The sequence below is a fragment of the Boleophthalmus pectinirostris genome, unplaced genomic scaffold (assembly GCF_026225935.1).
Source record: "Boleophthalmus pectinirostris isolate CB_2022bp ecotype Guang Dong unplaced genomic scaffold, ASM2622593v1 HiC_scaffold_5, whole genome shotgun sequence".
Lineage (NCBI taxonomy): Eukaryota > Metazoa > Chordata > Actinopteri > Gobiiformes > Gobiidae > Boleophthalmus > Boleophthalmus pectinirostris.
The window spans coordinates 32,420,665-32,542,560 of record NW_026571404.1 but is presented as its reverse complement, the minus strand read 5'-3'; the positions used below and the strand labels follow the sequence as shown (position 1 = coordinate 32,542,560).

Sequence of the window (121,896 nt, the reverse complement as noted above, 5' to 3'; positions counted from 1 at the left end):
AGTACCTGGAGGACTAAAGGGGAGAGTGAGGGGGAAGGAGTGAGGGGTGGGGTCTAGAGGTATAAGGAACACTGTGATTGGTCAAACAGATATCTATACTTCAAACTCCGCCCATGCAGAAAGACCTGGCAGTAGTCAGGGTAGTCATGAGTGATGTCAGCAACTACTTGAAATTGCAGAGGCCACTGAAAGCAACACAAACTTAGACTTAGATCATAAAGCTGCAAATTTAATTATTTAGAACAGGAGATAATGCTATTAAAACACCATATACATCTTTCAGTAGAAAGATGGATTTTTTTGTGCACTTTGACCACAAAACTAATCGCAATCACAGTACCTGTCAGAAAAATCACTATTGATACTTTGCAGTGACCTCATGCTGGGGGGTGTTCCACATGTATCTCTATCGGCAGAAAGACACAATTCACACATTCACAAATACAGACAAATAGATCTGAAATCTCAAGAAATTTGATTTAAACAACACATTTCAGAATCCTGTTTAGGAGTTGGTGAGAGTGACTAAAAACTGTTGGCTAATGCTAGCTGGCTTGTGACTAATTTCATGTGTGAGAGACTTAACAGTTCATCAGGTTAAATCTAACTTTAGTAACAGAGCTTCTAACAAAGTAGTGCTTTAAGTTAGCTTCAAACCCCCAGGGAATGTTGATAACATCAGCTGCAAAGTATCAATAGCATTTTTTTTGTCTAATTCTTTAAAAATGTTACTTGTAAAACAATTCCAAGTTCTTTTTTTTCATTCAAATCAGCATGTTTTAATATAACTCATATGGGAGATGTTCGTAGTCTTAGCTCAGATCTGGCAGTAGTCCAGATGTTTGATGAGCTCGTTGTATAGACTGGCAGGATAGATGGCATGGCACATGGGACACTCCATGACGCTCTCGTCCAGCACACTCTTACGAGGGGAGAGGGAGGGGCGGGTTTTTGGAGGGAGAGGGGGGCGGTCTAAGGGCAGAGCTGAGTTTGGAGCCACAGTGTCAGCCTAAAAAACAACAACAGAATAAACAAATACAGTGCATGAACCCAACCTGTTATGTTGAAACTGTGTCTCATCTCAACTTTCTCTATAGTAAAAAAAATTCAATTGCATGTAAACAAACCCATTATCAATCAATAAATACATTAATGTAAAATCAATAAATAAGAGGTAAACCCCAAAAATCCGTATAATCTTTATGGACATTCTGCACAAACTGTATCTAGCTATTGGATTGGTCTATTGTGGATGCTTCAGTATAGAAGCAAATTAGCTGTAAAACAAATTTATATTATATATTATAGTCTCCAGCCCCAACAACAGAACCTTAAGTTAAATAAAAGTAAAAACATTTTTACCACGTGTTTATACTTGGCCATCTGCTTGAGCCTTGTGATAGTCATTGAGGAAGTACTTATGCAGATGTCCTGACTGAAAGATAATTCAATCTAACCATCACTTTTATACATTCAAACATACAGTACATATCTGGTCTCATAATATGCATACTTGTAGCTCTAGGGTAGCTGACTTGCGTTTCTCCTTGCTCAGCCTCACCTGGAGATCTTCAGCCTCTGTGGTCAGATACTGCTCCTCGTTCCCCCTCCTGATGTCTGCAACGTTCTCTGTCTCCCTGTCTCTCTGCAACTGCTCTTCGAGTTCACACTGCTTTTCTCTGCACCTGCACATCAGAATATTAAAAAATCCTATATTACACAAAATTGACCTTTGTGAGCTTTAAGACTCTTAATATAATGTTTTTACCTCATTACCATCATTTGCTTCATTCACACATTTGAGCAATCCTTTATTGTTAAGCTGTCTACATTGCTAAAGATCAAAATGCTGTATTCCAACTTGTGAAGTCATGAAGCTGTACTTTTCAACTTAACAGCTAACTTTTACCTTTGGATTAGAAGAGATTCAAAATTCCAGGGCTGAAATGATCCAAATGATTCTAGTGAAGTATCGAGTTTAGAAACACAGTGGAGCGTGGAGGTGGAACAGAGTGTTTTCAGTTTGAGAGAAGAACTTAGCCTAAATATGCAGGGTTTGTGTGTTAAACGTGTGAATGAAACAGAACAACTCCAGGTATGTTTGGAAACAACATTATAATATAGATCAGAAAATGTTGTAATATGGGCCCTTGATCAAAAAGAGGAAATCATTTTTATACATTTTTATGTTTAGTACCATTATTATTTCAATTAATTTTGTGCTTGGGAACATGATGACAATTCTATTGATTTCACAGTCCAAGATGGAATGACCTTAAACAGCGCTTACTCTCTCTTGGCCTCGGTCAGGGCATTCTGGAGGAGACACACGTGTTCTCTGAGTACGGCTTTCTCCTGACTGGCATTGTGCATAAGGCCTTCGTAATACTGCTCCATCTTTTTGAGTTTCTTGTTTTCTGTAAAGGAAGAATCAGAAGAGGGGGATTAAATCAACTCATTTTCACCCTTGTCCTGGTTTGGTCCTGATTTAGTATTGGTATAATTAAGATCTAGTCAATTTTGATTTATTCCCAATTTAGATATATGATGTGTAGAGAAACTGTAAAGGAAAGACAATATTTAAAGGGCCCATATTACACTACTTTCTGATCTACAGTATATTATAATGTTGTTTCCTTATTAAAAACATACCTGAAGTTGTTTTATTTCATTCACACATGTTAAACACACAAACCCTGTATATTTAGGCTGAATTCTTCTCTCAAATATAAAGCACTGTGTTCCACTTTGTGACGTCATGTGCTAATACAGGAAACGCTCTATTGTTTTTAAACTCCATACCTCTTCACTAGAATACTAGCTGTTAACATAAAAACTACAGCTTCATGACATCACAAGGTGGAACAGAGCATTTTGAGCTTTAGAAATGTAGACAGAGTTGCTCAATGTATGAATGAAACAAAACACAACTCCAGGTATGTTTCTGAGGAGGTAAAAACATTATAACATGGCTTAAAGCTCAGAAGAGTCAATTTTGCGTAATATAGGACCTTTAAGAATATTGCATACATTTTTTCATATCATCTGGAGACCCCATGAAATAATTTTGTGACCCCCAGGAGGACCCAATCCCCTGGTTTAGAACCACTGCTCTAACATGTAACTTTTCTAACTTTCGTTGTGATTGTCTCCTTGGAGTTATCGTTCTGCCTGGAATGTTTCACAGTACCGCATTGTTTATTTATTTACATATTCAGAGACAAGCAGAAAGTTACAGGTCAGATCTGTGGATACTTAAGCACTCACCATAAGAAAAACCCCTTTCAGTGTATTTTTGAACACCTGTAACTGAATAAATGCACGACAGATACATTTAATGCTTTGCTGTAAAACATTTTAGCTGGGCAATAACATCTCCATGGAGACAAGCAGATGACAAACCCTAACCCCCCACCAGAAAAGTTACACAGAGCACCTTTAACAGAATCTCACCATGTGATAGAAACTCTTTACGCTCAGTGACCCGGGCCTCAGAGACTTCCTGCAGATGTTTCTCCAGGAATGACATTCTGGTTATTATGGACTTCACATAGTGCTCCCTCTGCTGGTCATACTCTACCCACTGCTTATTCTTCTCAAGGACCTGGAAGGGGTTTGGGAAAGATAGTGGGAGTTTATGTAGACATTTTACAAAAAAAAAAGTGTATTCAATGAAATTAAATAAATAAATAAATACATTAAAATAATCTTAAATACTTACATAATTGAGGCTGAGTTGGAGCTCATTTATCGTGGCATTTTCACCCTGTACATCAATGGCAGTTTCCTGTACAATATACAACAGGTGGCTTTGATATAAATATACTGGCACCATAGCTCATAGCAGAATTGAATTGTGGTTATTGTCATGCAATTATAATGTTGGTTGCTTATATGAAATCCATCTCTACAGCCGCTTACTGCTGCTCTCTAGTGGTGAAGAAGTAAAACAGAATAGAGTGGTGGTGGCGTCTTGTAAAGAGCAAATTATGATATGTTCTGCTGGCAAGACACATTTAAAATATGTAAAAGTATTAAGAGGGTGTAAGTAAAGCTACAGTACAGAGTTAAAGTCTTTACTGTCTGATTGCTTATAATATGAACAGTAAGGCACTGATAAAACACTAGAAAATAAAGTAAGTAAAATATTGCAAACAATTTTAACATTTGTTTTTTCCCCCAAAACAACACTACTACTACTACTATTACTACTTATTACTACTTGTTACTACCTGGTATTACAACCTGCTCCTGTTCCTGTTATAAAGTTACCACCGCCTCCCGCCTTACAACATGTAAGTAAGAGAATGATAAAACACTATAAAATGCAGTGAGTAAAATATTAAACTATAAATAAAAAGTAAGTATTGCATGTGAAAAATAAAAAATAAAATAAATTGTTTGAAATCTGGACATTTCTTTCACAAAACAAATACTACTACTACTACTACTACTACTACTACTACTACTACTACTAAAATACAGTGAGTAAAAAGTAAGCTATAAGTAAAAATTGTATGTGAAAGAACAAAATAAAATACAAAGTATTTATTTAAAAAGAAATATATATATTATTATGACTACTACTACTACTACTACTACTACTACTACTACTACTACTTTACCTGTTTCTTTGCAGTGTTGTTCTCCAGATACTGACATCTGGCTGAGATGTTTACAAGCTGGTCCTTTATCTCCTCTATTTCATTGGCGTAACAGGTCACTCTTGTCATGTTCACCTGATTGCGCTGGTGTTCTTCATGGCCCCTCTGCTCCTCTGGCACCAATGCTGACACACATTTTGAACCCTCTTCTTCAAACTCTTGGGATGATGGGCGGTAGTGTACTAGGGCAAGAAATTTCTGCACAGACATAATAATAAATATGCAATAGAGGCTCTGGGATGGTAATGGCCCCGGTAATTGCATATTCTAGGCAATTCTAGGCTCAAACTGTTGTAAAGGGTGTGAGACTTGAGAACTTTAGTAAAATTTTACTTTGTCGTTTTCAGACACCATGCTTAATGTTACTCCAACTGTGGTTAACTTAAGTGATATATTTGACAGTGACATTTTTAATACGCCATGGCTACTGACAAAACAAACAAAACAAAATGTCTCTTGAATGGTAAAAAAAAAAAAATCTTTAAAATGTTGCCTATAGGAAGTCATCTGAAACCCATATAAAATGCAACTTGATTAAACTCCAGTTAAAACCTCCAGTTTACCTTTTTAACTCACCTCTATGATCCTGTTGTGGTCATTGTGATGCCGAGCCAACTCATTTAAAGTCTTCAACAAAAACGCATTTTCTTTCTTCAGATTGCCGATTATAATACGAGCCCGGGGAACTGCCATTGCTTTGCAGAGGTTTTTGTGGTTAGTAGACGATCGCGGCATCTTCACAGTAAAGTAAGTTGCTGTAAGGCTGGATGCGAAAAAATAAAGTTGTTACATTTCAAAAAAAACATTCCAAGAGACCTGAAATATATTGCGTAACGTTAATTCAATGATCGTTCACAAAATGGTCAAATAAAGTAAATTTATGCTATTATAAAAGCAACAATCTTTCTTACATGATAGTCTACTGTATAGTAATAAAAATAAAGAAAATAATATAAATTGTTATATCAGTACTTTTGATTTTTGTTTTTCAGCAATTTATTCGAGAGCTAGCTGTGGCTAACGAGAAAAAACATGTTATTACTGTGGAGAAACGTTAGCATAATTAGCTGATTTACCATACATTTAACAAATTTAGCATGGTTCAGTTTTGTTTTGCGGATTAGTTACCTAAAATGTTTAATAGCAAATTTCGTGTCGTTCTAATAAATCTAAAGGAGGTAACGTAATATAAAGATCATATTACATTTGGTTTACCATTGAAATGAAGGTCCAAGTTAACTGATTGTGGCTAAGTCTACCTTATTAGACAGTCTATGCTTGGACCGCAGTTATATTTAAAATTATTGAACGTGAAATTATTTAGGTAAGGTTTCCAAAAATATTTCATTTATATCAGAAGAGTGTATTTAGAATTTAATTAGGTACACGAAATAATAATTTAAATAGACGGGTAAAATGCAAAGACAATATAAATTTTCACCACCAGATGTCGCTGTTTTATAAGCTACGTCAGTGAGGATAACGGGAGAAAGGCATTGTTACTAAAGGTTTCTAGACTTTTTAAATAATGAATTTTAATTTCAATTTTGGAAATATGTAAATGCTGGTGTTTATTCATTAATGCTTTTTTTAAATTTATTTTTTGCAGACAATGCCGAGCTCCCAGTCCCATCAGCAAGACCTACTATACCACTCACTAACTGGGCTGTGCTGTTGTTCCTCCTCACATCAGCTCTCCTCCTCCTCCTCCTCCTCTACAGTTCCCCCTAGCCGTATGTTTGTGTGGCTGTCTGACTGGCTGCATTCTCTCCGTGGAATATGCTTCATCAGTGAAAAAGAAAACCAAACTTTTACAAAATGCTACGGGTCACTGTGGAGTCTGCCACTGGAATACCCAAAAGGAAACTTGGAATTCCTGATCCGATTGTTGGAATTTTATTTAGGGGTATGACATTTTTGTTCTTTCTGTTTCTTTCAGTTCATTTGTAATTCTTCCTGTGTTTTTTTCTTTCTTTTTAAACATTTCTAATTCTTCTATTTAATTTCCTGTGACCTAACTGATTAACAATCTCTATAAACTTTACTGAGAGCATATTTTGTGAGTCATTCATTTGACAGCATGTCCTTAAAAGGTCAGGAATCAGCTTTACAGTGTTTCTAGCCAGCGCTATTGTAACAGCTGCCTTAAGTTTAGTTAAGATAAGCACCATTCATTCTAAGAAACTAAAAGTTACCTTTAGGCTGTGCTTTGCTGCAACAGTTGTTTTTGTGGTTCCAGGTGAAAAGAAGAAAACCAAAGCTATTGACAACGAGCTGAATCCTGTTTGGAATGAGGTATAAAGTGCAAATATAGTATATTGTTTTTATTGTTAAAGGTCTTATTTTATGCAGAATTGAGCCATGTTAGAATGTTATTACCTCATCAAAATCATACCTGGAGGTGGTGTTTCTTTTGTTTCATCCACAAATGTTTAAGTAACCCTTTATTATTATTCCGTCTACATCTCCCAAGTTCAAAATGTTCCATTCCACCTTGTGATGCCATGAAGTGGTTGTTTTCATGTTAGCAGCTACCTTTTACCTTTTGTTTAGTTGAGATTGGCAATTGAATGAACTGAAATTATCCAAATGATTCTAGTGAAGGTGTATGGAGTGAAGTATCCCATATTTGTGTGTTAAACATGTATGAATGGGACAAAACACAACTCTAGGTATGTTCTGATGAGGACTTATACTTTCTATTTTTTGTGAACAGGTACTGGAGTTTGACCTTAAAAACTGCCCTCTGGATGCATCTTCATTTTTTGATGTCATTGTGAAAGACTTCGAAACAATTGGAAAGGACAAGTAAGTACTGAAAATGTATGTAGTATAAGCTCAGGCTGCAGTAGGGATGTGGTAACTGCTAAGGTAAGTGAAACCACCATTACCCAAATTATATGCTACAGGAAGCACATTGTGTTAACCTGCAGTATTATTAGTTTGTGGGGCAAGCTGTTTAAGTTCACTAGAAATGAACTTGCAGAAAATTATGTAGTAAGGCACATTTTCAAAATTGTTGTCAAGAGTAGAGCTAGAACTAGTAATAGTAGTAGCACTCTTGTGAGCTTTAAGTCATGTTATAATGCTGTTACCACCTCAAAAACATACCTGGAGTTTCAGTAAAACTTTATTACTCGTCTATCTACCTCTCCAAACCTCAAATGCTATGTTCCACCGTTTATCTTTAGTTCAGTAGAGATGGGCAATTCCAGGGCTGAAATCATCAATCAAATATTTCTAGTGAAGGTGTATGGAGTTTCAAAATACAGTGGAGCACTTCCTGTATGACCACATGACATCACAAGGTGGAACAAAACGTTCTGTTTGAGAGAAGCCTAAATATGCAGAGTTTGTGTGTTAATACATATTTTTTCCAAGGTTGAGATACTGCTACTTTCTACATTGCTCAATGGTACCTTGTTCAAACTTGCGCTAACACGCTACACTAATCTTACACACAAAAGAGCTCCAGACTGTTTACACTATGAAAGAATGTCCCATATAATGTTGTAATCTACTTCAGCTAGATTTAATTTCTTATCTTTGGCGTTATGTCTCATATTTACAGCATTTCCTCTTTATATACAGTTATAATTATTTTAAAGAAGGCTCTAGGGAATGTATGGTAAATAGTGGAAGGTGTTTCAATCATGCATCATCTGTTCTATTTCACGTTGTTGCCTGTAAAAGAGGACTGTGCTACAAAGCTTGCGCAGGCTTGTCATCACTATCAGTCAGCACTTTATGAGAAACAACAGTGTTTTCATCTACACAATGGACATTAAGAGAGTTCACATGGGCGCAGAATGCAGTTGGAAATGTCAAAAACCTACTCACACAACACACAAACACTTAATTTTTAGGCTGAGATCTCCTCTCAGATAGAAAACACTCTATTCCACCTTGTGATGTCATGTGATAATACAGGAAGTGCTCCACTGTATTTTTAAACTCCATACATCTTCACTAGACTCATTTGGATGATTTCAGCCAAATCAGTAAAGATTTTACTGAAGTAAAGGTATTTGTTAACTTGAAAAAAATTGGAGATGTAAACAGACTAATAAACCAGGATTACTCAGACATGTGTGAATGAAACTAAACATAACTTCAGGTATGTTTTTGATGAGGTAATAACATTCTGACATGACTAAAAGTCCACAAGGGTCAATTTTGCATAATATAGGACCTCTAATTTTTTTCTTTTTTTGTGCTACATGCTAACTTTGTTTTGTTTTTTTATTAAAATATTGAAAGCAAAGAGGGTGGAAGTTTTTATTTTTTTTAAGAGCAGGCAATATATTTTAAGAGCAGTTGTTAGATATTCATAGGTTTCAGCTTCCTGTTATCTGCAGCATTTTTAGGACTTGTTCCAAAATATATAACAATTAGTTTTAAATGCTTAATTGGTATGGCCGCAGTCCTAATTTTCCCTCATTCTGAAACCCATACATTCCGAGGGTTCCCTCACATGACCTTTTCCTTTTTAAACAACTTTTTGACCTTTCGCCAATTCAAAAATATGCACTTTTGATTTGAGTGATTAAAGGGCCTATATTATGCAAAATTGACTCTTGTGAGCTTTAAGTCATGTTACAATGTTGTTACCTCCTCAAAACATACATGGACTTGTATTTTGTTTCATTCACACATGTTCGAGTAATTCTTTATTGTTAGTCTGTCTACATCTCCAAAGCTCAAAATCCTCAGTTACACCTTGTGTTGTCAAGTTTACAGCTACCTTTTACCTTCTGTTTAGTAGAGATCGGCAATTCCAGGGCTGAAATCATCCAAATGATATGGAATTTGAAAATACTGTGGAGCACTTCATGTATTACCACATGACATCGCAAGGTGTTTTCAGTTTGAGAGAGAAGTAAATATGTTACGGTTTGTGAGTTAAATTCATGAATTAAACAAAACACAATTACAGGTATGTTTGAGATGAGGAAACAACATTAAAACATAGACCAGAAAACAGGAACTGTTTGTAGCCTGTGCTCTGACTGTTTTAAAAAAGGTCCCACGATTACAAATGAACAGACCCTAGGGAACAAAGACAAGTTTTTCTCAGCATATGGACAGGAAATTCCTCATGTGAAAGCTCACAAGCTCCAGAATTCACTCACTGGGCTGCAGAGGCTGCACTAGCACTGGTTCATGATTGGCTGCAGGTACTGGGGTTTAGGTAGTGAGGACTCATTTCTTTCTTTTAGGTTTGAATTAACTGGATTTCAGTGCTGTGTCTGGCAACCCAAATAATAGACTCGTGTGAGGTTCAGATTTACAGTTGTTATCAGTAAAACTTAGCTTGGCCATGTTTACCTCTTATCTGGGGACACATGTAGGTCGAGTGTATAAATCTAAAACCAAGATCTTACATACAAGTCCTTTAACTGCTTTGGCAAGAGTCACAATATTTCATCACTCTGAATTTTTGAAATTTCCTGTCATATTTTAGAATGTAACAAACAAAACAATTAATTTCTTTGAGTCGTAACTTAGCAAGTATACAGAATTCTTGACTCCACAAAAACATACCCGGAGTGTTTTGTTTCATTCACACATATATTGAGTAATGTCAAAATGCTGTATTCCACCTTGTGATGTCACGAAGTGGTAGTTTTTCAAGTTAACAGCATTTTATTCAAGGGCTGCAATTATCAAAATGATTCTTGTGAGAATTTATGGAGTTTAAAAACACAGTGGAGATCTTTCATTATTACCACATGACATCACAAGGTGGAATCGAGTGTTTTCTGCTTGAGAGGAAAGAACACAGCCTAAATATTCAGGGTTTGTGTGTTAAACTTGTGTGAATAAAACAAAACAAAACTCTGGGTATGTCTGTGATGAGGAAACACTATTATAACATAGACCAAAAAATAAGGTAATAGGGGTCCTTTAAACTTGGTATTTTAAAGTAATACTATTTACTCAGAAAATATTTCTTTTTCTTCTTACAGTTTCCTTCCTCATTTTCTCCAAGTGAGAAGGTTCATGCTGCCTTTTGCCATCTATTTACATTCCAGGGCTTAAAATAGACTCCTGTTTGAGGCACTCAGTATGATGGTGCAGTCTAGTTAAAGTAACTGTAGGCCAGATTGCCTTTAAGTAACTCAAATGAAAAGAGCTTTGTGGTTTCATCATTCTGTTTATACTGGGCACAGAACGCCCTGTGCATAGCTTTGGCAAAATCGTTACCATCTGTGTATAATTGCAGCTAGTTCAACCAAGTATGGTAGGGTATCTCTTTAGTTCATCCGAGTCTTCTTTTCTTGCATGTTTAAAGGTCCTATATTACCATGTAATACCTGGTTGTGTTTTGTTTCATTCACACATGTTTAAATAATCCTAGTTTTTTAGCCTGTCTTCATCTCCAAAGGTCAAAATGCTCTGTTCCACCTTGTGATGTAATGTAGTGGTAGTTTTCAAGTTAACAGCTACCTTTTACATTTTGTTCAGTAGAGATTAGCAATTCCAGGGCTGAAATTACCAAAATGATTCGTGGATTCAAGGTGCATGGAGTTTAAAAACACAGCGGAGCGTCATACACTTCATGTATCACCACATGACATCACAAGGTGGTTTTCAGTATAAGAGAAACACTCTGCCTAAATATGCAGGGTTTGAGTGTTATACAGATGTGGATGAATAGTATGTCTCTGATGTGGAAATAACATTATAACAGATCAGAAAATAGCTTAATGTCGGTCCTTTAATTACCCATTGTCATTGGTGATTTATTATCAACAACTATTACATTCATTCTTTCCTTTACCACTAACACCAGCAGACAAGACTGGTGGTTTCCATTGTTTGGCAACATGCGTGTAGAAATAATACAGTGCCCACAGCATTTATTAACGTGATATACAAAGAATGAAGTGAAAATGGGAAGTGAGAAACTGTTGCACCCATCTCCACCTACACCAAACACGTGAGTGATGAGAGATTGTGATTACTTAAAGTGCATATGATGGTGATTATGGTTATGATTCATAATTTTACACCATCAAGAGGTATTTTTAGAAGAAAAATTAACAAAAAACTTATTACAGGAAGTAGCTTTGCGTTCCCTCTATTTATGTCATCAACACGCAAAATTCCATCTATGACAGTTCAAACATTAATTTAACAAAATGGGTGTGGTTGTAAATTTTTAGTCAAATAAGCTCCAACAAAAAATATCTTGTGAACTTTAAGACATGTTATAATGTTGTTACCTCATCAGAAATATACCTGGAGTTGTGTTTCATTCATACATATTTGAGTAATCCTAGTTTATTAGTCTGTCTTCATTTCCAAAGCTCAAAATGTTCTGTTCCACCTTGTGATGTCACGAAGCAGTAGTTTTCAGGTAACAATTACCTTGTACATTTAGTTCAGTGGACACTGGTAATTCCAGAGCTGAAATCATCCAAATGATTGTAGTGAAAGTGTATGGAGTTTAAAAACACAGTGGCTCTCTTCCTCTATCACCACATGACACCACTAGGTCAAACTGAGTTTTTCTGATTGAGAGAAGAACTCCTAAAATGCAGGATTTGTACCAATATGTGAATGAAAAACTAAACTCCTGGTATTTATTTTGGTGAGGACACAACATTATAACATAGATCAGAAAATGTGTAATATGGGCCTTTTAGATAAATATCTGTTTTAGGGAAATATGTCATAAGCTCTTTAATGTCTCAGTACAAACTCTACCTTTTTTAACCTCTTTCTCTTTTTTTCTCTTTTTAGGTTTATTGGTTCTGCAAAGATTTATCTAAGAGAATTGGCCAGCGGTCAGGTGAAGGCCCTCCCATACAGGAATGTACCATTGATCAATGAAAAACAACAGGCTATTGGGGTAAATATTGTAGTGTATTGAAAACCTTAACTTCAAATGTGATTATTACAGTATAACATTTTTTTAAATCAATTTTATAGACAACCATAAATTTGCTAGTTGCATATGAATCACCCTCCCATGGTGCTCCAAATATGAACGATAATGTAGATGGAGACATGTCTGTAACTGATGGAGGTAAGTGGGATTATTTATTAGTAAAAACAGTGGGGGTGAGTGTAGTAGTTGTAGTAGTAGTGAGAGAGAGTGTTTGTCCATTGATCAGAAGGTTAAAATCCCGCTCTCGACATTAACATCATGGGTTTAGGTTGGTGGTGTGATCGCAGCTTCCATGGATGAATGCTGCAGTTGTGTCCTTGGGCAAGACACTTAACTCACTTTGCCCCCACCTTGCCCCAAGTCTATGTCTGTGCTGGTGTGTGAATGTGTATAAATGCTTCCTTCATGTAAAAGGCCTTGAAGGTGGAAAAGGGCTACATAAAAATGCAACAATTTTACAAGTTCAGTTTTAACCAAATCTGATTTATTCTAAAAGTTCTAAAACTTAAAAAAAAAAAAATGATTTATTTTTATTTCATTTTTATTTATTTTTTATTTTATTTTGTATACATATTTTTTTTTGGTTTGTATTGTCATGGTTCGGTAGACCATAAAAATATGACCATTTACAAGTTCAATTTCAACCCAATGTGATTTATTCTAGAAGTTCTAAACGTTTAACACAGTTTTAATTTATTTTGTGTATATATATATATATATATATATATATATATATATATATATATATATATATATATATATATATATATATATATATATATATATTTATTTATTTTTTATTTTTAATTTTTTTTATTGTTTTATATGTATTTATTAACCTTTTTAAAAGCTTGTATTGTGAATTTTTAAATTTAGTTTGTATTGTTAACAGTAGGTTCAGTTGACCACACTGACGATGGAGATGAAGGGGACGTAGACACAAATGGAGGGGTTGGGGGTACGACTCCAGGTGTTACCGCCTCATTGCACCAGCCTGGGAAACCTGGCCACAAACCAGTGCGCCTCAGCAGAAAGAGACACAGGGCCTTGGCCAATAAGCCCCAGGACTTCCAGGTTGTTGTTGTTTTTGTTTTTTTGTTTAATAGTATAAGTAACACACGTTAATTTGTTTACAGTATATTACTATCAGTACGTCAGCAACAACAATATCAAAGAATATTGGAACACAAAAAAAGAATGCAGAGTAAAGGTGCACTGTGTAACTTTTCTGATGGTGGCTCCTCTAACTGCTTGTATCTGTGAAAATATTATTGTTTTGTCTAGAATGCTCCACAGTATAGACTTGCTCAGCTGACCTTCTGCTATTGTTGTTTATTGTTATTTATTGTTATTTATTTATTGCTATTATTGTGTATTGTTATTACCAGATTCGTGTTCGTATAATAGAGGCACGACAGCTTCCAGGTAACAATATAAAGCCGGTGGTGAAAGCCAGTGTGTGTGGACAGACCCACAGGACCAGAATCAGAAGAGGGAATAACCCTTTCTTTGATGAGGTATGAATCACTGAAATGCATTTTATAGGTTTTCATGTTTTCCTAATTATGACTTGGTTTGGTGAAAGTTTGTGGAAAAAATCTGGAATAGCAGTGAGTCTGAAAACAGTCCTGTCATCACAGAAAATTTCATCCAAAGTGCAGGGCAATTTATGCACAAGGACATAATTTTCTAAACAGGTTGTTCTGGCAACAGTTAATCACTGTACTATATCGCTACGCTGTGAGTATCACTGCAACGGGTAAACAAATGAACTACTGTTAGGAGGGACTAGCTTAATCTAAAACAGAAATATTCAGTAACATCCACAGTTGGCCTAAATGATTTCAGACATAAAAGTAAACTATTTTCAGTTGTTGGGACTAGGCCTGTCTCAATAACTAATTTTAAAGTAAGATATATTATAATATATATAATTCAAAATCGTATTCTATCTGTCACATTGAATGATAAATCAATATAGAAAATATAGCAATTATCATGATAGGCCTAGGTGGGACCACGGTATAAGTAGATTAAACAGCTTCAACTGCTCCTCGTTGTTTAATCCTAAATACATATCACATCCATGTCCATCTAGGAAGTAGAATTATAAACTTCACAAACAAAGTTGAAAATTAGGCAAGATTAATAATTAAATATTTAATACAATCTTGTTAATTACATTATATGCATGTCATATGCACTTTCAAGCGACCACTCTTTTTCAGTAGTAGATGGCAGATGTAAAGCCTTTGTACAGGCTTTCTGTCAGATCAAAGCTGGCACGCTGTCAGACTGCACTAACATAGATAGCATCTAGTGGTGATATGTGAAGGTACAAAACGGCAGGGTCATCCAATCTAATTACAAATGATAACTTTAAGCAAGTCATTAATTAAGTAAAAGTAATAAAATGATTTGTCATTTTTTTACAGATGTTTTTCTACAATGTGAACATGCTTCCCTCAGAGCTGTTTGATGAGAGCGTCATTCTCAGGGTTTGGATAAAAATACATTATTGATACTTTGCAGCTGATGTCATCAACATTCCTTGGGGGTGTGATGCTAACAGTAAGCACTGCTCTGTCAGAGGCTTCTTAGACTTTAATCTGATTTTTGTTTTAACACAATCTGACCATAGACCAAGAGCTGGGTTAGTTGATACCACATTTAGTCACTCTCACAATTTTTATTGAACTCCTAAACAGGAACATGAGCGCTTGTATTGATCACAGGCTCCTAAAAATGTGTTGTCTGAATCCATTTTGTATGTTTTCTTTCTTACTGTGCCACCATGGTAACTTGAGAAACAATCCTCCATAGAAATTCATGTAGAACACCCCCAGCGTCACTGAAAAGTATCAACATTAAAACCAAACATAGTCATTGTAATGATAACCATGACTACGTAAATTACACTTCTGTATGTTTGACAGGTTTATGACTCCTACTCCCTCAGAACGGACAGTCTCTTGGGAGAATTCAAGGTGTGTCTTTGTCATTCCAACAGCATTTTAGAGCATTTTTCTAAGCACTACTCATGTCATGATTAAAACGCATTACTGTACTTAAGAATTCATTTTAGTATATGTACCACTAAAGTACATTTTATAGTGGATATTTTCTACTTTCACTTCACTTTATTTGAGAACATGTATCCCTATCTACTCTACATTTCCTGAACAAAACTTAAAAGTAAAAGTATTTTTATTATAGTCTGAAACCTGTTTTAACATGTTTATAGTTTGAGCAACTAAAACCTTCAAACAAAAACAACCAGAAAAAACTATTGATTCAGTTGTTTCTGTTCAAATCTCAAATCTGTATCAAAATCACTACATTTGAAGCTTTGTTAGATTTTCAAAATATATACAAAAAACTTTTTACTCTTACATTTGAGTATGTGTACAATGGGTACTTTAATACTTTTACTTGAGTAATTCTTTGCTCTGGTATCTGTACTTATACTTTAGTAACAAAATTGAATACTTCATAGTTCATACTGTTGATTGATTGTCTTTTCTTATCTAGTTGGATGTTGGCTACATTTATGATGAACCTGGTAAGTGTGTTTTTCATAGAAAGAATGGTTATCATGTGCAATTTCTCAAGAATAGTTTGAATAGCCATGATCACACTTACTACAAATAAGTTAGTGTCTTTCGATACATTGTTAAAGGGGCCATATTACGTTATTTTCTGATCTATGTAATAGTAGTGTTTCCTCATCACAAACATATCTTGCATTGTGTTTTGTTTTATTCACACATGTTTTACACACAAATTCTGCATATTTTGCCTGGGTTCTTCTCTCAGACAGAAAACACTCTGTTCCACCTTGTGATGTCATGTGGTAAGACAAGAAGTGCTCCACTGTGTTTTTAAACTCCATACACCTTCACTAGAATCATTTGGATCATTTCATCTCTGGAATTACCAATCTCTACTGAACTAAAGGTAAAAGGTAGCCTACTAGGTGTTAACTTGAAAACTACCACTACATGACATCATAAGGTGGAACAGAGCATTGAAGATGTAGATAGAGTAATAATGCAGGATTACTCAAGCATGTGTGAAAGAAACAAAACACTACTCCAAGTCTGTTTTTGAGGAGGGAACAACATTCTAAAACATAGCAATTAAGAATGTAAAACTAAATATTATATCTTTTGAATGGGTAAAAGTCCATTTATCATATTCTCAACAATCAATTATAACACTAGATTTCATGCTGGATTATCATACCATATATTTAACACTATAAAGTTTCACTGTCACTGTGCAGGTCATGCTGTAATGAGAAAATGGCTGCTTTTGAGTGATCCGGATGATGCCACAGCTGGGGCCAAAGGTTACCTCAAAGTCACCCTGATCATAGTCGCCACTGGAGATGACCCCCCGGTATTACAGTAACACACAGTGAAGATCTACTATTAATCAAGATAAATTAGGCTTAGACTTAGACTTAGACAAACTTTATTGATCTGCAAGGGAATTTATTGGGACACAGAGCCATAATCTTTGTGACTGGTTGCTACAATGCATTGTGATGCATTAGAGACCGGTAGTTTTCGCTGACCGCTTTGTTTTGTTTGTTACCGTACTATTATAGGCCTTTGTAAAAATAAAATAAAAAATAAGTAAAAAAATATCTATATAACATAATAGTTGTTGAACAATTATATGGAGTATTATCTGTTACATAAGGATGAGTTGTTGTACAGTTGTAGGGAATATTATCTGTTACATAAGAGTGCGTTTTATACAGTTGTAGGGAGTATTATATTACATACGGGTGAGTTGTGGTACAGTTGTAGGGAGTATTATCTGATACGTAAGGATGAGTTATTGTACAGTTGTAGTGAGTATTATCTGTTACATAAGGGTAAGTTGTTGTACAGTTGTAGGGAGTATTATATTACATATGGGTGAGTTGTTGTACAATTGTAGGGAGTATTATATTACATATGGGTGAGTTGTTGTACAGTTGTAGGGAGTATAGTTTTAGTGTAGTCCTGTATCTCTCAATGTCTGAGTGGAGCTGTTGGAGCCTGTTGGAGAATGAGCTCCTCTGTCCCTCTATAGTCTGGTGCAGTGGATGAGCAGGAGTGTCCATGACGGAGAGCAGTTAAAAATGATCTTTTATTTTTAGCCTGAAAAGAAAGATTCAAATGAGGAACAGGACGACATAGAGAGCAATCTACTGGTTCCAGCTGGAGTGACAATGAGATGGGCCACGCTTGCTTTAAAAGTGTACCGTGCTGAAGATATGCCTCAAAGTAAGCAAAAAATTTCAAAATTATAAATAATTTTGATGTACAAATTCTGAAATCTCCCCTTCTACAGTGGATGATGCCTTCCTTCAGGCAATGAAACAGGTTTTGGGAGGAGAGGGGGACAGGAAAAACCTTGTGGATCCATATTTAGAAGTTAGTTTTGCTGGAAAGAAGGTAAAAAAAAAAAATAGTACAAAATTCAAATGCTTTAGTTTGGTAGATAATGTTGCTAAATGTATTAATTTATTTTCAAGCTGCACACCAAAATAATAGAAAGAAATGCAAACCCAGAGTGGAACCAGCTTATAAATCTTCAAGTGAAGGTATGGAAAATATACACTTCAACATTGTTTTTGGCTCTTTCTTACAATACATAAAACAATATTTAAAGGTGCACTATGTAACCGTTTCCACTAACTTTGTTTCCATGGAGATGTCATGGTTTTCTGCCTGGAATGTTCCTCATATGATTTTGCTCATCATAAAAATTATATATTTAAACTATACACTGTATATACCCATGGACATATACTAACCCAAACAAGAAGTGAGCATGGGCGCGTTTCCGGCTCCTTTGACTCTGGCTCACTTTCTCTTAAAAAACCATCGTCCCTCTCAATTCACCTCCACCTTTTCACTAAAATCATTTTGATCATTCTACTGATAAAAGGTAAAAGGTAAAACTTGAAAACTACCGCTTCATGACATCACAACGTGAAACAGAGCGTTTTGAGCTTTGAAGTTGTAGACAGACTAATAATAAAGTTTTACTCAAACATGTTTGAATGAAAAAAACACAACTCCAGGTATGTTTTTTTTTTTTTTTTGGCATCATATAAGACTTTTAAAGCCATATTGTGGGACATTCTAGGCAAAGCAATAATAAATAGTTGGTGACCCAGAAAAGTTACATAATGCCCCTTTAATTTTCAGCAAACTAAATTATTAAGATGTTTTTTTTTTATCTCTTTCAACCAGTAATTAAATATGTCTTCTTTTAGTTTCCTTCTATGTGTGAACGCATCAAACTCACGATATATGACTGGTAAGTGGCTCCTATTATAAAAGGGATTTTCAGGTACATTCCATAATATTTGGGGAATACTTTTTTTGTTGCCAGGGACCGTGCAACCAAAGATGATGCTGTTGGAACTACATTTTTAAATCTGAGCAAAATGTCTTCATCTGGCGGAGAAGTTGGAGGTTCTTGTATATTTCATGTTTGATTTTTTTTTACTTGTTTAGCCAGTATTGATACTTTGCATTGACACGCTGGGGGTGTTCTTCATATATCCCTTGGTGGAATATTCAACAGTTTCCATGGTGACACAATGCATGCAGTAGAAAACATTGCCACATTTATTTAGATTGTCAGAAAACTTAAGGAAAATACAAAATTGATCTAAACAACACATTTTCAGGAGCCTGAGATCAGTATGAGTTCACGGTCCTATTTAGAAGTTAAATTTTCAGCAAAAGTTGAGAGTGTGTAACTGAAAATCCTGCTTGTTTGTATGGACATGTCATTGGATTTATTGCTCAAAAATACCTAAAAAAAAAACCCCAGAGATTCTGACTGTAAGCAGGGCTGCCTCTCCACAGATCTGACCTATAACTTGGTCTAGTATGGTCTCCATGAAGATAGAAAGGTTTAATACCATACTGTGGAACATTTCAACCCAAATAAGTGCACAAATCATCTCACCTGTTGTAGTTCCAACCAAAGCAGCTCTTTCTGGTCTATGGTTATGGGTAAATAAAGCTCAGCTCTGCTCACAGGGCAGTGCTTTCAGTTAGCATCACACCCCAGGGAATATTGATGACATCACCTGCAAAGTATCAATAATAATGAACATATCTGAAATTCTGGTTTTGTTGTTGTAGACTCAAACAGCACCACTATGTCTGAATGTAAGTATAACATGCTCTACTGGACTGTTATTATAAAGTGGAACAGGAAATGATATCCTGTTTGCCACATTTGTTTGTGTTGTACAGCTCAATCAGAGGTTGGGTTTCTTCCTGCGTTTGGCCCCTGCTATGTCAACCTTTATGGAAGCCCCCGGGAATTCAGTGCTTTCGGTGACCCATACGAGGAGCTGAACGTTGGCAAGGTAACAAGCATTTCTCCTATCCAAATTAGGGAAAATCCGATACTAATCGATACTTAAAGGTGCACTGTGTAACTTCTCTGGTGGAGGTTCTGTGAAACTCTTTTCTTCATGGTGATGTTATCGCTTCGTTGAGAGTGTTTCACAGTCTGGTATTAAACCTTTCTATCTTCATGGAGACCAAATCAGACCAAGTTAGAGGTCAGATCTGTGAAGCGGCAACCCTGCTCAGAGTTATAGTACCTGTTTTTCTTGATATTTTTGAGAAGTAAGCCACCTGTTGTGGAATAAATGTAAAGTAGAGCTCTTTAAAGTCATACTGTGGAACATTCCGGGCAGAGCAATGGCATATCCATATAAACAAGCAGGTGACAGACCCCCAACCAAAAAGTTACATAGTGCACCTTTAAACTAGTAACCAAACTAGATACTCATTTGCGCAGGCATTGATACAAAAAAAGTCACATTCACAGGACAGAAATGAACGTTTCCTGAATAGTTTTAAAATGATCTTGAGCTGTATCAGAACAAGTATAAGAGTACATAGACTAGTATATGCCAATGGACCACTATGGAACCTCCCTGGACCACTGAGGGATTACACAGATATAACAGCACATAGGAATATAAAAGAAAATACTATGATTTATCACATTATATTGTGCATTTTTTTTATTATCACTGCGGTATCTGAATCATACTGTATCAAGCTTATTCCTTAGTATCAAAACTTGAGTAATAGTTTTCCCAAATTCCTTTTCAGTCTTACTTAAGTAATTTGTTGAACCAGTTCTTTGTAAGTAATACTGAGTAAGATTATTTTGAAGTGACGTTATTCTTACTTAAGTGCAGCATTAGAGCATTTTCTTTCTTGGGTTTTTATTGTAATAATATTTTTTTAGTCTTTTTATTTTAAGAATAAGAATAAGCTTGCTTTTTTTGATCCATCTCTGCTCAGCGAATTACTATGTGAATATTACTGTTTGTTCTCCTTTTGTTGCAGGGAGAAGGTGTGGCCTACAGAGGCAGAATCCTGGTAGAGTTGTCCACACAGCTGGATGCAAAGGTGGAGAAGGCTGTGGAGAACGTCTGCAGCGATGACATTCTGGTCGCTCAGGTAAGCACTGTTTTCAAGAGAAATGTTCAGGAAATTAAATAATTAGATAATAGGTTGCGCAAAGGCATGGGCATAATTTGATTAATTTTGGTTGATATAGAGAAGGGTTGTTGGCAGAGATAGTCTCTCCAGCTTGTTCTGTATCTTCCCCCAGTGGGATATGCCCAGAGCACCTCATCAGGGACATATGTACTCCCCTCAGCTGCTCCTCTATACGTGGAGGAGCAGTGGCTCTATTACGAGCTCCTCCTGTCTGGATGAGCTCCTTCCTTTATCTCTAAGGGAGCACCTAGCCACCTTGTGGAGGAAACTCATTCTGACCGCTTGTATCTTTCTTGTCTTGTCCTTTTGGTCACTGCCCAGAGGTCATGACCATAGGTGAAAGTCATTGGTCATGTCTGCCTTCATGTTTTCAGAAATACCAGCGCAGAAGGCGGTTCTCTCTATGTGCCACCTTTCACAGTGCGTGCATGCTCCAAGAACCCGGAGAGCCCATCCAGTTTGAAGTGAGCATTGGAAACTATGGCAACAAGCTGGACTCCACCTGCAAACCACTGGCCTCCACCACACAGTACAGCTTTGCAGTTTTTGATGGTAATGAAAAACACATGCATTATTATTATCATCATCATGTGACATTGTTCTCTCACAGTCCAGGTGTAGGCTTGGCTGATACTTACTCACAGCTAGTGGTTTAGTGACTGGCTGTATATTTATGTTGTGCGCCACAGGTAATCACTACTATTACCTCCCATGGGCCGACACAAAGCCAGTGGTGATCCTGACGTCATACTGGGAAGACATCAGCCACCGTCTAGACTCAGTGAACCTGCTCCTCTACATCGCAGACAGACTGGTGAGAATCATTCCCAAAGCAAATGACAATCTATTCATATTTTCACTAATAAATAAAGTGTCTAATGTGATTTTAGGAGTCCCATCTCACATCTCTGAAGACAGCTGTCCTGGCTAAAGTACCTGAGACACGCCTGGCAGAGATTTGGCTTAAACTGATTGACCACTTGATTGAGGATCTTAGGTAAGGATTAGGGATGCACCGATACAATACTGAGGAAGATTTCCGAAGGGAAATTCAAGTTTTGCTGCAGCAACATTTACACTATGCTTCTCAGTGGCCTTTGTGTCTCAGTCAAAGGTCTCAGTGTAGTTTAACATGAGGACTGGTCAGGTAGGGTCAGCAGATCCTGTGGAAAAGCCAAAAGTGTCCCTCCTCTGTGTCCTGCAGCATCACACCAGTGAATACAAAATGAACAGATGAATAGGAAATGTATCACTCTTACTTTGCTCTTTTGTTTCGGTTGGTGACAAATGATTAATTCGCTCATAGTGTTTCATCTGGAAGGTCTTCTGCCAAATTTGCAACCACATTTGGTGTGAAAAGCCTGTAACAACTCAGATGTTCATAGCTAGTTCCTTAACCCTGGTATGGTACTGGTAAAGAATATCAGTGCCAATATTGGTTGTTAATAGAACAGATATCAGTCCCAAAATATCTGTTCTGCCAATATCTATTTTGGTCCATAAATTTGTTTGATTTATTGTACAATGTTTCCTCAGAACACCTCAGAATATTTTTTCAAAGCTGTTCTGCAGTTACTTTAAATGATGCGTAACAGTTATAAAACTATTTTGGATCTTTTTTTTAACATTCACCTATTGTGTTTAAAGGAAATACATTATATTTTCAGTCTGTGCCCTAATATTATTTGATAAGGAGTAATAGCAAATGCTTAAAACCAAAGTATTGTATCGGAACAGAAAAAGCTGAATCTGTGCATCCCTTGTAAGGATATATTGTACTGCACAATTGACATAATATTACCAGGGATGGGGGATATATCGGTATCAGTGTTGCCCAGTATATATGCTCTATTATTAAAGGCACTATTTCTGATTTTTACTGTCTTAAAATGTGAACATTATTGCTACAACGTAAGATAAAGTAGTGGCCCAAATATCCATATTGGCCTATCTGTAGTTATTACATTGTTATTATTCCAACAATACATACTATAATCTATGAAACTTAATTGTATTTTTATATCAAAATTAAATATGTACAAAGATTTGTAGCAGTGCATCATCTTAAAAAAGCTGGGGCGTCTACATTAATTGATAAATGAAATGCACAACATGTTTAATCAGACTTGTATGAACATTATTTTGCATGTTTTTCTAGCAGTGTCCAGTTCCCGTTGATGAAGGGACAGCCCAATCTGACTGAGTTGGATTTGCATCTGAAAAGCTTGCGCGACACTGCTCTGGAGAACATGAAGCAAGCTGCAGTTCACATGAGGGAGGAGGCCACTGATATCAAGGCCACCATCAGTGACATAGAAGACTGGCTGGACCGAATCAAACAACTGGCGGAAGAGGTCCAGGATTTAAAGACTAAATGTTCACTGTGTTTAAAAGAGCTAGTGCTTCTTGTAAAGGTGTGCTGTGTCACTTTTCTGGTGCAGGGTCCGCCACCTGTTTTTCTACATGGAGACCAAACCAGACCAAGTTACTCACAGTTTGAAAGTCTGTTTTTCTAGTCATTTTAGAGCAATAAAACCACCTGTAATTGAATACATCTAAGGTAGATCTGTTTAAATGTCATACAATGTTAGAGCAGTAACATCTCCACCGAAATGTTACATAGTGCACCTTTTGAAGAGGGACTATTATACAAAATCAGCTTTTTTGAGCTTTCTAATATGTTATAACCTTATTCTTATGTCACCCATGCATGTTTGAGTAATCTAGTGATCTCTCCCGGGCACTATTTGTACAATAGTGTCCGCCCAGAATTGATTTCCATATTGTAGTATACTATACAAATGTAGTATACAAAACAATACACTACAACTTCAGAAACAGATATGCTGTAGTTTTATTAGTGGGATGGTTGCTGAATGTGTTGTGATGGTGCTCTGAAGGGGGAGTGACTTAGCACAGAGAAAAGGGAGGAGGGGACTCAGAGCTCCAAAAATGAAACTGAAACTTATATAGCATTTTAATATGTTGTTTTTGGCATATATAGCATAAAAAAACAACAACAAACATTTGAGGTAACTTGGGGAGCTATATGCTATTTATGCATTAACAATTAATATCCCAAAGAAGTTTAATAACCCCTCAATAATTCTCAAATGTTTACTTAATCTGGTAGGATAGTAAAATTTTAATTTAATCTTTAGTCAAATCTTAACTATAATGATCTTAACTGTGTTTTAGTAAAATGGATAGTTCAAACTGTCATAGACACTATAATTATCAAACTTAAACTTTTGACTTATGATTCTACAGCCCCAGAGCAGCCTGCCTGATGTCATCATATGGATGTTAAGAGGAGAGAAGAGAGTGGCCTATTCAAGAATCCCAGCCAATCAAGTTTTGTACTCCAGCTTCAGTGAACAAGCGTGTGGCAAATACTGTGGTAGAACCCAGACTATCTTCATGCAGGTACTTTTTACTCTCTAATTCCACAGAAATACTAAAATAATATTGGTCACATCAAAATGATCTTGAAGAGAAATACTTTTTTGCAGCAACCATTAAAATTGTTAGCTGACTAAAAAAACCCCCCCAAAAAAAACAAAAAAAAAAAACAATCGCAGGTCAACCAATGGTCACACTAACATTTACTCTTGTTGTTCAGTACCCCATGGATAAAAACAAGGGCCTGAAGATCCCAGTCCAAGTGCGTCTCAACATGTGGCTCGGCCTTTCAGTCCATGAGGAGAAGTTCAACAGCTACTCAGAGGGGAACTTCAGTGTCTATGCTGAACTGGTAATGTGCATTTCCTATTCATATCCAAAGCTCTTATAGGTCAATAGCACAATATATGGCAATAGTATAAAGTGTTAATCCATATAGCAACATTCTCTGTACATTTCAATAACTTCAAGGTTCTCAATTTGACAATAATGGACTATTTAAAAAATTTTTTTATTAAAGATGCACTATGTAACTTTTTCATTGGGAGTCCGTCACCAGCTTGTTTCTATGGATATGCCATTTCTCTGCTTGGACTGTCCCACAGTATGACATTAAACAGCTCTACCTTACATTTATTAAATTACAGGTGGTTTTATAGCTCAAAATACCTGAAAAAAACAGACATTCTGACTGTGAGCGGGGTTGCCTCTCCACTGATCTGACCTGTAACTTGGTCTGATCTCCATGAAGATAAAGGTTTAGTACCATACTGTGAAACATTCCAGACAAAGCAGTAATACTTCCATGGAGAAAAGCATTTGACAGACGCTCCACTAGAAAAGTTACATAATCTTATCTCTCTCTCTCATTGCAGTATGAGAACCAAGCCAAGGTGATTGGAAAATGGGGAACCACAGGACTTGTTGGGCGCCATAAATTCTCGGATGTGACGGGCAAGGTGAAACTGAAACAAGAGCGCTTCTTGCCTCCTGTGGACTGGGAGTGGGAGGACGACTGGTTTGTTGACCCAGAGAGATGGTATGTTCACTCTGTAATACAACCTCTTTTTCTGTTTAAATTTAGGTGAAATGTACATTATGTTATGGTTTCAGTTCTTGAAAGGGCCATATAATGCTGTTTTCTCTCTAATAATGCTAGTTCTTCTCTCAGCCAGCAAACACTCTCTTCCACCTTGTGATGTCATCTGGTAATATAGGAAGTGCTCCACTGTGTTTTAAACTCACACACCTTCACATAATTTCAGTCCTAGAATTACCAATCTGTACTGAATAAAAAGTAAAAACTGTTAGTAGTAGCTTTAACTTGAAAACTACCACTACATGACATCACAAGGTGGAACAGAGCATTTTGACTTTTGACCCTTGAACTGCTGAGTTCCCCTGACTAACACAAACAATACACAAGGGAAAAAGTATTTTACTGGAAGGTCACACCCCTTCCTTTATCTTTTCTGACTAACTGCCTACATTCCCCACCTTAAACTTTGACATCTATCTTTTAATAGTCTGACTCCCCCCTTCCTCTGTCCAGTTTACTGACAGAAGCGGACGCGGGACACACAGAGTTTACAGACGAAGTTTTTGAGAATGAGACACGTTTTCCTGGAGGAGAATGGAAACCTGCCGCAGAGCCATTCACAGATGTGGTATGAGGATAATACACAGTGGCATGCACACACAAACAATTACTGTAAGGGATAATATTTCAAATAGCTCAGGAAAGATAACAAGACACATGCGATGTAGCAGTCACAGTGTTTGTACAGTATCCTGCCACCATTAAAAATACCAGTAAAATAAGTGAAATAAGAAGCATGTGTACTTTTAAAAATATAGATGTTTTGTACAATAGTTACTTGAAAGTATGTACTATTACATATTTAATATAGAATGGAGAAAAAGCCCAAAGCTTCAGAGAGTTTGAGTGCCCACCTGGATGGTCCTGGGAAGATGAGTGGACCTTTGACACCAACCGGGCTGTGGATGAGAAAGGTGAGACTATTTTGGAATGAAAGACTTTAATTACATTTGTCATACAGTATATCTATTAGTTGGTATATAAATTTACTTAAAATTCCAGGTTGGGAATACGGAGTCACTATCCCTCCCGATGATAAGCCCAAATCCTGGGTCGCTGCCGAAAAGATGTACCACGTACATCGCCGGAGAAGACTTGTCCGAAGAAGAAAGAAGATCTCTGATAAAGTGGCCATTGCAGAGGTAAAGTTTATATGCAGATAATATGCATAATCGAACAAAAGGGGAAGGTAGCAACATTATTACATGGCTTGAAGCTCACAAGAGTCAGTTTTGCTTAATGTAGGACCTTTAAAGTTGCATTATTTGTTACAGAGGAGAGATCCGGGGGAAGGATGGGAATACTCGTCTTTGATTGGCTGGAAGTTTCACAGGAAGGAACGCTCTGCTGATATTTTCCGCCGGCGCCGCTGGAGGAGGAAAATGGTTCCGTCTGATCGCACTGGGGCCTCTGCCATCTTCAAACTAGAGGGGGCGCTAGTGAGTACCTGCACATCCAAATATTAATTACACATCTAAGTATAGTGAGGAGTTGACATACAGCTGGGTGTTGCAAATGGGAAAATCAGGGCTTGTTAAAGCTACACTGTGTAACTTTTCTGGTGGAGACGCCAAAAGCTTTTCTCCACAGAGATATTTATTGCTATTGTCTGGAATGTTTCACAGAATGGCATTAAACCTTTCTATCTTCATGTAGACCAAACCAGACCAAGTTACAGGTCAGATCTGTGAAGAGGCAACCCCACTCATAGTCAGAATGTTTTTCTACTTATGTTTTAGCAATAAAACAGCCTATAATTTCATAAATGTAAAAAATAAAGATATTTAATGTCTTATTGTGGAACACTCCAGGCAGAGCAATGACATGCATAGAAACAAGCATTCGATGGACCCTCAACCAAAAACTTACACAGTGCACCTTTAAAGGCCTTAAAAAAGTTATGCCTCACTTAATGTACATTTCAAGAATAACTTTTTTTTTTTACCACATTCATATTATAAGCACTTTTCACAATTTTTAGAGGCTAGAGCAGTTTTTTTCCACGGTGAAGCTGGCAACAACTAGCATGCTAATGTACACTTCCTGATTATCAGACAATAAAACCCTTCATAATTAGATGCAGACAGCATGCAGTGGACATATTTGACCCCAAGAGCTGCCTATACAACATATCTGTACTGGGGTAAGACAGATTTTGGGGTAAGACACAAGGTACAAGATTCAATGAGTGGCCCGTCACGTTTTTATCGTGTGATTGGTGAAGACACAACAGAAAAAAGTACTGATTGAAAAATATTATAATGTCTAATATTGCCACTGCTGTATTGGTGAGAAATATGTAGTGGGGTAGTCATAGCAAACATGTTTCATTATGCCCACTGACTCATATCCTCATTTCCAGTATTTTCCAACATATGCCCTCCCTAGCAGTTGTTAGGAAATGCATTTCAAAGTTAACAGTTCTGCATTTTAACATGACTAATCTATTGAGAAATCAGAACTATAGACCAATGGGTTGAATTTGCTAGACTCTGTTCTAAGCGTGTGCAAAAATATTGAAATATCGATATTTAGTTTAATTTGGTGATATAAGTATAAGTAGTAGTATAAGTAAGTATTGACATCGTGGCCTGCTGTATCGACATTGCCAAGAGTATTTTTTTGGTCTGTTTTACTAAATTTATGAGGGCACGGCAAGGCAAGTTTATTTGTTTATACACAATTCAAAAACAAAGTAATTCAAAGTGCTTTACAGAATAAGAAATACAAAAAATCACAATGCAAACAAATCAGGAGTCAGGACATAAATAATCATCATAAAATAAAATAAATAAATAAATATAAGGAGAGAGTAAGACATTAAAGAAGAGAGAAAAGTGCAGAACAAAAACCTTTCAGTCATATGCACAGCTAAACAGAGCTGTTTTTGAGCCTTGGTTTTCATCTTCAGGAAGACCGTTCTGTGACTGTATGAAAGAGCTACAGTTGTGTTGCTTGTTTGGAGAAAAGAAACTTTTTTGCAATACATTTTTGGTTTTGAGTAAAACAGACTTTTTTCATATTATGGCAGGGGTCTCCAACCTGTAGCTTGGGAGCCACGAGTAGCTCTCCACCCCCTCCCAAGTAGCTCGCCAGAGGATTTCTGAATCATATGTATTGCACTGAATAACTAAAATTGTATTTGATTCAATGCCAGTTACCATTGTAAATCATTCTGACGCCTATCTTTGAGCACCAATAAATGGATAATAGTTGTAGAAATGTTTTAAAGGCATCAAATTGTACCCCATCTATGGCTCTTATATTTACAAAATTTTTTGCGAGCTCTAAAATGATTAGCTCTTTGACATTTTTGTTTTGTAAGGGTAACTCACCAGACGAAAGAGGTTGGAGACCCCTGTATTATGGTAAATTTGCACAAACTTAGTGGTTTAATAAAGACTTTTAGTATCACAGCCATGATTTAGCCTTTGTTTTTTACTGAACCGTACCGAATCAATTTTAAATATATCGTATCGAATGGTACTGAATCAAAAGAGAATTACATAGACATTTCTTTGTATTATGACAGAACCAAAGTCTTAAAAAAAAAAGTAGCATATCCACAGTTTTGTTAGCCTTGATAAAATATCGCAATAGATGTCGTACCATGAGACACATATCGTAAAAATATCATAACGAGAGATTTGGATATCCCTAATGTATCGAGGTATGTATCATCTCGGGAGCTTTTTCATGATACCAAGCCCCACTCTGTTTACAGGGGGTTGATGTGGATGATAAGACCAGCAAAACTGATGGTGCCAAGACCTTTGGTGCCAACACGCCCACTGTTTCCTGCCACTTCAGCTGTAAGTGCAATCGACATTCCTGGTTTTGATTAAAAGCTGTTTGCTCCTAAAACATTTCCTGACTGATAAAATAATAGCATGTAATCACAGAGTTAATTAAAAGGGATACGGAAATTCATTGTTTAAAGGCCCCATATTACACCAAACTGTCTTTTGTGAGCTTTAAGACATGTTATAATGTTGTTACCTCCTCAAAAACATACCCAGAGATGTGTTTAGTTTAATTCAAACAAATCTACATCTCCAAAGCTCAAAATGCTCTGTTCCACCTTGTGATGTCATGAAGCGGTACTTTTGAAGTTAACAGCTACCTTTTAACTTTTATTTTATAGTGATGACATTTTCAGAGCTGAAATTATCCAAATGATTCTAGTGAAGGTGAATTGATTTTAAAAACACACTGAAGCACTTCCTGTATTACCACATGACATCACAATGTGGAATGGAGTGTTGTTTGAGAGAAGAACTCAAACTAAATATGAAAAATGTGTGCATTAAACATCTGTAAATGAAAAAAAACACAACTCCAGGTAGGTTTTTCAAAGAGGAAACAACATTCTAATATAGATCAGAAAATATGATAATATGGGACCTTTAATATAAGTGTGTTCAAATGTTTTGCAGCCTCCCACCGCTATCATCTGAGAGTGTACGTGTATCAAGCCAGGAATCTGTGCCATGGATAAAGACAGCTTTTCTGGTATGATCATTTCATTTTTTTTGAAGTCATAAGGTAAATCCATTTGTTATTAGTTAGTAGGTTGCATTCACAACATTTTACAATTTTATGTCATACACTACTAGTATGAGATTGAAGGCTAGGGTCAATATAACAATTTTCTGCTTTGTATAAAATAACCAAACACCAATCTACAAATGTCACTACCTAAACCCCAGAACCAGCAGCTAATCATTACTCAGTGTCTCTCCTTTATGCTGTTCATATACTGGGAATAACTAAAGCTTGTCTGTACCTGCAGGTTTAGGCACAGGTACCCCAGGTTCACATGTAATTGTATTAATCATAAACCAATCTGAGCTGCTAGAACCCAGCCTATTATCTGCTTGAGACCCAGTTTAATTTTATTTTGAAATATATAACAGTTTATAGCACAATGTTATTATAATGTGTAACTAAAAATAAATGCCTGAAATTAGCTATTAACAATCTATTTGAGAATCACCAAAGTACACAGGTTAGCTTGAATGCTAAATGCTTATTGTTTTCTTATCAGATCCCTATGCACACGTGTCATTCCTCCATGTGAGTAAGACGACAGAGGTGATCAGAACCACTCTAAACCCAACCTGGGACCAGACACTCATCTTTGAAGACATCGAAATCTACGGAGACCCCCAGTCTGTGGCCCACAACCCCCCTGATGTCGTCCTGGAGCTGTATGATAGTGACCAAGTGGTATGTATATGTATATATGTCATTTTCTCAATCTATCATAGTGTTGTTTCCTCATCACAAACATACCTGGAGTTATGTTTTGTTTCACTCACATTAACACACAGACTCTACATTTTTAGCAGAGTTTTTCTCTCAAACAGAAAACACACTGTTCCACCTTGTGATGTCATGCTGGTAATACAGGAAATGCTCCACTGTTTTTAAACTCCATTCAGATTACTTGAATCAACTGGATGATTTCAGGACAAGAATTGTGATGTCTACTGAACTGAAGGTAAAAGAAAGCTGTTGTATCTTGAAAACTACGACATCACAAGGTGGAACAGAGCATTTTGAGCTTTATACATGTAGACAGACTAATAATAAAGGGGTTTACTCAAACATGGGTGAATGAAACAAAACACAGCTCCAGGTATGTTTCCGAGGAGACATTATTGGGCAGTCAAATCCACTGGCCCACAGGTTGGTAGTGTGATTCCAGCTCCCACAGATGAATGCAGCCGTTACATCCTTGGGCAAGACACTTAACCCACCTTGTCCCCTGTATCTGTGTACAGTGGTGTGTGAATGTGTTTGACCATTTACCATAATATCCTTTTCTCTCTCCCAGGGTAAAGACGAGCCTTTGGGCCGCTGCACCTGCCCCCCGGTGGTGAAGCTGAACCCAGCTGTGGCTGTGGCTCCAAAGCTGCTGTGGTTTCCAGTGGTGAAGAAGGGACGGAGCTCTGGAGAGGTCCTGGTGGCTGCAGAGCTCCTACTCAAAGACTCGGTACAGGATTGTAGATATTTTGTTCTGATGGTCTGGTCCTGTTTTAGTCTTGGTCTAAGTCCAAGTTTAGTTACAAGTTTAGTGTTAAATTTGCATGCTATTTGTTGTTACAAGAAAAAAGGTCTGCAGTAGTGATGTTTCAGCCCTTCATCATAGTGTTGTTGCATAACTGTGATGGAAAGTAATTAAGATGCTAGGAATGGTGGTTGTTTTGCAGTTATCTCAAGGGTACATATTACGGAATTTTCTTATCTCTGTTATAATGTTGTTTCCTCAACACAAGCATACCTGGAGTTGTGTTTTCTTTCATTCACACATGTTTAACACACAAACTCTGCATATTTAGGATGATTTCTTCTCTCAAAGACACCTATTCCACCTTGTCCATCATGTGTCATGTGTCCCTTTGTTTTTAAACTCCTTACACCTTCACTTGAATCATTTGGATAATTTCAGCCCTGGAATTGCCGATCTCTACTGAACAAAATTTAAATAGTAGCAATTAACTTGAAAACTACCGATACATGATATCACAAAGTGTAACAGAGCAGTTTGAGTTTTGGAGATGTAGTAACTATGAATTATTTTGCAAACACGTGTGAATGAAATAAAACACAACTACAGCTATCTTTTTGAGGAACAACAACTTTATAGTATTGCTTAAAACTCACAAGAGTCAGTTTTGTGTAATATAAAATATTCTCTTGTTTTTAAAAAACTATAACTTTCAGGAACAGTGTTTTTAAAGGTGCATTATGTAACTTTTCTGGTGGAGGGTCCGTCATATGCTTTTCTCCATGGAGATGTTATTGCTTTGTCTGGAATGTTTCACAGTATGGCATTTTTGTACCTTCATTGAGACTAACACTCACAGTCAGAATGCCTGTTTTTCCAGATATTTTGGAGCTATAAAACAACTTGTAAGGGAATACATGTAAGGTAGAACTGTTTAATGTCATACTGTGGAACATTCCAGGCAAAGCAATGACATCTCCATAGAAACAAACAGGTGACAGACCCCTCTCCAGAAAAGCAATAACACATAATGAAGATCTTTCCTGTTCATTGTAGACAAATGACAGCAATATGCCTCTGGTTCCTGCCCGTCGGGGGGAGTCGCTGTATATGGTTCCACAGGGGATCAGACCTGTGGTGCAGCTCACCGCCATCGAGGTACAGTTAAAGATGTTTTAGAAATAATTAGACAAAACCAAGTTGTGATATGGTTTTTACTAGCTGGGTATCAGTTGACATCACAACACAACACATTTGTTTTGGGTTTATTAAGTTCTATTGTTCTGTGTTGTAAGGTCTTGACTTGGGGTTTGAGGAACATGAAGACCTACCAGCTGGCCACAGTCTCTTCTCCCAGTCTGGTAGTGGAGTGTGGAGGTGAAATTGTACAAACTGCTGTTATCAAGAACTTCAAGAAGAACCCAAACTTTCCTGGATCAGTGTTGATGCTAAAAGTGGTATGTGTGTTTGGATTTTTTTCATTACATCATTTATAACTTGCAACAAAATCTTCCAGCTCTAAGGTGGTCCTTTCTCATATACTGTATAAAGAAGTGGATTAAGGGAGTGGGACGTCATACATGGTGTTCGGCTCCAGTCAAATGAAGCTTTTCGAGGCTTGGAGCAAATTTGGAGCAGTTTTTCATATTAGGAATAGGAATTTATCTACCAATTGCCAATTTACTCTAAACTAAAGGTAAAAAGTAGATGAGTATAGTAAAGTACAGTATTTTGAACTTGGGAGATATAGACAGCAATAAGAAAAAGGTTAATCAAACATGTGAATGAAACAAAACACAACTCCAGGTATGTTTTTAACAACATTCTAACATGGCTTAATGCTCACTAGAGTCAGAAAGAAAAAAGTATTACATCTCCATGGACACAAGAAGGCCCTTCACCAAAAAAGTTCCATAGAAAACCTTAAATTAATCTTTGGCACATGTGGAAATACAAGCGTTTGAATAGGATTACAACTTTGCTTTCCCATGCTTTATAAGATAATGGTTTGAGATCTTGTTATATTTTTGTCCCCTGCTAGCTCCTGCCCAAAGAAGACATGTACACTCCGCCCATCGTGCTGAAAGTCATAGATCACCGTCCGTTTGGTAGGAAACCTGTTGTCGGTCAGTGCACTATTGACTGCCTGGAGGATTTCCGCTGTGACCCCCACCGTGTCAACAATGAAGTCATGGCAGCTCGAGGTACAAAGCAAACAAGACTACATATTTTATAGTAGTTATTGAATTACTGTGTATTTTTTGCAGTGGCTATGATAGCTGCTTCCCGTGGAGATGTCCTTATTAACATTGAAGAGAGTCCTATTGTGAAAACTGAGGTAAATAATACTGCGTTCATGTGGTCCTCAGAAACTCTGGATTCACCATCAATAAAACCACTGAGACCACTTATTAAGACGAGTCAAAAGATCTAACCAGTAGGCTAAGAGTTGTTGTTGCTACAAGCCTTCAAAACATTATGCTATTTGTTTAGTTTTGCTAGTTAAAGGTGCATTGTGTAACTTTTCTGGTGGTAGAGATTTTAATTCTTGGAAGTAATGTTTAACAGTATGGTATTAAACCTTTATTTTCATGGAGACAAATCAGACAAAGCTACAATTTCTGAGAGGCGACTCTAATTGAATAAATGTAAAATAGAGCTGTTTAATGTCATAGTGTGGAACATTCCAGGCAGAGTAATGACATATCTATAGAAACAAGCAAGTGATGGACCCCCAAACAAAAATTTACATAGTGCACCTTGAAATAACAAAACTGAGAACTTGACCAAAAGCATAAAACCACAAGAATAATATGTGTTCTTAATAATCAATTTTTTCTTTTTTTATAGCTTCAAAAAGAAAAGGTAAGAGTTTTATTAGATATAAGAATAACAGAGGGGACCTATGATGATTACCTATGATTATTTTGACACAGGAGGAAGAGACAGTGGATTGGTGGAGTAAGTTCTTTGCCTCAGTTGGACAGCAGGAAAAATGTGGGCCCTATCTTAAGAAAGGATATGATTCTCTGCAGGTAAGGACATGTCCAAACAGGGCAGTGTGGTATCTGACTTACATTAAACCAAACTGAAAAACTTCACCTGAATTGACATCATGGAAGAGAATGCTATTGAATATTATTGTAATTATTGTGTATTTCCAATTGATACTTAACAGCGATATCACATTGGGGGTGTTCTACATGTATCTATAATGGTGGGATGTTTACGAGTTACCATGGCGACACAATGCACATATTAGGAAACACTGACAAAAAATTTAAAGACAGTCTGAAAATTCAAGAAAAAAACACAAGTTTGTGTAAAGATAGATAGATAATACTTAATATAATAATACTTAGTGCTGTGCTGTTGGTGCTGTGGAATATTCCAGGCAAAGCAAAGCAACAACACCCTCCAACAGTTACACTACCAGTCCAAATTTTACATTTATGTAAATTTATATTTACATGATTATTTACATTGTAGATTCTCACTGAAGGCATCAAAACATGAACAACACATATGGAATATAGCAAACAGCAAAAAGTGATGTCATGAAGCGGTAGTTTTCAAATTGACAGCTATGTTTTACATTTTGGTTAGTAGAGACTGGCAATTCCAGGACTGCACATTTCCAAATGATGAGTGCTTTCTGTATTGCCACATGACATCACACAGTGGGACAGAGTGTTTTATGTTTGAGAACACAGCCTAAATAAGTAGGATTTGTGTATTAAACATGTGAATAAAACAAAACACAGCTCCAGGTATGTCTTTGATGAGGAAACACTATTATAACATAGATTAGAAAATATCATAATATGGGCCCATTAAGCAAGTAGTATATGCCACATATAGAATATAAATAAAAAGTAGCACACTCTATTATGATTGAAGCAGTGACTTTTAAATATAAACATGAAATCACAAATATATTAACCTTCAAATATCTGTTCTGAACTTTCTGTGGCTCCAGGTGTATGACCGCGAGCTGGAGGAAGTGGCCGAGTTTCAGAATCTCACCGATTTCTGTACCACTTTCAAACTACAACGAGGCAAAACTGACGATGAAGAGGAGGATCCATCTGTGGTTGGAGAATTTAAGGTAAGTTTACAATTTAAAGTCCCCATGTTACACTATTTTCTGATCTAAGTTATAATGTTGTTTCCCCATCACAGACATATCCAGAGATGTGTTTTGTTTCATTCATATCTTTAACACACAAAGCCTGTATATTTAGGTTGAGTTCTTCTCTCAAACAAGAAACACTCTTTTCCGCCTTGTGGTGTCATGTGGTAATACAGGGAGTTCTCCACTGTGTTTTTAAACGCCATACACGTTCACTAGAGTCATTTGAATGATTTCAGCCCTGGAATTACCCACCTCTACTGAACAAAAGGTAAAAGGCAGCTGTTAACTTAAGAGCTATCTCTTCATGACATCGCAAGGTGGTTGTGAGCTTTGGAGATGTAGACAGATTATTAATGCAGTATTACTCAAACATGTGTGAGGTAACAGCATTATAACATGGCCTAAAGCTCACAAGAATTCATTTTGTGGAACGATAAGACCTTTAAAAGATGCTATAACCAGGAGTTTTTGACTAGAGCTTAGCATGTGTGGTCCTTTCAGTTCTTTTAGTGTGCTTTGTCTGCCCTCTGGTGGACAATAAGGATCAGTAGTAATAGTACTGTAGTGTAGTACCACTGGACAAAGAGTTACGTAGAGCCCCATTCAAAAGACAACATAATTATACATATGTATTTTTAGATGCAATCCTTGACCATTTTAGAATTTGTAAATATTTTAAAATATGTATTATACCAGGTAGTAAAGTAAGCATTTCTATAATTTCCATTCTTGAATGTAAACGATAAAGCAAGTCTTCTTAAAAGTGCTAAATGTCACATATATATATATGTATATATATAATATATATAAATATATATATATATAAAAAAAAAAAAAAAAATGTGTTTCTCACCTTCCACGGTGGTAGGTCTCTCTCACCCTCATTCAGCTCGGGTCCTCTACCAGAGGCCTGGGAGCTTGAGAGTTCTGCGCAGTATCTTTGCTGTTCCCAGTACTGCACTTTTCTGGACTGAGATGTCCATTGTTTTTCCTGGTATCTGTTCCATTATCTCTTCCAGTTTGGGGGTTACAGCCCCGAGTGCTCCGATCACCACAGGCACCACTGATGCCTTTACTTTCCAGGCTCTCTCCAGCTCTTCCTTGAGCCCCTGGTATTTCTCTAGCTTCTCGTGTTCCTTTTTCCTGATATTACCATCGCTTGGTATTGCGATGTCCACCACCATAATATATATATATATATATTACACAAAATTGACTCTTGTGAGCCTTAAGCCACACATGTTTGAGTAATCTTTTATTATTAGTCTGTCTACATCTCCAAAGCTCAGAATGCTCTGTTCCATCTTGTGATGTCATGAAGCACTAATCTTCAAGTTAACAGCTACATTTTACCTTTTGTTTAGTAGAAATTGGTAATTCCTGGGCTGAAATCATCCAAATTATTATAGTGAAAGAATATGGAGTTTAAAACACAGTGGAGCATTTCCTGTATTACGACATGACATCACATGGTGGAACAAATTTTTCTTTTTGAGAGAAAGAACTGAGCTGAAGAACTCAGATATGCAGGGTAAGTGTGTTAAACATGTGTGAATGAAACAAATCACTACTTTAGAAATGTTTTCGATTAGGAAACTATATTATAACTCTGATGAGAAAATAGCTTAATATTTGCCAAATCTACAACAGTTCAGTAATTGCTCTAAATTAAGATGTAAGGATATTACATTGTCTTTGTTGTACTACAGGGCTCCTTCAAGATCTACCCTCTCCCTGATGACCCCAGGGTGCCCTCTCCTCCTCGCCAGTTCCGAGAACTTCCTGAAAGTTCTCCTCAAGAATGCCTGGTCAGAATCTACGTGGTCCGCTGCACAGACCTACAGCCCAAAGACACCAACGGCATGGTGGGTTTAACCTAGACTGTATAGAAGAAGTAGATAGTAAAGAAGTGGACTAACACTACACTACACTGGAGTGTGACTCCAGCTCCAGTCAAATGAAGCTCACTGAGGCTGAAAATAAAAACACTGGAATCATATGGTTACATTTTCAGACCAAAATGATGAGCCTGACAATGGGGCAATGTTTTGTCAGTATAAAGTGAATTGGAGCCAGAGTCGATGGAGCTGGAAGGGGTTCCATGCTCACTTCCTATATGGAACTGCGGGTTTTAGCGTTTAGCGTTTTAGCATTGTCCATTTATGTATACAATCTATGGTTTAATATCTTCAGTTAAAGGTGCACAACATAACTTTTTGCATGGATTGAAGGTCACCTACTTGTCTCCATGGTGATATTATTGCTTTGCCTACATGTATGTAAGGCATTAAATATAAATCTTCACCAGCTTGTCTTTATAGAGATTTTTTTGCTTTTCCTAGATAGAACATTGCATATTATAGCATTAAATGTATCTGTCTCCATGGGATCAAGCAGCTATGTTGATAACATCAGCTGTAAAGTATCAATAACATTTCCAACAGAAAAGTGACAAAGTGCGCCTTCAATTTATAATGTACAGTATATAGATTAATATTATATCCTATACTTGTTTATTAGCTATCCATATTTGTATTTCAGTGTGATCCATACCTAAAGATAAGTTTGGGCAGGAAAACAGTGGATGACAGAGATCACTACAAACCAAACACGCTTAATCCTGAGTTTGGGAGGTGAGCTGTAGTTCATATATTCACTTAAAATGCTACAAAAACACTATACTATGCTATTTTGAATAACTCTAAAAATAAACTTTTCAATTAGGATGATCGAGATGTCCTGCTTTCTGCCACAAGATAAGGACCTGAAGATTGCTGTTTATGACTTTGACTTACTGAGCAGAGATGAAAAAGTCGGTGAAACTGTTATAGATTTAGAAAACCGGCTTCTGTCACGGTTTCGGCCTTCCTGTGGTCTGCCTGAAACCTACTGTATGTGAGTATATCAAGACCTGAGCCTATTTATGTCAAATGTTCTTAAAGAGTGAGTATTATACAAAATCAACGTTTTGAAGCGTTCTCCCATATTTTAACATCATAAACATGCCTTAAGAGTTTTAGATGACATCCATGCACATTTCAAACCCTCTTTATAGTTAGCAGTAAGATTCTGTCAAATTTTCAGTTTATAAGCCTACGTCACCCATGCTCCAACATGACAATTTTCCATAAATATAAAAACATGATTCAAAACAATACACTCAAACTTCACAAACCTGATGCGATGTGCACTATTCCATTAGAGGGATGATTTTTGCTAATTTTGTAATACTCCTTCTTCTAATCAAAGTTCATTGATTTGGGATTCAAATGGTAACACATTTTCTACCTTATCCAATTTCAATTTCAGCTCGGGAGTCAATCAATGGAGAGACCAGCTGAAGCCGTCTCAGATTCTCCAGAATGTGGCAAAGATAAGAGGGGTGACTGCTCCCACTGTAGACGCAGATGGGACATCAATGACCTTTGCTGGAGCACACTATACCCTGCAAGAGTTTGGTGAGCTGTTTCACTTCGATACCATGATTATTTATGTTATATTACATGTATTTCTGCTTATTTATACAGAATACTTTGGGGCATTAAAATCAGTGTCAAGCATTTTAGGAATAAAAAACTACTTCATGTCAATAAGAATAAAATATATGAATACTTTATACATTTTATATATAGTGTTATTTACCTCATTATTGTGATTTCCTGTCATTTGTGGTGAGTTTTGTAGTTTATAAAAGCAAAATCCATCCAAAGTCCATGAACTATAGTTATAGTTGAGACAAAATATGTGTAGAATGATTATGTAACCTGTCATAGGCATTTTAATTAATTTCTCTGTACACATGGCCTATTGCAGTCAGTTCTATTTTGTCATTTTCTTTTACAGAGGCCAACACTGTTATCCACTCCCATCTGGGGCCACCAAGAGAAAGACTTGCCCTTCATGTGCTCAGACAACAGGGCTTAGTGCCAGAGCATGTGGAAACTAGGAACCTGCACAGCTCTCACCAACCCAACCTCTCACAGGTACAAAAACATAAGTATACACAAAAAACCCTGAATTAAATTTAATAAAAGTCTAATATATATATATATATTTTATTTACAGGGTAAAATACAGATGTGGGTGGACATATTTCCTAAAAGTCTTGGTTTGCCAGGGCCTCCTTTTGACATCACGCCACGCAAAGCCAAAAAGTAATACACACTCATGATATATTTATTCAAACATAACTCACTCGGTGAAACAATTAACCTAACAACTTCTAAATCTGAAAACAGATATTATTTGCGCGCTGTGATTTGGAACACCACTGAGGTCATTCTGGATGAAACTAGCATCACAGGAGAAAACATGAGCGACATCTATGTTAAAGGGTAATACTCATTTACATATCTTATTAACACTATAGTTTTATGTTAATACTTTGTTTTTTATAGTTTTATGTTAATACTTTGCAGGGGAAGTACAGATGCCCTCAACAGCTGTACTCTGTAAGCTGTTGAGGGCAGGTCAGATTTTTGTGGTGGAATTTACGTTTTTTGTCAGATTGCAGATTTGTTGACCTGGTTTATGGTTAACATCTCTGTAACTACTGTCCACATAAAACAAAAACTAGCACAAAGTTCAAATATACAACAGCGAAATACATTTTAGCTTCAGAAAACTGTGCCATTATAATATGGTTCGTGGAGCTGATCACTAACAAATAATGATAAGGTTCAACATTTGTGGATCATATGTTTGGATATTCTTTTAAAAAAAATCTCCCAAAGAGTTATATAAAGTGCTGATCTTTTCCTCAAATTCTAGACACAACTGATCATGCTGAGGGTGTTCTACATGTTTCTTTATGGTGGAATCAATGTTCAGCTGTTACCCTTTAGACCAAGTGCACACACTTTCAAACACTGTCAAAAAGTTTTAATATTGTCTGAAAACTCAAGAAATAACACTAAATGGATTTAAACAACAGATTTTCAGGAGCCTGTGATCAATATGAGTGTTCATGGCCCTGTTTAGCTGTTTGATTTTTAACTAAATGGTGAGTGTAAGTGTAAAGGGTAGAGCTGTTTAATGTCATCCTGTAGAACATTCCAGGCAGAGCAATGACATATCCATAGAAACAAGCAGGTGACAGACCCCCCACCAAAACGTTATATAGTGTACCTGTGAACTTAATGCTGTTCTGGTATAGTTGGATGCCAGGGATGGAGGACGACAAGCAGAAGACAGATGTCCACTATAGGTCCTTGGACGGTGATGGCAACTTTAACTGGAGATTCGTCTTTGGGTTCGATTATCTCCCCGCAGAACAGCTATGTGTGGTGTCAAGAAAAGTAAGCGTTGCCATGCTGACAACTGTGTGTAAATCAGTTTGATCCTAAAAGTTGTATTGTGTTTTATTTTGTAGGAGCACTTTTGGAATCTTGACAAAACGGAATTCAGAATCCCACCTAAACTCACTGTTCAAATTTGGGACAATGACAAATTCTCTCTGGATGACTACTTGGGTAATGATACTGTATGATTCGTTATTTTAACTTGTGGTCTACATTCACTCTCAACTAAAGTAAATTTAATTTTTTTTATTTTTATTTTTGTTTTGTTCAATTTGCTCTCTTCCCTTATAACAGCTATCAGAAAATGTTATATATTTTTCTATATTTGTGTATTTACGTATTTATGTATATGTACAACAGAATAAGTTTCATATTCATATGGTGGGTAGAGTAGCCAAAAAATGTACTCAAGTAATTGTAATGTTACTTCAAAATAATATTACTCAAGTAGATGTAGTGGATCAAAAACTACTACTCAAGTTAGAGTCACTTAAAGACTGTTAATGCAAAAAAAATCTGGTATTTTCAAAGGATATACATAAAGATGAGAAAAACTAAATTATATCTGAGCAGTGTAAGAAACACAAATATTCAAATCATTTCATATCAACATAATGCTTTTGTCACTTGTAAACTTAGTACTGTTGCTTCAATAAAATATTACTCAAGTATGAGTAATGCTGCTAGAAACGTACCCTGAAAAGTATTATTTCTTTAAAAATGTACTCAAATAAAGGTAAATGAGTAAATGTAACAGAGTAATTATATTTTTCTAGATTATTTCCAATTCACCTTCAGTGACTCGCCTTTTAATTAAATCTTTGAATGCCATATATTTTCTTTAATACTTTTATTTTTAACTTTTCCTATATTTTCCATAGGTTCCATTGAGTTGGATCTTCTAAATCTAATCCCACCATCCAAAACTCCAGAAAAATGCAGTCTTCACATGTTGCCTGGAGGAAAGGCTACTTCTGTTTCCACCCCAAACTCTCTATTCTCCCAAAAGTCTGTGCGTGGCTGGTGGCCCTGTACCATCGAGCAGGATGGAAAACTTTCTCTTGGAGTATGTTTATAACAATACAATGCTGTAGTAAATGTACAGTTCATAATAAAAAGATTGTATTTCTTCAGGGTAAAGTAGAGATGACTTTGGAGATAGTGGAAGAGAAGGAAATGATGGAAAGACCAGCTGGGAAAGGTAGAGATGAGCCCAACATGAATCCCAGACTAGAGTCACCCAAGTAAGAGCCATTCAATGTTATTTCAACTATTACAGCTACTATTACGAGAACTGGTGCTACCATTTTAACTGCTACTGGTACTACTACTACTACTACTACTACTACTACTACTACTACTACTACTACTACTACTACTACTACTACTACCACTACTACTATTACTACTACTCAGTCTAGTATTACTACTGCTACCCCTGATAATACTATGACTGGTCTTACTTCAACCTACTATCACTGCTACTATTAGTACTACGATATGACTACAGTCACTTCTGCTGTTGCTACTATTACTACTAGTACTATTATACTACTACTCTGCAGCTGCTGCTACTACCAGTACTAACAGACTGATTCAAATGTCAGAGTAACATGATATTGTTATTGACCTTTATGTATGACACTATTTCATTTTGCAGTCGTCCAGACACATCCTTCTTCTGGTTTACCAGCCCTTGCAAGACCATGAGGTTTATAGTGTGGCGGCGTTTCAAATGGGTTTTCATCATAGGAGTTATCCTTCTGCTGGTGATCCTGTTCCTAGGGATCCTGTTCTACTCCCTACCTGTAAATAACTATTATATTAAATGGCCTAAATAATTATTTTTCTTAAACGTAATTCTAACCTATCTCTTTATGTTCACAGAATTACATCTCCATGAAGATTGTAAAACCTTTCTCTTAAAAAAAACAAACCCAAAAATATATGTAATATGACTTCAGAAATCTGCCAGCAACTATAGTCTTTACCACTGGATGCTTTTAACAACTTTATACTTTACCAAATCAGTATTTAGCTTGTCAATGTAACATTAGCACTTTCATTATTTTTCTATGTATGTTGTTGTTTTAATAATGAATACAATAAATTATGTAAACAATGTATTTGGTATATATTTATTATCAAAAAGCTATGTTTTATTTAACATATGTTACTATTTAATATTTATACAATTAGCACTGTCATTTTACTCTTTACTGTCTCTTTAAATGGGACACGACTATAAACGACTTTACGGCTGCGTTGCCTGGATACGAACACTTGGTCCCGCCTCTTCTCAGTAAAGCGCTGATCTGATTGGCTAGGGGATTCCCCGTACTGTACTGCAGCTGCAAACCAGATGGAAGTAAAGCAATAACAGAACGGTGGAAAATGCGGCGTTATCCTGTCTGTAGAAATAACGGATTATAATAAAACATGTCAAATACTCCCCAAGAAGTCTCACAGTGAGCGGTATGCTTGTAAGTCCACATCTTTCTCCCTGCGGGCTGAGTGTAGATGTTTTGTGGATAAGCTAGCTACCCAACGCTAACCTTTACATCCAAATATGCTAGCTACAGATGACTGTTCTTGAAACCTCCTGTCCTGGACCTCCTGTCCTGGACCACAGATTGTGAAACCTTTTATACGGCCAGTTTATTCATTTGACATGGCGAACAGCGTAAAGTAAATTGCAGAATTGCAATGTTCAAAGCTATTTACAGTAGCTAGCTTATTGTTTACAAGAATTTCTGAGTGACATAATGATAAAGAGACCCTATGTTACTGCGTTAGCATAAAATATAGCCTTTTCCATTCTTTTACTGTGACGTACATATTTGTTTTTTACAACGTCTACGTTAACTAGATGCATTTCTCTTTATGTAGAAACCTGTAGAAACCCATAGAAAACATCTTTGATTAGTCAATAAAGAAGAAAGGATGGATCCTCACACAAGGTGAGCACGTGTATTTATAGATTTAAAAAACAAAAGCAAAACATATATTATGGATACATGCTATTGTTGTAAGCTCTGCTGTTATCACTGACCGGAATATAACAGTTGTTTCTATTTCAGTGTCACCGCTGACGCCAAAACAGACATTGTAAACCATACAATCCCAAACACAAGCCTAACAGTTGTAAAAGAGGGACTCATGGACTCTCCAAATGACTTGGTAACAGCTTGCGTACAGAATGATGTAGCATGTGGTCATTCTCAGTCTTGCAGCAGAAGTCAGACTTGTCCTAAAGGACAGAGAGCAACAAGTGCCAGTTCACCTGTGCCCCAGCCTGGTGCCAGCAGCTGCTCTGTGGGCCACTCACCAAACCCCAAACTCACCTTGTGTCTTAGTAGTAGTCCTTTAAAAGGTGTGAGAACGCCTAATGATGTGGAGATGCTGAGTCCAGACAGCCCGGGGTGTAGAACCCTGCACAGCTCCACAGATGGGCCTCATGCAGGCAGTGCTTGTTCAGACGGGTCTGAGTGTCCAAGTTTAGCCAAAGAAAGAGAAGGCCTTGTTTCAATGGGAACAGACCAGTCACAGATACCAGTGCACACTGGATCAACTGGGTCAGCTCAATTCCTATGCCAGGCAGACAGGTTTGTATAAATCAGTTTCACTTTTTGCACCAGAGAAACAAAACAAAACAAACCTGATTTGAATTAGATTCTCTTGTGATTGTTTAGTATAGCCTTTGCTCTGCATAATATGGACCGAGGATGGCAGGGGACTCCTATAGATGAGCTGAACAGAATGCCTCAGTGCGCTCCTCCTCTGTCTCACCTGAAGGTAGTGCCCAACCACACCATCACCATCAGGGTAAGCATGCATGCCTTATATGTAAATATATGAGCTATTTTTAGTTTGCATTGCTATTGCTATTGCAATTATTCTCGTGAATGTACATGGAGTTAAAAAACAAACAAACTGTGGAGCACTTTCTGTATTACCACAGTGTGCTTGAGAGAAGAACACGGCCTAATACAGGGTTTGTGTGTTAAACATGTATTATAACCAGGGCCGGGCACGTTAACGCGTTAACTTTGCGTTAACTAAATAAGTCATTAACGCCGACAATTATTTTAACGCCGTTAACGCAGTTTTTATTATTTATTTATTTATTTTATTGTAAACGTCTGTTTCTCACTGGCTTTTATTTTGAAAAAGTCCACCGCGAGCGTTTCTTTAAGTTTTACGTCTTTTCGTTACACTTTTTTCACTTTTTTCTGACCACGTGAGATGCAACGTGCCCAAGCCTCCACGAGCCGCGGGCCCGGCCGAGGGTTCGGCCGCAGGCTCCGACTACCGTCGCGGCTCCGGCCGCGAGTTCGGCTGCGGGCTCCGGCCGCGAGTTCGGCCGCGGGCTCCGACTCCGGCCGCGGTCTCAGCCGCGGGTTCAGCCGCGGGCACCGGCTCTGGACCAGCTGTGCGCGCTGAGCTGAGCTTGTTTCTTTAGTTCAGTGTTGGAGTAACTGATTTACCCAGATACCATTGGAAGAAAAAATGTGATTGGTCCATTTCCATTCCATTATATTAACCCTTTGTTTCCTAAGAAATATCAGTCCAAGTTTATAACACTGATCTAGAAATTATTACTAGTGTATTGTTTATTACTCACAGCATAAAAAATATTCAATAAATATATTAGTAGTACAAACGTCCATTAAATATTTTTTCTTGAGCCTTCCCTGAATACCTTGAAGGCTCTGAGGATTCCCCTGTGAAAGAAATGCTGTTTGCACAACAGATGTATGTCTCTTTCATTTACATTTTCAATAAAAGAGCACTATACGCTACTTTTTAATTCATTAATTGGTTTTGTGTATAACATGCGATTAATCGCGATTAATCGTGATTAAAAAAAAAATATTTTTGCCCAGCCCTAATTATAACATTAAAAAAAATTTGCGTAAAATAAGCCCTTTGAATTAGTTTCATGTTTCATAAGCCCTTACTACCACCATTATATTGCATTTCATTTTTGCACTTTTGCTCTTTGTACAGACAGATCTGCTTAAAGAAGGTGAACTTCCTGTCCCTTTCCCCACCAAGTTCAAGGACAGCTGGGACGACGTGTCTGTGAAGATGCCCTGCTCCGACAAAAACCTGTTTCCTATGGAGACTGAGGTTGGAACTATACTGAATACTATGCTGAGTTTGATCATTTGATGCATGAAACATTAGACAGTGAGTATTGTGTTGTTGTTACAGGATGGAGGAGGAGTCCAGAGCCGATGGGAGCTGATTCACACTGCCCTGCGTGGAGGGTTCAAAAGCAGCCTAGATGTGAGGGTAAGTGGAACAAAGTACTGCTTATTTTCCCTTATTTTCTTTGCACATGTTGAGGCAGAAGTTTGTATTAGGGTGTAAATACAGTACACATTGTTTTCATTTGCAAATGCAGCTTGATGCTCAATAGTAAAAATAATAGAATACACACCTCTCTATAAGGTCCTTTATTACACAAAATTAACTAATGAAAAAAAACATACCCACAGTTGTGTTTTGTTTTCAGTGTTTGTGTGTTTAACAATGAAAAAAACCCACAACTGCTGGTATGTTGTGATGAAGAAACAACATTATAACATACATCAGAAAATAGCGTAGTATAGGCAGGTGTTTCTTCAAGGACAGTGCCTGCTCAGTCCTTGTTTGGCCTATGCCATGAGAGCTATAATACTCCCTACAATGGAATCATAGTCTTGACTAGAATGGACAAAGGTTACTCAGACTATTTCATTTTATCCTACAATGAAGAGCTAGACTAAACTCAACCTAACAAACACAATAAGACCCTCTATTCCAGTCTCTACTGAACAAAAGGTAAAAGGTAATAGTTGTTAACTTGAAAACTTTTTGAGTTTTGGACTAATAATCCAGGGTTACTCAATGTGTGAATAAAACAAAACACAACTCCAAGTATGTTTTTGATGAGGTAGCAACATTATAATAGGGCTTAACTATCACAAGAGTAAATTTTGCGTGATATAGGACATTTTAAACTGTGGAACATTATATTTTTATCTGGGAGTATTCTACCTTTCTAGTTAGATAGATAGGTTATTTTTGTTTTGCCTGTTTTGGTTTACAGGCTGTTTATACCCCAGATATTAAAAGCCAAAGCCAAATACTTGAGGCCTGTACCTGCTGTGAAAATTGCCATTCATTATGCAACTAATAATCTGTAAACTAAATTTGAACAGAAAACTTAAAAAGTGAAAAACAATAGTAACCAATATTTGAACTGTTTTGAAATCTGACATCCAAAACTAATTCCATAAATAAACACTAGATGGCAGGGTTTGCACAAAACTTAGAAAACGTTCACCGTCTGGTTGAAGTTTTTCAATTGACATCCGTGTTATGACTTGTGTATATATCATTTGAGTATATATTTTTTATTTAAATGTCTTTTTGTACTCTCCTAGGATGCCATTCTGAGATACAACACGGCCCATGCAAAGAAATGGGACTTCACTGCCCTGAACCTGCTCTGTACTGAGGTAAGTGAGATGGGAGTGATGTACTATGTAGATTAATTTTAGGTCACATTTAAACCTTATGACTCTTTTATTCCAAACAAATTTACACACAGCTTGTTCTATAGTTCATTTTATATATTGTTTTATACTTTATGATATTATTTATTTTATTATTTATATGATATTATTATATTCTTGAACCAGGAAGAAAAAATTAGCTTTGACTCGAATGTTCCAAAGTATTAAGTAATCTGTTTTGCTCAGCCTTTATTTATTCACAAATGTTTTAATTGCTCAAAAATGCCTTTAAAAATATGCATTCTTATTGTGAGTATTCTTGCCTCTCACTGATCTAACCTGTAACTTGACTTGGTGGCATTATCTTCTTGTCTCTGTTGAGATATGTTTTTGAACATTCTCCGTGGAGATGATCAGGTGACATACTGTCCAATAGCTAATCCATCTTTAAAAAAAACAAAACAAAACAAAACATTTTTGAACCAATTTTGCTATGTAAAATAACATTGTTGATCATTTTCTTATTATTGTGTTTTACTTATTATTAATATATTGTGTGAATTTATATTAATATAAGTGTGAAAAAAATAGGATGCTACTATTTTATGAGATTTTGAAAAGTCTCAGAAAACTGACCGAAGAAGAGCATATACATAATATCATATAATCTTTTCCAAATCGTGCCTTTCCCATCAAAACCGTACTTCCATAGATGTCTAAAATGCTTTATCAGTGCTTAGCCCCTCCCCCTCACAGCGACGCTTCTCCTCCTTTCTGGTTTTGCCTGTGGATCTCAGAGGAACCCACTTGTACCTCACAGTTAGCGCAGCCTGGAGCATGGAGACAGCAGCTGGTGCTATGAACCTGGGGAGTGCGTTTCCTGTGACTGTCTCTCTCCAGCGCCGCATCATCTGACAGTTTAGGCTGGTAATTACCTGTTGGCTCAGGTATTTCTCCCAAGTGGCGTCGTTATTCATCACATTGTGTCAAAATATTTATCCGAACATAATGCCTTACTGAGGACACTTTCCCTTAGAGACGCCACGTTGTTTGTCTCTATATTACTTTGCAAATTGAAGTGGTGTGTTACAATGGGAAAGCAGAGTGTAGAGCAATTAATTGAATGTATTTAATTAATTATGTTTTTTAATGATCGAGATTTAGAAAAATTGCAAAATTGTGAAGTTGGGGATTATTATGAAATAAGTTTACTGTTGACTTTGTACTTGCAATGCAGGGTTATTATGCAATTGCAAGCACATATCTATACAAATGTAATTGAAGGCAGTTTACAATGTCTTAATAATAGATATTACTAGTCTATGGTCTTATACTTGTTCTGATAATGCTCAAGATCATTCTGAAGCTATTCTCTACTTTCTGTGCTAGTTTGAATATAGACTAGTTTATGATTTTCGATATTTTTGACAACCCTTGTTCCTTTCACTATTCTGCACATTTGGCACAGTTTTCTCTTATTTCATTTTGCTTTTCTCACACTTACAGTTTGCCTGAGATTGCTTGGAATTAAAGAGTTTTTTTTTTTATAATAATAAGACAAATTGGCCTCTCTCTGGTGTAAAACAATATCTCAGTGTGGGGAAGGGAGCCGGCTTGATCAATAGCCCTGTGCCTGTTTTTATGGCTTTATCCAATTTAATTAAAAGGAGCACTTGAAATCCATAAAGATGCTAAGTACTGCCAGCAACAAAGTCACCCTCCGTCACACAGAGGCTAATTCCATCTGCTGCTCCTAAGTGCCCATTCACTTAGTGCGTCTGAGCTGCATTCCTGCTACCCCCTTTTACGTTGCTATAGAAACATTTTAGATTCTTAAACTGGATAAGGACCAAATATGACTTTTCCATTTAGATAAGTACTGCAATTATTGGGATGAATTGTCTTACTTGTTGTGACTCATTTTAGAGGGTGATTCGGTTCATTATCTCTAATTTTGTTTTGATTGCAATGTTATTACTTAAAGGGCCAATATTACGGTATTTTCTGATCTATGTTATAATGTTGTCTCCTCATCAAAAACATACCTGGAGTTGTGTTTTGGTTTCACATATTTAATCTGTGTTCTACTCTCAAACTGAAAACACTCCGTTCCACCTTGTGATGTTGTGTGATAATACCAGAAGTGTTCCACAGTGTTTTTAAACTCCATACACCTTCACTAGAATAGTTTACATTTGTAACAGAGCATTTTAGGTTTTGGAGATGTAGACTGACTAATCATACAGGAAAGCTATACATGTGTGAATGAAACAAAACACAACTCCTGATATGTTGGATGAGGTAACAACATTCTAAAATGGGTTAAAGCTCACGGGAGTACAATTTTGCTTAATATTTAATTGTGATACCTCTATCAGTATGGGGCAGTGGTGTAGGGAGTCCAGTGGATTGCCCAATGTCCCAGAGATTGGCAGTTTGATTTCTACTCTGACCCAGTCCACACTGTTGTTTTGTTCATGTGCAAGAGACCACATAACCCCTCATATTGTTATTACATTGTACTGGTACGATATATAATAGAAGTTCTATTTTCCAGTGTTTTGTGCTGATATTTGTTTCTAAGCTGCCCCAAACTCTGCAAGACATTTTGTATTTGTGCTCAGTACATCAGATGTCTGTTTAAACAAATTATTGAGATAAAACAATGTGTCTAAATAGGTAGCTATTCATCATCAAATTGTATTTTATCTCAGAAATTATTTTTAAGAAACTTTATAAACTTATTAAGTGTACATGTGACCAAATTGAAAGACTTTTGGATCTGGAACTGTCTCCCTGATTTCAGATAGGCGTAACTGATAGGTGGATTAACCAATTGGAGTGTTCTGTTTGGGTAAAAACAAACATGGAGGCTTATGTTACAAAACGGGAAAAAAATAGCACAGTGAAACACCAAGAAACAGCACAGATTTCTGAAGAATCAATAATCGAAGCACCAAACTTTTATTTATCTCAGGTTTGATTTTGTTATGTATTTTATGTAGAATTTTGAAGAGGAGATATTTTCCCTGTTTGAGAGGCATGTGATGTTAATTAGCGGCATCAGCAAGACAAATATCAGTTATTGGTATAGCCCAACAAAGTAAATTTGGTCTTCAGATAATTTATTTGATTGGAATTATTTCATTCGTTTTTCAGACCAAGGGTTAGTTTGTTTTCATACATGACAATTTCGACTACTCACAGCTGCCTTCCTCACATGGTCACATGATATGCTGTCTTCCACCGGTAGGATAAATTTTAAATCAACTGACCAGACACATCACGGAAAAATAATATGACCAGTATGAGGAAGAAGAAACTGTCAAGTATGAAAATTGCCATGCATGAAAACAAACTAAACATTGGTTTGTAAACAGAATCTAATAAAATAAATCTGTGTCTGTATCAGACCATTCCTACCTAGCTTCACGTTGTAAAATTCAACAGTTTTCTTTCCCTTTACATGGGTCGACCAACAATGCTTGATTAAATATGCAGTAGAATTTGTGTAGCTTCGGCCGGGTGATTGACAGGCACTTCGACGAGTAATGGCTGCAGGTAAAAAAAAAGAGTTAGCCAAATTAGAGCGTGTCTATAAATTGTCTTAGTGATGCTGTGGCTGCTCAAATGAAACTGTCAGAGTGTCACTGTCTCTGATGAATGTGTGAGGTACAAGCCAGAGCCAGGCCAGTGAGCTGCACCTGCCGAGGCGACAGGCGACACCTGCCGAGGCAACAGGCGGCACCCAGCAGGTGGCACAATATGCAGTCTTTAATCATTATTTTAACTCATTAAACTGGGATTGTAACAGTCCAGGACATTTAGTAAATGAATCATGAAAATAGTAATGAAAGCATGTACAGTATGTATAACTAAAAGTTTAACAGTCAAAATCATATTTAATAAACTAATTAGAGTCTATTTTAGTTTCTTATGTGCAGACCTGTGTTTGTTATGTTCTTGTATTAGCCCCTGCTTACACACACACACTGATAAATTTAACATACAAACCGCACGCTTCTCTCTATCCAGCTGCTTAAGCAATTCAAACAGCGCGGATCATCTTTCTCTCCTCAACCATCCCCATCCCCAACCTCCTCCATTACTCCTCCAGGACTACTTTATGGTGTCTGGTAGCTCATTACTTCTGACAGCTTTTAGTCAGTCCCGCTCCCTGCAATATAACTTCCCCCTATAGACGGATCTCCCACCAAAGACTGCCTGTTTTAAACCAAGCGCTCCCTTCCCCTCTTTCTCTCTGTCCACCAAAAACTCCCTGTTTTAACCCAAGTGCTTCTCTCCCCTCTCTTTCTCTCTGTCCACCAAAAACTCCCTTTTTTAAACCAAGCGCTCCCATCCCGTCTCTTTCTCTCTCTGTCCAACAGACTCCTTGTTTTAAACCAAGTGGTCCTCTCCCCCCCCCCCTCTCTCTTCTCTCTCTCTCTCTCTCTGTCTGTCTCTCTGTTCTCTCTCTCTCTCTCTCTCTCTCTCTCTCTGTTCTCTCTCTCTCAGTTCTCTCCCTCACTTCCCCCCCCCGTCTCTCTCTCAATCTTGCTCTCTGTGTCCCGCTCTCTCTGTCTTGCTCTCTTTGTCTCTCTCTGGCTCCTCTCTTTCTCTTGTTGTCTTTCTCTCTCTATCTGTCTGTCTCTCTGCTCTTTCTCTCTGTCTGTCTCTCTCTCTTTTCTCTCTCTCTGTCCCCCTGTCTCTCTCTCTCTGTCTCTCTCTTTCTGTCTGTCTCTCTCTCCTTCTCCCCTCTCTTTTTTTCCCTTTCCCTCTCTCTGTCCCTCTCTCTCTTTCTCTCTCTGCCTGTCTCTGTGTCTCTCCCACTCTCTCTCGCTCTCTCTCTCTCTACCTCTTTCTTTTTCTCTGTCTCTCTCTGTCTTCACAATTGGTCATTTGCATTTTTGTCCGCAGGAAAAAGTGCGTTTAATCAGACCAGGCTCCTCTGCTTACTTTGATAGAATACGGAGCCTGATTGATAGCACTGACATTCGAAGCCAATACACTCATAAGTAATTGCGCTGTAAATCTGCAGCTATGAAAGTATAACTGGATGTTTATTTTGGAGGGAATTGCAGATGGATGCTGAGGTAAGCTATAGGGTGAAGTATGGACAGTATGGACCAGGCGAGAGATGGGAGATTCATGAATGTTGTTTATACGAGCGCAATTCTGCTGAGCAACTTTACGGTTATTCATTTACTTTTTTACTTTTTTTTTTTCCAATTAAAGTCTTGTCCGCAGAGTATTTCATCTAATAAACAGACTAAAATGCAAAATTATATTTTGTTACTTGTCCTTATTGGTGGCAATTCCAGAGAAAAAGATGCTTCTTTATTAGAGATGCACCGGTCCAGCTTTTTCCGAAACTGATTCCGATACTATAGCTGTAAATATCAGTTAATACCAGTGCAGAAAATGAAATTCATTAATTTCCTTTAAACAAATATAAAATAAGACAAAAATGCTCCAAAAGTGTTGTGTAGCTTTAATTTATCTCTCAAGTAACCACAGAACTTAGGATTAATAAAAGTTCAAACATTATGAGGCTTATTGGCCAACTATGACCAGCAAATAGTCATCAATTTATATGTTCAACAAGGATATCGACCGAACCGGTATTTGGCCAGCTAAATGTCAGTATCTGCCTCAACATTCATTATTAGTATTGGATCGGTGCCTCCCTAGTCCTTACTGAAAGTGGATTCGCCTCTCCACAGACCTGACTTGTAACTTCCTGAAAGTGGGCTGAACAAAACTTTTTTACCCATATTATTTTGATAATCTACTGCACAAATAGCACCGTAGCCTGTGAAAAACATGTTTGCTCTTGTTAGATCATGTTCTTAAAGACGGTATATTATGCAAAATCATTTTTCATAAGCTTTCTCCCACAATGGTATAATTTATAAAATATGGTAATACATTGTTTTAGCATTTTAAAAACAATAAAAGGTAACATGGTTATCTAAATATGTTATGTGCTAGCAGTTAATACCCCTTAGAAGTCAAATACCTCCTCTTTAACCTGGAATGTGCCACAGTATGGCTATAACTTCTTGGGTTCTTTTTAAAGACAATGCAGTAAAGTGTGTTTACCTTGTTGACATGTTTCGGCTGCTAGCTGCAAGCCATCTTCAGAACTGTCACCGGTGTTGGTGGTGACGTGTCGTATATCAGCTGTTGTTGGCGACGGGAGGCGTGGTCAGTCTGAGTGACCTGCCAGGTCCATCAGGCTGACCACGCCTACAGGAAGTAACAACAGCTGATATACGACACGTCACCACCAACACCGGTGACAGTTCTGAAGATGGCTTGCAGCTAGCAGCCGAAACATGTCAACAAGGTAAACACACTTTACTGCATTGTCTTTAAAAAGAACCCAAGAAGTTAAAGTATATAAGAAGACAAAATGAACATCTTTTGCTTAGTATGGCTATAAGTTGCATGTGATAGGCTTCTGGTATTGGAGGGCCTTTCTGAAATAAACCTAATATTTATGGTGAGTGTAAAATGCTTGTTGAGTTGTCTTATTGAATCATGTGAGAGTGAAGTTGATTGAATTTGATAGTAACTTGTGTTATTTATGGCCAACTTGAAATTATGGTATGACCCCTTCACCTATTGATCCTGGTAGAGAATTTTTATCTTAGGCTGGGCATGTTTTTGTAATCAATAAGCTTAGAGCATTACCTACCGTCACATAACATCATTTGTCAACAAAAGAAATAATATTGTTTAATTTTTTTTCTTTCTTTTTTTTTTTTTTTCTTTAAAGGTCTTATATTACACAAAGTGGAGTTGTGTTTTGTTTCATTCACACATCTTTGAGTAATCCTTTATTATTGGTCTGTCTACATTTCCAAAGCTCAAAATGATCTGTTCCACCTTGTAGTATCATCCTGTGGTAGTTTTCAAGTTAACAGCTATAACTTTTACCTTTTAATTCAGTGCAGATGTATGGAGTTTATGGAGTTTAGTGGATCACTTCCTGTATTACCACATGACATCACAAGGCGGAACAGAGTGTTTTCCGCTTGAGACAAGAACAGGGTTTGTGTGTTAGACACGTGTGAATAAAACAAAACACAACTTACAACACGTATGTTTGTGATGAGGAAACAACATTATAACATAGATTAGAATGTAGTTTAATATGGGCCATTTAATAGTATTCATATTTATACACTTCTCTTGTTCATTTTTGTCAGTGTCAGTTGGTCTTATCCTCTTACTATACAAATGTGTTTACTGTATGTCTTTGTTTCAGTATCTGGAGCACAGTGAGGCTCAGCACCTGTTGGAGGTGGTGCTGCCTGCCATGGTGGACTTGGCCCTCAGCGCTCCACGTCTCTGCACAATGGTACGTACGGATCAGTCCTCTGTAAAATGTGTATCTGGATCTGCATAAGATGAGATATGATTTTTTGTTTCATCTGCTTTAAATCCAAAGTAGTATAGTATACTCATCATTTTTATTATTGCCTTTAGTTTTAACACTATTGCACTTTGTAACGTTTCAGGGGTCCGTCATCTGCTTGTTTATATGGATGGATATGTCATTGCTCTGCCTGGAATGTTCCACAATATGACATTTAACAGCTCTACCTTATATTTATTAAATTACAGGTGGTTCTGTAGGTCAAAAATACCTTGAAAACAGGTATTCTGACTGTGAGTAGGATTTCCTCTCCACAGATTTTTTATCACAGAACATGCTTGTACAGATCTAAACTACAGGGTTAACAGTTATTATGCAGAATAAGGCAGGATATTTTGTTGTCTGTGGAGGAAATTATGGCACTTTAAATACTGCAGCCTTTGCTATTAGCTAATTGCATCCATTCAAATTTAAGGTTTATTATTTATAGGTGCTCTGTGTAAGTATTCTGGTGAAGGGTCTGTCAAATGCTTTTCTCCATGGAGATGTTATTGGATTGTCAGCTTGGATGTTTCACAGTGTGGCTGTAAACCTTTCTATCATCATGGAGACCAAACCAGACCAAATTACAGGTCAGATCTCTGGAGACGCAACCACGCTCAGAGTCAGAATGCCTGTATTCTAGGGATTTTTGAGCTATCAATCTATCTGTAATTTAATAAATTCAAGGTAGATGTGTTTAATGTCAAATTTTGAAACATTCAAAACAGAGAAATGACATCTCCATAGAAACAAAAAGGTGACTGACCCCAAGCGAAAAGATACCTAATGCATCTTTAATCTTGCAGCCCTATTTCCATGTTAAAGATAAACTGAAAGGATTCGGTCTGGACTTTAAAAAAACGTTGCATATGAACCACAAAACCCTCACTCCACACTCACTTTTACTTGGAAATGTCATACGAGGAGAAAGTGAACTTGGCATCTAAGCGGTTATTGAAGATTAAATGGTAGCTGTAGTACAGGATAAGCTCATGACTCACTCCCAGGATGTAATGAATAGGGCTTTTTGGTCCGCATCACAAATTGCTTCATTATATAATAGGGCTGAGGGAGCAGAGGTCTGTCTCCTGCCCAGTCATCCATTTTATGTGCTATGCTTGTGCACTTTGGGAGATTCGGCCAAGATTTCTCATTCATGGTTTTACCTATATATAACTAGTTTTGAAATACAACATACATGGGAAAGGATGGCTGATTTCTTGCCCAAAATAGCTCGTTGATCTAAGTCACAGATCCTTAAATGCCAAGTCCATTCGTCTTTATTTTAGATCGGCAATCACTCATACTAAATACTGTTGGAAGTCCTTCATGTTTGGCATTTGTCTAATCTGCTTATCAATATCAAAATTCAATTCCCACAAGAAGAAAACCTGATTTTGTAAGCCTGGCTGAACTAAATCAATTTACTGAGAAAGCTGAAAAAAGTTGACTCTTTTCATTCTGAGGAGAAGATCTTTTTAGTGACTGTTCAGAGCAGGAAAAAAAAACAAACATTGTAGACCAAAATAGCCATGCAAAATTAAATTAAAGCTAGTAATAATTTTAAGTTGCAAAACATGGAACGCTCAGTTGTATTTGTTAAATACTTAAATTTAAAAGTTTTATTGTACTGTTTTCAATCGTAAAAATGCCTGAAGGCGCTGTACCGTTTTAAACTATTTGCAGCGGCCCAAAGTTATTCCTCACTTACCTTGTGAATTCTAAGTATCCAAGTTAGTCATCATTATGAGTTGCTCAGAGACTCTCTCTGTCTGAGACCAATGCAGAATTGTGACAACACTTAGCATGCTAACCACACACTTCCTGATTATTGAACAATAAAATGGTTTCTAATTGGTGCACACAGCACGCAGCAGACATATTTTGACTTCAAGAACTTCAAGAGATACAATATATCTGCACTGGAGCAAGACACATTTTTCTCAAATTAATGGAAGAAAATCTGGTACAGGGCCTTTAAATACAGATTTATATTCCTTATATGCAGTGTTGGGAAGGTTACTTTTAAAATGTAATCCCCTACAGATTACAGATTACACACCCCAAAATGTAGTTTGTAACATAATCCATTAAATTACTTAAAGTGAGTAACGTAATCTGATTACTTTGGATTACTTGATATTGTCATGTTTTTTTAAACGACATGAATGTAGCAACCACATCCTGAAAATTCTTGTTTGTTGTCTTCAAATTGTCTGAGCCCAAGTCTCCATGAATAAGCAACTGTTTGCTGTAGAGAAACAAAGACCACGATATCTTAATATAAGAGGTTTTGTCTGTTAAAAGACAGAAACAAGATCAGTCTTTCCTTCACCATATTAAAAAATATTATTGTCAGAGAATTATTTTTATTATTTTTTATATGAGATCACCTTAAATTATGTCAACCTACTGTTAGGTGTCATGTTGTTTAGACCTGGTTTAGTCCTGGTTTAGTCCTGATTTTTAGACCTGGTTTACTCCTGATTTTAGACCTGGTTTAGACCAGGTCTAGATCAGGTCTTTAGTTCTGGTTTAGTCGTGGTTTACTCCTAGTTTAAACCTGGTTCAGTCCTGCTTTAGTCCTAGTTTAGTCCTGGTTTAGTCCTGGGTTAGTTCTGGTTTAGTCCTGGTGTTAGTTCTGGTTTAGAGGCGCACAGGAGGAAGTGAGGTTTACGCGAGAAAACACAGTCCACACGCGGCGCACGAGACGGCGGTGTCCGCGCTGTAACTACGGAAGGAAACGTGGTCCGCGGGTTCTCAGGTTGATGACGATGATGAAGGTGTGTGTTTGTGTGTGTTTGTGTGTGTGTCCCCTCATGTGGCAGGTCACTATAGGACAGTAGTGCAGATATTATGAGTCTATGCCGGTTGTTTTCACCAGTGCCAGTAGCTCCGGTTTCACATTTAAGTTGTAGGCGATTTTATATTTGTTTTTGTTTTTTTATATATATCTCACATCGGGAGAAGAATTTCCAAGACACAAATAGGTTTTTACCAATGCACTGCTGCTTCCACTGTGTGACTGACACCGCCAACTTTAATCATGACGTTTACATCGCTCTTATTGTCGCGTTCTGTTTGGGTTTCCGGCAATGAGTGGAATTACCGAAATAAAAAAATAAATAAATGGGATGTAGCACAAAATGTGAAAACAGGAAAATACCGCCTTGTAATCCACTTATTTCAGCAAAGTAACTGTAATCCAATTACCACTCATTGAAGCAGTAACTGTAACGGAATACAGTTACTCATAATTTGTACTCTGATTACGTAACGGCGGTACATGTAATCCGTTACTCCCCAACACTGCTTATATGTCATCATATAATCTCACTTAATTACTCACTTCACCACTGGTTTAGAATACCACAATGTATAAAACTAACATCATGTTAGGAACATTAGCTTTAGCATCTAATTGTATATGATTATTATATGTTTTAGTGAAAAGAGTGGTCTTTACTTCGCCCTTTAAAGGGCTCATATTACGTTATTTTGATCTATGTTATAATGTTATGTCCTTTTTGTTTTGTTTTGTTTCATTCACACATGTTTAGTACATAAATCCTGCATATTTAGCCTGTGTTCTTCTCTCACTAAACACTTCCACCTTGTGATGTCATGTGATAATACAGGAAGTGCTCCACTGTGTTTTTACACTCCACACACCTTTAGTAGAATCATTTGCATAATTTCAGCCCTGGAATTGCCAATCACTACTGAAATAAAGGTAAAAGGTAATTGTAAACTTCATGACATCACAAGGTGAAACAGACAGAGCATTTTCAGCTTTGTAGATGTAGAATGATAATAAAGGATTATTCAAACATCTGTCAATGAAAAAAAACACAACTCCCACAAGAAAACATTTTGTGTAATATAGAACATGTACCTGTCATTTTAAAACATCTATAAGAAAACATAGCCTGAATTGACAAATATTCTAAATCAATAAAATGTGTGAGTATTTTTAGAGCTCATAAGTACTTGTTGCACAATGGAGTTCCCTTTTTGTCCTGAGGTAGTTGTAGTGTGGCTCTAACAGTCACGGCTAATGTTTATGTGTGTGTTATTAGACTGTATTGATCTGCTAACTGGGCAGCCTTGGGGAGGCTCTTTAGCTCTAATCAGTGCAGATGGATGAGCCCTGTGGGTCTAACTGAAACCAGGACCTTGATTACTGCCACCAATTTACCTAATGGAACTCGCCTTGTCTCTCCTCCGCTCTGGACTGCTAAACTAATTATGTGTTATCCCCAAGAACAGCCACACTGCCCTCCCAACAGTCATGTGGGTCTGCACACCCACTGTAATATAATGTACATGAATTATCAAAATGTTTGGTTTTACTTTAAAGGTCCTGTATTATACAAAATGGAATCTTGTGAGTTTTAGGTCATGTTAAAAAAAACATACCCGGAGTTGTGTTTTGTTTCATTCACACCTGTTTGGGTAATCCTGGATTATTACTCTCCACAGCTCAAAATGCCGTGGTAGTTTTCAAATTAACAGCTACTTTTTATCTTTAGTTCACTAGAGGAGGGCAACACTGTGGCAGAAATTATCCAGATGGTTCTAGTGAAGATATATAAAGTTTAAAAACACAGTGGAGCGCTTCCTGTATTAACCACATGACATCATATGATGTGTTCACCTTTAGTTACACACTTTATTCTTTATTAAAACTAATCCAGTGACATATTCTTTCTCTGGCAGCCCATTCCTTTACTAAAATCTCGGATGAACCACTCACTGACGCTGTCTCAGGAGCAGATCGCCTGCCTGCTGGCCAACGCCTTCTTCTGCACATTCCCCCGACGCAACTCGCGCAAGTCTGAGTACTGCAACTACCCTGAGATCAACTTCTATAGGTATGTCTGAGTACTGCAGCTACTCTGAGATTAGTGGTATGATTTTGGCGCACTCACACTAGGACTTTAGAACCATGCTGCTCTCAAGCACGATTCTATGTTCTACACTCTTACCTGCACAAGTGATCCGAGCCGCGACCTGATGACGTCATACAGAGTGCTGTTTGTTTACATGTCTACAGAGCTAACACTTTAGCAAAAAAATAACTCCATCAACATGAAATATCTAATAATGAGACAGATGTGATTCCTGCTGCAATATGCGCTCTTCTGTGAGTTTATGAATATAAAAAGAGGAGTGAGGGCTGCTGGAGGAGAGAGGCTGCAAAACTTCTGTCGCTGTTTACAGTCCTTAATGAAGGAAAATTTGGATTCACTTGAGTTTTGGAGCAGAGTTTTTTCACAGTTTTCCTCGTGAGAGTAACAGTGCACTTGACAGGGCTCGTATACTGACATTGTGCCTATGCACATACATGAGTTCTGTGGCATGTTTTGGTGCACCTCCTCCTCTGAGTCTAAGTCGCAACTGTGCCGGTTGCGCTCACTCTGGACAAGCATACTGCACTTTAGGAGCTCTCCATGCTGGAGATGGTTCAATTGGGCTAGTGTGAGTGTGCCTTTATAATACTGGGATCAGGTCAAGTCAATGATAAATTAATATATCATAAATGTTAGCTTTAACTGTTTAAAATAAATAAATATAGTAACATGCGTATGCGTTAGAGTTAATATAAGTGGCAGAAACACGTGCATTCGAGCTACAACTATCAACAGAAACACGTGCAATGTTTGTGCTCTAAATCAGGACTTAAGTTTCATTCATAAACAATGAGAAAATACTTGTTAACTTTTCGTAACTTGGATAATACTGATCAGAAGCAGAAAAGGAGAGAAAGAGGAGAAAAGGTGAGGTGCTGAATCAGAGAGGGAGGAGGAGCAGGAGGAGAGAGGCAGACCACACCATGCGCACACACAGAGACAGAGAGAAGGAGACACTGGACTTTTAGTCAGATTGTGCAGATTTATGTCAAAACTTGTGAAAGATGAGCACTCATGACTAAACAGAGACGCCCTGTGGCCCTGACTGCTTTTTCCTAAACAAGACAGCCTTAAGTTGTCGTCAGCACCATGCATTCTTACTGCCACATGATTGGCTGTAGGCCTGTCGATTCAACTTTACATGCCTTATCGAGATCAACCAAAATAGAGATCACAGTCTATCGATCATACAGTTTTTGGCACAACCCTACTTCATTCTATGCAGAAGTCAATTATGTTTTTTAAGCAAAGGAATTAGGTCTAATTGCCTACATTTACCTGTTTTTCATTTTCAATTGCAAAACATCAAACACAAATGCAAAAATCCCAAATAAGAAATAATACATTATATTTGACATTTAATAAAATGATTATAAATTACAACAGTGCACCATGATAGGTAATTGATGGCCCCTGGGAGCTCCCTAATCTGAAGCTCTGAGTCTAGACTGTGGGCGGGGCCAGGAGGAGGAGTGTTAAATTGCTGTTGTCTTTTTCTGCCCACTCAGAAGAGGCAGACGCCATGGGGCCCAGGGACCTTTAAGTGAAACAAATGTACCCTTTGAGACTCTTTGCCCGGTTCTCAGTACTTCACCCAATACATATTTTAAACCAGTGAAAAGTACACAGAAATATAAAATTAGACATTTATTTAGGATTTCTTTAGCTAATTAGGCTGATTTACTGATTACTGATTTACATAATAAAACTCATTTTAAATGTGTTGAATGTGTGAATGTGAAAAATGTTTTTAAGAAGGACAACTCAAAACACTGGTTTCTACATTGAACTTGTGTTTTTTTTATGTATTCCAAGCATATTCCAATATCATATTTTGTCAGTCAACATTCCAAAATAAGTGTAAATTCTGACACAGCTCAGTTCTTACACAAATCCTGTTTTATCTCCTGCTCTGTCATTCCCTGTAATCTGCATGTCCTCCTGTTAATCCCATTAGCCTGAGTCCTTTCCCCCAGAGTCTGTTTTATGATCAGACGGCCATATTGATCATGGCGCTTGTTCACATGACTCCTCCCCCGCTCTCGACGCTTTTATCTGCTCCTCTGGCCTCCTGTTACAATCACTCATCTGTGTAAGTGGCTGCTATCTGGGCCCACATCAGATTTGTGCGGTGGCAGCGGGCAGAGCGGGTGAGGGGGCTGAGCTAACTATGTAAGCATTGATTCTCGTGGTACGCTACGGACCCCTCACCACAATCTTTTTTTTTTTTTATATTATATATTTTTTATTTTATTTTTGACTTTACTTTTATTTAACCAGGAGATCCCATTGAGATTCAGAATATTTTTTTCAAGAGAGACCAGGTCATGATAGCAGCAACAAAATCAATACAAAAAAGTAAAATCCCAAAATAGCACGTAAAAAAACTATATGCATCTCTCAAAAAAACGTACACGTCTCGGTCACTGCATTAATTAAAATTTTCTTCTTCTTTTCTCCCTTCAACTATGAATAAAATAAAATAAAATAAATAATAATACATGGAATAGACAACAATAAAACATGATACAATACAATTCAATAAAATAATAGGGTTGCAAGATTAAGATGAATTGAAATCGCAGTTTGAATTAATGCAATTAGCAAATACCATTTTTAGTACAATTTCCTCCACAAATAACCAAATATTAAACCAAACATGTTCTGAAATAAAGGGTTCACTGTAATCAAATTTTTGCATCATTCAGTGTAAAAATGTAATGTCTCAAAAATGTCATCATTTTATTAAATTTTGTATAAACCTTTAAAGTTTGAGTCAGATTTTGTTAAAATATATGTACCATAATTAAGTGTAAGTAGATTTTTAGTGGTGTTCCTGCTCCTTTAATCTTTGTAATGAACAGAGATTTCATCTTTTTGCCTCCTCATGTACTGTAATTGTTTTCATGTAGGAAGTGGAGACGAGAATAATATTTCAGTGATCTGATTATGGCCAACATGATAGCATAATAAGGAGATATGTACATTAAATAATGCAGTGCTTCTAGTAAACAAAATAAGTTAGGTTGTCAGGTCATATTTTAGTCTTTTTGACCCATTTTTCTGGACCTGTTTAAAATGTGAACTTCAAAGGTGCATTGTGCAACTTTTCTGGTAGAGGGTCTGTCAAATATTTCTTCATGGAGATGTTGCTTTGTCTGGAATGTTTCACAGTATGGCATTAAACTTTTCTATGATCATGGAGACCAAACCAGACCAAGTTACAGGCCAGATCTGTGGAAATGCAATCCCGCCCACATTCAGAATGCCTGTTTTTTTAGGTATTTTTGAGCTATAAACTAGAGGTCTGTGCGGGACAAAATTTTCAGTCCTGCTCCCACCTGTGTCCCCAAAGAATTCCCACCCACATCTGCGATATTTTGACCCACTCCTATCTGCAAATCCCTCAAGATGGGGACCTTCACTTTCTTAAGCTCTATCAAACACGGAGAAGCGGAAAGGAATTGTCAAAAATGTGCGAAAGATTAGACCACGTCTGCTAAAAATGTTTTTATTAATGCCAAATCAAATATCCAGCACAAATTATGTATGATAGGCATACATTCATCATTTGTAGATTTTACTTTATGCTCATATTTAGTTCACGGAACTGCAGTTTATCCCACCCACGCCCACAGTGAGCTTTCAAAATGTGCAGGGCTCTACTATAAACCACTTGACCACCATTTAACTGAATAAATGTAAGGTAGAGGGCCTAATGGGTCGTCACCTACTTGTTTCTATGAATATGTCATTGCTCTGCCTGGAATGTTCCCGAGTCTGACATTAAACAGCTCTACCTTACATTTATTCAATTACAGGTAATTTTATAGCTGAAAAATACTCAGAAAAACAGGCATTCTGACTGTGAGTAGGGTTCTCTCTCCACAGATCTGACTTATAACTTGGGCTGGTTTGGCTGGTAAAGATAGAAAGGTTTAATTCCGTACTGTGAAATATTTCAGACAAAGCAATAACATCTCCATGGAGAAAAGCATCTAACGGACTCTCCACCAAAAAAATTACACAATTGACCCTTAAAACAGAATTCTATTATCAAAACATACTGTAAATCTTAAATGTTATTGCAATACTTGGTAGAAAAACACAGATATTTTTCCCAAATTGTTCAACCCTAGTAAAGAAATGCCTTAGCGTTTGGAAGAAGATGAGACAGGACAACGGTGGTGAGAAAACGTGTGTGGATCGTTACGGCGCCCCCTCCCTCCCGCCCGCTGTAATTGAGGGAGTGTCCATCACTTTGCTTATCGGCTACAGTAGCACTCTGTCTTGGGTGAGCAGAGCAGGGAGCAATTTGCTGATTGCTGTTTTGGCAGAAGTGTCAGGGTTTGTCCTCCGTTAAGTGATGGATAGATGGAAGGGCTGGAAAAAGGCTGAGGCTGTCTCTCAGGTTTGCTACAGTTTGAGTGGAAAATGACACAGGGATACACAGGGTTATTGAAGTGGTCTGGTAGGTCCTGGTATTAGACACAAAAGGGAATAGATACAGTATGTTATATGCAGTGGTGACTTTCTGTGGTTGGATTTATAAGATTGTTTTCATTTTAAGTAAAAAAGTTTAGGCAGCCAGTGACTCATTCAAAAAAAAAAAAAAAACAACAAAAAAAATTTTAAAATGCAGGGAGATTGACAAACTACTGAAAAAAAAAGGAATATATGTATAATGTATAATGAATCAGGACCATGGACAGCGCCATATTGTGAACAGCAAACTGAGAGACTTTGAATCACCTTTGAATCAATCAGGCTTTATTTAACTAGGGTTATCAAAAGAATGGTGACTCAAACTAGTAAGGCAATTTTAATTTAATTTTTAATATTATTTTATTTTCTCTGTTGTTTTCCAGGTTATTTGAAGGTTCTTCTACACGAAAGATTGAGAAGTTGAAAACCCTGTTGTGTTATTTCAAGAGAGTTACCCAAAACAGTAAGTCAACTTTACCATATATTAAGAAAGAGATGAAACGCAATTTCCACAAGACAAGATGATATACTAGGTTGGGTCCACAAAACGAGACAAGACGAGATTTTAACATAATTCCTAATACTTATATTTCATGATTCACTTTCCAATTTCGACCTTACAGTTTTATATACTTTCATAGTTTTGTTTCCATTCTAGTATTGCTTTTTCAAACTATTAATGTAATTTATCAATACGTAACCCTAAGATCATCTTTCTCATGTGTACACAATCTTCTGGCAATTTTGTCTCACGAGATCTTGTACCATCTTTACTATACATCCTCAGTTATTCCCTTTAATTGTGTTTAATCATGTTTCTTATTTTCCAGGGCCAAAGGGTCTGGTCACGTTTACAAGACAAACTGTAACTAGTTCCCCAGACTGGGAAAGGTATGTATTATATTATTCATTATATAGTCCTTTTCCCCAGCCCCTTCTTGTCTTCAAAAATCCTGATCTTTAGTTTCAAGTTAACTGATGCTGTGACAAAATAAAATGTTTCTAAACATCTTTTGGTTTTGTGACCTAAGCGTGAATAGAGCCCATTTCGAGGCAAAGGCATTTCGATCTCTAATCTTTGTATTGAACAGATATTTCATCTTTTTGCCCCCTGACATACTGTAATTGTTTTCATGTAGGAAGTGGAGATGTGAATAATATTTCTATGATCCAATTATGGTCAGTATGAAAGAGATCTGTAAAATAAATAATGCATGTTACAGTGCTTCTAGTAAACAACAATTAAGAAGCGTATTTTAGTCACAGCATTTACACAGTCTTTTTTTCACAGTATTTTTAAAATCTAAGTATTCACCTTAATCCAGAAGAAGTTGCCATGGGCCCCGTTATCATCATTCGTGTTTTATTATTTTGCATGGAGCTGCTGATCGTGACTGAAAATAAGTTCTATATAGACTCAAAGCTGTTTTAAAGTCTCCCTCAGAATTGGTGGATTGTTGGCTTGTCGGTTGCCTCAGCAGCCAGTCCATTCTACATTATGTTTGAATCCAGAACGGACTAGAGCCGGACAACAGAGCGTGAATAACCTTGAGACAGTCCAACCACAGCTGCCATTTTGTAGCACGTGTCTCTCAAATGCAGAAGACATCTCCTCTCCAAAATTCAGATATTCAGAAAAAAAAAAATAACTTCTTTTACCTGAGAATGTAAAAGTTTGGTGGTTCTTTATGTAGATTTTTCTCCTTTTTATGTGTCAGATGGTTAATCCACCTATCAGTCACACCCTCTGAAATCAGGGACACAAAATATTAGGGATGTAACGATATCCAAATTTCTCTGTACAAAATTTTCATGATATGCATCTCAAGGTACATTATTTAGTGATTTATTTATTTTGTGTAGGCTAATGAAATTGTGAATATACTACATTATCCTTTAAAAATGCCTTTGGTTCTGTTATAAACCAAAAGTGTTAAGATTTAAAAGCGTTTAATAAGTTATTTCATTGTGTAAATTGGACTGAAACAGAGTTCCTTCTGTTTCTTTTAGCTATTGCTGAACCACAACAATTAATTTAAGCAAAGAGACTTGAGACTTGATTTGATATACCTTGACAACCCACGGTATTATTGTGAGACTTTTGACGATTTGATATCACGATAGTTTGGTTATTGTTACATCTCTACAGGAAATGACTCCATATTCACTCGTCTTTGTAAAGTTTTTTTCAAAGTGTGGTTCTGGCTGGACAGATAAACTTGTTGATTGAATGCAAGTATCCATAATCAAATTTCCCCCAAATTTTCCCAATTATCCCAGAATACATTAAGATACAAAGTGTGATTTTTGAACACTTGTCTCGTATTTGTCATTCTCAGTAGCTGAAGTTCTTTGTTGTGTCCTCTAGCTCTCAAAGTCAGCTGACACGTCTACACATCACCTGTAAGGGGACCATTGAGGAGGATGGATACGGAATGCTGCAGGTGCGCGCTCCTTTATGCACTTTGTCAGATTGGACAACCAGGGATTTTCAAATGGGACCAAAATACTGCACCTGCGTTTGACAAAGCATGCACACTCCTCTAAATTAAGCAGGGACAATGAGTAAAAACATGCTTAAACACTCTCTCTTTAAAGATGCACTGTGTAACATTTCTGGTAGGTTTTCCACCACTTGTTAAATTTAGACTTTAGAACTTTATTGATCCACAAGGGACATTATTTGGATACAGTAGCTCATACATGTGAATATATTATAATAACAAAGAGCAGAAATATAAATAGTGATGTTATTGCTTTGCCTGGATTGTTTCACAGTATGACACAAGTTTAATGCCATACTGTGGAACATTATGCACTTTGTCACACTGAACAACCAGGAATTTTCAAATGGGACAAAAATACTGCACCTGCGTTTTACAAAGAATACGCTCTCTTCTAAATTAAGTTGACAGACAGATGCTAAATGCACAATTGTTAAATGCTTGGTAGGTTATCTGCCACTTGCTTGTATCCATGGAGATGTTATTGCTTTGCCTGAAATGTTCCACAGTCATGTCGCAAAGGCATGTATATATAATGTATATATCGGCTGATTCCAAAATCTCTCACATCTCTCTTTAACTGCTACAGTGAACCTTGGGATTTTGGTCTTAAAATGTTTGTACTAACCTGCTCTACATGATCCTGGTGTTTTAATTTTGTTTAAATTCCTATTTCTAATATGGAACTCAGCTCCAAATTTGCCCCTATAACTGCTACCATTCTGAGCTTCATTTGACTGGAGCAGAACGCTAAGAATGACATCACACATTTATTTAATTACTTGTGTTTTTATTGCTCACAAATACTTTCACCTCTCTTTGTAACTTCACCTGGTAGTGCCACCTGTATGGAGATGGAGAGGTTTAAGGCCATACTGTGGAACATTGTAGGTGAATCTCAGTAGACACAAGCAGGTGGCATTGCATCTTTAAACAGATTATTACAGATATAAAAACACCTTAAGAGGGCACAAAGATCTGAGTTGTGTAAAAAAAAACAAAAAAACAAAAAAAACAGATCTCTTCACCAGGGCTTGTGTAGGTGACTGTGACTCAAATGCTGGCTTCCAAAAAAAGTCCAGTTTTTGTTTAAATCTCTGATAATATTTATGGCCTAAAATGAAGCTACATTGTACAGTGAATCGGCCCATCAGGTTTACCACCCCACTGCTCTACTTCAGCTCCTACATTTGTGTTTCCTGACAGCTTATCTATACACATGAGTAGCTCCAGGAGAGAAAGGGTGGTGCGGAGCACCCTTGGGTGGGGGTGTGGGGGAGAGTGGGAGGAGAGTGGGAGGCTGTGGGGGAGAGGGTGGGGTGTCCGCAGAGCTCTTCAGGGCGACGCGGTGATGCTGTGGGCGAGCTGTCATCCTGTCAGGGGGTGAGATTGAGTGGTGAAGGGGTGAGGCCAGGGGTGAGGGAGTGAATGGGTGAAGAGGGAGACGCACACACACAAACACTGTGACTGTCACCAGACGGACGGAGATATGGGCCAGTGAGCGTGACCCCAACCTCTGACTGCGAATACTGACATGCTTACTAAGTGGGACCTCCTCTGCACAAAAACAGTTGTTCTGATTCGATTGAAGACTCTGAAAACAGTGACTGGTACTAGTATACATGTATACATTGTAGAACTAGGGATGCACCGATAAAGTACTAGTATCAGATATTATGAACAGTTTGGTAAATCAGGTATCAGCTTCAGTCAATCTCCCATTCTGGTTTGTAAATTGGTGTAATAAGACGATTTATTGGACAGTGCTGGCCCAAAACATCTCATAATATTACACTTGTATTTTTATGAAGTTGTTATTATTACTTTAAATGATATAAATATATTTACATAATTTAGTTTAGAGGAGTTTTCAGTATTTTTATGTAAACAAAAAAAGAATGATGCACTGTAATAACATGTTTGCAGAGTTCACCGATCCAGCATTTTCAGTTCCGATACAGTTTTCGATACTATAGCTTTAAGTGTCTGCTGATTACCGATATCAACAGATACCAGAACTGAGACAATAGCATTTATTTTTTACTTTAAACAAAAATAAAATAAGACAAAACTGAACCAAATGTGTTATGTAACTGTCATTTATCTCTGAAGTAACTACAGAACAACTTTGTATAAAAAAAAGTTCAAACATTATGAGACTTTTTGTGCCAATTAAAACTAGTAAATAGTCTTTTCACACTGAATTTATATGCCAAGCCAGGATACTGATATTTGGAAGCCGATATCAGTTCCAGCAAATTTATCAGTATCAGTATCAATATCAGATATCGGTATCAAGTCGGTGCAGCCTTACTCAACATAAAAATAGTGTACTGTGTAAAAATACTTAATATGTTTCAAAAATTAGATGGTTAGAGTTTATTGCCTTTCAATTGTGTCAGATTTGGTTAAAATATATGCACCAAAATTATAATTTGAGTTTTAGTGGTGTTCCTTCTCAGCAAATTACAATTTCAGTGGAAGTAATCTTTGTAGTGAGCAAAGATTTCATCTTTTTGCCTGCTGATATACTGTACGGTAATTGTTTTCATGTAGGAAGTGGAGACGAGAATAATATTTCAATGATCTGATTATGGTCAATATGATAGAATAACAGGAAGATTTGTACATTAAAGGACCCGTATTGCGCTGTTTTCTGTTCTCTGTTATAATGTTGTTTCCTCATGAAAAACATGCCTGGAGTTGTGTTTTATTTCTTTCACACATGTTTAACGCACAAACTCTACATATTTGCATAGTTCTTCTCTTAAACCGAAAGCACTTTTTCCACTTTGTGATGTCATGTGGTAGTACAGGAAGGGCTACACTGTGTTTTTAAATGCCACTGTATTTTTAAATGCCATAATCCTTCACTGGAATCATTTGGATCATTTCAGATCTGAAATTGCCAATTTCTTTTGAGCTAAAGGTAAAAGGTGGTTGTTAACTGCTTCATGACATCACAAGATGGAACAGAGCATTTTGAGCTTTGGAGATGTAGACAAATAATGCAGAATTAATCAAACATGTGTGAATTAATAATTGAGATTTTGAAAAATAAAGTCGTGAAATTGAGGATTATTATGAAACATATTTACTCCTGACTTACTTATTTGCAAAGCAGGGTTGTTATGCAATTACAGTTAGATATTTCTATACAAATGTAACTGAAGTCAGATCTTCCTTCCAGAGTTTCCCCCTGTTTGACCAGCAGTCCTCACGCTGACTTTGATTAAAATCAATTACAATCATAATCATCTAGCGTATGTAAAAAAAAAACATATTCTTTTGGCTGGGTAAAAAATATAAAAATGAATACAGATTGCAATCTTAATATAGTATGTGTGTGTGGTGTGTGTGTTGTTGCCAGGTGGACTTCGCAAACAGGTTTGTGGGAGGGGGAGTGACTGGACACGGTCTGGTCCAGGAGGAGATCCGATTCGTCATAAACCCAGAGCTCATCGTGTCCCGCCTTTTCACCGAAGCTCTGGAGAGCAATGAGTGCCTCATCATCACAGGTCTCACACACATACACGAAGACACGCACACATACGCACAAGAAAACACTACTTTAGCTGTCTTTTTCAATATATTCACCGGAAGTCATCGTCTTTTGAGTTTTCTTATTTGGCATGGAGCTGAAATGAGTTCTATACAGACTACAAAGCTGCTTTAAAGTCTCCCAGAGAATTGGTGCATTGGAACTTATTGGTCACATTAACACTGAACATTTTGCACAAATCAGCTCGACGAAATGACGAAACTGAAAGTGCCACCACAAAGAAAGCGCAGTATAGTCTCATATATGGCAAAAGTGGATAGGGTGGAATAAGATAAACGAAATATGTGACATGTGAGGGAAAATGTGATACAAAAACAATTCAACTAAACTTATTTTAACATTTTGCACAACAATTCTGATAAACTTATTTTAGCATTTTGCACAACTCTACGCAATCTGTATTTTCTTTTATTTGTAGAGGATGAATTGTGTGTGATTACATGGCTAATTTCCATCTCCAGTTCCCAGTTCAGCCAATTGAAGTCGAAGAAAGACACACACACACAAAATAACAGTCCATCATACATTAATAACCGATACAGTACACCTATAATAAAAACAGAAAGTCCGTTTTTAAAAATGGGACATAAGTGTAAACCCCCTCATATTAAATGTCAATACCATTATAAAGTTTTTTTCAACACGTGTATTTGCAGACTTTTATAGATTTTTTTTTTTATTTGCTGTTTTCCTTGACAAAATTATACACTTTAAAAAAAACAGCTTATCTATTAATATTTTAATTCACTATTATTATTTTATACTACTGTAATAATCACAAAATCCACCGCCTTTAATTTCTCAGTTTTTTTATTTTTATCTCACTTTTATCTATCCGTACCCACCCCTGTACCGCTCCACACTGGCGCTCCTCCCTCCCTCCTGGTCCGGCGGAGTTGCCCCCGTGTTGCGATCTCTTGAGTTATTTCTGTTCTTTATTAAGCCCTGTGCCTTTATTGTGCTCAGTTCATTTCCAGCTTGTCCTTCCATCCGCTCTGAAGGTAAATCTATGGCATTGATTCACACGGGACTGCCCAGTGATCATTCATTTCTGTGTAGCAAAATTGCTCTATTTTTCAAAATCACTTTCACTACACGCTACAGTCTGCGTTTAAAATCCAGGGTCTGTCCAGGTTTGAACAATTCCATATTTTTGCATTTATTCCAATATGTTTTGTGTGCATAGATTCACTTCTGGTATATTAATTAATAGCTTCACATATAACTTAACAATTTTAAATAACAGACATAGACATAATAACACTGATTTACACTGAACCATTACTCAATCTATAACTAGCAATCTGTTATTCACAGCACCTAAATAATTTTATTCATAATTTTTTTTACAATACAACATTTATACAGAAATTCTCTTTATTTTAAATTTGTATTAGACTCGAAATTGTCCTTAATGAATTTTGTGGTTGCTATAACAACAGATAACTACAAAAACTTCACAACTTTTAATCCATGTTTTTTCCAAGTTTAAACAATTCTCTAATTTTGTATTTATTCTCATAGGTTTTTCATTTTTTGTATGAGTGTGGCATTGATCCAATATTGATAAATGAATTGCTAGCTTCACATTTAACATAACAGTTATTAATGATATAATAATAATGATTTACACAGACATATTACATAATTTATTCATAGGTTTCAAGCTATGGCGTCCATCCTCCGTTGTCATAGCAATTCAAATCAAAATATTCTATTTATTCAGTGGGGAAAGATCCTCACGAAATCCTTCAAATCATCTATTAATCATAGCACATACCTAGCACCTGAAATTTGTTTTGTATTATTTAAACATATTTGTACAAAAATAGTCTTAACTTGGAAATTTTAATTGCTTACTGTGACTCAGAACTGCCCTTAATGAATACAGTGGTTGCTATAACAATGTTTACAAAAATTTCTCCTAACTCCTATTTCTCCTAACTTCAAACTTTTAATAGCTGAAACTACAATAAGACAATTGTAATTAATGCACCTAACTTGACTTATTTTGAACATATCTTTGACTTCTCATGTTTTATTCATTCGTATGTGATGTGTTTAAATAGACATCAAGTTAATTACAAATGCCGGGCCATGTGATTGTATGAAGGATCAGCTCCATTAACAGCCCTGATTAATTGTTCTTAGTCTTAAAATGACATGTGTTATAACTTACATCTCCTTGATTGAACTCCCTTTGCACTGAACACTATAAGATCATTTATTACACTGAGTACCAAGACACAAATAACAGTACTGAGTATTTAGTAACAAGTTATTCATTTTATTTAACAACAATTACAGAAAATTACAGGCATTACAGTGGTACAGTGATCTAATTTGTTTGTTTTGAGCTTTCTATCATGTTATAATGGTCCTTCATCAAAAAATGCCTGAAGAGGTTTTAGATGTCATCCATGCATGTTTCAGTAATTTAGCATTCCCTATTCGAACCCTCCTTACGATTAGTTGTAAGCTTCTGGGCAATGCTCAGCACAAAAGCCTATGCTCTCACATGATTATTTTCTGTAAATATACAAAAACATGATCTATTCACGCTTATCGGAAGACATTTGGAAACATGTGGATGAAGACTTCCGGTGTAGTTACCGACACTGGGCATGTGATAAAATCATGGATTCAGCAGCAGAGTCTTCACAGCCTGCCAAAGCTTTCCATGGGGGACAGGACTCTAATCACAAGATGGTTGTAACTGTGGATCTGCTGAACATAGCACAGACAAATTATAATACACAAAAAAATGAAAAAAAGAAAGAATACAGTGACATCTAGATGAAGCAAACCATGCCATTTTCAGTTACTATCGCCAACAAAGCCCAAAGGAAGTCGTCATTCGCATGTTTCCAAATGTCTGTTTGTTTTGTGACGCAAGCGTGAATAGAGCCCTTTGTAGTTTGATAGCACTCTGAAGGGGGAGTGACTTAGAATGCAGAGCAAAAAGAGGGGCTCAGGGTATTAAAAGCAAAAATTTATGTTAATAATATAATAATATAATTGGGCACGACAGGATTTCCAAAACGATAAAAGGTAACATGGTTATCTGAATACGTTATGTATTTGCAGTTAATACCCTATAGCAGAAAATGTAAGATCAAAAAACAAAAGTGAGACAAAAAATAATAATTCTTACATCTTTCATTTTCAGTGTTTGGCTATAGTGAGTTCATATACATATTTACATCATACATAAAAAAATACTCTGAATGCGGGTTCAGTTTTCAGAAAAAAAACAAAACATTTGTATATGTTTTTTTTTTTCTCCAGGAGAATTAACAATACATTTTAGCTTCTAATTTTGGTAAATAATATAAAATAATTAAATAATATGCCCTACAAAAATGAGACAAGACAAGATTTTGATATAATTTTGAATAAATAAATTGTGCCATTCAGTTCATAATTTTGGCTTCACAATTGTTTTGTGTATTTAATTTTATTGTCTTACGAGCACTGCCCTTTTGCATTACCTTTTCTCAACAGGAGTTTTTCAGCCAAATCTCAGAAGATCATTTTCCTCATGTGTACAGAGTCTAGTGGCAGTTGTGTCTTGAGAGATTTTGTGGCACGAGATCTTGTCCCATCCCTAGTAATTACATTATTATAACTTAGATCTATAGCACCAACCCTTCTGACAATATAAGATTCCAATTGTTTGTAGAAATCATGGCACTTTGTGCATTCATGGAATCAGTGTGTTCAATTTTCTGTCTCAATATTACAGTTGTAGTTTAAAGATTTGCCTGTGAATTTTAAATAACTAAATATATGGAGTATTTTCGATGCTGTAGTTGAAACTGTTGTCACCATACTAATATTTCAAACTCTATTTCGATACTAATGAACAGACTTGATACTGATTTTGAAACCCAAATGATGATTTTAAAAGCTCTTTTTAGACACTATTGTAATTTTCAACACAAAATTATAATAATGTGTGTAATATACAATGTGCCCTTTCACTAGTTCTGATAAAACTCAATTATTACTGAACATGAAACTGTTCAGGATAGGTCAAATTTGATCCAGTTATATGATTTTTTAATTTATTTTTTCCTGATTAAATTTGTATCTTTATGTCAATACTAAAATTATCATTGATTACTATTTGATTTTCTATTGCTATTGATACTTTCTTACAACCATATCATGATTTTAAAAGCTCATTTTAGAAAATATTGTGATTTTCAATACAAAATAAAAGTATGTCTATTATACCACGTGATAAACCACTGGATAAAAGAAGAAAAGATCAGATATTATCCAGTTATGTTTTTTTTTCAGTATCTATATTTGCTTAAATGAGTATCTTTATTTCAGTACGAGTTTAAGCATTGATTAGTATATGATTTCCGATACTACTAACAACCCTAGAACCAAGTACAGTCATACATTTTTATTATATTCTGATGTCATTCAAAGATGGAGGACGGTCAGATAAAGAAGAACTTAACCTTCCTCTCTCTCTCTCCCTCTCGTCTGAATCGAACGGCGCCATTTTGTCTGCGTTGGTACACACAAGTCACCTTCAGTGGCTCGCCCGCTCATCTCCGCCCGCCCACACACCACACCCCCCCATTCCACTCCTCCCACCCCCACCCCTCTTCCCATCCACTTAACTTTATTACATTTGGACAGAAAGGAATTTATAACCCAACTAAGGTCAGCGGTCCCCTAATGGAATGGGCCAGTTACGCCATAGATTCATTAAAACACCGGGCAGTGGTCCCAGCCCGCATTTCCGTTCTTAAAAATCTTTTTGAGAAATTCGCCACACCTAAGCTTTTCTTGTTTTTTTTTGTATTTCTTCTGTATTTTAAAGGCGCACTATGTAACTTCTTAGGTGGAGAATCTGCTACTTGCTTGTCTCCATGGAGATGTTATTTCTTTGCCTGGAGTGTTCCACAGTAGGGCATTATCATCATTATCAACATATCTCCATTGCATTTGTTCATTACAGGTGTTTTATAGCTTAAAAATACCTTAACAATATCAGTTCTTAGCATGTTCTTCTTCATAAATCTGACCATGAACCTGTCTCCATTTGGGATACATTGATATTCATTATAATATCAAATCGTTTGGTACTGGTCACACGATTCGATACACTTGTTCAGATGATATGCACGTGTCCCTCCATGTGCTCTGTGTTGTCATTTATATTGGTCTGAAAGGGAAATGCTCCTTAGATGCAGTAAGAAAACAACTCCACAGGAACTTACAGGTGATATTATTCTAACAGAGATGGGGTTTGTCTTTCAGTCACTTTTTATTTTACATTGATAGACCCAGAAATGTCAAAGATATGAACTTTTAAATACTTTAGAATCGCTTTTGGCTTTACATCGGCTTTAATTAAATGCACTCGAATACGCATCCGCATCGTTACTCATAGGGTGACCAGACGTCCCGAAAAATTCAGGACAGTACCAAAATCTAAGCTGTTGTCCTAAATTTCGAATCCGACCCTCAATGTCCCGAAAATTACACTCAAACAGAAACTGTTGGTTGAGAGGTTGAGTCGACTGCACGCAGCCCCTGACAGCTTCTAGACGCTCTGTTCACAAGGCATACATTTGCCTTGGTCACCTCCTTCGTCATAACAGGGAAGAGCTTCTGAGTGAAGGTGTGGGCAGATAGTACGCAGCACACCACCAAATTTGGAACCGAGTGGAGAGCAGAGGAGAGACAGTGAGGTGGTGTACCAGTGAAGTGCAGGCAGGGGAGGCAGGTAAGGCAGTGCCACAACCAAGCTTTCCCCTACATTAAGGCGCATTTTTAGTGCAGACGCTTTATTAAAGCTCAATTTTTTTATTAGATAACATGATTTGTGTGTGTTTGTAAAGAAAAGCAACTTAGAACGTATCAACATTTCTGAGCCTACACTTTGCTTTCCTGAATTTCAGCCAGTTTCAGCCAATTTCAGCCAAACTGGTCACCAGTCACCCTAGCGGCTCACGAGTTATGCAGTCATTTTCTCCGACTCTGTCTCATACGTTTTAGTCAGAAAACAGTCAGTTGAGATATTTCTATGTAATGTAACATAGTTTCAGTGTCCAGAAAGAGGTTGGGAGAGCGCTGTGTGTCCGGTAAGAGCACAGGTTGTAGCAGGGCAGTGTGGGAGGAGCTACTGTCTGTCACTGCTGGAGGGGGCAGCGCGGCAGCGTGGACACGGGCATGAGGCATGTGAATGGATGTGAGAGGACTCAGGAGGAAAATAAACCATAAAATTATCAACAAAAAGGAAAAGTCAGATAGTTTAACTCCCCTAACAGTCTATATTAAGATTAAGCTATATTATAAACAATAAAACAGCCTGAGAGAAAATGATGTTCTTATTTTCACTTAATAAAAATAACAATCCTGCGCTGTAAATCATTGAACCAAATGAACTAACACTTCACATATAAACTCCAGTTGTACAGTAGTTGTGTGAGTAATGTATGTATTCTTTCATTAATATCATAGTGTTATTATATTATAGTCATTAGTAGAAAAAAATGTCATGAGATTTTTTTTTGTATGTCATAAAAGGTATCAAATTGATATTGTGACCCGTGTATCAAGATACGTATCGAATTGTGGGAAAACTATCGTTGCACCCTAGTCTCCATTGTGATTACCAAGTTTATTTCCATAGTTTGTATTAATCAGGGCAAAACAGTAGTATCTCCACAGGGACAACCAGAAAAGTGCACCTTTAAGCTGTCGAAGATCATCACTTGTTATTTACACAGTAGACTGTTATTGGTTATGCTGTAATTTTACAATGGCGATGACGTTATGGGGCAGAGAGAGGATGAATGGGACAGAGGTGAAGGAGGAAGTGGGCGGCCATGATTAAGAGACTGAGGTGTTCTGTTTTTGTGACGATAGGAGTCGCTGGTTCACTGGAAGTCCTTGATCTGAAGGGTGTATTCTGAGTTTTATGTTTGACAAAAGGTTAAGGACATGTTTCTACTGGTAGAGCTGTGGTATTTTATTTTATGTAGTAATTGGAGTGAATAGGGTACTAAAAATAATCTGCACTCAGGGTTTCAATTAGGGAAATCCCTGGCCCACTTACTTTTCACAAAGACTAAGCAATATTAGATTTGTGCTTGAGTCTGTTCATAGTATTGTTAAAAGAATCAATCGGGGATCTAATTTGAAAGTGTCAGTGCTGAAAAACAAAAATGTAAATACATATGATGAAATTGGACCAGAAATTACTTTTTTAAAAGGTGGTGTTGTAATCTTTATTGACTGTTAGTTGTTTACATTGTATAAAAAACAAGTTTACATTTTAACTATGGAATATGGTGGCACGTTGGAAAACAATTTTCAAAGGTTTATTCATAAAGTACAACCAATACAAATTTGATTCATCTCAACTAACTGATTAGAGAAATATTTTTGAGAGTAAAGTTTCTATTTCATCCTCCTGTCTGACAAAAGCTTGGGATGAACCATCACTGCTTTCAGGGGTTTCATTTGGGATTCATAGAACTGTAGTTACAAACATAACTCTCTTTTTCTGTCTTTTAGTTTCCTGCAGATGCAGATTCGACTCTTAATTTTATATGTTCTGAAACAGAAGTAGAATATTATGTTAATTTTCCATCTAGAACTTCTTCTCAGTTTACTTTAGACTAACTGTTATTGCATAAACAGTCAAAGACATTTATTATTAGTTTGTAACTGGCACCAATCATTGCAGTAATGTGTCTCCCCCTCACGTCTTTCCCCTTTTGCATTATGTATCAGGTCTGGGAGCTTTAATAGGCCTCATTTCAGAATCAGCTCCTGTTTTTATGATGATGGAGAGTGAACAAAAACAACACTGTAACCTATAAGTATAAATGCCAGCGTGTCAATTCAAGTGTTAGCTATTTCATTTTTCTGAAGCTTTTGTTGCCAAGGTTAGTTTCTCCTGTGTAACAATTTCCTGGCATTGCCCCCTAAGGCTTTTTATTTCAACCCTCTAAGCGGATTACTTAATCAATCAATGCACTTTATTTATGACAATCCAATACCCCAACAGTGTACACGCTCTAGAACCAGATAGTCTCAATTGAATTTGGGCAGTAAAGAGATTATCAAGGCTGGGATTTCTGTGCTGTGACTGCCAAATACCACATAATGCATTTTCTGTATTGTTTGGTTGTATTTTGCAGGTACCGAGCAGTATAGTAAATATTCGGGTTATGCGGAGAGTTACAAGTGGGTGGGCAGTTACAAAGATGAGACCCCGAGGTAATTGTCTATCCTCTTTTATTCATTTAAAGGGCCCATATTACTGTATTTTCTGATCTATGTTATAATGTCGTTTTATTTTGATTTGTTTCATTCACACGTGTAACACACAAATCCTGCATATTTAGGCTGAGTTCCTCTCTGAACTAAAGATAAAAAGTTGCTGTTATTTTGGAAGCTACCACTTCTTGGCATAAGGGTGGAACACGGTATTTTGATCTTTGGAGATGCAGACACCCTAATAATCCAGGGTTACTCAAAATGTGAGAATGAAACAAAACACAATTCCAGGTATGTTTTTGTGTTTTATTTATATCATAACATGGGTTAAACCTCACAAGACTACATTTTGCCAAATATAGATTTTTTGACTATGATGGGATAGCACCTGTGGTAAATATTAATCATAGTTTTACAGCAATAAAGTGGCAGTTTGTGCGAAAATCTAAGAAGAAAAATTTCAAAATTACAGTCCTAAAATGGAATACCTCTACCTGTATCAACACAGAAACTTCCATCTCCTTTTCAAAATGTATATTACACAAAATTGACTCTGTGAGCTTTAAGTTATGTTGAAATGTTACTTCCATACCCAGAGTTCTGTTTTGTTTCATTCACACATGTTTGAATAATCCTATTACTAAATCTACATCTCCCAGATTCAAAATGCTCTGTTCCACCTTGTGATCTCATGAAGCTGTAGTTTTCAAATGAACAACTACCCTTTACCTTTTGTTCTGTAGAGATTGACCATTTCATTGCAACAGAGATCAGAAAAATAGTGTAATATGGCCCCTTTAAATATAATGATGTTTTAGTGAAAAGTGTATCCAAACCTGTCATATGCACTTTAACTAAGAACACCACTGAACTGCTTGAATAACTGATCTCTCCTTTTCTTGCAGGGACGACTGGCAAAGACGGTGTACTGAGATAGTTGCCATTGATGCGTACAAATTCAGACATTTCTTAGAGCAGTTCCTTCCGGAGAAGATTACAAGAGAACTTAATAAGGTGAGAGCGATGTGTAGCGGAAACTATATCAGACATGACCTGTACTGAGTTAGAAGCAAGTGACCAGTGGACTGCTGTTTACTGGGGGCAATACAATACAGATTAAATATAGCCACTTCTTTGTTGATGATATAACTATGAGCATAAAGTGTCATTTGTGTTGCCAATTTTATACAGCTTGTTTTTAGTCTATGGAGAAGCCAGCATGTGTCCTTGAAAATATTTATTATTATTATTATAATTTTTTATAATTGGTGTTATAATTTTTTAGTGCCAATGTTATTTATTTGCACATAAACTAATCATAATTTTGGCTGCCCTCTTCTCACTTCTCACTCAGATTGGGATTACATCATTGGAAAGCTAGCATTCACAAACACAAAAACTTTACTTAGTTTTATAATGACGGATTGAATTAGTATTATTCATACAGTTCAATAGGTGTTTTGCCAAAGGACACAACGGCAGTATGCACTGGGTAAAGCTGGGATAAAAACTTCTGACGTTTGAGTGGGTGGCCAGATGATTTAACCACTGATTAAGCCACTTTCACCACTTTCAGAACTAGAAGATATGCAAATCATTAAAGGTGTACTATGTAACTTTTTGGTATGGGGTCTGTTACCTGCTTGTGTCTATGGATATGTCACTGATCTGCTTGGAATGTTCCACAGTAGGACATTAAACAGCTCTATCTTACTTTGATTGCAGATTATAAAACCATCTAGGAAAACAGGCATTCTGACTGTGAGCGGGGTTGCCACTCCACAGATCTGAACTGTAGCTCGGCTTTTTTAGTCTCCATCAAATTAGAAAGGTTTAATGCCATGCTGTGAAACATGCCATACAGAGCAATAACATCTGTGGAGAAAAGCAGGTGGTGATCCCTTCACCAGAAAAGTTACACAATGCACCTTTAAAGTAGGGCTGAATGAAATAGTGTTAACTAGAAAAGCACTCAGAGAGCGCAGACCTCCGCCAAGGACTACCCCCATTTTTTTATATAAATTGCAATAAAATCAGTCTTCTGGATCAGATCCGGATCAGCCTTTAGAATATGAAAGAGGATCCCATTGTCCATCCCTGAATTTCATGGGATTTGGTCAATAATTAACCAAGATATTGAGAAACAAAATTTTTGGCCCCATTTACCACAATGTTAACTAAAATTTCAAAGTGATCCAGAATCCAGGATTTCTTCCGGATCACCCCCAAAATGAAATCAGTTCTTCCTTTTCACATTTCCAACAAATCCTGAAAATTTCCATAACTTTTTGAGTTATGTTGCTAACAGACAAACAAACAAACAAACAAATGCTGGCAAAAACATAACCTCCTTGGCGGAGGTAAAAATTTAATCAAGATCTCATTCCAGTGACATTGTGCTATTTTGGTAAAATTGCTATAAAAATTGCCATATATTGTGATCTACAAATTTCCTCTTGAATGTTTTATGGTCAAATAAAGCCTCCTATTGGTCAGCCTCAGCAGTGCTCTGAATGACTGAGAGGTGGATTTGAAGTGTGATGTTTCCGAAGTGTAACTCTAACTTCTAGTAGAGGGACCACCACCTGCTTATCTCCATGGAAATGTTATTGCTTTTTCTGGAATGTCCTGGTTTGGCATTAAGTGTACCCATCTCACATTTACTCAATATAATAGGCTTTTATTGACCTAAAATCTTGCATTCTTCATGTGAATGGGCTCACCTCTCAACAGAGCTGACATGTAACTAGGCTTTGTGGTGTTACCTATTTCCGTAGAGATATATGAGTGTAATGCCATACTGTGGAACATTCTAGGCAATATCTCCATGCAGAGAAGCAGGTGATGGACCCTTCACCAGAAAAGTTGCACAGTGCACCTTAAAGTTACCTCTACAGGGCAATATAAATATACACTATAAGAAAGACTAAACCTTTTTCTGTATTTCAAACTCACTGGGCATCGCAAAAGGATTATTATTTGTCATCAAGAAATATATATTTTCTATTTTTCCAAACAGGGGTTCCAACAAACAAAAATATGTAAATGGACCGACTGAGTGCATGAATGGTGGCTTGAATGAGTAAACTGAATAAATAATTTCATTGCTCATACATATAAAATCCTAGCATAAGCCCAGATTGATATGAAAAGTAAGAGTTTTCTATAGTCCCTTCTGTATTGCCACTTCCAGACATGATATAGCGGCACTAATGGGAATTTAGCATCTGAAAACAGTGCTGAGTCTTCATACAAGGACAGAGGTGCCAATTTAGTGCTGTCAGGAAGTGCCCAGGCTGTTTTAATGGAGCGAGTTTTAGCGTTTAAAGCTAATTAAATTGGACAGGTACCGTATTATAGCAGAGGTCTCTTTTATATAAGACAAGATGGCCAACCTCACTTAAGCGTACTGTGGTCTGTTGATTACTAATTACAATGTTTTTGACGTGACAATGATTATATGTACTTTATTAGCTATATTGTCTAAACAGTGTGCTTGTAAACTGAAACAAAATCTGCTCGTGCATAACTATTTATTAGCAGAAATCAGGGAGTTGTCTCCAGGTCTAAAGATGTTTATAAAGTAGTCACTGATCTGTAACATGGCAGATCTCATGGCTGGAATTTTAAACATTAAAATCATGATTGCACAATATCAGAACAGTTTTGTGTTGTGATATTTTAAAGGTCCATTATTACGCAAAAAGAGCATTAAAACATGTTATACTTTCTCAAAAACATACATGGAGTTGTGTTTTGTTTCATTCACACGTTTGAGTAATCCTTTATTATTAGTCTGTCTGCATCTCTGAAGCTCAAAATGCTCTGTTCCACCTTGTGATGCCATGACATTAAACAGCTCTATCTTACACTGAGTCAATTAAAGATGGTTTTATTGCTCAAAAATACCTAGAGTAGACTAACAGGCATACTGACTGTGAGCAGGGTTGCCACTCCATAGATTTGACCTGTAACTTGGCTTTTTTGGTCCCCATGAAAATAGAATGATTTGAAACATTCTAAACAGAGCAATAACATCTCCACTGAGAAAAGGAGGTGGCAGATCAAAAAAGTTACACAATGCAAGTTTACAGCTTTTCAAGTTAACAGCTACCTTTTACCTTTTGTTCAGTAGAGATCGACAATTCCAGGGCTGAAATTATCCAAATGATTCTAATGAAGACATATGGAGTTCAAAAACACAGTGGAGCACTTCCTGTATTACCACATGATATCACAAGGTGGAACAGAGTGTTTTCTGTTTGAGAGAAGAACTCAGCCTAAATATATATCAGGGTCTTTGTGTTGAACTTTTGTGAATGAAATAAAACTCAACTCCAGGTCTATTTGTGATGAGGAAACAACATTATAACATAGATCAGAAAATAGAGTAATATGGGCCTTTAAACACAACAGAAGAATTAACACTGAGAAGGCTGTAGGGTCATTTAAATTGCCATTCAGACATTCCCTTCCATTCGCTGCATTATTTTTATGTTACGTCACTCCTGGGAACCCCCGTTTTCACCCTCTTTATTTATCATGAGGTCGATTGTCGGTGAACTAATTAAAGTACAATATTTTAGTGTCACTTTTGGGTCAATCTTTTCTTCTGCAAACATCATTAACATAGTGTGTTTCTGCTTACTTCCTGAATTCCCTCAAGGCATACTGTGGATTCTTCCGCCACAACGCCAACCGCCAGCATCTCTCCGCCATCGCTACGGGCAACTGGGGCTGTGGAGCTTTCGGAGGAGATACAAGACTAAAAGGTAACAATAGTTCAGGTTTTAGTGCAATAATGAAATGGAATACAGTACAGGCAAGTTTGATAACACTTAGCCCTTTTTTATTTGGCTGTAATTATAAAATACAGTTACATGCCGGTGAATGCTTTTTTTCTGTAATAGGATGAGGTATTACTGGAAGTTAATGGAGAGATGTGGTCTGAATCTAATTAGGACACATGTTATTAAGCACAAACTTGTAAAATATGTTGCAGTATTACATGGGCGCGCTTGCCGACTCCATCTACTTTGTTTCCAGTTGACATTCAAAATGGTCACCCCTCTCTCTCACCCCTCTCTTCATATTAACCCGCTCTACATGATCCTGGTGTTTTTATTTTAGTATTCTGTCCATAAATACCTTAGCCAGGCTGTCACCGCCTAGTGCCTCCACTCAATTTCATTTCTCTACAGTGACTAGGTCAGGAGTTAGAAAACCCTAGACAGTTTGCAAGAACCCTGGAAGTTGTAGACCACGCACTAGCCAGCAAAGAAATGGCCAGCAAAGAGCTCAAGCGCCTGTCTGGGTCTCTTTTGTGGTACAGCACAACAGTAAACAAAGCGGTCAAGATGGATGTAGATGAAGGCAGACATTCTGTGTTGGCAACGATTGCCGAGATCGAGGATTTAAAGACTGAACAAAGAGAATGTTTGCTGAATTTTATTAAGGGGAAAGACGTTATTGCACTTCTTCCTACGGGATTTTGCGCATTACATACGTCGCCACCAAATAGCAGAGATTTGGAAAAAAAAAAAAAAGTATCGCCTACCATCAAGCAAATGAATCCTAATGCTGCAAGGATGAATCAGGCTATAAATACCTATTCGTAATGTGGAACTTGGCTCCAAATTCACCCCTTTTAACTTCAAGCATCTGCACCTCTCAAAAATATATACAGTCAGTCATTTTTGCACATCAGAAATGTGCAATAATTGTCTGGGTTGCGGCTTAAGTTTCTCACAAACAGTGAATAAGCTGCACATTATAAGATTACTTTCTTTGTATTCTGTATTTATTTGTATTTCAGATCTTTTGCATATTTTCAAAACAAAAATGTGGCCATCATCTTCTAGACTATTTCATTCTCCCATCTCTTCCTCACATACTGTATAACCACCATGTTCTATTTGCGGGCTTGCAGTACCCTGACAGTTGCTAGTCTATTCTAAACTTCCTGGTCAATTAGCATTTCTCTCTCCGTCACGCAGCCTCTCTCTCCTTCTGTATTGATCGCTGACATAGGTTTATGCGCTCCATTAATAGGCCAATTGATTCTGGGGTAAAGATGCCATAACTCTTGCCCCAACAGCTCTCAATGGGCTGTTTAACACATCACTCTGAGCAGGAGGAGGGCCTTCTGCTGTCATATTTACTGCTCTCAACTGTAATTCTGTTAAGTAACCACATATCAGGTCAGGGTAAATACTGGAGTGACATAAAAGCTGCTTTGCTTAAAGGTCCTATATTATGCAAAGTGACTCTTGTGATGTTTAAGTCATGGTATAATGTTACCTCATCAAAAACATCCCTGGAGTTGTACATCTGAGGAACAGTGTGATTGGTCTAACAGGTATCCTTCACACTTCCCTTGAAGTCACGTGTTTGTAATCAGAAACCTCCTGTCTTTAAGCGGGGCTGTGCTGTGTGATGTCACATAGTACTTGAAATGGCTGTTTTTGACCAGAAAGCTCAAAATTTAAATAGTTTGCAGGACTAGGAACTGTAGACAATGCTGTTAAAACACCATATACACAGTTTCGTAGTCAAAAAAGTTGTGTAGTCAGTGTAGAGATGTGCCAAAAATTTGAAAATAGATAATAATAATAATAGATCACGATCTAAACTCCGATCTCAGTGATATGGCAAATGCATTTTATTCGACAGGACTACAGGCAATCAAGAGCGCGTGGTGCTGAAGAGGGGTCACCGCTACATGTGGTTCTCTCCCTAAATATTGTTCCTATCAAAACGAAATAAAAACTGTAGTGATCCTGACACCTGTTCTCAATGCCTGAAATCCATCTGTCTGTTTTTCCAAAAAGATCGAAGAATATTGAGTCAAAAATTGAGACTGATCTTTATGAGGGAAAATATCATGATTCTTTTTTTCCCCACATGGCCCAGCCCTAATTTAGTGTTTAGCTCCACGGTAATGGTCTACTTGTCACTGTGTAACATTAGCTCCTCAATGACCTCACTATTAGTCTTTGTATTAGCATGGCTATTATTTTAGAGCACCATAACTATAACTTACTTAGATGCTAATATGCTTTAGTTCTACTTATGTTACTATAAAGATTACAACCATTTCCAAGCGCTGCTCTGTTTTGTACGTTCATTAATCTGAAGTCAGTAGCCATTGTTGTAAATATTTAAAGGCTTTAGAGCTAATTTGTGAGGGATAAAAAATTGAGTGGCGTTGATGAGGCAGTGTGACCAGCAGAGGATTATTCACTCTTCAAATACAAATTGCACCTGTCACTTGTGTTTCCCGGCTAAAGCGCTGCCGTACTGGGCTTATTGACCAATTAGCGGTGGAGTTTGCTAATGCTGTTGTCATTTCCAGCTCTTATTCAGCTGATGGCTGCAGCCAAGGTTGGGAGTGTACTTCACATTCAGAGAGAACTATTTTTTATATTGTTTTGATATTTTAAAGATCCTATATTATGCAAAAAAAATACTCTTGTGAGCTTTAAGCCATGTTAAAATGTTGTTACCTCCTCAAAACATACCCAGAGTTGTGTTTTGGTTCATTTAGATATGTTTGAGTTATCTTGGTTTATTAGGCTGTCCATCTTTCCAGTGCTATGTTCCACCTTGCGATCTCACAAAGCAATAGTTTTCCAGTTAACAGTTATATTTTACCTTTTGTTTAGTAGAGATGGGCAATTCTAGGGCTGAAATTATCCAAATGTTTTAAAGTCACAAGGATCCTTGACCAATTAGCAGTGGAGATTGCTAACGCTCTTGTCATTTCCAGCTCTTATTCAGTTGATGGCTGCAGCTGAGGCTGGGAGGGATGTGGCGTACTTCACATTTGGAGACGCACAGCTGATGAGGGATGTTCACCAAATGCACAAGTTCCTCACAGAGAGATGCGTCGCAGTGGGTAAGATGGAGTCCACACGCTACCTGTTCAGTACAGACACACTAAGGAGGTAACAATAACTGAAATATTGTGATAGTGTATCGTCAGAACTCTCAAAATAATATCGTAGACTGCCACAAAGGTTTTTCACTTAAAAAGAGGGAACTACATAGACCATGATACTTTGTTTCATTTCAATGCAGACTACATGATAAAATAGCTGTTATTAAGCTTATAAAATAACTGTTATTAATTAGTCATACTGAAGACTTGTCAAGGCATGTAAAAAGGAAAAAGTAGCATGATTTTATGCTATTTATGTGTACACAGCGTTACAGATATTGTAGTAACGCTGAATTTAGAGCAAGAAAGGAGTGCCTGGTGAAGTTGCATATAGTTTTCAGTTCCTTGTGATCACATAAAGATAGTAAAAGTTTTTTCACTCTAACATTCCTTCAAATTGACTTACCCATGTTGATTCAATTTAGAAATTACAACAGTTGTATTTAATGACATGACCTCTCAGGGAACCACCAATTTCCCCAGGGACAGGGCTATTGCTCTGTCAATTACTGTTGGTCATTCTAAACAAAGGTTAAAGTGCATATGGCAGGTTTATATGGCACTTTATATGTGGCAGTTTGTAGCAGAAAAAAAAACATTGAGAAGAAAAAAGTACAAAAACACTGGAAGTTCTTATTTCTTATTTTTTTTAATTTGTAAATTGACAGTACATTTTAATCATCCTCTGTCACAAAATAATTTTGTAAAATATACCAAAAAATACTCTTGGCGATCAATACAGCAGCACCCGATATCGATGCTGTATCATCACATTAAACGATACGATATATCGATATTTCAATATTTTTGCACACCTCTAAGACCAAAGCAGGCCAAGTTACAGGTCAGATCTGTGGAGAGGCCACTCCGCTCACAGTCAGAATGCTTGATTTTCTAGGTGTTTTTGAGCAGTAAAACTACTTGTAATTGAAATACATGTTAGGTAGAGCTGTTTAATGAAACATTTGAACCAAAGCAGTGATATATTCATAGAAACAGTATGACTGACAGACCCCCAACTGAAAAGTTACACAGTGCAGCTTTAAAAATAAAAAATAAATCTAGAAAAAAAAAAAAAAGACAATTTAAGATTTTTAGTAAAATCAACTATGTTTTAAGGAAATGGAGTAGTCTGACCTGTCATTTGCACTTTAACATTTCATTTCTATATAAAAAACTGTATGACGTGAGCTGGGAGTTGCTGGTTCTTCTTGCACTGACTTCATTCAGGCTTTTCCTCATTGTTTCTATTACCAGGACTGTCTGCATAAATAACAGCCCAGTCCATCTGTATGTTAAGTTATTCCACTATATGGGCCATCTCTGTGTCTCTGCCCATTCATTTAGCCTGCACATGAGAGTGGATTACTGCCTCAGCTGACCTTCCCCTCCTCCTCTGCTCTCTCTTTCTTCCTCCTCTCCTCTTCTCTCTCTCTCCCCCTTCCTTACCTCTTCTCTCTCTCCCCCTCCTCCTATCATCTCCTTTCCTCTCGATCATCCCTTCCTCCTCTCCTCTCCCTCCTCGCTCTCTGTCTCCCCTTCTCCTTCTTCTCCCTCTCTCTCTCTTCCCCTCCTCCTCCCCCTACCTCTCCCCCCTCCACTTCCTCCCTTCTCCCTCTCTCTTCCTCCTCCTGTCTTCTCCTTTCCTCTCACTCTTCCCTTCCTCCTCTCCTCTCCTTTCCCTCCTTCCTCTCTATTCCCTCCCCCTTCTCTCTCTCCCTCTCCACCTCTCCTCTTCTCTCCCTCCTCCCTCTCTATCCCCCCTCTCTCTTCCTCCTCTTCCCCTCCTCCTACCCCTCCCCCTATCTCTCCTCCCTCCACTTCCTCCCTTCTTCTCTCTCTCTCTCTCTCTCCCTCCTCCTGTATTCTCCTTTCCTCTCGCTCTCTCCTTCCTCCTCTCCTCTCCCTCTCTATCCTCCCATCTCTCTCTCCCTTTCCTCTTCTCTCCCTCCTCCCTCTCTACCCCCCTCCCCCTTTTCTCTCTCGCTCTCATCCTCTCCTCTTCTCTCCCCCTCCTTCTCCCTCTCTCACTCTCTCTCTCTCTCTCCCCCTCCACTTCCTCCCTTCTTCTCTCTCTCTCTCTCCCTCCTCCTGTCTTCCCCTTTCTTCTCGCTTTCTCCTTCCTCCTCTCCTCTCCCTTCTCCCTCCTCCCTCTCTATCCCTCTACTCCTTCTCTCTATCCCTCTACTTCTTCTCTCCCTCCCTCTGCTCCTCTCTCCCTCCTCCCTCTCTATCCCCTTCTCCTTCTCTCTCTCCCTCTCCTCCTCTCTCCCTCCTCCCTTTCTATCCCCCTCCCCCTATTCTCCCTCGCTCTCCTCCTCTCCTCTTCTCTCCCCCTCCTCCTCCCTCTTTCACTCTCTCTCCTTCTCTCTCTCCCCTCCATCTCCTCCGCTTCTCTCTCTCTCTCCCCCTCCTCCTGTCCGTTTCCCTCTCCGCCTCCTCCTTCCCTCTTCGCTTTCCATCCTTTCTCTCTTTCCCCCTCCTCCTCCTCTTCCTCTTTCTCACTCTCCTCCTCCCCTCCTCCCTCTCTCTTTTTCATTTTTCTTCCACTGACATTTATTGAAGCCTTTCACAGAAATTCCCCTCTAGCCATCCATTTCCTAAAGTGGAGGTACAGAGAAGACTCACGACTTGTGTTTATGGTGTGCGTGTGTGTGCGTGTGTGATTTAGAAAGTCGCTAAAATGTGTAAGCAGTTTTGGTCTTTCTGATTGGTCTGTTTTTGCCATGTTTTTTTTTTTTTCCCCTCAAAATTGGAACTTCCAGACTACATGAATAAATGAGAAGCAAAATGGTGGAAGTTACATTTTTGGCAAGATTGAGTAATATACCGTTAATGAAAGGAAAGCTTGTGATGGGCTTTATTCGCTGAAGAAACTATTATAAAACTTTTTAGAATTTACGCAACCAACTAAGTGATTTATGTGACATTTTTGAACCATATTACTGAGCTGTGCATTGTATGTGACAAATATCTATCCAAATGTTAATTACTCCACTTCTAATAACAAAATAATTACCATAAACAAAAAAATGCATGGTAAATTCCACTATTTTAAAAGACACAAACACAATTTTCCAGATGTATTTCTTTGTTAAACCACTACATGCACAAACCTTATGAAATACACCAGGGCAGTATTCAGTATTCATGCAAAAACTTTATTCAGAAAAAATAGCTAGGAAAAACTGTATTTTTATAAAGGCATGTGAATCATGAGTTTAATCTTTTTTACATTTAAATACCAATACATTTTCCTTTTCTGCTATTGCTCCATATAACTTAGACTTAGACAAACTTTATTGATCCACAAGGAAAATGACTTGGACACAGAAGCTCACACATCACAATATAATATAATAACAGAGTAAAAAATAAAAATTGGTCATAATAAATTCTAAATAAGTAGCAAAAAAGATATAAAAGGTATAATTATATAAATGTAAATGTACAAGTTAAAATAAAATAGAAAAATAAGGACTAAAAATCCTCATATATGTCGTTATACAGTTGTAGGGAGTATTATCTGTTGCATAAGCGTGAGTTGTTGTACAGTTGTAGGGAGTATTATCTGTTACATTAGGCTCAGTTATTGTACAGGTGTTGGAAGCATTATAGTTGTAGGGAGTATTATCTGTTACATAAGGGTGAGTTGTTGTACAGTTATAGAGAGTATTATATCACATAAGGGTAAGTTGTTGTACAGTTGCAGGGAGTATTATCTGTTACATAAGGGTGAGTTGTTGTACAGTTGTAGGGAGTATTATCTGTTACATTAGGCTCAGTTATTGTACAGGTGTAGGAAGCATTATAGTTGTAGGGAGTATTATCTGTTACATAAGGGTGAGTTGTTGTACAGTTGTAGAGAGTATTATATCACATAAGGGTAAGTTGTTGTACAGTTGCAGGGAGTATTATCTGTTGCATAAGTGTGAGTTGTTGTACAGTTGTAGGGAGTATTATCTGTTACATTAGGCTCAGTTATTGTACAGGTGTAGGAAGCATTATAGTTGTAGGGAGTATTATCTGTTACATAAGGGTGAGTTGTTGTACAGTTATAGAGAGTATTATATCACATAAGGGTAAGTTGTTGTACAATTGCAGGGAGTATTATCTGTTACATAAGGGTGAGTTGTTATACAGTTGTAGGGAGTATGAGCGGAGTTGTAGGAGCCTGTTTTTTTTTTCTTATTATTTTTGCTTAATATCTAAATAAAAACAGTACTTGACTACACAAATTTTGGTCCAACTGAACAGCCCTAAAATACACAGTACTCTTCACTTTCCTTTATATTTCTTTTCTGTTAACTCATCCTCTCTTTACTGTCCCCTCTCTGGTCCCAGGTCGTGTGTACAGCCTGCTGCTCCAGTACTTCAGTGACGTCTGTAAGAACTGTCGTACCTCCAGACCAGACCGCACCCTGTACAGCTTCATCTACGAGCAGGTCTCCTCCTCCTCCTCCCACTGCAAAGACCCTGGACACAGCTCCTTCACCTCAGACTCCCATTAACACCACACGGATTGTCTGCTCCACACAGCCAGGTTCAATCAAAACAGTGTTAGAGCGCTACAATCACTTTCAAGGACACATATTATGCAAAATAGCTTTTATTTTAAAGGTGCGTTGTGTAACTTTTCTGGCGGAGGGTCCATCAAACGCTTTTCTTACCTTTGTATCTTCATGGAGACCAAACAAGGTGGAGAAGCAACCGTGCTCACAATCAGAATGCCTGTTTTTCTAGGTATTTTTGAGCTGTAAAGCCATCTGTAGTTTAATAAATGTAATGTAGAGCTGTTTAATGTCATACTGTGGAACCTTCCAGGCAGCATAGTGACATATCCATGGAAACAAGCAGGTGATGAACCTCCAACCAAAAAGTTACATCGTGCACAATTTTATGTTGTTGTCTACTCATCAAAAACATACCTGGAGTTGAATTGTATGTACGTTTCATTAATCTAAAGTTAAGTGTTCTCTGAGCTATCAAAAAAAAGCTCAGTTTGCATTTTGCCCTGATTGTTACGTCATAGTTAAAATTCCAGACTTCTCCTGTGCAGTTTTTGAGTCCATAAACCATCACCAGACTCATTCTACGGTTAAATCGTGTTCGCTAAGAGTATATAGCTCTGTTGGCACAGCATTTACGTGGCCTTTGAACTCTTTGAAATCTTTATTTTCTTATTGTTCATTCGCATTGCTGACAGCAGAGCGAGCCTCAACACCTACATACCTCACTGGAAACTGAGGTGTAGTTTATAAAATTGTTTTTCCAAATGCAGACATTATTTTAAGTTAGAAAATGTGAAGTGCTTATTTAAGGTGACCACAAGTATTTTGCATAATATGTGTCCTTTAAATGTAAGTCTGGTTTGGACTGACCGGTACGGTATTTTAACATTAGATCTGTTGGATTCATTCAAAACTGAACCAACTGAAATGATATCATGGAATTGGTAGCTGGTCCATCAAAATGTTCAATATTGGTGCCAATATCTGACACCTTTATTGTATTGGTGCACCCCTATGCCATTACCAGTGGTTCCCAAGTTGTTGCTGATCCTATAGCCCTTGGGAACACCATCAATTCTGACATACTGTGGAATATTATAGGCATAGCAATTCCCAGTACATCTCCATGAAGACAATCATATGGACAACCCCCCCAACATAAATATTACTGTTTACTGCTATTACTGTATACTTAGTGCACCCTCAAAAAGACCATTTATGTGTCATTCTAACTAAAATTCACTTATTTAACAAAACAAATGCGCTGTACCACTTTAATACAAACCAGACTCACCTCTCACACAGACCTCCCCTTTAAAGTGCCTCTGACAGGTTAAGATTTAGCTGAAAAATGTCTTATTCTTTTCCTATTCTGTCCATTTTTTTAGGTTTAAAATTTTACTTCCTAACTGGAAATTGTGACATCACACTAGGAAATTTCATAACCATTATCGTGAAACCATATTACGTAGTGGTCTAAGACTCCTTTATGTACACAGAAATAATTCTTTAACAAATAAAAATAGAAGAAAACACCATTTTGTTAAAATCATATTTAAAGTATCAGAAAAAAGTGTTTATTTTTTGTAAATTATGACAAACTTTTAGATGGAATACTTCTAGTGTAATATCATCAGGCCCGTCGACAGAAATTTGGGGGCCCGGGGCAAGAAGCCTCACATGGCCCCCCCATAATATAAATTCATAGGAAGAGTGTGCAGTTCCGGGCCCCTAAAAAACTCTGGGGCCCAGAACAATGGACCCCTCTGTCCCCACCATCTACTGCCTTGTGTGTCATCAATATTGAACTCTCTAAAATACAACTCTCCACTTCTTTCCACTTCCTGTAATTTTCAATGTATTTTTCAACTTTTCTTCACAAATTGCTTCTTGATATGGGTAAAATTGTTCATATTTACAGCACGTATTATCCCACCAAATCATCAAAACCTGTCAATTTGTAAAGAAAAGCTGAAAAATATGTTGAAAATTACAGGAAGTGAAAAGTTCTATCATTTCCAACCAGGATATAAACATTTAAACCTAAAAAACTGCAGAATTGGGCAATTTTCTTTATTATTTTTTAGGTAAAATCTTAAATATAATGAACTTAAGTGTGCTTTAGACAAATCAGTAGTTGAACCTGTCAGGCACTTTAACTACTTTAACTACCCAACACACACTTCTGCCTTCAGTAGGAACCTTGTATTAGTGGTGTCAAGACTTATAGCAATAGTAAATCCGGTTGCTGTTTTAGGCCTTTTTAGTCTTGATGTAATGGGGGTAAATATGACAAAAGAAATCCAGAAACGGCCAAATATTAGTAATATGCATGGTGGTCAGTTTTCAGTATGATGCGGGTTCTTCTGCCATATACAATGTTCAGCTTTTGTAATATCTTAACATAGTGATGAGTGCGGACTGAGTTATCATATAGTAGTCTATGCATGGGTTACACTTATTCATAAAAGACAATTAAATGCTGCTTTTTGCCATCTTCTGGGATGTCAACATTTCAAACACAAATTTTAGTTTATTTAATTTAAGCTGCGTTGTGTAACATTTCTGGTGGAGGGTCTGTTGAATGCTTTTCACTGTGGAGATGTTATTGTTTTGTCTGGAATGTTTCACTGTATGGCATTAAATCTTTTTATCTTCATGGAGAACAAACCTTTATTTACAGGTCAGATCTGTGGATAAGCGATCTCACTCACAGTCAGTATGCATGTTTCTTCTAGGTGTTTTTGAGCTGTAAAACCACCTGTATTGTAATAAATATTAGTTGGAACTGTTTAACTGTCTGGAATGTTCCACAGTGTGACATTAAACAGCTCTACCTTACATTTATTCAATTACAGATGGTTTTATAACTCAAAAATACCCAGAAAAACAAGCATTCTGACTGTGAGTGGGGTCGCCTCTCCACAGAACTGACCTGTAATTTGGTAGAAGATAGATATGTAATATCATATACATATATATTACCATACTGTGAAACATTCTAGAAGAAGCAATAACATGTCCATGGAGAAAAGCGTTTGATGAACCCTCCACCAGAAAAGTTACACAATGCACCTTTAACCGTCACCAAAAAGATAACATATTTCAAAGTGTTAAAAGTTCATTCCATTCAATTAATTTGGGGAACAGATCATTTAAATTTGCACGTGGATATGATTTTATGTTTTACAAATGTACCCGTTTGTGTTGATTTATTTTCATATTGTTTGACAGGAACACTATTTAATAATAATAATAATCCATAAAGTAAAGAGTGTATAATATTGCCTAAAACTGTACTTTTAGGTTGTACTCTTTTTATTATAATTTCTTTATTAAAATATATCCTCTAAAGTTGTATGGGCTTTGTGTTTCCAAATACAAAAAAAAAAAAAAATTACTAAAAACCGACAAAATACAATAATAATGCATTTTGCAACATTTCTATGAGTTAAATTACTTGAATTAAGTTACTTAATTTGAGCAGTTTTGACTTAGGAGGCACCGATCAGTGTTTTTTTCAGTTCGATACTGTAGCATTAAGTATCTGTGAATACAATCACAATCAAACGATACCAGTGCAGAGATTGAAAATAGTGTGAGGAATTACTGGTCGGACCCAAATATGCAGAAAGAAAAAGGTATTTTATTAACAAAAATAATCTTGGAGGGGGGATAGGTTCTAGGGGAGGCAGGACGGGTGCAGGTTGGCTGCAAATGGGAGGTACGAGGAGATGGAGGCTGACCAGAGGCTTACGGAACAGGTGGCAATGGGATGAGGCTGGCTCCAAAAGGAAGTGGTGGGGATAGGACGAAAAGAAACTGGTAAGTACCAAAAAAAATCTTCAGAATTCTCAAAAAACATACAAAAAAAGCCTGAGTAGTTCACCACAGACTGATGGAACAATCTGGCACTGGATAGCAGGTCAGCAGGTCTTTTATGGCAGGTGATGATTGCTTGATGAGGATCAGGAGTGGAGCTCAGCAGGTGTGTAATTGTGAACCCGCCCAGGAAATGCCAAACAAGGTAAGGAGAGAAGGGAAGAGGGAGCAGGGAAAGGAGGGGTAGGAGGAGCAGGATGAAACCCTCACAAACAGTATATATTGTATATATTTATTTTCACAAAACAAGGTCAGCATAAAACAAAATCAATTGAAATTTGTTGTAGCTGTTAATTATCGCTCATGTAACTACAGAACAACTTTGTATAGTTACAAAGTCAGCATTTTTTTTTTCAGTATCCGACACCACTATTGGCTCAGTGCTTCGGTAGTTTTGACTATTTTTATTTGGTTAATATACTGTATTTTTTTTTTTTCAAATTAGAAAAACTCTTTTAAAAAAATCTTAACCCACTAAATTTAAACCAAATGAACAAAATATTCTTAATTCATGCCATTTAACCTGAACATTTTTTCTGTGTTCTTCTAATTTTGTGATAGTCCGTATATCTCTCCTCTTTATCTCAAAGTGAATTCACAGTCCAAGCTTTTAACCACTTTTAGGTTGTTGTTCTCTCATCACAAACATACATGGAGTTGTATTGTGTGTAGGTTTTATTAATCCAAAGTCAAGTCACAAAAACAAAAACAAAAAAAGCTGTTTGCATTTTACCGGTTTTGTTGCACCTCAAGGTACCTTTTTGTACATCTCAACTTTTATTTTTTGCATAACTTTGGCTGTATTACACCAAATAGCACCAAAATTGGACAGTTTGTGTATTTTGTGGTGTATTTTAATTTCTGTGTTTTTTTCTCAAGACCACATTAAGTAAAGAGGTCTATAATCAAAATAATCACACCCGCGGGCCTTTTTGTCTTCAATTCAAAATGTTTTTTTTATTGGCATAACTTTTCCAGTATATTTTGACTTTTTGATGTATTCTTCATTCTTTGTTGTTGAAACCCCTTCAAAATGTTTAGTTTTAGTGTCGTCTTGATTTTTTAAAATATTTTTACTGTGTGTCTTTCATTACAAGGTTATATCAACAGAAAGACATTTGTACATATTAGTCGACACTGAAGTCCAGAGCCGTAGATATTTGAGGTTAAAATTATCTGGTTTTGTTCTAGAGGAGCCTCCAGTCTCTTATAATCCCAACACAAACAAATAAAAATTCCTTGAAAGATATAGAAAAAAATCTTTTTTTTTTTTTTTTTCATTTTTTGCTGTCAAAAATGGCATTTAAGGGGTTAAAATGTCAAAATATTATATATATATATTTTGGGGGGGGTATGTATGATTTGGGCAGAAGTAAATGAAGACATTGATATAAGAAAGTTGGACAAAAATCTGTACTGCAAAAGAAAAAAAAAAAGTGGTATTCTTTTCAGGTGTACATTTTGTCACAAAGGAACACAGATGTGATTATTTAAAGTTGTGCACAAGAGTTAAGAACACATGGCTCTGTTAGTATAGTATTCAGTATTCTTTATCTTTTTTTTTTCAAATTTAAAACCAGTAATAAATACCTTGGGAAAACAAAAAACAAAAAAAAAACAAAAACAAATTCTGAACCTGCTAAACCTTAACTGTCAAAATTTCCCAAATGAAAATATATTCCCAATTCACAACATTTAACCGGAACACTTTTCCCGCGTTCTTCTAATTTTGTGATAACCCATGTACCTCTCCTCTCTACCTCAAATTGAATTCATGGTCCAAACATCATTTATTAGATGCATTACGGTGCCTAAATCAGTGCGTGACGTGGACTCCCGTAGACCGTGTGTAGGCTTGGTTAGCTTAAATAGATTACACATTATCTGCTGCTCAGGTCCGGACTGGCATTGCCCAAACTGCTGTAGTAATTGGGTTTGATCTGTCTATCTCTCTGGGGCTGTCTTCTTGAGTCACCTGGATGGGAACTTTAATGAGGGGATCTCCTGGAATAAACGGGCGTCAGACTCGGGGGGGGGTTAAATGGGACTGTTTACCCAGGGCCCAATGCAGGGAGGGGGCCCTTCACAAAATCTGTAATACGCTTTTTTTTTCATATAGAGAACACGAGGCCAGTCTCTTCTGAACCAGACCGTCGAGTGTGAAAAACATCTGTCCAATTTTTAGATGATCCAGCCACCACCACTAATTTGTAGCATGTGTTACTCAAATGCCAGGGTTCTTATGGTCATGGAAATCCTGGAAAAGTCATAGAAATTGAAAGTGAGAACTTTAGTATCTCTTACATGTAACTACAGCGTCCTGTTAAGTTCTCATTAGGCTATTATCATCCAAAAGTATGCACTTTTTGTTTAAAGGGACAGTCCGGAATTTTGGACATAGGACCTCATTTCCTCGTGAGCCAGAGTGTTGGAGACGTGTGGAGACATTTTTTGAAAATATTCTATCCAGTCTTTGTATTTGCAGAGGTCGCTGGTGCGAGGCTAGTGCATGTCAATGGCCATAGTTAGCCTGCCATTAAAAACAGTCTTACCCACTGCACAAAACACCCGAAGCAAATCTATTATTACACCAGACTGTCCATGTAAATGTCTGTTGATAGAATAATGTTTGAAATAAAACTAATCTTGTGTCACATGAATTGTAGCATGTTGAGAGACTGTTTTCTCATATATCAGCCAGGTTTTCTATTAGGAAGTACAACTCGCTGCTGCCTTCAAATGCAAGGTTGGTTTTACTTCTAAAATTATTCTATCAACACAGACATTTATATCGACAGTCTGGTGTAATAATAGTTTTGCTTTGGGTGTTTTGTTGAGTGGGTAAGACTGTTTTTAGTAGCAGGCTAACTATGGCCATTGACATGCACTAGCCTAGCACCAGTGACCTCTGCAAATACAAGGACTGGATGGAATATTTAAAAAAGTGTCTCCACACGTCTCCAACACTCTGGCTCACTAGAAAATGAGGTCCTGTGTCCAAAATTCCGGACTGTCCCTTTAAAAGAGACGACAATAAATGCACATAAATTGAGAGTAATTAGAATGTTTAAAACTATAATACCATAAAGGTGAGCGCAAAGGGTTAACATTTCATATTTAGCCCTAAAAGTATTTTCAATTCTACACATGTAGGTTGCTGTAAAGTCATGAAAAATAGTTTGGTGCTTCAATTGCTGATTGTGTTAAAATAAACTCTGTTTCTCATGTTTTGTTTTGACTCTAACTGAGCATGTCTCTCTTTGATTGGTTAATCAGCCTGTTAGTCACACCCTCAGAAATCAGGGAGACGGGATACAGCTCCAGATCCACTCGTCTTTGTAAAGTTCTGTCAAAGTGTGTGATTCTAATTGGTCATAATACCAGCTCAGCAAGATGATTTGTACTCAAGGCCCACAATTACAAAATGATAATATGCAGTTTCTCTGATAATAAACAGTTACAGTGGTGCAGTCTGTAAGTGCTAGTATTCCAGCCAGAGTGTCCAGTTTGAGCCTTCAAAAAGTGTAGCCGTATTTGTTTGTATGCATTTTTTGAAGGTCCTGTATTCATCAAAATGGATTCTTGTGAGCTTTAAGCCATGTTATAATGTTGTTGTCTCATCAAAAACATACCTAGAGCTGTGTTTTGTTTCATTCACACATTTTTGTTTCATTTCACACAGTTTGAGTAATCATTTATTATTAATCTATCTAATTCTCCAAAATGCTCTGCTCCACCTTGTGATGTCCTGCAATGATAGTTTTCAGATTAACAGCTCCTTTTTACATTTTGTAGAGTAAACAAAGTGGGTTTTGTGTGTGCATCTTTCAATCCAACTGTGACTAGAGGCAAATGCAGGGATGTATGGAGTTTAAAAACACAGTGGAGCACTTCCTGAATTGCCAAATGGGTGTTTTTATTTGAGAGAAGAACTCAAGACTCAAGATTTGTGTGTTTAACATGTGTGAATGAAACAAAACGCAACTCCAGGTATGTTTGTGATGAGGAGACGACATTTATTTAAAGTCTATGGTAGATAAAAATGGAAATAAAGAAGAAACAAAGATGAAAAACTGTCCAAACTTTTGATTGGTAGTGTAAAATGGCAAAAGGACGAGATCACTTTCACTATTGAATCACTGATGTTTATTATTTTAGATTTCAAACCCTGCACAAAATATAATCCGAGTTTGCATCACGACTCATCACAGCTTTGATGGTTTACCCCAAACACTGAACGCTCTTATAATTATTCTAAACAGGATCTCATTTAACACCAGGCTCGGATTGTTAGCCCCAGCGGCGCTAGTCTTTTCTTCAATGGGAACTATTAATATCACAGAGGCAAGGCAAAGCAACTGGTTTTCACTCCATCTCTGTCAGCGCGCACACTCCCCACTACACAATGCCATTTTACTTGATAATTGCCTGACCCCATGTTCTCTGGGGCAGCTGTAGACGCAGACGCAAACAGAGTAAATGGGAAAGCCCTGACTAAAAGAGAGTCTAGTGTTTTGTAATGTAAAGATGTTAACGTATAGAGCCAAAAATTGTACTCAGGCAAGATTTTATCATATTACGCTATTTTCTGATCGATATTATAATATTGTTTCCTCATCTAAACATACCCAGAGTTGTGTTTTTGCTTCATGCACGCATGTTTAATGCACAAATCCTGCATATTTAGGCTGTGTTCTTCTCTTAAACTCTCTGTTCCACCTTGTGATGTGTTTTAGACCCCATTTACAATAAATCGGATCCATGTATCACCATATCAGAAACGATCTGCGTCCAGACATGTCCTTTGTGTATTCGCAATTAAAGCGTTCCCTGTCCACACAGAAATGCAAAACAACCTGAAACACATGATAGGCTGTTGTCACGTCTTCACAACGTTCCAACGTCACGTGAGCGGTAAAAACAAGGAAGTACGAATTTGCAGCAACTGATTTTGAACTGAGGGTCTTTTCGTGGACCGGCGATGAGGTTCAGTTGTTACTTAGCGTAACACTAGATTTTAAGACGAGCATGGTGGCTCAGAGTGAGGACTGACTTGTTTTTGTGTCCGAAAGCCATCTTTATCCACACAGCTTTGAGCATATTTGTTTACATTTTACAGAAACAAAACTTAAAACAGCATGGCTAATTTGCATCAACTAAGCCCTCAAAAAAGAGCTCTCTATTGTGCACTGATGCGGTTCAGCTTCTGTCGGACTAAAGGACACAACTCAGTGGATTATATGTGTTCTTTCTGTGACAGAGGGGTGTTCTGCTGATGGTGAGTCTGTTCTGTGCTTCTGTCACGTTAGAGATGGTTCACGTTAACCTTTTCAGAGATTATACCGATTATATTATATGGATTATAAGGCGCACTGTCACTGATTGCTCTATTTTCTAACTTTTTTCACATATAAACCGCACCAGACTATAAGGCGCATTAAACGAAACACAACAGTTAGATAACTCAGTCAAAACTTTATTTAACGCAATAACTTTCAACTTTGTTCAATTGTAATGCGTAAAAAAAATACAATTCTGAGAGCACTAAATTGTTAGCATATTCACAATAACTCATAATTGTTCAGTTATAACTAAAAATAACACATTACACTCACTCTTTCAGTTCATTCCTTGTCCACAAATCCCTCAAATTCTTCATCTTCAGTGTCCGAGTTAAACAGTTGGGCAATTACGGCATCCAGCACGTCTGCATCCCTATCAACATTATCCGAGTCAGTGTCATTACCTGGCAGTTCAATGTGGTTCCGGTCTTGGTGAAAGCTCAGACCACAGTTGATACTGATCCTTAGCCCAGGTGTCCACGATCCATTGGCAGATCGTGGCGTAAGTCTCTCGGTGCTGTCTCCCTGTCTTGGTGAATGTGTGTTTGCCTTCTCTCATCCACTGCTCCCACGCTGCTCGCACTTTAACTTTATAACAGCCTTGAGTTTAAAGTGGGCGTTGTAAGCGTGTCTCTTGACAGGTGCATTTTGATATTAAAAGGAATCACAGTATGTATTACTCTGCGATGCTCCTCACTATGGTAGCCGTAATGCTGCAAGTGGTGTGGCTTTGTATTGCATATTCAAATAAGGCGCTCTGGATTATAAGGCGTGCAGTCATTTTTTGATGAAATTAAAGGCTTTTAAGTCCGAAAATACATTACATCTCACGGTGCAATATTTTGTGGAGGCTAATATGTTACTTTTTCCTCTTAAAATTCCTTGACTTAACTCAAAGTACTATTTAATAGTGAATGATTTAAAAGTGCTTAGAACTGCTAATTCTTCTTGTAGTCTACACTGAAATGGAGCAAAGGATCATGATCTATGTAGTTTCCTCTGTCTTTTTTTTTTTTTTTTAGCTAATACTGCATCATAACTCTTAATTTAAGCAAAGAGACTTGTAATTTGATATATTGTGATGGTCCACGATATTATTGTGAGAACTCAAGTGATACTCAGATATCACAACATTTCGGTTATTGTTATATCCCTAACCACTACATGACATCATAAGGTAGAACAGAGTATTTTGAGTTTTAGAGATGTAGACAGACTCAAAGGATTACCTACCTATAGGCACAGGAGAAGAGTGAAAGGCCCCACATGACTTGGGAGACAAACAAAAAAAAGCTGTTTGCATTTTTGCTGTTTTGTTGCATCACAAGAAAAAGTACAGACTTCTCCTGCACAGTTTTTAAGTCATATAAGAACATGTGGCTCTGTTTGCTTAGTTTTTTCAAATTTAAAATCAGTAGTAAATACCTTGGGGAAAAAAACAAACTAATTCTTAACCCGCTAACTAAACCTAAACTGTCAAAATTTCCCAAATAAAAAAAAAAAATTCCCAACTCACTACATCTAAACGGAACATGTACACAGGCCGATGTAGACTCAAAGGATTACTCAGACATGTGTGAATGAAATAAAACACAACTACTATAGGCCTACTATATAGGCACAGGAGAACAGTGGAAGACCCCACACGACTTGGGATTCGCACCTACAACCTTTGTCTCCAATGCAGGATAACTGAAAACCAGAAGAAACAGCTCTGAACTAGGCTTGCAAGTTTATAAAAAGGTATGTTCAAGTATTTCATCATGTTATAACACTGTTCCTTCATCAAAATCATGCTTGAAGAGGTTTTATATGTCATCCATGCATGTTTCAATAATTTAGCGATCTCTCTCGGTTCCTATTCAGACCCTCCTTACAGAGGTGGGACCAAGTCGTTGTTTTGCAAGTCTCAAGTAAGTCTCAAGCCTTTGACCTCAAGTCTGAGTCAAGTCCCAAGTCAAATACAGGCAAGTCCAAGTCGAGTCTCGAGTCACTGGCCCATAAGTCCAAGTCAAGTCCAAGTCGTTTGCTTTGAGCTTCAATTAATTTCAAGTCTTTAAACAAAAGTACCAAATAGAGCTTAGATTTTTGTAATTTACATGACTTTTAACTAAATTATACTTCAAAAGTCATGGTATATTTATATATGAGTATTTATATAAAAGTTGTAGAAATACCAATTTTTCCTTTTTAAATGTCTTGACAAGATCTTAGTGTGAATCATTACAGTCAGAATAGAAAGAATTAAGATTTAAAAGTTATTAATAACAGTTATTTTGTTGTGTAGTCTGCACTGAAATGGAAGAATCAGGTTCTTTGTAGTTCCCTCTGTTACTCTGTATTTAACTGTACACTACTGTAGTACATTTGAGGATATCATATCACAGTACTTCAGTTCCATCCAAAGTAACAAACAGAGAAGTGTCAGGGAAATGTTCCAGTTTGTTCCTGTTAAATTGAGCACCACATGTATCAGCTGTAAAGAGAAAAGTATTTTCTAAACGTATATTTTTTTAGGAGAAGCATCAAGTCTTCTCAAGTCACAGGGCTCAAGTCCAAGTCAAGTCCCAAGTCACTGACCTTCAAGTCCAAGTCGAGTCCCAAGTTTTAGTCCATTTTATCAAGTCAAGTCTCAAGTCCAAATCACGACTTGCAAGTCCCCAACTCTGCCTCTTTGCATCAGCTGTAAGATTCTGTCCAATGCTCAGCCCACAAGCCTTTGTCACCCAAGCTCCCACATGACAATTCACAGTAATTATACAAAAACATGATACAAAATGGTATCTAGACTGACTAGTGCTCTGAAGGAGGGGTGTCTTAGCGTAGAGAGCACAGCTAACAAGTCGAACAATTTACACCAGCAGTGTCACTTGTGCATCCAATGGCCGTCTGACACTCCTGGTGTAAATTCCGGGTAACAGACGTGTTATTCCGCAGCTCTGAAAACAGCCAATCAAAGCTCAGCTGTTCAGAGACACAGCTCTCAGCCAATCACAGCACAGATTGAATTTGAAAATCGGGAGCCAAACCCACATTGACCAATGGGCTTAAAGTTAGTCCTGTTTCAAGTTGAGCGACAGATGAGACGACATGGAGCCTAAACTGAGGTTAGTTTGAGCAGAAGATGAAATCTCTCCAGTGTCTTTGTGGGAGACACAGACAAGCAAAATAAACACAGTGAATGACTGAGATTTGGTTAAGGCCAAATAGAGATCTCTTTCATGTCTACAGAGGACTCTAACCTGAGCGGCTTAGCGGCCTGTTTCTCTGGAGCAAAACATGAGAAACAGGAACAATCAGTCATTTGCTCACACGGGTCTTAAAACATGCTCAAAATGGTGTAGGAGAAAGACATGAGATTTTATTGAAGTCTCCTCTTTAGATTTTCTCTCTGAGCATCAACAACAAAAGTAAAAACATGTTAATATATGTTTTCCGAGAACATCACATTTTCAAAACATCAAAGGTAACACTGAGATCTAAATATGTTTTGTGTTAATACAGATAATACCCCATAGCAGTAAAATACCTCCTCTTCAAAATGATTATTCTGTGACACCAAAACCTTTTATAGATCTTTACAATATAGTTATGATAATATTCCTTCCTTGAGTACCAGAGAGGATGACTATGATGATGAAGAGCGGCACGGAGGGGGAGGAGCTAGGGGGGGAAAGCTGGAGGCAGTAAGCACCAATTATGCCTTTGTTTAACCCACTCAGTGAAGAAGGCCATCCATCTGCAACCACTGGCTCCAATCACTCACCGCCGGCCATTTTGAAAGCTTAATTAGCTTACGTAATTAATGAGGGGACATACAGTATATACGATTTAAAATGATGACCTGCCATTTTGAGTTGTGTCGTTATAACTGATTAATTAGGGTTATGATACATGATTATTGCGAGTTTAAAATGTAATATATTTTCAATTAAAACCTGAAGGAAAAACAAGGCTTTACACTTTAATGAGTATAACCTTATGTAAACTGAGCATAGTTTAAGTACGTTTACTAATGATTAAAGGTGCCCTCTGTAACATTTCTGCTTGTCTCTGTGGAGATGTTAATGCTTTACCAAACATGCTCAATGTTCTATGAAAACAAGCAACACATAGTAAGAATGCATGTATTAATAAGGTATATTTAAGCATTGAGAATTCCTTTAATAGACACATCAAGAATCTCTGACTTCCGGTCATTGAGCAGTACATACTGGGAAGGATTCTTCGAAAAAGTGAGCATCAAACCGCCATGTTTGATTTTACTGTGGGATGCGTCTATTGACAAAGCCGATCTTTTCAAGTCTTTTTAACCATGTCGCTTTTGTGTCTGGTTCTGATATTGTCATATTTTAGATTTGGGATTCGGACATTGTTAACTGTGTGGTTGTGGGATGTTCTAACAGCGGAAAACGTCTCGAGAAATGTGTTCACGAACTCCATAGATGCGAAAGAGAATGCCCGAATCCCAAAACTAAAATGTGACAATATCAGAACCAGAAACAAAAGAGATATGGTTCAAAAGACTTGAAAAGATCAGCTTTGTCAATAGACGCATCCCACTGGGAAATCAAACATGGCGGTTTGATGCTCACTTTTTCGGAGAATCCTTCCCAGTATGCATTGCACAATGACCAAAAGTCCGAGATTCTTGATGTGTCTATTAAAGAGTTTAAAGGTTCTATATTACACAAAATTGACTCTTGTGAGCTTTAAGTCATGTTATAAAGCTGTTACCTCCTCAAAAACAAACTTGGAGTTGTGTTTTGTTTCATTCACACATCTTTGAGTAACCTTTTATTATTAGTCTGTCTGTATCTTCAAAGCTCAAAATCTACCTTGTGATGTCACGAAGTGGTAGTGTTTCAAGATAACAGCTACTGTTTCCCTTTTTCCTCTCTTCATCATCCTAGTCATCCTCTCTGGTACTTTTGTGAAAGAAACAAAACACAATTCCAGGTATGTTTGTGGTGAGGAAATAACATTATAACACAGATCAAAAAATAGTCTAATATGGGCCCTTTAAAGCCATAGTGTGGAACCTCGAGGATCACATCTTGTTTAAATAGTGAAGAGTGGTATCCATCTAAAATCATTATTAACTCCACTCCAATAATGTTTTCTGAATTTTTTGAGTGAGGAAGTGACAATATCCAAATCTCTCTATATGTTTTCACGATATGCATTTCATTGTACAATATTTTTTGCAATATTTTGTGGAGGTTAACAAAATGGTGAATATGCAAATGCTTAATTCATCATATTCGTGATGTAGATTGGATTGAAACAGACCAAAGGATCATGGTCTATGTAGTTCTCCCTGTTTTTTATCTATTGCTGCACTATAAAAATAAATTCAAGCAAAGACACTTCTGTAGACTGTGATGGCCCCCGATATTATTTTTGATCACAATATTTCAGTTATATTGAGGAGAGAAAGTAACTGCCCTCCATTCTGCTGCTGGGACTGTCCGGACCACTGCACAGAAGAGCTACCTCCTGTCTGAAGATCAAAAGTACAAGCTCCAGAAGCAAGGTTGGTGAAGTGTCTTGCCCAAGGACATAACAGTGTCATGCACTGGTTGTAAAGGGGTTCAGACCGGCAACTCTGACCATTAAGCCACTGCTGTTAGTACGTCAAGAATAATCCATTTTACAAATTAGGATTAAATGTCTTAATGGTACTTACAGTGTTGCAAAACTATCATAACATTAAAGGTGCTTTGTGTAACTTTTCTGGTGGGAGAGTCCGTCAAGCACTTGTCTTCATGGAGATGTTATTGCTTTGTCTGGAATGTTAAACAATATGGCATTAAACAGTGTTGAGTGTAATGTAACACCTGTTTTTTGGGTGTAAAATTTGGTAGCAAAATGTAGTTCCTTTTTTAATTTGGCGCAACGTTACTTTTCTGTGTACGCGGGCTCAGCGAGCACTGATCCCCGGGTCCTGGGATCAAAGCACACAGCCAGAGCGTCGTGTCACCTTCACCTCGAGACTTTCCTGACCGACCCAGAGCCAGTCACGGTGCATGGCCTCAGAGGGAGTGCGCTCGGTGGGGCCAGAGACATCTGGGGAGAGCTCCCTCGAATGGATTCTCCTTCCCCAGCGGCCGTCTCTTGCCTGCTGAGTTGAATCCCCACGGCAGACTTCACGGATCCCACCTGTTACTACCTCTTTAATGGTTTCACGTCCTCTCGAACCCTCTTCAAAAATCTTTTCAGCTTTCCCTCATGTGACTTGTCGACTGTTGGTCTTTTGCAGGTATTTATCTCCATCTAGCTAACTCTTAGATGGAGTTTACCACCAAAAGGTTACCAAAGTAACGACTAATATAAAAAGTTACTTTCCGTAGAGGGTAACTAAGTAAAAAAAAAGTAAAGTACATGATCACTTTGTAAAGAACTAACATGCAAACACTACTTTCTTAAAGTAACATCCCCAACACTGAGGCCAAACCAGACCAATTTGCAGGTCAAATCTGAGAAGAGGTGACCCCGCTCGTTTTTCTAGATATTTTTGAGTTATAAAACCATATGTAATTCAATACGTGTAAGGTATGTCACACTGTGGAACATTCCAGGTAGATCAGTGACATCTCCATAGAAACAAGCAGGTGATAGACCGCAGTACAGGCATAAGCAGTTCTTGAGGTCAAAATAATTAAAATAAGCCACATACTGTCTCCATTTAATCCGAAAGCACCTTACAGTCGTAGAAATCAAGAGGTGCGTGTTGGCATGCTAGTTGTAGTTAGCGTTACCATCACAGCAAAACTCCAAAAGCTCCATCAGGTGGTCGAGAATTGTCAACCGCGCTTATAAACTCATTGCGTTGAATAACTCGAGCCTAAAACCATCACACGTAATCTGTAAGGAAGACATCATATCCGTCTACCCACAGTTGGCCGTCTATTTGTACCTGACTGAAAAATGCATGCACAAAACCCACTTGGCATGCTACGACAGATGCTAACTGGCACTGAGAGCTGTTTACCCTGCCGCGTATTAAAAGGAATACACAATTTGTTTGTCGCAGCGCTAGGTTATGCTAATTACAAGATTATCGCTAACCTACTTAACCTCCTTACTTTGAAAAGCGCAATATCAAAGAGACTGCCTAAACAAAACAGGTGGCAACATTTCCCCTTGCCCCCAATTAATGCGCAGAATTAGCCCAGGGATTTCTCTGAGTCTGTGGATTGGCTAAAGTAGCGCTCGTGCCAGCAGCTTGGAGCTATACTGCTGTGTTATGTTCGGCTGTAAGTGTATTGACATAAAAGATCCTCCTCAGCGTGGGGCTTTTTATTTCTTTATTTTGTTAGTAGATATTTTTTTCTTCATACATCATTTTTTAAGCTTTAAGAAAAAAAAATTTGCATACAAAAATGAACCATATACAGAAATTCACACAATAATACGGTGACCAGAATTTCAAAATAAAATACTGGGACATCCTCGTTTTTTTGGTCGTTGGTAATAATAAAACTGAGAAACGAGTAGGGCTGGGTATCATTAAGAAGTTGCCGATACGATACATACTTTGATACATAGGCCACGATACGATACATACCTCGATACATAGGCCACGATACGATACCATACATACCTCGATACATAGGCCATGATACGATACATACTTCGATACATAGGCCACAATACGATACATACCTCGATACATAGGCCATGATACGATACATACCTTGATACATAGGCCACGATACATACCTAGATACATAGGCCACGATACGATACGATACATACCTCGATACATAGGCCACGATACATACCTAGATACATAGGCCACGATACGATACATACCTCGATACATAGGCCATGATACGATACGTACTTCGATACATAGGCCACGATACGATACATACCTCGATACATAGGTCACAATACGATACGATACATATCTCATTTTCAGTGCCTTCAGTGCATTTTCGATTTGATACGATATATTTCAAATCGATTCAGTACGATTCAATGAAAAATAAAGGCTTTAGCTGTGATATTAAAAGTCTTTGAGCCTGCACAAGAAGTCTCCACTTCTTGTGCAAAGTGAATATGAAACACAAACATTTTAATCATTAAAACAGTGAAAATGTCAAATGTCACATAAACGAGTTTCCTTCCTCTAAACAAGCAACAAAACTGTAGCTCTGTAACAAAATTATTTAGTAAAATATACCAAAAAAGCCCACTATATTGATACTGTATCATCAGATTAAACGATACGACATACTTATATTTTGATATTTTGCACACCCTTAGAAACGAGTATGTAATTAAGGAAAACTGTTATGTAGCGACCTTTCATGACGAACATGTGAGTCAGTATAGTCACATTTTCTTTGTGATTTGGTCGCAGATTTTTTGTATTTTACCTAAACAAATGTCAATATATGCCTCGCTTTACTGTTGGTGGATATCAAAGTGATCAAAAATACGGACACCTGGACATTTCTTGTATAAAACTGGGACAAATCAATAGTTTTGGATAAATCTGCTGGGACAGGGGACACGGGGCTCAAAACAGTCTGGTCACCCTACACAGTAATAAAAAAAAATAACAAAACATAATGATAGCAATAGTAACAAGACAAAAAAAGGTAAAAAAGATACTGCAAAAAACAATCTAGTCAAGTTCAAATGACTTGAAATAAGAAAGTGACTGAAAGTGAATGAATAAATTTCACTTGACAAGTAAAATTATCTTTATACTTTGTGTAGTTAAAATATGAAAATACATCTTGCTACACTTAAAATAAGAAAAACAATATTTTTTGTACTTAAAATAAGAAATACAATCTAATGTTGCTTGAGAAAGAAAAGGGACACACACTTATTCCGTTGGTAGATAATTTTTACTTAAGTTGAATTGACTCAAATAAAGTAAAATGTTCTTAATTTAAGTAATTTCAATTTAACTAGATATTGTTTTTTCCAGTGTAGGCATTAATCTCTACCTGCTTCCATGGAGATAAGCAGTTGGTGCCACCAGACCAAGTTACAGGTCAGATCTGCGGAGAGGCGACCCTGCTGATTCAGAATGTTGTTTTCTACGTATTTTTGAGCTGTAAAACCACCTGTAATTGATTAAATGTAAGTTAGAGCTGTTTAACGTTGTACTGTGGAACATTCCAGACAGAGCGATGACATCTCCATAGAAACAAGCAGGTCATTAACAAATGCAAAATAGATACAGTTTTCCATTTTTTTGTATTTGAGAAAAAAAATTGTCTTCACCAGATCTTTTCCTTGAGGTCAAAATAAGTCTGCTGTTAGTCTGCATATAAATGTAAAGTGTTTTATTGACTGATAAACATTAGCATGCTAGTTGTTGTTAACCTTACTGTGACTCTAAACTCTGGTCTCTTAAACCCTACTCTAAAAACCCATTAAAAGCCCATCACTGTGAATAATTAGGATGCTCTGAATACATGAAGTAAGTAAGGAATAAATTTGGACCACTGCAAACTGTTTAAAATGAACTAGTTCTGTTTTTTCACATTTTTAAGACAGTAAGAATCAAGTACAGTGCTTTTGAACTGCAGATCTATAAATAGTCTGTTCATAGGAGTGATTCTGGAGGCTGTGTGCTGATGAAAGCCGACTGTACAGGTCTTTCTAATTAACTCAGTGTACCTTTGCATTGGCGTCATACATAAGCATATTCCTCTGTATGGCCCACTCCAGCAGTAAATATTTATGTCATTCCCTTTATATTACAGAGGAGGAGAGTCTTGTCAAGAGGCGTCACCACATCTAGCTTCAATAGGTTCAGGCTTCCCCCTGTTCTGCAAGAAAAAAAAGTGCAGTGTAAGGAAATAGGTGAGGATCTGAATTAGAGTTGAACCTTGTGATTGGAGGGCAAACGCTTAACCCACTGTGCTGCTGCCACTCCCCTTTACAAGCTGTAGTAATTGTACAAATGGAAGTAGTATTGTCTTGAGATGATTAGCGTTTGTAACGGGTCATTATAGTCATTAGCTCAATCACTGTGCACACTCCGAATGCTGAAGCTGCTCTGAGCACCCTCATGTTGAAGAGGTGGTGCCCCCACCTGCTCTGGAGAAGACAGAGGTCAAGTGATTCTTATGACCTTAACACACAGCAACAGTGTGCTCAGGTCAGAGCGACGACTAAACTTTGGGTTTGTGTGAGTGAATGCTGTAGTTAAAGAGACTCTACCATAGACTGTGTAATAAAGGTGGACTAATGCTGCGTTCTGTTGTGCTCGGGACTTGGGTTAAACCACAAACTGTATATATAAATGGACATAGCTAAAGCACTAGCCACCGCGTTTCAAATAGGATGTTCGCATGCGACTCTTCTGGCTCCTGCTGACCCTGGCTCCCACTGACTTACATTGGAATATTGTGGCCCCTCTCTCTTGAACTGCTGCAGTGAACCTCATCATTTTGGTTTTAAAATGTTCGTATTAATCCACTCTACATAATCCTGTTTTGTTTTTTTGTTTTTTTTAAATTGCTATTTTGTCTGTCAAGAAAAAATCCTAGTCATAATTTAGAGCCTGGCTCCAAATTCACCCCTTCAACCATTAGCATCGCAAGCTTCATTTGAGTGGCATCAAACACGCACTTAGTCCACTTTTTTTATACAGTCTATGGGGAAAACCAACTGACCACCTCGAGAAAGTGCAATGGAACGGCCAATCAAATTGGGGTTCCGAAACACAAACTCGGGCTAGTCTGTTGCAAACCGAGTCGGTTGGACATTAAACTTTCTCGAGCATCCATATTTTCTCCAACTGTTGCAATAGAATGCGGCATAAGGGTGGCAACCAAATTGCAACCAGTCAAGGCTAACAGTTATAGAGGCTAATCTGCAACCAAATCCCCAGTTTGGAAATCTGATTTGTCCCTTATTTTACCACAGTACAAATATATGGTGAATAGGGCTGGAAATCATTAAGAAGTTACCAATACGCTACATACCTTGATACATAGGCCATGATACGATACATATGTCAATACAGTGCATTTTCGGTTCGATACGATATATATTAAATTGATTCGATATGGTTCAATAACAAATAATGGCTAAATTATGGTTGTTATACTAAAAGTCTTTATTAAACCAGTTTTTGTGCAAAGTTTATATGAAACACATTTTATCATCAAAACAGTGAAAATGTCAAATATGTTGCATAAACAAACAACAAATCTGTAGCTCTGTAACAAAATAATTAACAAAAATATACCAAAAAAACACTCTTGGTGATATATCGATACAGCAGCCCACGATATCGATACTGTATCATCACATTAAATGATACCGTATTTTGATATTTTGTTATTTTTGCACACCCCTAATAGTGAAAGCAGCTCTTAGGGTTATAATGAAACCACTATGTGCTGTTTGCCTGCATCTAATAATACTGTAATCCAGGAAATGCACTGTTAACATGCTAGTTGTTCTTAGCATTACCATGACAGTGAAACTCCACTCCGCCTCTGCTAGGAAAGCATAAGTGGTGAATCTTTTTTAAGAGACTGGGCACTTTCAATGAACAACTGCAAACCAAGTGAGTAAATTCAGTGTTAGACTTAAACTTACAAATACATACAACATAGATCAGACGGACAATATTATAGATATAAGACGGCCACCACATTGTGTCTCTGCTCATCTTTAACATGATAAAGCTGTCCATAGATTTAGCGTTGCATAATAAAACATAACTCTTGGTCCTCCATGACTCACCGCACTGTGACTGTACAGACGGCCTGCTTTAAAGCCTCGTATTAATCTTACCCTCTTCTTGTCATTGTCCATTTCATTTGAGAGCGTCCGTCGGTGTGTGAGGAACAGCCCGGGCCCCAGATCGAACACACGCTAATGGGTTATACAGGAGAGAGAGGGAGGGAGCTCTGAAGTACGGAGCCCGCCCAATCACGTACGCGAAAAAAGATATTAAATCGTGGCCTCAAATTACTATTTCGTTCCCACAATATATAATTCGTTCCCACACTTTAGCTAAATCGTTCGCATGTTTTAGATATATCGTTTGCACGTTTTGATTAAATTGTTCCCGCATTTTAGCTAAATCGTTCCCACGAATTAAGAAAATGCCGCCAATTAAACAAACAGGGCGTGGTGTTCGGTTGATTTGGCAAGTGCTTCTTGCATGGCTAGCTGGACCTCGGACTTCGGCAGACACAAATAAAGGTAAGATATATCATTATTTATATGTCCCCCCCCCATTTTTGACAACATATATTGTTCCCTACTCAAATGTATGCTTATGTAAATGTAGGCTTATATAAAATCCAGGATCGTGTAGTAGCGTGGCATAGTGTGCATGCTATAGCTAAATATAAAAACAAAACAAAATGCTAGCTTAAATACTAGTGAGCTAATGCTGCTTGCTTATAATGGAAATGTTATGGAGTAAAGTGACAGTGAAATTGTCCTAATTGTTTACCGTGTGTTCATGTAGCAATGGATGCTCAACTGCTGCTTTTTTGAGGGAGCGTAACACAGAGGAGGAGTCATCCAGACACTGAAGGATGAAAATGTAAGTTTCTCTGTTTTTCCACCTCAGAACATTGATCTCGTAACATCTATAGCCTACAATACAAGTGCCAAACACACATCCATGTAGAATGTAAGATACTGATTTGGATGAAATGCGAACAGACCTGTATAGACCCAGTGTTAGCCCCAAGTTCGTCTTACCAGGACTGTTTTGAAGACTTACAACCACTCAACTACATGTGAGTAACACCAAAGCCTGATAGAATCATTGCCACATGTAGAATTGTTTTTGCATTGTTCATTGACGTAGCGATTAGCATCGAAATTAAGTTATATGCTAACAACCACGTAATAAACATTTCGTAAATCTAACGCTATGCTGGACAATAATACACTAAAAAATAAAGAGGGCCACAACAGTTTGACAAGAAACCCCTCGATTTATTTCATCCAGAGTCACATAAATCCTGCATACAGTGAACTTTAAAGAATAGTGCTTATTGACACATGTAAGTAGACCGTGTCCTCAGCATCAAGCACCTCACTCCTGGAATAACTCTGGCACTTTGTGTCAGGACCTGATAAAACTTTTACATTTATTGTCCTGAGTATATATTTAATGAATACCTTTATACATGGTTATGCTGTTACCATGATACAATGTGTAACACATGTGAAGACAGAGGCCAGAACTTGTTTGTAACAGTGTGACTGAAGAAATAGGAGTAATAGGGCTACAGAAAGATATTGTATGCACCATCACGTTGCCCAGATCTCTCACTTAACTAGATCTTGATTCTTGCTAAAATATACATCGACTGTTGGTACACCTCATAATATAGAACAATGTACTAAAACATGTTAATGTAATAAAGTGTATTCCAGATAGTAGTGTCCTGTTACATGCCTCCTTAAGATATAAATTATATTGCAATTTCAAGACAAGTCAAAAAAGCTGCAGTTGAGCATCCATTGCTACATGAACACACGGTAAAAAATTAGGACAATTTTACTGTCACTTTACTCCATAACATTTCCACTATAAGCAAGCAGCATTAGCTCACTAGTATTTAAGCTAGCTGTCAGGGAATTTACCTTAAGACATCAAATTACATTAAATAAAGACACACCAAAACGAGACGGCTTAGTTTTTACTTGCGCAAGGAGAGAGCTGTCCGAACACTGTCTGACCCTACTCTGACAGCTACTCCCCAACAGCAGGTTTTATTGCAGTCATTTCACAGATAACAATACAGTACATTATGTTATATCACGCAATGGTTACAATGATCACATGCTAACAATCTTTAGGCTAAACCACCCTCCCATTTCACACTTGATTACAGGCTCCAGGTGATAAACAATTTGGTCAGTTTTCTCCCAAAAACTTATGCTAACCACATGAGGGGAAAAACCCTTAGCTGTCTTCTCATGGGTGACTCAGTAGATTAGCTTAATGAGTCAGGAGTTCTTGAACTAGGACATATGATATATATATGAAAAAAAAATGCAATTGTTGATAACTTTAATCACTCACAAATGATTATGATTTTAAATGATTCATAATATTTAAAATAACACAGAAATTCTTTCACACTGGCATTTTTTTTTTTTTTTTATTTAGCTATAGCATGCACACTATGCCACGCTACTACAGGATCCTGGATTTTATATAAGCCTACATTTACATAAGCATACATTTAAGTAGGGAACAATATACGTTGTGTCTGCTGAAGTCCGAGGTCCAGCTAGCCATGCAAGAAGCACTTGTCAAATCAACCGAACACCACGCCCTGTTTGTTTAATTGGCGGCATTTTCTTAATTCGTGGAAACGATTTAGCTAAAATGCGGGAACGATTTAATCAAAACGTGCGGACGATATATCTAAAACGTGTGAACGATATATCTAAAACGTGTGAACGATATATATCTAAAACGTGTGAACGATTTAGCTAAAGTGTGGGAACGAATTATGTATTGTGGGAACGAAATAGTAATTTGAGGCCACGATTTAATATCTTTTTTCGCGTACGTCATCGGGATGTCATCGGGTGGGCTCCGTACTGAAGGACTTTAGCTGTGATCCCACTGCTCAGATCATAGTATTATGTCAGTTATTGTACATGCTAATTATAACACTGCACTAACTGAAATCTAGACAAGGTAAAGGTGCATTGTATAACTTTTGTGGTGGAGGGTCCGTCACCTGCTTGTTTCTATGGAGATGTCATTGCTCTCAAATGTTCCACAGTGTGACATTAACCAGCTGTATTTTACATTTATTCAATTACAGGTTTCACAACTCAAAAATACCTACAAAACAGGCATTCTGACTGTGAGTGGGGTCACCTCTCCACAGATTTGACCTATAACTTGGTCTGGTTTGGTCTCCATGAAGAAGATAGAAAGGTTTAATGCCATACTGTGAAACATTGCAATTGAAGCAATAAGATCTTCATGGAGAAAAGGATTTGACTGACTCTCAACCAAAAAAGTTACACAATGCACCTTCAAGATGACTTGAATTAAGAAAGTTTAATCATGGTTTGAGTAAAGTTCATTTGGCAAGTAAAATTATCTTAGCCAGGCTGATGCCACCTAGTGCCTTCGCTCAATTTCATTTCTCTCCAGCGACTAGGTCAGGAATCAGAAAACACTAGACAGTTCGCAAAAACCCCGGAAGTGTGAGTTTGGGCACCAGCCTATCAGCAAAGAGCCATACATTCTGTGTTGGCAACGATTCCCAAGACTGAGGATTTAAAGTCGGGGCAAAGAGAATGTTTGGTGAATTTTATCAATGGGAAAGACGTTATTGCCCTCCTTCCTATGGGATTTGGGAAAAGCTTAATATATCAGTTAGGCCCGTTAGTGGTACATTACATACGTCATGACCAAATTGCAGTGATTGGTTAAATAAAAAAAAAGTACCCGCCTACCGTCAACCGAACAAATTCTAATACTGCGAGGTCAGACGGTTTCTACGAAGTGAAACTGGCTGATGAATCAGGCTAAAATGATCTACCAGTGGAATAAGACTTTTTGTACTTTAATTGCTACACTACACACAGAAAGAAAAGAAACAACTCTTTGCAATAAAGTCAGATGTTCCTATTTAGTCATTTTACCTTACCTAGATATTACTTTTTGCTGTGGAGCACTTCCTGTATTACCACATGACATCACAAGGTATAACAGAGTGTTTTCTGTTTGAGTGGTACACAGGACTTGTGTGCTAAACGTGTGTATGAAACAAAACACAACTCTGGGTCTGTTTTTGATGAGGAAAACCAGTATACGGTAATGTGTTTTTATTCATTAATTTTTTAATTTGCGCTGCAGGCTGGAGTTTTCAAGTTCACACAACTTTTGGTGCAAAGAAAGCACATATTTTTAGATGAAAACATTTGATTAATAATTGCTAATGAGGAAGCAAGGGTAAGAGCTGGTGGGTTTGATGCTACACTCATTTAGCCAAAAACTTCTCCAGACTTCTCTGATCTACATCGCTGCACAGCAAGAAAGCCTTTGGTTCGATTCCAGGACTGTATGAGGCCGCCTGTCTTAGAGATGGGTCTATGCACTGCAATTGCCTCTGACATTATATTACTCAAAACTGACTCTTGTGAGCTTTAAGTCATATTATAATGTTGTTACTTCCTCAGAAACAGACCTGGAATTGTGTTTTATTTCATTCACACATGTTTAAGTACATTTTACCAGTAGAGATTGGAAATATCAGGGCTAAAATTATCCAAATTATTCTAATGAAGGAGTATGGCATTTAAAAAACACAGTGGAGCTCTTCCTGTATTATTACATGGGATTACAAGGTGGAACACACTCAGCCTAAATATTCAGGATTTGTATATTTGTATTTTAAACATGTGTGAATGAAACAAAACAAAACAAAACCAATGTAAGGTGTGATGTAGGTTGACCGTGAGCTGGTTGGGGTTCAGTGAGTAAGGTTTAAAAAATTCAGACAAAGACGTGAAGCAGTGGTCCACAGTTTACTTTTTTGTTTTCAATCATTACAAAAAGTGCAGGGTGCAAAATGGAGGCAAGCAGCAGTTTCCTCTTCAGCAGCAGAACCCAGAATGATGTATTGAGGCGCCTTTTATCTGGTCTCACTAATTGGATAAAACTACATCAGCTAAAACAGGAACGGTAAAATTATCATTCAAATCCAAAAACCAAATAACTATTAAAACCACAACTATATACATACAAACCCTAAAACCACACACCAATGAAACTTTAAAACCCATTTAAAACCTACTACCCCTGTACAATATACACTTGGTCCTGCCCGGACCCTTAAAAGCGGGAGCTCGTTTCTGGGGGGACTCTTTTGGAACCTGGACAGAAGATAAGAAGTAAGTAAAAAGCAGAACCCATGGATCTAGCTTATAACTGCCTCCAGTTGGCGTAGTGGTCCCTCAGTGGTACTACAGCGGGAAAAAAACCCATGGGCCAAGACAACATTTTTCTCATAGTGCACAATGTAATCACAAACTGCTCGTGTTCGTCTGACAGGGACCTACAACTTTCAAAAATATCAGAATTTGTGGCGATTTTTACCTATTTTTAGTTCATAAACTTTTTCTCAGCTCAAAATCCATCTTCATCGTTATCTTAAAAAAACGCTTTATAATTGTTTGCTCCGGCTCCGGTGTGCTCCACTCTGCTCCGCTCTAGCTCCCCTCGCTCTGATTGGTCAAAGCGATCACGTGATACATGAGACACGCTTGCGTTTGCGTGCATTTGCGTGTGCCTGCAGGAGAAAAGAGCACTACTGCACATGCTCGGTCGGCCCACAGCCACCGGAAGTACCTAGCCGAGCTAAAGGCGAATCTGGGATTATGCGCCATTGAGCTCAGCCCATTGACTTGAATGGACGGCCATTTTGGCAGAACCACGCCATTCCTTAAAACACCATAGAAAACACTACCACACACATCAACACTTAAAACATTTCAAAACAGATATATTGCATGATATATATTGCACTAAATCAATTTAAAATGCAAGTGGTTAAATCTGTCTATGTTTCTCCAGAGACCGGCAGCTTTCAGTTAAAGTGCACCTCAGGATTAAAAGTGGTAAAAAGAAAGACAATAAATAGGCTACATTTTAAAACCAATTGTGTGCAATGTCTTTTGTAATATGTGCAAATATGTTTAAAGTGCTATGTGTAATCAAATGAGCAGTGTATTAAAGTGTCTTAGTGAAGGGTATGTTAAGTATGTTATAATATGGGCCCTTTAAACAGTTTGGACAGCTTTGTAACTGCTGTAAACATGAAAACTATTGCTTCATGACATCACAAGGTGGAACAGCACATTTTGAGCCTGGGAGATGTAGAGAGACTAATAATAAATAGTTATTCAAACATGTGTGAATGAATCAAATCACAACTCCAGGTCTGTTTTTGATGCGATAACAACATTATATCACGGCTTAAATCTCACAAGAGTCAATTTAAGCCCTGTAAAAGTCCAAAATAAAGCACAGTAGTTCTCTTTAACTGATAAGAGACGTGCTCGCACAGCTGATGTTGTGCCTATAGGCCTGCTGCGTTTTGTCTTGACTGTTGTTAATGTGATTTGCACCTGTCTCCTCTTGTGTGGGCTCTAACACTGAGCAGGTCCAGTTGGTCAGGTGCACACAGGAACCCAGAGTCTGCCTGTGCTGTGTCTCTTTAAGTGAATGTGAAAGATACAGACAGGCTTTATGGTTAAGGAAGAGTAGTAGATAAAGTAGTCGTAGTAAAATGTATTTATGTTTTTAAACCGGTGTTGTAGAGGGCTCTGTGGGAACGCTACACTGGTTCTGTTTAAAGGGCATATATTGTGTACTTTTTGTTTCTATGGATCTACGTTATAATGTTGTATCCTCTTTTGTTTCATTCATAACACACAAATTCTGCATGTTTAGGCTTTCTTTTTCTCTGAAACTGAAAACACTCCACATTTCCACCTTGTTATGTCATTGAAGAGAGGTACAAGTCCGTACTCCATCACTGTAATTTGAATCATTTGCTATACACTAGAACAGAGGTCACCAAACGTTTTTCTCTGGGGGCCACATTATCGCTCCTGACTGTGATGGGGGTTGGGGTCGGGGTCGGTCGTATAACAGAATTGTGTGACCCTGACTACGCAGATATATTCTTTGAAAACTGCCACACTTTCTTTACATATCAGACTAATTGCATGGTCCTTACACTGAAAAACAAAATAATCGGTCGTCCACTATTCTTTGAAAATTTGGCACTCTCTGTGAAGTTTTCATACTTTAACTTTAATGAGTCATTTTTCTGTCTTTAACTGGACTAGAACTCTGCATGCGTGCTCACTATCACTGTTGGATCTCGAGCTTGTCAAGTGATGAAAATTCAGCTGCAAATTCTGTTGCAAATGTAAATACATCATATAATTATTTACATATAAATACTTCATATAAATATAATTTTTTTAAGTAAAAAAAACAAACAACAAAATACAAGATGCAGACATGTTATTATTTGCTAAAAATAATTTAAAAAATAAATAGGCCATGACAACTTTTGAGGATTGCCTCACAGGGCCAGTTCAAGTGGTGGGGGCAGAGGGACTGGGGGGCTGGTCAAAGGGTCGTGGCGGGCCTTAATTTGATGACCCATGCACTAGAATAACCAGAAGTTGTTGCCTTTAAAATGAAGTATTGCACTGTATTGCACAGTAAATGAGTTCAACTGATGGAAAAAACAAAACAAAACAAAAAAAATCTTAAACTATCATTAGATGACATCACAAGGTGGAGCAGAGCATTTTGCATTTTGGATTTGTAGACAGACTAATAATAAAGCATTACTCAGACATGTGAATGAAACAAAACACAGCTCCAGATCTGTTTGTGAGGAGGTAATAGCATTTCAACATGACTAAAATCTCATGAATAAATTTTGCATTAAAAAATGTTATGCAAATTTCATTTATTTAGCGGTACAATCCTTTCCAAATATAAAAAAGAAATATACAAAACAAAACAAAAAAATACACTACAGTTTCATAAACCTGACATGATGTGCAGTAGTTTCAAGAACAGGATGCACGCTGATTGTTTTGTGATAGCACTGTTTTTGTAAATATAGGATGTTTAAAACAATATAAAGTGATATAAATATGTTATGTGGTAGCAATTAATACCCCTAGCCCTCTTTAAAATGTATTTCTTCTGTTTTTCGATCAAATCATGTAGGCTACAACACTTTAAGTTGAGGACCCCTAAGGTCTTGTGGGCCCCGGAAGATTTCCTCACCCTGCTTATATCCTACTCCGGCCCTGCTGCTGTAAGTGCCTCTGTACCATGTGCGCTGCTATAGCTGTTTGTCATTTGTAAGTTAGTATACTGTATATTGGCTACTGTAAGCTCTTTCACTACGTCTGCATTCAATCACACTGGATATTACCCACTGCCTAAAAGCAACTGGTGCCTCTGTACTTCCAATTTACTGCCACTGTGAGTGAGTGGGGTGTGTACTGCTCAATGGAGTCTAAATGGGATTGGAGAAGTAGTTTTTCCTGGTCTGAACGGCTGGTTTAAAGTGTGGTTTATACGCAGGTGTCACAGATATATGAGGGGGTGTACATCTTGGGCTGGTTCTTGATGTCATGTGACCTGCTGGCTGTAAAAAAAGGACTGTAACTGTGTGCTTTTCTTCTCATAGGGTAATAGGGTTTTTTATATTATAGGAGTTTTGCAGTTGCAGTTCCTGGTCAGAGGAGGTAGAGGAGCCAAAGATTGTACTCAAGTAAGTGTAATGTTATGTCAAAGTAGTATTACTTAAAGGGGCCAAAAACATACCTGGAGTTGTGTTTTGTTTCATTCACATGTTTAACACACAGATTTAACACTGCATATATAGGCTGAGTTCAAAGTGAAAATACTGTGTTCAACCTTGTGATGTGTGATGTCTCTACACCTTCACTAGAATCATTTGGATCATTTCAGTCCTGGAATTACCAATCTCTACTGAGCAAACGGTAAAAAGTAACTGTTAACTTGAAAACTACCACTACATGACATCACAAGGTGGAACAGAGTATTTTGAGCTTTGGAGTTATAGACCGACTTATAATAAAAGGTTACTCAAGCATGTGTGAATGAAACAAAACACAACTTAATGAGGTAACAACGTTTAACATGGCTTAAATCTCAAGAGAATCAGTTTTGCCTAATATAGGACCTGTATGTAGAAGTAGAAAGTTGTGGTCTAAGAAATTACACAAATAAGAGTAAAACAGTATTTGGGAAAAGAAGAGTCATTTAAAAAGGATGCAATATCTGATTTTAAATTTAAAGACAAACCATTAAATAATGCACAAACGCTGGTATTTTCAAATTACAGACATAATAATACAGTTTGCTACAGTCTATGTGGCTATTTATGGGAGCTAGGGCATCTAGTGATTGCTTTTTATACCGATCAGCAGGTTTGCTTTGTCAACTTTGAACACACAAAATAAAACATAAAACATTATAAAAAGCGATTTCTTTTTGAGCAGGCTGAATCTGCACGTAGCGTCCCTTTGAAGAGACTGGACTGATCTGGATCTGGCGTGGCTCAGAGGAGCTGGTGCAGTCTGACAGTGAGCAGCAGCTCCTGGGATCCCAAGGCCCACATGGTGTTGTCATGTTGTGGTAAGAACAAGTGACACATGGACACAGAAGCCCCTCTCCGCCTGTGTCTGTCCCAGATCAGACCTGTCTCTGCACGTACTCGCTCTGTGTGTCTTTCTGGCTCTTTCCTCTCTCTCTATAACTCTCTTTTTCTCTCTCCCTCTACCCCTCTCTCCTCTCCAACCTTATTCACTACAGCCCTCTGTCTAAGCACCATTATCATGTATTCTTTGCTCCTCTTTTCTCTGTCCCCTTCTATTGACAAAGAAGTGCTTCCCTTCAAAAATGGCCGCAGTCAAAACATGAACAGGGTGATAGGATATGACCTTTGACCTTTGAGTGTCT

General features: G+C 37.3%; 3 protein-coding genes across 6 annotated transcripts; 2 read left to right on the top strand and 1 right to left on the bottom strand.

Annotated features, from left to right (window-relative positions):
* Window positions 1–817: 817 nt before the first annotated feature.
* Window positions 818–5,869, bottom strand: LOC110159151 (centrosomal protein of 55 kDa-like). The gene is made up of 8 exons (XM_055162450.1): window positions 5,793–5,869; window positions 5,241–5,427; window positions 4,626–4,862; window positions 3,722–3,787; window positions 3,454–3,604; window positions 2,291–2,417; window positions 1,562–1,685; window positions 818–1,009 (listed from the first exon to the last, which is right to left on the bottom strand). The coding sequence occupies exons 2-8, from the start codon at window positions 5,397–5,399 to the stop codon at window positions 818–820; spliced, it is 1,056 nt and encodes a 351-aa protein (XP_055018425.1). The 5' UTR covers window positions 5,400–5,427; window positions 5,793–5,869.
* A 508-nt stretch (window positions 5,870–6,377) lies between these two features.
* myofl (myoferlin like) lies at window positions 6,378–43,182 on the top strand. Its single transcript, XM_055162403.1, is given in 55 exon segments — window positions 6,378–6,570; window positions 6,904–6,959; window positions 7,381–7,472; window positions 12,414–12,522; window positions 12,603–12,699; window positions 13,454–13,635; window positions 13,950–14,078; window positions 14,997–15,059; window positions 15,498–15,548; window positions 16,093–16,123; window positions 16,847–16,962; window positions 17,714–17,840; window positions 17,908–18,011; window positions 18,092–18,160; window positions 18,839–18,882; window positions 18,958–19,040; window positions 19,722–19,748; window positions 19,836–19,951; window positions 20,952–21,065; window positions 21,482–21,659; window positions 21,797–21,921; window positions 21,998–22,104; window positions 23,266–23,461; window positions 24,378–24,533; window positions 24,730–24,861; window positions 25,385–25,548; window positions 26,062–26,176; window positions 26,420–26,522; window positions 26,611–26,750; window positions 26,883–27,047; window positions 29,333–29,420; window positions 30,045–30,093; window positions 30,095–30,120; window positions 30,656–30,837; window positions 31,448–31,606; window positions 32,678–32,779; window positions 32,917–33,078; window positions 33,663–33,825; window positions 33,889–33,959; window positions 34,472–34,486; window positions 34,558–34,656; window positions 35,601–35,729; window positions 37,466–37,621; window positions 38,298–38,389; window positions 38,481–38,651; window positions 39,066–39,214; window positions 39,600–39,739; window positions 39,822–39,910; window positions 39,995–40,090; window positions 40,912–41,053; window positions 41,128–41,227; window positions 41,938–42,122; window positions 42,191–42,300; window positions 42,717–42,864; window positions 42,944–43,182. Coding segments are annotated over 55 exon segments (6,141 nt in total). The 5' UTR covers window positions 6,378–6,482; the 3' UTR covers window positions 42,983–43,182.
* A 204-nt stretch (window positions 43,183–43,386) lies between these two features.
* parga (poly (ADP-ribose) glycohydrolase a) lies at window positions 43,387–94,512 on the top strand. Of its 4 annotated transcripts, none has more exons than XM_020923698.2 (18): window positions 43,387–43,539; window positions 43,946–44,016; window positions 44,137–44,661; window positions 44,749–44,881; window positions 46,067–46,189; window positions 46,274–46,354; window positions 47,491–47,565; window positions 54,836–54,928; window positions 59,708–59,862; window positions 64,770–64,849; window positions 65,217–65,277; window positions 66,755–66,830; window positions 70,261–70,408; window positions 78,630–78,708; window positions 79,614–79,722; window positions 83,375–83,480; window positions 86,477–86,605; window positions 90,992–94,512. In XM_020923698.2, exons 2-18 carry the CDS (start codon window positions 44,000–44,002, stop codon window positions 91,156–91,158), a joined length of 2,157 nt encoding a protein of 718 aa, XP_020779357.1. In that variant the 5' UTR covers window positions 43,387–43,539; window positions 43,946–43,999; the 3' UTR covers window positions 91,159–94,512. The 4 variants fall into 4 exon arrangements, with proteins under 4 accessions (XP_020779357.1, XP_055018515.1, XP_055018516.1 ...); XM_055162540.1 differs by having other exon boundaries at window positions 44,122–44,661; XM_055162541.1 differs by having other exon boundaries at window positions 43,402–43,531; window positions 44,122–44,661.
* Window positions 94,513–121,896: the final 27,384 nt, after the last annotated feature.

What these genes read in the sequence shown, in the direction of transcription:
- LOC110159151 (XM_055162450.1), bottom strand. Translation starts at nt 5,399, where the DNA reads ATGCCGCGATCGTCTACTAACCACAAAAACCTCTGCAAAGCAATGGCA. An exon ending in CTGACCGAGGCCAAGAGAGA is followed by an intron (nt 1,686 to 2,290) that starts GTAAGCGCTGTT and finishes TCTGATGTGCAG; the next exon opens with GTGCAGAGAAAAGCAGTGTG. An exon ending in CAGAGGCTGAAGATCTCCAG is followed by an intron (nt 1,010 to 1,561) that starts GTGAGGCTGAGC and finishes GTTGTTTTTTAG; the next exon opens with GCTGACACTGTGGCTCCAAA.
- parga (XM_055162540.1), top strand. An exon ending in CTCCACGTCTCTGCACAATG is followed by an intron (nt 54,929 to 59,707) that starts GTACGTACGGAT and finishes TTTCTCTGGCAG; the next exon opens with CCCATTCCTTTACTAAAATC. An exon ending in CAAGAGAGTTACCCAAAACA is followed by an intron (nt 64,850 to 65,216) that starts GTAAGTCAACTT and finishes CTTATTTTCCAG; the next exon opens with GGCCAAAGGGTCTGGTCACG.